The sequence below is a fragment of the Solea senegalensis genome, linkage group LG3 (assembly GCF_019176455.1).
Source record: "Solea senegalensis isolate Sse05_10M linkage group LG3, IFAPA_SoseM_1, whole genome shotgun sequence".
In the NCBI taxonomy this organism is placed as follows: domain Eukaryota; kingdom Metazoa; phylum Chordata; class Actinopteri; order Pleuronectiformes; family Soleidae; genus Solea; species Solea senegalensis.
In genome coordinates, this window is record NC_058023.1 from 6,159,974 (window position 1) to 6,303,623 (window position 143,650).

Genomic DNA, 143,650 nt, shown 5'->3' on the forward strand with positions numbered 1-143,650 from the left:
TTTGGCTACATTCTGAAAATATGTGTTGGTGTCACATGATTAAAGTTGTCGATCACGTGTTGCAATGAATGTAGTTGGGTCTAAGTGGGCAGCCATGGCTGTGTTTGTTTGCGGGAGAAAAAGTGTGAGCATCATGTCTTCAAAAAACACTTCGCTTTTAGTGTGAATGCAACGTAACAAAAGAATTAAAGCGGGTTGTCACAAAATGAATGCTGAGGATTAGCGTAAGAGTAAGTCGGTCCTTCTTGGGGACAACTTAGCTCAGGGGACCCTGTTGATACGCCCTCTCTCCCGGATTCTATTCAAAAACACAAATCGGGGAGCGTAATTTTAACAGAACAAAATGAAGAAGCCATCATTTTCTCAGAGTGTGTGTCTTAAGTGTATGGTTTGTGAATATGTGGCACGGAGCAAAGTCTTGGATGTGGTGAGAACGGGCAGTTAAACGCAAACACTGATCACAGTATCACTGTGCGTGTGCTGCTGGAACCTCTACTCCTCAAGAAGTGCCACAGCAGCAGCAACAGCACCCCCTAGAGGACAAGTTTCTCTCCATGTGACAGTTAGTTCTAGTCAGAAATGATTTCTGTTCACATGTCCATCACTGTACCTACACCCTGTTAACATGCCACAGTGTGTTTCCTGATCTGGGCCCACACTTATCCTTTTTTTTGATTTTGTTTTAATTAAGTAAGGTATGAAAGGTTATTTATCAGATCTGTGCTCTTCTGAAGACACATGCCAGTGGAGATGTATCCATAGTAACTGCATAAAATACTATAAACTTAAATGTTTGTTGTAAATGTCATGAGTTGTACATTTGGAGGATTGTAACTCAGCAGATAATTAAAAGATGATAGCTGGTTGTGTCTCATGTCGTTTCCTTTTTTCAACTTAAAACATGGAAACATGTCTTAAAAGAATTTGTATTTCTGATTCTCAGAGTAAAAGTATCACAAGATTTAAATTTGGCCTGAAGACAAACCCCGTTTTGCCTTGTGACTGTGTTAAAAATGCCTGTTAAAAAAGAAATGCTATCAAAATTTGGCTCAAATGTTTATGTAGACATTACATTTTTATTTAGCCAAATTAGTCAGGTTTATATGAGCAGTGGCAGACACCAAAGATGTCCAACAGCAGTGACAGATGACGTGTAGGAGGTGCTATGCATAAACACATTTGTAGACTTGTGGTGCCAAAAATACTGAGAGAAAAATTCACTTTAAAAGACCTGAGAGACCAAACGTTTTTCCTTTGTCTTTTTTTTTTATTATTATTATTATTTTTATTCATTTAATTGATATTAACATCAGTCAAATTTGAGCAGGACATGAGACAAGCAAATGAGGAGGTAGTTACAATACAATGTTTGTGAGATGTACAGTAATCTGATGAGACCAAACATTTATAACCACACCATTATTATATTATTTTTTTGTCTCAAAATGTATGATTAAGAACAATGACTGCGTAAAGACATTCTCGATTGATGCACAGATACTGTGGTAGGTGTGTGTCTCACTTTTCCCATTCCAGGCTTGAACCTAGTAAAAAAAAGAAGCTGGAGCACAGAAGAAGGACAAAAATGTGAAAACCAGGCAAGTACTGTTTTGTTTTGTTTTTCGAGTTATTGCTCAACCAACTTCGAAGTTATTAATTTTAATTTCATAGATGATAGAATTATGAATGGCACTTGGCATGCTAACAACTAGCCGCCAGCTAAACCGGCAACCGCCTACCTAGCGTAACACAAGTGGACACACTTCAATAATTAAATTCTCTGCTAGTGTTTGTCAATTTGGGAACTTGTTAAAATTAGTCCAAATTAAAGACATATTTGAGCTAAAACGGCCACAACTGTAGCTGGGGTGTGAGAGTGTGGAAAAAGCTAGCAATGGCACTACATGCTAACAACTAGCCGCTAGCTAAATCGGAAACGGCCTAATGCTAATGAGCTGAAAGGGGACTTTTGGACAGGTGGACACACTTTTTTAAATAATTAAATCCCCCCTGCTAGTGCTTGTAAACTGGGACAAAGACATTAGTCGTATTAAAAGACTTATAGTTTAATTCAGTAATTCACTTCCAGTTTTTTAGGTCCAATAAAACCATTTATTGTATATGTATAATACAAATTTTAAGTAATACAGTAAGATAAAATGAGTGCAAGAAATAAATCTCAATTCCATTTTGTTTTATCCTCAACAAATACATTTTTCAGCAGGCATTTGACACGGCACCACTTTCCCCTTTGGCCTCTCCACTTTCCTAATACAATTAGGTAAGTAAAAGTAAAGTAAAAATCAAAATTGTTGGCTTTGTATGTGCTGTGCTAAGTTTTTAGTAAATAGTGTACACTGTGACCGATTGTTATGCTGCTGGTTGGAAAACATGTTTCTGTTTAACTGTATATATCTCCTTTATGTAAATGATAGGCATTGCAATGAAAACGGCATTATTTGCGATTAAATAATTATAACTTGAACCATGAAAGTGGCCAGAATCTGACTAAGCATAAGTGATTTGTTGTCTTCCATTATACTGTATGTCAGTCGTCTCTGCATATCACACCACATTATTTGCACATTTGTGTGCTGACAGTTAAAGGTCAAACTCCGCCTATGAAAGTGGGATAAGGACTTTAGTCATAATCAAATTAAAACTGTAGCTGGGGTGTTTAAGTGGGGAAAAAATAGCAACAGCAGGTCGTCTTTTATTTTATTTTTTGTACTGATGTTTACCTGGACGTGAAAACATTGTTATCATGAGATTAAAAAAAGTCTTTCAGAGGCAAAAATGACTGATTTAGCTTTAATGTTTAATCTCATCAGTGTACTGTGACCATTTAGACTATCCTGGTGAAGTGAAACAGATTGTGATTAAGTGTGAGGCCTGTACAGCAGGACTGTAGAAGAATCAGAGAAAGGGACATTATAAAACCAGACAAAATAAAATGTACAGTAGCCATAAGTATAAAAAAAACACACTTGATCCCTTTTTAACACTCACATTTCATTTTTTTTCAGATTGCAATCCCATCTGAAAACCACAATATCGAATGGAAGTGACCGAAAAAACATACTTTGATGATACAACACTGCAAATAATACAAAATAACACAGATAAAAACCAGAGATGCATGCTTTTGAGTGAGTATTTCCTTCAGAAAAAAATACTGATTAAAAATTTGATGAAATACTATTTAAAAAAAATCTGGGCTTGATTCAAAGATTTTTCCGTTTGTTTTGCACCAAAATACACACAGTGAAGGTCAATCATTAGAGCAGAGGTTCTCAAACTTTTTATACCACCTGAGAAAATATTCAGCTCACAAAGTAACACCGTTATCGGCAACGTTTAAATACAGTGGTGTAAAAAGGCCAAGCAAAGTCAGCCACAGACTTTTTCACAGGAGGCAGATTTATTCCCAATAAGATAATTTGCTCTCTCATCATCATCCTCTAACTCCTCACATATACTTCACACATTGGTATAGTGACATTAGATTAAGATGGAGCGAGAGATAAGGTGACTCTAATTATTATAATCTTTTTGTTTTTTGTTTTATTTTCTATGCACTCCAGTCAAAATCCCTCAGCTCCAGTGTGATCACATACCCTGGTATATACAGAAGAATAGTATTTTTGACTTTCCACCAGAGGAAGAACCACAGTTTGAGAACCATGGTATTAGACAAAAAAAAAACATGTTTTGTAAAATGACCTTTAAAAAATGTAATAACCACAGTATGAAGACAGGGGGCGTAATCACTATTTTTGTTTTAAATTTGAACACTTATTTTTTTAAGATAAATAAACGATTATTTTTTCAATCCTGTCATAAATAATAATAATGACAGGTAATTATAACCCAACAGTGACCTTTTCATATTTATTTAGTAATTAAGACTATGAATCGGAGTTTGTCAATAAAAGTGTAAGAATACGGGTGCCGTATAAAATTTACAAAACAACACTTTAATTCCATGTAAAAACATTTCACCACAAAAACTTTTTTGTGTCAATTCATTTAAAATTTTCGCGAGTTGTGAGTATAACACATAGCTGTATGTACGTGAAGATTATTCTTTACTCTCCTGTAAAACCTGCAGTTTTGTTGCAATTTAAGGAGTTAGCTGTTAGCAGTCTGCTTTTCCTAATTAAGTGTGCGATCTTTATTTTGTACAGACTCTATGAACTGTATGAACTCTACTAAAATGTAGTCCATTTTGCTTGCTCGTGAGGTTTAGGCTCTTTGTCGGCAAAGAATATGCCCCGTCCCCTAACCAAACAAAGACTGACTTTTATTTAGTTTTGCCACCTTTGCAAATCCTTCTTTTTATTGAATTATTATTTCAATGACTAAACTTTCCCTACTTCTATAATTTGATAATATTCTATTTTTTTTCACCATTAGTCAGGAAATTCAGTCAGCATTTCCAAATATCTGCCATATTTTCTTTTAGGTGATTGAAACTATTGTACATCAAGACGTTTGGCTTGTTCACGACATTCTTGCTGCCACTTACATTTTTTCTGCTGCTTTTTTAAAAAGGTTTTCTGTCATTCTCTCTTTTATATTGACTTTATATTTAGTTTATTGTTACTTCTTATTAGTAGTCGTTGGTTCCCTCTGTACAAAGTCACATTATCTTTGTTTTGTTGTTATATCGTGTTTTTTTTAATTTAAAAACACCCTTCTGTAAATGTAGGCAGCTCATTTTCTAACTCATCTATAATAATGTTTTCTTTGACTCCGTGTTCAAGGGAAAGTCGTGTAATTTATTTTATTTTTTTTCAAACTTTTGTAACGCAGAATCTGCCACAGGGGAGATTTTTTTTTAGATCCTGTTTACCTAACTTCTGTACTTAAACACTATTTCACAGTCTGAAATGGTGGATTCAGCAAACTCCAACAGTGAAAAATACAGATCTAATATAAAAAAAGACGTATCAAAACCTCCTACTCTCTACACAAACAGTGGCTATCAAAACTGGAACGGCGTGACGGTCTGCGTGTAGTGCGTGTTTTTTTTTTAATTTTACAGTAGTCGCTCACATATACAGTGTTATTTATATACAGAGCAGTTTCTCACACATTAGTGCCTCAAAGAAGGTGCTGGTTCGGTAAAACAAAACCATGATGGTGCAGGTGATGAATGACGCCGTCTGACGTTCTCCTCACCGCGCTGTGTTCAAAGACTGGCATAAAATAAGGGAATATCCAATGAATTACACACAATTTTATTGTCAATATGATGTCATTAAATACAAATAAAGCTACTGTCAGTGATGCCATCTTTCATCAAAAACTTCTCGCTCCCTCATTTTTGGTCTGAATCCGATCCAAGCTAGATAACGCTAATGTTCGTTGCGTGGAATTTGGGTAACACACCAAACACAACCTGCATCTATCGTGTGTAACGTACAGCGTGATCATTTTTTAACATTTTGGAGGAGTGGCTATTTCTATTTAGGGATGGGAATCAGTATCGGTCAGTATCGGTATTGGTCTGATACTGAACAAAATCATTGTATCGGACAGAAAACTAAAGTAAAATCCTATTAGGACTGTAACTAACGATCATTTTCATAACCGATTAATCTGTTGATAATTTTCTCGAGTAATCGTTTGGTTCATAAAATGTCAGAAAGGGATGTCACTGGAGTGATGTTTACTATTCAGTGATTTCTTTGTTATGTAAAGCAAAGAAACCAGAAAATATTCACATTGAAGAAGCTGAGATATCAGAAAACTTTTTTAATTCCTTAAAAACACTCAAAACGATTATCCAAATAGTTTACGATTCATTTAGTAATTGATTATTAATTTTTTCAGCCCTAAATTTGATACAGTCCAAAAATCCTATGTCGCAGGCGTCACTATGTATGGACTGTGAAAATGTGAATAAAAATCAGCAAAAGCATTTAAGCCATCATCATGTGAGTCATGTTTGGGCTGTTTGAGTTATGCCTTCTAAAAATGTACTAATATTTGTGAGTTTGTGATATCGCTATTGGACACATCCCTATTTGTTTTTGCCATGAACCATGGCTGAAGCTTCTTGTATCTCTGCAGTGATAACAAATTTGTCCTCCAAAATCTCAACACACAATTGTTACTACAGCTTTTTAAACGTAGAGCCATTTAACACACGTTTTAACTTAATAAATTAGTAAAGTAAATTACTGACAGTAGCTTTAATTTAATATATATGTATATATACAGTATATATATATATATATACAGTATATATATATATATATATATATATATATATATATATATACATACATATGTATATGTATAAAATATGGAGTTACCTTTTTGTGCTGAAACTCTGCTTAGGTAAAGAAACTGGGGAAAGACAAAAGAGGTGAATCAATTTTAAAGAAATCAAAAAAAGAGTCATACTAAGGTTCCACCACTTCTTTGGTTCAATAATTTCAATTAAAGACAGGGTTAGACATGGAAGACACTAATGAGACACTACAGAGAGAAGGTTCAGGATCACAAGACGAGGCAGAGAAAAGACAGAGACGCCGGTCAAACTGTCTTTGGTTTAACGCGGTCACTAACTATGTGAATGGACAGTGGGAGAAAAGGCCAACAAAGACGGGAAAGAAAAGGACTGTTGTCTAATAAGTCACATGACTCCAAGACTCCTCATTAATGCAAACCACAACAGCAGTGTGAAGAAGCTCAGTGTGAAGCTACAGGAAACCACTGACATGCACATTCACTCAAGAGGATTCAAATGCTTCATAGAGCTAATTTAGCTTTAATAGCTTTTCTGGAATAATCTGGATTCATCATCCTTTAATCTGTTGATTCATTTCTTGATTAATCAATTATTTTGGTCCATAAAATATCAGAAAATGTTATTGTTAAATTAAAAATTATTAGATTTCATTTCCAGCCATTTTGATACTCAAATAATCGGTTTAAATATTGTTGTTTTTTACAATATTCTCACCTTGATAATTGTAAATATTTTCCTGTTTCTTTTCTGCTCTGTGTCAACTGAATATGTTACATGTAAAACATTTGAAAAGTTGATATTTTCCACCATTTTCCCGGTTCTTTAGCAGCACTTGAATGTGCATAAACTTCTTCAGTTTCTGAATGGTTTGTTCTTAATATTACAGTTTTATTGTCAGTGCCACAGCTTTGCTTTCCCCCGGTGCCTGACTCTACTCATTTTGTCTTATTTTTCTTGGATAAATCTGACTGACTCTTGTCCTGTGAACTGACCCTCTTCCTATTTCTGAGTTAAGCTCTTGCTCTCTTCATCCTTAATTCATCCATTTTTTGTGTTAAGTTATAGGTAAAGGAATGAAACTTCCACACTGCTTCAGAAAAATACATTTAAAGTTTCTTTATCCAAAATTATATAAATTGAAAAGCTATTTTTACAGGTTTACAGCTGACATTTGTGAAATAAAAATTGTAATTTCATTAGTCATTTCAAAATGTAAAAAAGTACCAATTTAAGAATTTTGTAAATGTAGCATTTCCTGGTATTATTTATTAAGCTATTAGTTTTGAAAGTGGAAAAAGTTAGGCTTGAAAGAGCATTATATTAATAAGTTATAAATAATTTTTTCTTTTCTTCTTTTAGCTCCACCCATTGGTGAGGTCACCACAAAAGATGCAGCAAAAGAAGTAAGCAATTTTAAATGTTATCATTGGACCTATTCATTTATTAGTTTATAAAAACATAGCACCATTTTGCCTTCATATAAATCTGTAAGTGTATATTATATTACATTAAATGCATCTCTGTGTTTCCAGGTTTGGACCTTACCACAGGACAGCTAACACAACATATAAACACACACACACAAAAAAGAAGAATCATCGCCCAGTCACAGCTAAACAAATCAGCGAATGAATCCGTCACACCCACCGGCTACAAACACACACAGCACGTGTGTGTATGTGTGTGTGTGCATGTGTTTCATGAGTAGTAAGCCGATGCTTTCTTGCTGGAATGAGGTGGGAGTCGACGCACGGAAAGAAGAGGGGGGACCCTGATGCAGCATGGAGGAGGAAGAATGAAGCGGTGAGGTGAGTTTTGGCAGTCGTGATGATAAAATGTCACCAAATGTCCTCCCTGTCCTGGCGTCAACATCTTATGATTTTAATTTATTTGAATGAAGAAACACATATTTTGTCCTTATCTGTACTACATGACAATAAGAATACCCTTCGAAATTATCTGCAAATGGTTTATAATGTGTCCTTTGCACAGCAGCCATTTTGGCAGGAAAAACACAGGTGTTTATGTAAGCCAGGAGAGTGTGACAGTGAACCAAGCATGTTTTATGAAACGGAGGAAAACAAAATGGAACTCAGCCATGATTAATTTGATTATTTACACCTACGATTTTCCTAATGTGACATGTCAAAATGGCTGCTGAGCAAAGGGCCCATTAGTTTATTTTCATATTGATGCAGTCTCACTATTTGGCAAGATCCTGTTACTGCTTACTAGTCTATATAATGTCCAATAGTGCTCCTACTATAAACTCATTAGTTCAGCACGTCACCATATTTAATAATATCCACCTTTTGGTGGAATTTGCCAGAAAAAAACTATTAATTCGAGTCTCGGTGTCAGAAATGCATAGTTTTACAGTTTCTGAAATGAAAAAGTATAGTTAATGTGTACATAGGCTTAATAAATGCAGCATGTACATATACAGTAACGGCTGATCGGAATGTAATGAAGCTTTGATGTCTAAATCAGAATAAAATAGATTTAGCTTCAAATGCATTGTTTTTACAATGATTACATTTGACTTGTGAAATTCACATACATTTTTGATATACTACTCTTATGGTTTGCACTTTTACTTTGTTTTTAGGTTTATTTTTGAAAGACAAAACAAAGTCTTGTGTTGTGAAATGCCAACAGGAAAAACAAATGGGTGTCAAATTAAGGGACATGTGCTCAAATAGAGGATAAAGATGTGGACACATGACGAAAAGTGGAAGTGCAGATTGTTTACTCACCAGCTTGCTCGCACAGCCTCAATGTCGCTCACCAAGTTCTGGGCCAAACAAATCCCAAAAATCTGTAGATAAGAGACGAAAAAAACATGAAATGGCAACTTTTATAAATCCGGATAACTGTCGTTGCCAGGTTTTTTTTGCAGCGCCACAACAGCTAAAACACATGAATGGAAAGTGACCTGCAGTAGAGCGACTCCGATGAAGATCCCGGCCACTAAGGTGAGGTTGTCCTGCAGCCACTTCTCAAATTGTGGCACGCAGCCTTTCACGTTGATGTAGTCCTTCTGCTCTGAGTCCTGTGTGAACGTAAGCACACTTATTTTCACACTCATCTACACTTGAATTAAAAGACACCAGCTTCAGGGGAGGCAAAGTAAGATATCTTCCAATCCGTCTTGACTGTTATCCATTGTAGGAGAAACATCAACACGATAAATCTTTTGGATTTAGTTTTTATGAGATAATAATCAATTGTTTAAAATCTGTTACACATCACAATTTTTAAGTCCATAAGTGGTACATTAAAAGATTAGCGCCATTCATCCAATTTTGACGTAAAACCATTACTGACTCTGTATCACTACAATCAAAAAAGAGGGAAAAGACATTTTACATATTTAAATAGAAATATTAAATATATATATAATGAAGGTTAAATTGTAGATATGTTACTTACTGGCTTAGCTCGCATGTCGTATCCACACTGAGTGTTTATTACATCCTCCTGGATAATCAATAAAAAAAAAGCAAACTTTATCACAACTAACTTCTTTACAAACAGAATGTAAAGTTAGCAGCTGTTAAAATGTGTGCAACTTTTTTATACAACTAAACAAAGAAGGCTAAGACCTTGCGACACAAGTTAAATCTCTATGAATATCTGATTAGTTTAAAAAGAGGAGAACAAATGTAACAGCAACACAGACAGTAGATTCTGGTGTTTTCTCACGATCAAAAAAACAGGACCCTATGTGAAGCAGCAAATACTCTACATCAGTCTTTCTAATCCTGTAATTCTGATTATAAACAGAGGTGCAGTGTGGAGGAGTTGTTTGTACCGCTGGGTCTTTTGTACAACAGGAGAAAGGAACGCCACACTTTTCTCGACTTGGATTCCCGTCAGTGCAGTTGAAATAGATATTCAGGTTCCAGTCATCGGCTCCGAACGCACCACAGCACTCCCACTAAAGTTGGTCAGAAAAATAGAAAATATCTAACAGTTAATGCTCCTGTGGTCGGAATTAAAAATGTTTCTATTTGCTGACCATTAGCAGAAATAACGACAAGTTAATATATTAATATTTCTATGGTAATTTCGACTTACTAAGGCTCAGCAGAATTTAATTTATCCACGACTTCAAAGACTAGTAGAAGAAGAGATTAGATGATAGTTGTAATTTATACACTTCCACGCAAAATGAAATAAAATTATAGAAGTGTACTTAAATAACAACTTTAACTTCTTGATAAAGATAAGGACTTATTGGAAATTATTCTAGCAACACAGAAGCTAGCTAGCTTCAAAGTTTTATTTCCACAGCAGGTTCACATTTAGCTTTTCTTCATTATGAATTAACTTCTCACATTTTCACTCTATAACATCTTGTCAATATTTCATGTTAACTACTTGTCTACTGGGTTTTATTTCCTGGCTGCACGTCAGTGTTTCACTGCCAAGATGGTAGAGCTTCTCATTAGCAAATTGTCTCCAAATAAATACAGTGAGGATGCATTTAAATACATTTATAGGCAAGACATTTAATAGCATTACTCTGAGAAAGCAGTTCTAATTACTGCAGACATATAAAACAATACAAACATATAAGCGTATATATATATATATACGCTTCTTAGTTAAAGGTGAACTTTTGAAACTCATACAACTTTTAGTAGCATTTTACAATACACTTCAGTGGAACGCTAACATCTGTTGAAGTGGCAACCGCTCATGACATCACCTAAAAAATTATGAACTCCCTTTAGAAGCATCTAGAATTGCGATTTGACCGACACCATGTTGAGCATTTGCGACCAGAACTTCAGCAGCCTCACCTGCAAATAGGCTCCTATTGGACAATACCAGCTGTCAATCACACTGGTGTCCACTCATATGGATTTAAATGTTTATTTTCCTGGACGTGGGTCTTGAAAGTTTTGCAGAATTTTTAACAGCCTCAAATGTGACGTCTGCTTTAAACTTAACATACTTTCCAAGACTGAGAAGGAGAAATTATGCCTGCTTACATATTCCTGAGTGAAATCGATGAGGTTCTGCAGATCGATGTCGTCTCGGTACGCGCGAATGTTGTTGTTGATGAACAGGTTGAGCTGGTCTTTAATCCAGTCCTTGAAGACGAACGCCAGGATTCCCGTCGTCAGCTCCAAGAAAAAAATGATTCCCAGGAACACGGAGAACTACGGCAAGAAGAGGGGGAATTAAAAATAGAAGATGATGAAGTCACGGTGACGTCAGTCATGGAATGAATCTGGGATCTTTCATCTTAAACATTTTCTCATCATGGAACATACAAACTTGAGCAGGAAGGTGTTTTCCCTCAGCGCTCCGATGCATCCGGCAAAACCCAGAATGAACATGACGCCTCCCACCACCATGAAGAGCCAGACGGGGTCCAGACCACCCAGGTCTGTGATGGACGAGATGTTGGACAGAACTCCCTGCAGCATAGAGACGGAGCAACACAGCAACAACCCAGTCAGTGTGAGGCAGGCAGCTGCGTCTCTTTCACGACACCACACACGTTTGCCAACAGGGTCACAGTGACTTTAAACAGCATGGAGCTCAGAGGGGAAACAAGGCCGCAGCAAAAAATAACCGGGGAAAACTTCTGGGAGTTTATTTATGAACCACTTCAGTGTGGTGTTGTCATGAAGAATCATTCTTGTAGATTATAATGTACATAACATAATGGACGTGAAGTTGGAACCTAATTTTTTTTTTTATCTTTAAAAAGATAACATTTTGCTATTATGGCTTAATCTGAATTTTTAAGTTGAGTGTTTCAGTGATGGAGGACTCTGCTGCTCACTCCTCCCTTTTTCAAGCATGTCGGAAGAACTATTTTCATTATCTTATTTTTATATATATTCATTAATTATCATTATATAAAGATACTTATATGAATTTAATTCAAATTCTGTAGCTAAACCATGGTTCTTCCACTGCCCTGAAAATGTTTAAAGCTAATCTGAAAGACAAAACTAATATACATGTCATTTTAATATAACTTAGAATAAACCTTAAAATCAGACTTTATCTAGTAAGACCTTTTAAGATTGGTATATATTGGAGTCCGAGATCTTGGGATCACTTTAACACTTCCCCCAGCCTAGCCCCATGTATTAAAATTGATCTAAAACCACCACAAATTCAGAAATGTATTAATCTTGATGCTAACTTTGTACAATATGTCCACTGTTTCTGTGCTGTGACGTGCTGGTTGAAAGCTGCTGTCGGTCTATATGCTCTCACGTGCTTTCCTACATTTACGCTGCACGTGGTGGAAGTGCATCCAGCAACTTCGCCAAATATTTAACTGACATGAATGCCTTCATGAGAGCAGTTGCACTAAAATTATATTATTTAATGTTAGTATGCTTAAATAAGAATGGAATTTGTGTCACTTTGCCCTTTGGAAACATCAGTTTTACTCAAAAGTGCTGTTTAATTTTTGATAAACTACACATATGAAGAAATAATGGTTACAACACTGTATTTAACAACTCTGTACTCACCTTCTCACTCCATGCCCACAGTCCAATTCCAACTAGGGCCATGCCCAATAGCTGTGAGAGACAAAGACAATCACAGCCAAGTCAGTTTAGTATGAATGTGTTGGTACTCGCGAGGTGACGGTGACCCTCGGTGATGTAGCTGCCTGCTGTGCTTCCTGTCTGTCCTTGGCTTTTGTTATTTCACACAGGCGTTTATTTATGTCTCAATACTGTCAGCGTTCTCGTTAATCACTTTTAATGAAGCTGAAGAAGCTTGTGTCCAGGAGACTAAAGACTGAACCACAGTAGCTTTTAAAAACAGGCTCTCGTTACTGCTTATGTGACGCATGCGAGTCAGAGTGAGCCCACTTTTGCTCACTTCGCTAAATTAAGATTAGAATAATAATGGCAGAAATGGCTAAATAGTGATTTCATGTGTGGGCGAAAAAAATAACAATCTAATTTATAATTCTCACAGTAGGATTACAAGAATAAATTGGTTAGTAATCAACTGTTAATTTATAAAATGGTTGAGTGTTTAAGTGATTTCTGTTTTTATGCCTTTTTTTTTGGACATTTTACCCATCTATTAATCAAGAAAAATCTGCATATTAATGAACCAAGGCTTGGCCCAGGTTAAGGTTATAGGACAAATGTTACTTATGGTACAGAATTCAATGCAGTGTCCTAACAAGAATAGCTCTAAAAACCTTCATATGTGTTCTTATATGAATGTATTTCTTTGTGAGGACTATTAACAAAATTAAATAAACAACAGGAAGTGAGGGTTATTTGGGAAAGTGAGTACTTTTTGTCTGGCTCTCACAAATTTTAAGGGCTTTTTGGGGGCTAAGACCTGGTTTTTGGGTCAGGGTTAGAATTAGGTTTAGGTTAAGAGTTAGGGTAAGACATTTAAAAAAGAAAAAAGAATAATCGTGGGTGTGTGAACTTACATGTTTATCTTCGAGAGGAGCAAAACAAACTATAAACAACAGGAAATGAGGATGTTTTGGGAATGTGGGGACATTTTGTCTGGTTCTCACAACTTTTAAGGGCGTTTTTGGGGCTTAAGACATGGGTTTTTTTTCAGGTAGGGTGACCACTTGTTGTACTTTGTGGGGGACTGGAGCATTCGCATCCCCTGTCCCAGGGGCAACTATATAGAATCTATTACGCTGGGTAAACAACAGAGAAGGCAGGCTGAGTCAGTAGCAAATGAGGCATATTTTTGAAAAAGGAAAAAAACAAATAAACAAAGATAAGAAAATGCAGCTACAACAAAAAAGAGGGGGAAACTACTTGCAACTGGGTCAAGGCAGCTGAAGGAGTTTCTCCTTGGGTCATGTGGTTGCACAAAAACTGCAGTCATAATTACAAATACTTATGTAGTCGTTTGTCTCTTTTATATTATACTTGTATTATTTGCAGTGTTGGGATCCGGTCACCCTATTTTGGTTGTCAGGGTTAGAATTTAGGTTTAAGTTGAGGGTTAAGGCGTTTAGTTGTCATGGTTAAGGTTAAGATAAGGGACTCTAGTGGATGCATTATGTCTAGCTGTCCTCGCCAAGACTACTTACGGCAGGTGTGTGTGTGTGTGTGTGTGTGTGTCTGTGTGTGAGTACATGCTCGGCTGCCCAATGTAGTGATACAGTGGTTTTATTGTTCAAATGTGTGAACACAACATATGGATGCATGTTTGTGGTTTAAAACCCTGTTAGCTACGTGTCCCCAACGCTCTCCCAGAACTACTTTTCTCAGCTCCGAACTGGGGCGAGATCTCTGAACCGGAGCCTCGCTAAATGATTGAAAAACATTACATCCACACTACTCCTGCTGCCGGTGTCATACAGCTATCCCTTTAACAATGACTTAATGCTTCTTCTTTGAGCCTAACATATGCAAATAGTAATGTTGCGGACATTTACTCCCCAAACCTGGCTGTCCACGACAACAGCAGTATTTCTTTTCAAACCTAACATTTAGTTTCGGTTAACTGTCAATTCTAGCAACAGAATCTATTTGAATAAGTTGATTTTTTTTCAAAATAAAAGCTTTTGAACTCAATATGAAATACAAATTAAAAAAAAAAATTGTGGCGATAAGCAAATAATTTAAGATCACATTTGTTAAATCATCTGGCTAGGCCAGACACTGATGCTGGGCGAGCCAGTTTTGGCCCGCACGCCACCAATTGCTGACCACTGCTATAGGGAATGCATTATGTCTATGAGTGTCCACACAAAGAACATGAGACCAGCATGTGTGTGTGCGTGAGAAAGCCGATTACAGCTCAGTGTTGTCAGCTGAGCTTCAGCTGCTTTTATCCAACTGAACCACTGCAAACAAACTCAGTCAGTAAAAATAATAATATCAGGTGGATGATGATGATGATGATGACCCGGGCCGTCCTCCATGATGATAGCAGTGGAGAGAGACAATATAAAGGGGGGGATCTTTCTTACCCAGAACAGGATGTTGAATCCAAAGATGAAGTATTTGATGCAGCAGCTGACTTCGTTTCCCTTGTAGAGATTCCCGGACATGTTTGATCATCATCAGCAGTGTCTCTTGTCTGTCCCTGTGTGTCTATGTCTCCGTCTCTGTGTGGAGGGAGGAGAGAGAGATAGAGAGAGGCCTGCTGCTGCTGTAGCCGCTGCTGCCTTACAGGCTTTGTGTGCGGGCTAGAACAGGTTCAGCGCCCCGGGGAAGCATCGTGCCGCGTCTGCGTCAAGAAACCGCTCCCGCTGCCGCTTCACCGCCGCGTCAGCTCCATGCTGCTGCCGCCGGAGCTCCGGCCGCGCTCCGGCACAATAATAAGGAACTGATTATTACAATGACACGGGAGGATTAACCTGTTTAACAGCTGCGAACATAAACGATAATCTACCGTTCGCTTTCTGCGCACACAAGAGAGGCTGCACCGTTAAGTGCCACTGCTCTTCACTGATTGGCTGCAGCGAGACTTGAATGACGGAGACGGCGACCAATCAGAGCAGAGGAAGTATGGAGCGTTTCCTGTGACTACATAGACCAGGGGTCTCCTAATCATAAATGATCTGAGGTTCTCACTGAGGGTCTACTTTGGTCAGTAGGGGACAGTCATGTGAAAAAAAGAGAGAAAAAGACAAATAAATAATAATATTTATGATGATATTGCACTTAAGGTTTGAGACCTCTGACATGCTGAATACTAATAATTATTTCAACGATAAGTAATAACAATATAAAATTTGTACTTTCATTTAAGTTTTACTACTATAACAAATATCCCTCTATTACTACTACCACTATACGATAATTATGACAATAATAAAAAACAATAATAACTGACTATTATATTCATTATCTAATAAATTACAATTGAGTATTATTCTGTACAATGATACACTATGCTATCCTACAGTAATCACAATTACTATTGGCTACGACTATTATACTATGCTATGATATTATGCTTATACTATTATAATAATAATCATATAAATTACTATACTAACCTGCTAAATACTAATTTACTATAGTATTATACTATTCTTATCATAAAGTTTCTTTTGAGTTCTATTACTGCTTCTACTAACGGAGATAGTAGTAGTAGTAGTTATGTTAATAACAGCTGAAAAATTATTATTTAACTTCTATGACAAGTAGCATATTACTGATACTTCTGCTATTGCTACTACTAATATAAATAGTTATAATAATGTGTGTCTATTATTGTTTCAGTTGAATGTGGTGTTGTAGTTACTAATTATGTCCACTGGGGGGCTGTAGAGCTCAGTCACAATGGATGTTATCTGAGTAAAGCACCAGCACGTCCAGTGAAAACTTTCAAAATAAGAGATAATAATTAATAACTGACATTATACAAAGACAGATTTTCATCACAAGTTCCTCAAGACTATAAGTAAAAGCAAACGGTTTTGTGTTATACAACAAAACATACAAATCTTTAATCATGTGCTGAAACTTTGTTATTTAGCTCACAGTGTACAGGGACCAGATTTGTTGGATTGTTAGATGTTGACAGTGTGTCCTTGGTAAAGCACCAGTAAAGGTTCACTCATGGCTCCTCTGTTCAGACAGTACAGACTCTGTGTCAGTGCTTCATGCAGAACCAGACTCCCCCTCTCGTCCGTGTAACGCAGCTGAAAACCCACCACATCCAGCGGCTTTGCGGCCACAACGGCCGACACGTCAAACACATCAAATCCAGATGAGGGTCTCCTGTCCAGGCTCAGCGGCCTCTCCTCCCCGGCCGGGCCCTCCTGCAGAGCTCCCACTGAGGCAGTGACACTGTGCAGTGTGACCGTCACACTGAGTGGATATGGGTGGAGGGTTTTTCTGAACAGCACCAGCTCTGTGCCCAACATGGACGGACTCGCTGTGCTGATGTTAAACCAGATCCATCCTGGAGGAGCTTCATCTGGACCTGAGAAGTAGAGAAACTTCTTCTCATGTGTCTTACAGTGCACTGTTTCCCATTTTTATATATAGGGACCATATAGGATTTTTGGGTTGTATCGTCAATCGATGATGATACTGAGTACTGTACGTTTTTACAAATCAGTAAAATATCCAGCAAATGTATTAGGTGACCCAGAATAAATCTCTTATGACCCATGTGTGGGCCTCTACCCAGTCTTTGAGAATGACTGTTGCAGTGCACCTGCCTTTTTGCACCTTGCAGACAAACAAATTCCCTCTTTAAGTAGCGTAGTAGTCAGAAAATAATGTAATAATACAAAGTAAAGTTGTTCTCATCAGTACTTCAAGTCAATCCTTACCATCAACACTCCGGAAACTCTGCACCAGTGTCCCATCTGTCCTCCCAAAGTCCTCAGTCTCCAGTGAGTCCAGATGCTGAAAGACCCTCGTCATATAGGGATGTGGTTTCACCTGATGCCTCACAGACACTTTATTGATGTGTAGCATTTCCAAAATAGCTTTGTTACGTTCCGGGTCGTCGTCCTTGTCTCTGCGACTATCCGTCAGGGACAAGCTTGTGACGAGACCCAGCAGGAGGAAGATCAGACCCACCCCTCGAAACATTGACTAGATTTATTGAAACGATTCTGTCTCTGCGTTTCTCTTCCCGTCAGAGTGGAAGTTTCTTCTCTCTCTGGTGCAGTCGTGCAACAGTCGGGACACTACAGTATAATAGGTTTGCTGGAACCACAGGAGCCGTCAGAACTAAGTGAAGCAGGTCCACTCTGAAGCCGAGGAATGTTTCCTTTTCACAAACACTCTGCTGTGGAGTGTAACGAGCCACAGACGAACACAGTGTGGATGCACCGACTGAAAACACTCCACTCTGACTTCAGTAAAATGGTAGATAATCACAGTCTACATTAAAATAACACTGATTCTTCATCATTGCTCGTGAAATAAAAGGCTTAAATATTCCTATTACTCATTACTTTCTAACATAACTCTGTACTAAGTTACGTTGGTAAAATATGGGCAGGGGTATTGTTGTATTGGGCCTCATGAAGGGATTTCTGACCTTGATGTCATTGGGGCGTCTTGATAAAGCACTAAAAACAACAACAGCTGAAACAAAGTGATCTATGTCAGATATAAAAAGACCTAACAGACCTAAAAACAAGCAATAAAACATACAACAACACAAAAAAATATTGTAGAAAGTATAAAAACAACACAAATAAACAACTCATACAATAAAAAACAATTTAAAAAAAAGGTAAAATCAATGTCTCATTACAGTATGAGACATTGGTTTTACCCTTTTTTAATTGTTTTTTTTTTTTGTTTTTTTAAAGAAAGATTGAAAAATTGGTGGAGGGTGGCCCTTTAGTGGTATATCTGTCACATTTCTACTATTATTTCTTTCATTTCTTATCCAAACAATGTCCAAGTTGGCACTACACACACTGGTGCCATTAGGATGTCACCTGCCAAGTTTGACCTGTTCGACAGTGGTGTGATTGACAGAGAAACAGGCAGACAAGACACTTTCTTGGAGACTAGTTTTCTTTAAGATCACCATTGTTGTCAAGGTCAAATGTCAGAAATTGTGATGTGGTGCAAGCCTGGTAGTTCAACGTAATCCGTTGGCCCGCTCATCATTTATTCACTCTTAAAAGGTCTTTCCCTTCATTCCTGGAGTGTGTGTCCTCAAAAATCTCCTTTACAAGGGAGTAAGACCTGGCACAGACTCTGTATTTAAAATACAAATACAGTACTTGTGTTGTTCACACTCCCAGATACACAGTGTCCATGTGTCCTTCCCCACATTGCTGTTTAACACCCGTAAGCCTTTTTATCTTCACCCGCTTCTTTTCAATAATGACAAACCACTGAGGCACTTTAGACAAGACTTTGATCTCGCAGCCCAGTGTTTGTCTTTGGGGTTTTTTTTTCCACTCCGATGACTGATCCCACAGCGGCGATGAGACGAGGGAAGGCGTCCGGAGTCGCCGTGTTCTTTCCCTGCACTCAGCCTCCCCTGCTCTGTCCCTCCCTCTTCTCTCTATCTACTCATCTCACTCTTTAGAGGTGGAGTTTGTCACTGAGGAGTGCTGCTGTGAGTCTGTCAGTGTGAGCCAGTTGCTGTGGAAGGTGCAGGAGGAGAAGAAGACGAGCCAGATGTCAGCGGATCAGGTAAGAACATGTCTGGGGTTCACAGCTGCGTTTGTTAAATGTTCTTTATTCTAAATATGAGGAGTCCACATTAACTTACGTCAATACTTTGAATGAAATCTGGAGCCCATGTGTTATTATAACATATCAGTGTTGGTTTATTTACATCAAATGTTGTTTGAAATCCACAAAAATTGCAGTTCTGTCTGCAACACACATGCACAATACTGCACTCCCCCCATTTATCCCAAAATCCTCACAGTTCTTTTTGCTGCACAAGCTGGACTGTGTAACTGGACAGCAGCCAACATGCCTTTCTATTCCCCAATGCCTTGTTTTTCTTTGAAAATTGCTGGCTGCTATAAGGACCCTGTCATTATTAAGATTAGAAGAAGAGGAGGAGGAAGAAGAAGAAGAAGAAGAAGCTGCTGCTGCGAGTGGATGTGAGAGGCATTCCCAGCTGTGGAACGAAGCCACTTGTTACATGACACACACATTCCCTCACAGCTGTGCGCTTTGTGGCCGTCACCGTCGTAAGTGGCGGTTTTGTCGAGGGCAGGATGTAAATCAGCTGCGTTACGGAAGGATCGCCTTTATTAGCATTGTTGATATTATTACGATTCTGTGCTTTTTTAAGGAGAAGAGTGGGGGGAAGCATGTGCAGCTGATGTACTTCCGATGTTTTAATCCATGAAATAATAATAATGCAGGCTACAAACTGAAAACAGCAGTCTGAGGAAATTCAAGCCTAGTGTTTAAAGCAGATGCTGAATTTTCAATGTACATATTGTTAAAAAATAAATTCCACTTTAGCTCATTTAAAAAAAGAAAAGAATAGTCAAAGCCAGCAAAATTATAGTGTTTATACCTGGTTTATATTTACACTTTTTGCTTTTCTGTGACTGTAATTTTGTAGCTTCATGACTCGTATGACTCGAGTGTTCAATGAAAGGGGAATAGATGGCGACCAAAGCCATTGTTGAGAAAATTAGTTTTTTTGTGAAGCAATTTACAGGAAAGGGTAAAGGTTCAAATGTATGTACGTCTGATTTTATTAAACTATGGGCAGAATTGACAAAAACAGCAAAAGAAACTTCACCTAGTTGGTCATAAAGAGATTTTCTGGGAGCAGCAACTAGTGTGTGCTAACTATTTTGAATTTTGCGATAGAATTGTTGTTATTAAGGCAAAAACTGGGCCCAAGGGCAAAGTGAGCAGCTCGTCTTAAAAAAAAAAAAAAAGTTACTTTTAAAGGGAAAAAAAGACAGAACCTTGAAGTTAAAGCTTCAGCAGTAAAATGCACATTATAGGTTGGACTTAAAACAGTTATTACATTGTCATAATTGACACCTGCCTGCGCTTTAGTGAATTCTTAATAAGCTGTTTGTCGAACGACTTCATGTAAACATCCTGGCTCTCAGCCAGGTCACTCACCACATAATATCACACTTTATTCAGCTGCTATTGACCATTATATTATATTATATTATAGAATAGGTTATTGCAACACAATCCTTATGTGTGTTTAGTACACCACAAGAATAGTTACACTTTTTTGGTATTTCCAACAGATTATTGCTCTTTTCCGAGACAAGCATTTAATTTTTACTGGCTTTTTGAGTACAAATCTAGCATTTTCCTTTGTTTTTCTTTCATATGTCAGCATTCTGTTCGACCATTCTCTCAGTTTTGTCACAAATACAGTACATACATAGCACAAAATTAAGTTAAAAGCTTGTGCATTATAATGTTGCACTATACTAAGAAGACATATAGTTAAAAAGATATGAAAAAGACAGGAGTGAGTGCGCAGAGCAGCATCAATAAATCAATCAGTGGCCATAAATGGAACAGTCAAGCTTTATTTTTTGGCAGTAAATCTACAACAATAATGTAGAATGGCTGAAATTAAGTTAATCTGCTTTTGGATCAAACAATGACAAAAACCGACTTTAAATGGACGGATGATCTAAATGTCTTGTGATGAAATTCTGATTAACGTGTGCAGAAATGTGTGTAGTGACCCTTTAAGAGGGTGAGAGTGGTCCCGTACCATCCAGTGTTTATGTGTTTTGTGTGTGGGTCTGGATTAGGGAGTTGATCTTGAGCGAGCAGCAGGTTTCGGGGAATGTAAAATGTAGTCTGTCATTAGACGCGCTGACTGTGACACTGAGCAGATGCTGAGCGGCATGTCAGCAGAGGCTCTCCGGTCTCTTCAGACTCCTGAGGAGAATTCTTGCTTGTTTGCTCATCATCACTTCCTGTGTGGATGTGTCTTGTGTGGCGTTGTATTGTTCAGCGACGGTAACATGAGGCTTTAACCAAACAGGAAAAGGGATCAAGTGCAAACACGGCCAGGACCCTCAGAGTGCTGCAGGCAGCTTAATATTAGGACCTTTCCCAGCAGTCCCCACATCAGTCAGAGAAGCATCCAAATCTACAGCAGGACAGATTATGGCTACATGGGGTTATTTAGTGGGTCAGTGGTTGGACTGGCTCTTATCTGCTCGTGTGTGATCTACTCTCAGCTCTGGTATGCGGCTGGACTTTGTTTTCCTCTACTAATAATATATAAAAAAAGGGGTTCCTCATATTGACGAGAGAGCGCAGCAGTATTGGCCCAGCTTCTCATCAACCTCACAACCAACAGAAGCAACAGATATACGCCTTTTAAAAGCCTCTTTTACAGTGAATTTAGTGAGTATAGCTGGGGTTTTAAAGTTAAGATGAAACTGTTTTTTGACTGTGTTGGGGGTATTAGTAAAACTCAGCCACTCACCAGATAAACTAACTAGCAAAGTAATACCAAATTTAAATGGTCAAAAACCCTGTGTTTGATTGGCAGTCACTTCCAGTTTAAATGAGAAGTGCTCATAACCTTAGTGGACACAAATTTCTTTCTAATTTGCTCGATTTTTTTGGCAGGAATGCAAATTCCACTGTCATCTTCGTTCATCTGGACAACCATTGGCGAATGGAATGTCTTAACTGCCCCTTAGAGTCCACCTGCTAATTGTAGTGTAAAAAAGGCTTTAGAAATGAACTGGTGGAGCACTTTACTTTGGAAGATATTGGAAAATGGAGTTGGAGGAGACCAAAACGGACTGACATTGAGGGTTATTTCTCCTGCTTTCAAATCCAAAACAAACATTACATTATTTGTTTCTTCATTCCACAACTTTGTAGTTGTACTGATGCATTTGCACTATTTTTATTGGTGAAAAGCCTCCTGGAATTGGTTTGAACCATCAGAAAATAATTGTAAATTAAAAATATAAAATATAAATATCCTAAAATATAAAGTGTACAAAAAAGTTCTAAAAGCCTGCAGCCATCTTTACCCCTAGATCTATTTTAGGTACAGACTGATCTACAAAATCTGGGCCAAACAAAGTAGGTGTGAAACCACCTGTTGACAACACAGTAGACATTAATTTTAATGTTGCTTTGTTGTCTCACGGATGTGGTTGTGGAAATATGCAACTAACATGTCAGCCTTGTTCGTGATGAGGAGATAATTTGTCAGCATTGTGACACAATGTTGGCAATTTAAAAAGGTCAGTTTATTAACGGCTGTGTTCAAGAAATAAGTCAAATTAAAAAAAAAACTAATGTAAAAGATAAAAGATTATAAGATAATAAGATAAAATGCAGCACAGAAGATTTTAAGGGGAAGCTTCAGCCATCAGCCAACGTCAAACAGATTCTTTTGACTCACAAAAGCAACACATTAGCACTGCTGGTGGAGGTGGAGGTGAAGGAGAGGGGGCTGTGACCATTTGGAATCCTGTTTTTGGACTCAACTCCTTGAACATGATCTTTCCAGCTCCCCAAACACAAGCATTGTTCACAGAGAGACAAGCTTTGACATGTTCCCCAAAGCAGAGGGTTGATTATAAGGCTCTTTCCTGTGTGAGGTCTGGGGAAGGTGTCCCACAACAAGTGTTGAAGGAATGTGGCAGTGTGACACCTGAAGCCTGGTTTTCAAACACAACATGATGCCACCACACATCCTCTTGTGGAGGATGACGTTCTATTATTCCCCGCAGAGGAAGGAGTTCCTTGTTAGCGAACGGCGAAGCAGAAAAGTGGATAACAATCAACAGGAGGATTTTGGCCTCTTGTTATTTTAAGAAAATGTTATTTTTAAGATAATTCCCTACTGCGTTTAGTCATCACGATAAGACAAGTCTAATATGATGGATGGGCTCATGGTTAGGGGGACTGAAAAAAAAAGTAAATCATGTCATTACTAAAGAAACCGTGTTTAGCCTCAGGCGGAGACCAACATTTGTTCACAATGAACATATTTCCTGACAGGCTGAGCAGAAAGTCAAAGTGTTTATGAGTGAGGGAACATTTCCTGGAGCTGGTTGAAGAACTCAAATCATTTCTTTATTATTGCTGCAGACATGTAATTACTAAAAGCAATAAACAACACCTTTACTTTCCGTCATTATCGTAAACCTCCAGCATTGGCATCTTCCTACATATGTGCTTATATTTGTGTTTTTACATAATAGCTTTGTCTAAGAAGATTGTTTCCTGTGGTACCAACCCGTTTAATGATCACGGTGTTAAAGATACAGAGTGTAAAATTCAGTGGTGAAGTGGCATGTTGCAGCTTAATAACACCCTTTCCTTGTTGAGCCCTATTCAGAGCGGCATTAGTTTCACATGGAGAGGCGGAGTAATGTCATTTTATAATAATTTTATAATAATCATCCGTAATATTAATGGCCAATTTACATGGGAGAAATCGCAGTAAAACTACCGGAATTGGGAGATGTAAATTGGGGTGAATCGGGTACAGATCCCAAAACCTTGGCTGCCACACACTAGTTAATGCAGATGCTATGAACTAGCCTTGCATTAGCATGTAGCTTATAAGAATGGATGTAGGATGAAACTGCTAGCTGCTCTATCTAATCTGCAAATATACACCCAAAATCAAAAATAGTTTATATAGTTTATATTAATCTTCTTCTTCTGTGCTGCATCCCCCAGCATTTTTTTACACTTAGTTTATGTAGTTTTATTTTTCCACTTTGGTTTGCGTATTGAAGCTGCATAATCTCCAGAAAAGTACTTGATTGTGGAGTTTAATCCCTAGCTCATTGAATACAAATTTCCTTCGGATTGCGGTTCTTTGTCTGTAGCCCCTCCCACAAGATTAACGGGAACAGACACACCTTACAGTTTCTATATCCCCCAAAGTCTCCTCTCATATTGACTCCCATTTCTATTGTGTTTAATGTCTTTCAGGACTCTTTTTCCTGTTTCATAGGTCACTTTGCAGCACAGGAGGTTGTTACTAAAGCTGAAATGTTGCCCTCTCTAATGGCAGGAGCAACCTATTACCATTACCTTTGATTGTTAATGGCTGTATTGGAGGAGAAGTCTTTTTCCTTCTAAGATCACTTGATTTACATTAAACTAAACGGTTATTATGGAATTATTATTTATAAATGTCTCCTGCTTTCATTTAGCACACGGCACACATGTTAATTATTGAGCTTTAGAGGTGTAATGTACGGCGTATCTTTGAACTTCCCTCCCCTCTGCTTCCACATGTGTTAACTACATCTAGCTAACTACATCCATGTGTACTTAACACACAGAGGAGACTGTTTTCAATCTTCTCTAAAGCTTCTGCCCTTTGCCAGTGACCTGCTCTGAATGTATTCAAAGAGGCTGTTGCATGGCAGACACTCACAAGGAAGCTAAAATAATGATGAACATTATTGTGATTCTGCTTAAAAAAAAAAAAAATTGTGAGATTTTCAACGGTAAATGTTGACGTAATCAATAATGAACGTAAAGGCCTGGTGTCTGTCTTTTTCTATATGATCTATATATTTTCAGTATGTTTTGGAACGGATCTACAGACACATGTTTTTTACTGATTGAATAAAAAAGTCTCTCAACATTCTTACATTCTCACTAAAGTTCTGCAGATTTATTTTTAGAACACCATCTTTTTTTGAATACCATGGACTGAAACTGTTTCATTTCTTTTCAGCTTCTGGCTCTTTATGTGAAAAACTCATCATCATGCAACCAGAGGACAATGTAGCTTCTCAAGAAGAAAGACTCGCAGTCCACTGACGTCTCCCGCCAAAAATAATCCTGCGTCACAACCTTTGAAGACCCTACAGGACGTCAGCTTGTGACTGACAGTGATGGTGTCACGGAGTCAGACGCTGGCCTGGACGTTGCTTCCAGTGCTTCTGCTGGGATTGACCTGCTCTTCGCACGGCTCCCTGGTGAAAGTCAACAAGGGCTTGAAGGTCAAAAGAGGTCAGTCAGCCTACCTTGATGAGGGCGACCTGCAGTTCCATATCCCTCGTCAGAAGGATGCGTGCAAGGTGGAGGTGGTGTTAAATGAGCCCATAACTCAGCGAGTGGGAAGGCTCGTGCCTCAGGTAATGGAAAAAAATGCTCCTCCAGTGAAAAACCCCTGTATGTTCAAGGCAATTTAACGTCTGTAGTAAAAGCTAAGTTGAATAGCTTGAAGGCATGTGTTACAGCTAAGATGTAGGTGACCATGATGTACATTATTAGTGTTGTGGTAATGATGACAAGGTTAATACTTAAGTCGTTTTGGTTCTATAAGCTAATGCAGTTCTGAGAAATTGCGAAAAATGTAATTGGTTTTATTTTGTTGTGGAGGAGGTAGAGTGGGTTTTTCCTCTATCCAAAGGATTATTGGTTTGATCCCTGGCTCCTTTAATCTGCATGTTGAAATGTCCTTTGGCAAATTGACATGTGTTTTGACAGTTTAATCCCAAATTGACGTTTTCTGTTTTACCTGCATGTGTTGCTAAAAAAAAATTATTTTCATAAGTAAAGGGCCCAGTATATTACCTTGTGGCACCCCGCATCCCATGATTCTTAAATCGGAAAGATTCCCTTTCTTCAGTTCAGTGTGGAATTGCCTAAAACCTTTTTACAGCTAATACACAATTTATTTTGATGCTCAACAGATCACAACCGCATCATATCTAAGAAATTGTGCCTTTAATAGGATTCAGTAACTAATTTGCTATGTCAGATAATATAATGGTGTCTGGTGATTTGCCTGAATTCTGCATTTTATTTTTTGTACAACATTTTATCATTTCTTTGTGTGACCTCTATAGTTCTTGACTTTCTTTAGACTAAGGTACTTTATCTATGCCGATGTCTGAAGCATAACAGTGTTCACTAAAAGAAAAAGGACACATATTTTGGGGAAGAGAATGTGAAGGAACATCTTTATACTTGTTCCTTTGTTTTCCAGTCAGACAAGCCGTCTCCTCCCTAATGACTCTGTGCTGACAGAAACACTCGTCTGTTCAATCTCCCAAATGAGTTCTTTTTGTGCTTAAAAGTGGAAAACAAAAGTTTGAGATTAAAACTAGATACATTCACTTCACAATGAGTGAGCGAAGGCAACATTTAGGCCTCTTACTTACTTGGGTTTGTTGACTGCATGTGAGTTGTTGACAATACAGCAATTTGTTCAGGATTTTAACAGAAGTCTGTGTTTAATTATCTTCCAGGTCCAGTCACTAAGCTTTTGTCTGCAGAATCTGCTTATGATAAACAGCTTATTATATGTAGACAATTAGGATTTAAAGTTAATCATTAAGGTATTATCAGGGAAAATGGTCAGTATTCGCATTCAGGGATCAAGTCTATATGATATTTATCGATATGATATTTTCTCCCTGTCTTTGCTCAGGTGTTTGACTGCCATTATCTGACTGATGAAGTGAAGTATGTCCATAATGGCTGCCCATTGTTGAAAGAGGACACTGTCAAGCTCCGACTCTACAGGTACAATTTGTTGAAGTTTTTGCAGTAGGTTTTTACAGGAGATGCCCCCTTGTGTCATGTTCACTTCATAACACTCACATCAGAATGCTGTGCTTTAACCATAATCTAACAAGAAACTCAGAAGTAGTGCAGTCTGACCAAAATCTTTGTAAAGTAAACATACACATACTGTCTTTTCATATTGTCCACTGTCTTCATAGTGTCTTCTCTTCCTCTTCTTGGAGCAGCGTGATGATCTTATGTGTCTTCTTTTCCACCAGGTTCACAGAGACAGAGACATACATGGAGGTGTTTTCTCTCCATGTGGAAATTATAGAGCCTGAATGCAGCATCATAAGGCTTGGGCCTAAATCCTTGGAGGTTCCTGAATTCTATAGCCTCTCCGACGTAGTTGACGGCAACGTGGTGTCCTTCCGCTATGAGAGGAGGTCTAGCCTGGAGTGCAGCGTCCATCTGATCAACCACAACTCACACCTGCCCGCCCATGGCCAGCTGGTCACTGGAGAACCAGAGAAAGCTACCAAGAGAGGGGATGAGCCAGAGAGCTTCATCCACCTACGTCAGCAACTAGGTAACTAATTAAATAAATCCAAACCCATAGATTATCTACCAGATTTATGATTTCTGCATTCTGCTTGCAATAATTTAGCATTTTGAGGTGAGTTTAAAAGGTGTCTTATGCAGATGACATTTTAACTTGATAGAATCTCAATTTCTTGTCTGCCATTATGTTAAGAGTAAATGCATTGGTAAGTATAGACATGAACATTGTAAAAAAAAATAGCTGTTAAAATTAAGTGTTAAAGATTAAAGTGTTGGAGGGACTACGATTGTCTTTAGGTGACATTAAAATGTGAATGACTTCCAGAAGAGCTAGTTTTTATCATCTAGATGAGGATTTACTCCTGATGTCGATATGAATATTAACTCTAAAGTGACACAAAAAAAACAATGGTTACTATAGTTTCAGGTCATTACACCACTGCTAAAGCCCCGTAATTCCCCCACACTGGACTTTTACGTTCTTGAAAACTAAGAATGGAAATAAGTTACATCAAAATTGTGTTTCCTTTTTGTGATTTTGTCATCATTTAGATAATAAAGCCAGGGCCATGTGTAAATCTGAAGACTGCCTGAAGGGCCTAAAGCGTGTGAAGGTCAACAAAATCCCCTGTGATGACTTCTTGTCGATGGGACTGAGGTACCAGCACATCGAGCCTCCTTCTCCAGACATAGACTATATCCCAATAAGACTGGACCTCAAGGACACCAGGAGTGGCAGCATCTATCAGGTAACTTGGCCTATACAGGAAGGTTTAATAGCAGTCTGTTGTGTTATTTTTTAAATTAAGTTTTATTATTTTGTGTTCTCCTTCCTCTGTAAAAACTTCCTACCTTTTCATTTCACTTTGGTCCAGTCTGAACAGGCATGGATTCCAGTGCGGATTATTGGTGCAATGCCCAACCAGCCACCCAAACCTTCCTTCATGTCCATGTTCATCCTGGAAGTGGACCAGTTCATCCTCACTCCACTCTCCACTGCTACACTGGATGCCGAGGATGAGGAAACACCCAAACAGCTCTTGGTTTTCAACATCACCAGACCCCCTGTGGACGGTTTCATCGCTCATCTGTCCGATCACACTCGCCCAATCTCCTCCTTCACTTGGCTGGACCTCAATGACATGCTCATCGGGTATCAACCTCCAAACTCCTCACACACTCAGCGTAGGAATTACGAGGTAGCACTTTGGTTTCTTATCGTTTGTGTGGTGTATACCGATCGTTCTTTTTTTGTTTGTAATTAGTCGGATAAAAAATATGTTTTCTTCCCTGCAGGTGGAGTTTGAGGTGCATGATTTTTTCTTTGAAAAAAGCCAACCAGTTACTGTTCACGTGTCTGTAAGGAATGCAGACACAAATGCACCAAGAGTTTCCTGGAACATGGGTATGTTAGCAGTTTTAAATTAAATTAATTTATAATAATTTATAAATTAAATTATGAACTCATAATTATGACAAAAGGTTGCTGGTCGGAACCCAACTGAAAAGGTTTTTTTCAACTACTTTTAGTGACTTGTTTTGATGTTAATCTAGTTAACTATTTGGAATTTTACTCCCCCTTGGTACCAAGAATTCACCTTAATTTTATCTTTCAGAATCACTTTTGCCATTTACAGTACGGTACAGCTAAAAGTATTTTTTACTTCTATTGCAGGTCTGAGCCTACTGGAGGGCCAGTCCCGTCCAATAACGTGGGACCAGGTCCAGATTGTGGACAACGACAACCTGAATGTCGTCCGTATCATCACAGTGGATGGTCTGCAGCATGGACGTCTCACTGTCAGAGGTACTCGTACAACTATCATTCCTCTGTGGGGACTTAAAAACACTAATAAAATATATCAAACAAGTTGGTCTTTGAGGTTGATAACAAAGTTGGCTTTTTGACTTGATGTAAACTCCAGGCGGAAAGGGCTTCATGTTCACCGTCAGCGACATCAAAGCAGGTGTCGTTCGCTATCACCACGACGACAGCGACTCGACCAAAGACTTCATTATTTTCCGTATCACCGACGGTCGCCATCAGACCAGGCACAAGTTCCCCATCAAGATCCTGCCTAAGGATGACAGTCCCCCTTTCCTCATCACCAACATGCTGCTGGAGGTGTCTGAGGGCCAGACGGCTCTGCTGAGGGGCTCCACCCTGCAGGCTTCAGATATGGACTCCAGTGACGACTACGTCCTCTTCAACATCACCCGACCCCCTCAGGCTGGAGAGCTCATGAAAGTTCCGGGACCAGGACTCGTAGGTCAGGAGAAGGGACAAAGAAATATGTGTTTATTTTAATCACACGTTTTTGTTTCTTAACAGTTTGTTGGTGATGTGTTTGTCTTAATCCAGGTTACCCCGTTAACCACTTTCTTCAAAAGGACCTGTTTCATTCCTTGGTTTACTACCGACACCTTGGAAACAAAGTGTTTGATGATTCCTTTGAGGTGGTGCTGTCTGATTTCCACGACCCTCCCAACCTGTCAGAACCTCAAGTGGGTAAAAGTAACACATTAAAAAACTGCCTGTAGATGTGAAAGTGAGCATGAATGATTCTCTATAAGAAGATGTGACGTCTGAGTTAGGACAAGAAAGGACACAGTGACCTAGTTTGTGGGGGTTTATTTAAAACTAATGTAACCGGGAATGAAGGAATTTAATAGTAACATACAAGATTTTCTGGGTAATGAGCCAACCCTGGTCTTCAGGTGGTGTTGGTGCACATAGAACCTGTTCCAGACCAACCACCTAAAGAGGTTCCGGGTTCCAGCCGCTGTCTCGTAATCAAAGAAACAGAAGTGGTCCACATCACACGACAGGAGCTGCACTTCCTAGACCAGGAGTGCCCAGACAGTGAGCTGATGTACACAGTGACCACCACGCCTTTCTACATCGGTCCTCACAGGTCAGTGTGTTCTTCTCGCCTATTCAAAGTATTCTGTGCAACAACCTGGGGAAGAGATTTCTGTCTGAACTGTGTTCTCCTTGTATGCACAGCACTCCTGATGCAGGGAGGCTGTTCTTGGTTGACAGCATACCAAAGTTCACCAAAGACCCCAATGCACCAGTGCTCAGGCTCTTCACACAGGTAATGCTTTGACATTTTAAAAATGAACATTGCCTTGTTCATGGATTGAGTTAAGGATACTAACTAAAGATCATATCACCTCACTGAAAGCCAGTGTAGTTAAAATAATTCCTGCAGGTTCCCAGAATATCAGCTAAAATGGGACGCAAGAAAAACAGACTTTAGCCAAATAACAAGGACTTGATCAGGTGAGCCTGATCAAGTCCATACCTGCTTCAGACTACGATATCTTTAGAATATACAGTACTGTGCAAAAGTCCCAGGGCACCTGTCTGTGATCACTGACATTTGGATTGGAATGATGTTACTGAAAGTTGGTCTTACTGCAAATATGTTTCCCATACTTTCTGGATGTGTTCCAATAAAGTGAATTAGAAATAATTATACTGTATATAACATTGCTTAAACAAATCTAATGTTGGCCTAAGACCTTTGCACTTGCTACATGTGCTGTTGTATCTTGCTACTACCCATCCTCAAATACATTTCAACACTCTCTCCCTCACCAAAGTCCATAGTGAAAATTAGTGTCTTTAACTCATGGAGACATAAGAGCATCTATTGCACCCATGTTTGGTAAGTTTTTGTCATTTTGGTAAATGCAAACAAACACTTTAAGGCCCTGGTATACTTCCGACGAAATGCACACTGCCTGCCTTTCAGCTGTCAGTCCCTTGAACCAGACGTGTTTGAAGGAGCTGTTGCATCACTCTCTGGTAGGAATGCGTCCTATTCCCTGCATCCAGACTTGTACCGCCACCCGATGGTGAAGTGAGATACTACAGGGCCCTGACGCCAGGGTCAGCGATTTGCGAAGCGGACTTCAGCATCCACGGCATCTGCGCGGAAGTATACCTGGGCCTTAAGTGTTTCAAAAACTACTTCTGTTACTCAAAAAAGTAACAGAAAAATAAAATGCATCTGAGCTCACTGATGAGGACAGACAAGACTCAACAACTTCCATGTATCTGCTTGGTGTAAAACCAGCTTTTCGAAATGGACTTTGGTGCAAGAGAGGTAATGGTGAAAATACTGTTTTTTGATGAGATAAAGCAGAAAACATTCTTCAAGTTATCATAGACTCTACAGTAAAACCTGAGATGCATGTTATCCAAAACTGCTTTTTTGTTTCTTGTTTCCAGCATGCAGTGAACTTCATGAAAGTAGCCTACATGCCTCCTGTCACAGACATCGGCCCTTACCCCCAGTACATCCAGTTTATTCTGTCTGTCACCAACCGTCTGGGCAAAACAGTCACTGGGATCTGCTTTAACATCACTGTAACACCAGAGGACAACCAGCCACCACAGGTAGAGCAAATGCAACATTTTCTCATTAATAGAAGATGAGCATGAGAATATATATAAAAAAAACATGGATATATTCTTCTCCAGGTCTTCACCAATGCTCTGAGCGTAGATGAAGGAGGTGAATCCAGGCTCGGCCCAGAACACTTACTGCTGTCAGACGTAGACTCCATGGAGGAAGCCCTGCAGGTGGCACTGCAGAGGGAGCCCCAGCATGGAGTCCTGCAGCTCGGAGGGCTCCCACTAAAACCAGGCCAGGCTTTCACCGTGCAAGACCTGAAAAGTTTTAAAGTTAGGTCAGACATGCTGGATTATTCATTTCTTCACGTCATATAGGATTAATGGCACTAGAAAACATGTATGATCCCAAAAATGATGAAACTCAAGTGTTTCCTGTTTATTAAAAACTATTCCCCCAGGTTTTATGTGGCATGCTTGTTTACTGAGTTCCATAAACTGAACCGGTCAATAACACCTGTGCTTTTCCTGCTATAGCATGTAAAAATGGCTGCCGAGCAAAGAGCCCTCTAAGTGCTGCCAATTTGATGACTCAGCAAATTGAATCTGTCATCTCCCTTTTGGCACAGCTATCATCATGACAACTCAGAAACTGTGGAGGACAACATCGAACTCACAGCGACAGACGGCACCAACTCAGTCGGTTTCGTCCTGCAGGTGAAGGTAATCACTCTCTTTTGCTCGGTTCCTTCAGCAGCCTTACTTGCACCACTCTATTTGACCTTTAACCCCTGCACAGTTTCAACAAAGTGACTCGCGTGTGCTCTCCAGGTGAAGCCCGTCAACGACGAGGTCCCTGTGGTGGTTGCTGGTTTGAAACCAGTCCTCAGCTGTGCTGAGGGAGAGGCGGCAGTGATCACGGCCGAGTACATCTTTGCCTTGGACGCAGACAGCGACAACAGCAGCTTGGTGTTTCTGATCGCTCGGCAGCCATATCATGGCGTTGTGCTGCGGGGTGGGGTGGTGGTGGATCGCTTCATTCAGGCTGACGTCACCGCAGGCATTGTCAGCTACAAACACACAGGTAGACAGCGGAGGTTGCACTCAGTGTTTTTTCCCCCACAAACAACCACTTGCATAGATTTGCCAAAAAAGGTTATTGGCAATGTAGATATCACACTGTATGTCAGGAACACTTAAGGGTAAATGTCCCAAGTTTGAAATATGCTAGCATTGCATAACTTTTGTTTGTTTGTAATCTTAACACTCAAGAGTTCCTTTCAAAAAAACTTAGTAATTAGTTCCTTGCAGCAGAAAATGTCACCTTCCCAAAAACTGCTGTAAAAATACTAAATATTAATATTTTTCCCACTTTAAATTAGTCAGTCTTTAAAAACTACTTCAGCCTGAAATATACATATCAAATATTAATAATGTTTTTGAGATTTTAACCATTAAAAGGCAGTATGTTTACACCACTCGAAAAAAAGGGGTATTTGATTTGGGAAGGTGACATTTTCTGCCACCAGGAACAAATTAGTAAGTTTGTGCGTAGCTTAGTTACTTTAGGCTAGTTTCAGGAACTGAGATGACAGTACAAAATCTTTCTGAAAATTTGAGCTATATTCATTCAACACAGCCAAAATGGCTAAACAATAAAAAACAGAATGGCACAAAATGTCCCTAGGAACTCTTTAAAGTTCTTTGTGTGATTATCGTTTCAGGATTGGAGGTTGGACTCACTCCTCGCGACGACACCATCACCTTTGTCATTTCTGACGGAGAGACGGAGAACTCCGCTCTATGCTGCGGCGGAAGAAATCCCACCAGGAGCGGCAGCACAGTGCGGCTGCGAGACAGTCTGCCGGCGTACGACCTCCACATCACGGTGTTTCCAGTCGACAACCAGGCACCTTCACTGAAAACAGGTGGGTCGTTCTATTCTCTGTCATATAACTTGAGTCATAAGATGAGTCATAAAATCCAAAGAGATAAAAATGTAACATACAGTATACACAGTGAGGATCCTCAACACTCTCCTCAACTGCATCTTCAGGGTAAATGCTCACGTTCTAGTTAACGTACATATACATTTGCATACATTTGTTTATGAAATTACTCGTGGTTTTCTACATTTGGCATCTTTTATAGGAGATGGTGGAGACCAAAACAAAGCTAAAAGAAGCCAGTATTACTAGAGTGGACAAAACGGAACAAAACTGTGAATATTTAACATTTAATAATATCTGTTTTTGCATTAATAGTGCATCAAATATATATGTTGTGTTTGTTTTAAGAAGCCCAAAGAAGAACAATAAACCAATTAATAATGGTGTAATGTCTTTAGTGGCTATATTTGGCTCATTGTTTTGGTCTATTCATATAGAAATGTTTCAGAAATGATCTTCTAAAACACCAAAGCAAGTACAAATAAAGTCTATTTTTTCAATTAATTGAGTTTTGAGGTTGATATTGGTATGATGTATTAAAGCCTTACTATGTGTTTGCAGGAGACATCTTTACAGTGGATGAAGGTGGAACTGTACCGATAACCTCGTCTCATTTGAAGGCCTCTGATGTGGACACTGTCCTGAGCGAACTGGTGGTCAGTCTGATTTCTCCACCTCAGTTTGGCTACATTGAAAATGTCCTGCCAAGTCCCGGCTTTGAGAAAAGCAACATGGGCGTAAGCATAGGTAACCCACATCCAAATATGCTGTTTGTTTTCATCACATCACAAACAACAAGATCTAATTGTGTTTTTCTGTCTGTGTGTAGCCTCTTTTTCATACAAAGACATCATGGACGGTCACGTGAACTACGTACAGTCCAGACACCAGAGGATGGAGCCCACCGCTGACCACTTCATGCTCTGTGTGTCAGACGGCAAACACAGCTCTGCACACGTTCCCTTCTACATCATCATTGACCCAACAAACGACGAGATCCCAGAGTTTATGACTCGCAATATCACTGTAAGTTTTCCTCAGTCGGTCTCACTTGTGAGGACGACATTAACCAGGAGATTTCTGATGCTCATTCATGTCCTTCTGTGATGAGGTACGAGAAGGAGAAACGAAGCAGCTGGACTCGTCCGTGCTGAACGCAGTAGATCTGGATGTTCCCAGGAACTTCCTGCGCTTCAGCATCATTAAGCCTCCTCAACATGGCACTATCATTAACGACGGGAGTGAAAGGCCGGTCAACAAGAGGCGAGAGGCCGGTCCTCAGTCACCTGTTGTTGACTTTACGATGACTGATCTGACTAATGGTACTTTTTACTCACTTATATCCCTCAGATATATCAAAGAAACACTGTACATTTCATTTTGACCTGGTATTTTACCATTTTATGGCCATGGTGATGAAAATTGCTCCCCAACAAGACCACTGACTCTCTCGGAATGTCCTTGTGATTGGTCAAGGACTGAGACGTTATTAAACAATTATTGGCCAATATGTTCTGCTGTACCTCAGGAATCAGTCACTAAAATAGTTTCCTGTTAAAAACATGCCTTAACTTAGTTAATGTGGTAAAGTGCTGGCATTTAAGATCTCAGCTGGTAAGACATTCCATAAGAGGTTCGGAGCCTTGATAGCAAAAGCCTGGTCATCTTTGGTTAGCAGCCCTGACTTGGGAACGAAAATGTAATTAGCAACCGAAAACCATGAACTATAGTCAAAACCTTAGAGAACGGCCAATAACTTGGACCTGTATGTCATTGTGCACTGTACTGAACCTTTGGACGATGTGACCACCCCCAAAGAATTCGAAGAAATCTGTTCTTGCTGTCTTCCAGGTATGGATCTGATGTACATGCACGATGACTCTGAGAATATGGAGGACACTTTCACCATTCAGTTAACCGACGGTCGCCACCAGCTCCACAGGCAAGTGACGGTTAAAGTGCTGCCAGTCAATGACGAGGAGCCTCGTACCATTAGGTGAGACAAACACCTTCGCTAAAATGAATGCTCTAAATGGGACCAATCACATGGTTGATTGTGGAAAACAAACACGTGTTCTTCAGGAACAACGGGCTGGAGGTGGAACCAGGGGAGATGAGGCTCATCTCCAGTGTCGCACTGTTTGCACAGGATGGCGATACGCCGTCTTCGGAGGTCAAGTACATGTTTGAGAGTGTTCCTACACAAGGACTGCTTCAGCTTAAGGTTGGTGCAGTGACATTAATCTTTTTTTAGAGAAAGTATCCGATCTGGTCACTTTAGCTGTCTTGATATAGTGATAAGAAAGGGAATCATCCATTATTGACTAATAGGTGAGGTGTCGTTCAAGTGAATAGCCATCAAAGAAAACCCATGTCAATTGGCCAGTGTTTTAATGATTCAGCTCAGTCAGTCTGTGTATCTGTATTTAATGGAGGAATCGGATTTGACATAGAAAATTACTGAATTATGGAATTTTTAGCCAGTGGTGTTCCTGGAAAGAGGAGTTTTCCTGTTGTAAGAAGTCCAGTCTAAATTCCCAATGGAGTGTTCTAACTGTGCCTTGTCCTGTCTTAGGAAGGTCAAGAGTGGGTTACGCTGACAGCTGGGAGGAACTGCACCCAGGAAATGGTGGACATGAACCTTCTGCGCTATGTGCACACAGGCCTGCACGCCACTCAAACACAGGACTTCTTTGTCTTCCACTTGATGGACGGAAAGAATCAATCACCGCCTCAGCACTTTCACATCTCTGTCAAAGAGCTTGAGAAAGGTATGAGAAGTCTTTTCTTCACCAGGCATAGATTTGGATCAGATTTTCTACTCATGACTGCTCGACCACATGTCCAGTGTATTCATGACACGGTCCACAATTTGATTTAATCTTTGCATATTTCAACGACTTCCAGGAAATATTGCCATCTTTGTGAAGCCAGCGAATGTCAGTCGGGGTGACCGCGTGGTTCTCACCACAGACGTGCTATTAGCGACTGACGGCACGGAAAAGCCTGAGGAGCTTTTGTACGTCATCACCAACCCTCCTGTTCATGGACACGTGGAATACATCAAGCACCCCGGACTGGCCATCTCCACCTTTAGCCAGATGGACATAGCAGCAAACCTCGTAGCTTATGTGCACGACAACCGAGCCAGCGCGCCCAAAGAAACCTTTCAGTGAGTCAAGAACTTCAAAACTCCCCCTATATTTGCTTTTTTATCAAAGATACCAGCACACAAAAAAGGGAACTTCAATCCAGATTCAGTCATTTGGACAGATTCCTCAATTCACAGCCTATTTTATGTTTCTGCAGGTTTGTTGTGAGTAATGGGCAGACCAGCCGAAACGGAAGCTTTGAGGTTACAGTGGAAATGGTGGACCGTGTCCTCCCGTCTCTGTCATCCAACAAAGGCGTCACAGTCCCTCAGGATTCCTCCATCATCCTGGGCCCTGACAGCCTGGCCCTGTCCGACCCCGACACTCCACCCGGCGCCCTGACCTTTACCATTCTCCAGCCGCCACAATATGGACGGCTGATTTTACGGGACGCCGTGCTGACCACTAGATCAAATTTCACCTACAGGGACATACAGGAAATGAAGGTATCCTATAAACATGGCGGAGGGCCGTCACAGATTGACCGGTTTGCCTTCACTGCCTCTGACAGCACCAGTCGAGGCTTCCTCCTGGATGGACGATTACATGTGGAACCCGTATTCTTCACCATTCAGGTTGGTGATTTCCAGAGGTGTTTAGTCTAGATTATTTTAGTCCACAGCAACAACAATGATTGGAAAACCCTCATTACCAGCACAGTGTCACAAGTTACTTTTGGGTTCAGGGTCTCGTGGGTGCCCATAGTCCCTTAAAAAGGCCCTACAACATAAATTCATGTTTTATAACTTGGTACTTCCAAGTTTTTTGTGATCTCTTTTATTTACAAACTGATTTCAGATCAAGCCTTTGGATAAGTCGCCTCCTGAGGTTGTGAAACTCCTCCCTCTTTGGAAAGTCGAGGTTTTAGACAACGGTCGACATGGGATCTTTCTATCATCTTTGCAACTGAAGGCCCAAGACAGCGACAGCAGAGAGGAAGAGCTCACGTTCTGCATCGTTCGCCCACCCTACTTTGGTTTCCTAGAAAATATTACCACAGGTAATGTTTTATTTCTATACATCTATACTCTCTCTCTCACTCAATGAACAAAGAAGTTAAGATCCTGCTCTGGTTGCTGTTGGCAGGCGGTTTTGTGCCACAGTGCTTCTCTCAGATGGAGCTGAACAGGAGAACCATCGTGTATGTCGTCAGTGGAGAGACGGAGTCGCTCTCTGACAGCCTGGAGTTCACTGTGTCTGATCCTTTAGGAAACACTGGGTCTCCTCGTGTGTAAGGAGGCAAACAAAAAAATACTAAAAATGTGACATATTATGTTAAAAGTTGTGTAATCACTGTTCTTGAACTTGTCTTTGCAGCCTCGAATTCAGTTGGTCAAGTGTGGAGCTGTCTCAGGCTCAGTTGTCTGCGTGTGAGGAGCAGGGAAGCGTCTCACTGGACATCGTACGGAAAGGAAACTTGGCAGAGTCTTCATACGTCACTGTCCAGGTCTGCTGCCCTTTGGTATTTGAACTGACTGGAAAAGCAATGTGGAATAATAAGGCCTCTGAATGTCCCAATTAACAGCACTAAACTGTACAAAATTCTCTCTTAGAGCTTGATATTTGTGTTTTTATGTAGGTTAAGCCAGTGACTGCAGTTGGGAGTAAAGATTTCCTTGTGAGCCCTTCTTCCCTTATACAGTTTGATCCAGGTATGTGTCGAAGACCGTTCAGCTTTGTGCAATTATAAAAATTCTTTTCATTGTCTATTTCTATTTCTATTTGTATCTGGCACTTTATTTTTGGGGTGCCTTTCCATGGGCTTGTCCTTTTTTGTACCATTCCTGCGAACACAGTGTCTCATGAACACCTATTTTGGCAAAAATGTTCACTAAGACTCACAGGTTAACTGTTTAGATTCAGGTGGGCTAACATTACAGATAATATTGGCTTCCCAAATCATGTTTTTAGCCTTTTAAAACATGTTATTCCTCAAGTGGGCCGGACCAGTCAAATAATATCATAATAACATTTTTCCTTTGTTTTACATTTAATGAAGTCTCTTTATACAAAACAAATTAAGAACAACCTCAAATTTCATTTAAGCATCATATTGTTGAAATTTAATCACAGGTATCAAGAACTGAATATTTCACAAATTCATCCTGCGGTCCAGTTCTATTCTACTTCCTTTACCAACTCTTGTTAAAAATGGACATTTCACTCTGTGTAGGAGTGTCAAAGAGGACCTGGCAGATAGGGATCATTCAGGATCATCTTGAAGAGGCTGAGGAAATGTTCGAAGTGCTCCTCGTCTCCCCTGAAGCCACACTGATCGGCAGCATCAGCAGGGCCCAAGTGACCATCATGGATTCTGGAGGTATGTAACTATTCTCTGATTACGTATTTCTAATAGCCGCACTGGTAGCTCCTTGAACTCAAGGCTGAATATTTACTGCAGGGGCTCTAATTTGCCAAAAATGCTAAAGTGGCGTTCATCACCACAGGACAATGCAGGTTGGACCGGGATCGCGAGGCTCCTGTACTTGGAGGAAAGGAGGTCAAGTCAGACGCGTACCCCCAACATGGATCCATTCAACTGGAGAAACTACCTTTGGGGAGTGAATCGGTCGTTTGGGCCCGTGGAGACAGCATCCCCAGGCCTGCAAGTCTCCCAAAAAAGAAAATCAGAGTGACTGGCAATCCAAAGACCGTAAGTACGATTTTGGTAAGGTTTTTTTCTCCTAACCTACAAATATGTATAAGCTGTAACTCTGTTTCAGATTGCACCGTCCTCGGTTTTTCACAATGGGACAGACATCATTTTCACAGTAAGGAGCAACAACAATCCGACTTAACCTTTCCAAATTAGACAACTCCTCATTATCTTCTTTCTCCTTTCTTTATTCCAGTATCATGGCATCATGCAAATGCAAGTCGAAGACGAAAGTTCCCCGTCCAGGAAGGGCAGAAAAGCGAATATTCGTGTGGTCAGCAGAGGACCACAGCTGCAGGCATCTTCTGCACTGACTGATTCCAAACAGGAACCCAAAAGAAGAGTTTCGACTACCCAGAAAACTGGACCGGCTAAAGGGCTTGTGAGTGCAAATGTTACTGCTTCTCAAAACATCTGTTCTCTCTTTTAGATGCTGCAGAAAGTCTAGCAGTGGTGGTTGCTCAGTAGCTGTGTTGGTGTCTCCATTTTTGCTTGGTCATTGATTAATCCACACTCACGACACTCTCGTGGTCCACAGGCCACAGCTGAGCACTCCATTCCCAAGCCATGTGTGCCAGAATTGATGGGACTCCTGCATTTCAACCAGACGGCTAATCGGCTCTTTCACTGCAACGGTGTGTCCTGGAAACCCTGGTCGCCAACTGATCAGGTATTGAAGCTTAGGACAACATTGGGAAACTGTCTTTAATAAAAGAAAAGAAAGTCTGTTTAATATGTCCACATCCACGTTGAACTTGGTTTAACTCTGTGAATAATGTTGGGATGGTATATGTTAACATTTTAAGTCTGAAAAGTAGTGTATCTAGTATGGAACGTTGCAGAACGCCGAAGACTTTCATAGATTGCTCTTTTGTTGTAATGTTTTTAATTGATAATACTAAAAAAATTATGTCTTAACGTTGTCTTTTTAAAATGAATTTCTATCACTTTCAAATGTTTGTGCACAGATGGTGAAATCTCAGAAGTGCCCTCGGGGGTGGACCTTTCACAGTGGTCACTGTTACATCCTCAGCACTGAGCACAAAGCCACCTGGAGCACAGCGAACAGAGCCTGCAGGGAGAGGTACTGTTCATCATAATGAAGAATATTGTTAAAGGAGTTTGTCAAAGGATGAGCACACACAGACACAACAGACACAATTTGTTTATTTCCAGATATAAAGGAACTTTAGCAAGCGTTCTCTCGAAAGTGGACATGGACTGGCTGTGGGACTTAACTGGGAGAAAACCATTCTGGATAGGTTGGATCATTTAAGATTGTGTAATTTATTTATTATTTATTCATTTTATTTATTGACCTGTACACTGATTATTATTTTCCCCTTTTGTAAAAGGTCTGAATGACAGGGAAGGCCGAGGGCACTGGGAGTGGGCGGGTGGCGAGCCGGTCAGCTACACCAACTGGAGAAAAGCGCCCACTCGCTCCAAAATGAAGGGAGGCAAAAAGTGCGTCCTGGTGTGGAGAAGAGCCAAGTGGCAGATACGGGATTGTAAAACCAGCAGGGGGCATCGCTTTGTGTGTTCAGTCAAGACTTGAGCACGTTGTCGTTTATCGTGTCACGAGAAGTTGAAGGAGGAAGGAGTTACTCTCAGGACGACTGACAAGAGATCAGTGGGAACTCTTGTGGAACTGTTTCAAGTATAATGAACTTGTGTGTAAAATATAACTTTCCTCACTATGTGACATTGTTTACACAACATCTATTCCAATTAGCCACTCAAAGTAGGGTTATAAGCTATATGTAAAACTCAGAGGAGATTCTTTTTTAAAAAATGTATTTACCTGTTTTTACTTATTTATGACAGAACCAAGCCTGGATTAACAAAAGACACTTCCACCAAATGGTGCATCGTAATTCAGATCGCCACAATGTGGTTTGGAACTAATCTGGCTCGCGTTTACGCCCCAGGGCGCATGGTTCGGATGGCAAAATCTGTGTCGCTGTGTCGATAGCTGATAGCAGCACAACACGGTATAGCTTGCCAAATAATTCCATGAAGAAAAATGCAACATGGTCACAAAAGCATTTTGTGTTCTTTCTTCTTCTTTCTTCTTGTCCCTGTTTATCAAAAGAAGAGGAACTCTTATCGTGCTTTCAGGCTTTCAGACAGACACAGTTCTGGATCTGGTTACGTTCTGGAGCCTCAGAACCATGGTGCATTCTGGTGAACCAACCCGCGTTCACACTCGTTTAAGAGGAACCAAAGTATGAGGACGTTACTCCGCGTTACTAAGGTGGAAATTTAGAAGACACAACACCAGCACAATTTCCAAACTTCCTCTACTTTCCACTCTTTCACAACCCAGAATATGACACGCCCACTGATGATGTCACAGTTCGCATGAAAGAACCAACTATTCTTTGTTCTGAACCTTTTTTTTTTTCCGTTTCAACACATCAACCAGTTCAAAATTAGGTTTGGGAAGCGGAACATGACATGAAAGGGCTATTAGAGAAGGAAAGACATGTAAAGACACTGTTGATTGAAGTTCTGTTTGCACATAAGTGATTTATTCTCTGTCGACAAATCAAACGTTAAGGTGCCAAGATCTGAGAGCGTACAGATCAGATATGTTGGTACCAAACTGCAACGCTTGGTGAAAATGGGGACTCATTTGTCCATACCTCTTTTTAAAATATCAATTTTTGTCTCCTGAGGACCTTCATTGAAGGACACCAGTTGTAGTAGTGTTATTGGGCCTAATTTGGGGATTTCCAACCACTTTATCGTTGCAGACTCACAAGCTAGTCGTTAAATGCGAGAGCGTAGTCAGAAGAATGATGTCATTGTGCACTTATGTTATCAGCTGTTCTTGGTGAGGGGCCCCCTTTCAGCTCAGGCCCCCCGGGGCAATTCCTTGCTTTGCCTACTTCTACATTAACGTCTTCAGGAAACATGACAAAACTGACACTTATGGGGTCATTTTGGTGCAAAAGGGAACTTTAACAGTCATGGACAGAACATCATAGGTTCAATTATTTTAACAATTTTGTCTTTTCCATTAGAAATATTCATTGATTCCATTCATAAACATGTTTATTCGGCCGTGTAAAGAGTACAACAGCATTATAATAAAGTCCAAGATAAAATATGTGTAAATTAAGCAGAATTAATGTTTGCAGAATAATGTCATCGTTTTTTTTGGTCATTTATAATAAATTATTTAAGAAATATTGTTGTATTTTCCAAGGAGTATGAATGTAGTGTTCAAACAGCTTGATTCCAGACACCAGGAACCAGGTTATTCAACATCAATTATTTCACCATCTCTGTGCTTATTTTTTAGGTAAATCTACATTTCTTTATTATTTTTTTAGGCTACACTTCTTCTTCTTCTTGTCGTTTTTTATTCAATGCTATCACTGTTTTTCAGATCTGGGGCAGTGGGTTTTACAAACCACAAGTTTAAGCTGCAATGTGATTATCCCCCATCATGTGATCTACAGCACTGGCATGAAAGAAGGCGTTTTTTGTTTTTTTTCATGAGAGCAGCTCTCAGAGGTTTGAATCAACTGGACAGACATACCATTCTCCTCTTCGGCAATCGGTGAGTCCAGATTTAAACCTCTGCAGATAAACACATACATGTATCTGATGCGTCTGTGTAGAGAAGTAGCGGGACCAGGATAATCTAAGGGATTACAAAGTGTTTCGATCCAGTGGCAGCATTGAGATCAGTCAGTCAGTCAGGAAGATAGTCTTGTCCCATTTACATTTTGACTCAGCAGCCATATGGACTTAGATTTGATTGAAAACAGCAGGGCTATATAAATCATGTTAATCTCAATGTGTTTAACATATTAAAAAAAAAAAGAAAGAGGCCAACATTACATGCAGTAGCAGATCTGGACTTTGTAATGTGATGACTGTATCTGACAAGTGACTTTTATTGCAACAGTTGGCTTGTTCATGATGAATTCTGATTTCTACAGTCACTAAAATCAATTTCTGATTGTGTCCAAATCAAATAGATTATCTCTGTGTTTGTCAGTGAAAATTAGACGTGTTGGCTGTTCCCCTCATGTTCAGGTTTTTATGTTGTCCAGTCTGCTGTGGAGCCTTTGGTTTGGTACTTTTAAATAGAATATAAATTCCACTGTGACTATGTGTAATACATGTTTTGGATTTTTACAGGAAAGAAAATTGCAAAACCCCATGTGCTAGACTTTAGACATGAATTCTCCAGATTTCTGTGGCCTGGTATGGACCAGCCATAGTCTTGGTATCAGTCTCCAGTGATCCACTGGACTATGGGTGCGTTACAGTTGTAATCGGAATTATGGAATTCCTGTTCAGAATTTTCTACAAAAATGTCCCCTCAAGTTAGATTTCCAACTTCAGGTGCATTCAGATAATCGATGATCATTTGTTAGTAGTTAGAGAGGTAGACGGGTGGTTGTTTGGTAGGTTGTTAGGAGGGTATGTAGGCAGGTGCTTGGTTGGTTGGTAGGTAGGCAGGCGGTTGATTGGTTGGTAGGAGGGTATATAGGCAGGTGGTTGGTTGGTTGTAGGGTACGTAGAAAAAAGGAATAAGCTTATATAGTCAGTTATTGTGAAAGTCTACAGCTTCTATAGCATTGATGGGTTTAAGTTAGGGTGGAGATCAGGTATATAATTCATTTTATTGGAATTATTTAATTTTCCTAACATGATAATGTTTCAGTATAGTATTAATGACATAATTTTATAAAATTTTATAACTAAAGTACTTAAGATGTACGTAAGATATGCCTTTTAAGTCTATATAAATGTAGAATTGATGAGCTAAGACTTATCTTAAGACTTATCACTTATCTCTTCTGTGGCCCTTTTATCATTTATCTATTTGTTTTTGTTGTTTACTCCAGGTTTGATCATGGCAAAATCAACTGACTTGTGAACCGAATCTTCAAAGGTGCGAAGGGAAGTGAAGAAAATGGATGGTCACAGTAAACCCAACCATGCCTCGAAATTCCAGTGGCTTTCGTTTGCCTACCAGGGTCTGACAGAGCTCCCTTATGACAACATACTGAAACAGGCGGACAGTCTGGAGGTGCTGGACCTGAGTTACAATCTGCTGGACGAGTATCCTTCATCGTCTGTGAAGATTAGATTATAGCCATAGACTGCATATAAAAAATAGATGTACTATAGTCATCTGGAATTTAAAGCCAATGTTGATGCTTAAATGACAATTTTCTGAGGAGATAACAGTTACAATCACTAGTCTCAGGTCTTCAATATAGCAGGGCGTCCATTTTGTGACATGTGGTCCCATTTGGCGCCAAATATGCCAATAGATGTACGATGAGATCTCACTCAAGCTCCACCCACTCTCTCCAAAATATGGATTTTCCTGTTTTAAAAAACAAAATGATGCACATCATGATCTTCAGCTGTGTTTTAGTGCTGTTTTGTGTGGTAGTTTTAACATGCAAGAAACAGCTGCTGCTGTTGTTGTTGTTGCCGTGGTGACGGCAGCAGGAAATTAGGTTAATGAGAACCATGAGAGTGAACCAAAACAAGTTAGGGGTCATTGTGAAACACGCCGCGGCACTTCTGAAAGCAGAGAGGAAGTGCACAGTTGGATGACCACCCGGGCCTTTTATTATTATTTATTATACAGTGTCATTTGAGCCGGTGTTGATGTGAAAACATTCATTACTGAGGCCGGCGCCACTTACTAAATTAAGTTAGAAACGATCCACAGCAGTGTACTGTGGATCAGGATTTTTCATCTTGTGAGTTTAATATCCTACAGGTACAGTTTATTCATTTCTGGTTTAAGTAAACATAAAAAGTATAAAAGCATAAAACATGCAATAATAATAATACATTGAAATATCACATTTCATATTACATCCAAAGATTAGACCTGTAGAGGAAGTTTGTGAGCTGCTTCCCCTCCTGCATCAAAGTCCATTGAGAAAATATGCGTTTTTAGGACACAGCGTTAATTGAGCTTTTGGTTTACTGCTGCTTCATTTTGTAAGTTTGTGTCACTTTGTTATATCCAAACAACAAATTTCAAACAAAATAACAAATTTGAAGTCACTTAATAACGCAGCGATGGGTCAAAACCTCCTGTTTGCCAGGATGTAAAATTATTCTATGGGCTTTGGTGCAGAAGAGTGATCAGTTATAAAAATAAAGCCTTTGGTAAAGCGGTTATAAACTGTTTTTCCACGTGTTCCCACTGGCAGCCGGGTTTTTTTTTTTCACCCACCAGCTGTTGTTGAGCTTGTTCTCCTTCATTCAGTATTTATTGGAACCCGGCTCTGCTGGGTCAGCTGGAGAAGCTCAGCACGCTGATCCTGGACTGTAACAACTACACGTCGCACGTCAAGTTCCCCTACATGGCCAGCGTGACCACGCTGTGCATCAACAAGAACAAGATCAACAACCTGCCTGTGTTTGTGGAGGAAATCAGGCGCAAGTTCCCAAACATCAGGTGAGGCCCAGGTTCTGTGTCGTATTTGTGCTGGTGTTTTGTTTTAAAACCTTCTATGTTTCTTTCCACAAAACTAGGATTCTCAGCATGATGAACAACGAGGCAGCACCGAGTTATTTTAATGGAGGAAGTCTGACCCAGTACAAAGATTATAGGTGAATAATTTCTTATAATCCAGTTTATTATCAGGGTCATGCCCTTTTTTGTTCTATATTAGCAACATTTACCCTTAAAATGTTTATTTAACTTAAATGAACATGAGTGGTCAATTAAAACAGTGAGAAGTTATTGGAGTTGTGTTTTCTAAGCAGAGATGAGTCACACTTTATTTATATCGCATTATTCAGACAAATAAAATACCTGTCAAAATGCTTTACAGGTTATTGACAAAATAAACATTTTAACATTCAGGGTTTTTTAAAAATGTTTAGATTTTGTACTAGTACAATTTACTTAAGTAGTATTTTTTTATAATTTAACTTAAGTTACAATTACATTCGTTATAACGTTATAATAATTATGTCGGCGTCTCCCTTCATCATGTGTGTTTCAGACAGTACGTGGTCAGTCAGATCCCAGGTCTGGAGATCCTGGACGACACCGAGGTCCTGGAGAAGGAAAGAGCTCAGGCTCGTAAAACCTACAGACTGCAGCGTCAGAGCAGGAACAGCAGCAGGAAGAGGAGGGAGAAGGACGAGTCCTCCAGGAGACGCACACACATGCAGAAAAAGTCTCATACTGTCATAAGACAATAGCTCATACACACTATAGTTTTATTTTAGTATTTTTTTAATCCTTTCATTTTAGAATCACAGAGTCAGTGTGAGTTGTGCAGGTTTATAGCAAGACATTTAACAAAGTCTGACTTTACAGGTATTAACAACATCAATTTGTGACTTTTTAACGTGTTTAATTACATTTTGTTACCTGTTTTGCAGAATACATGTCTAAAAATCCTGTTCTTTACTCTAAAAAGCTGTTTTTGTTAGTATTCAAATCCAAACACCAGCACCACATTAAAAATGAAAATAATCTATATTCATGTTCTTATTTCATGTGGATATATATATTTCTTATATCCACATGAAAAGTGTTTGGTCATCACATTAAAAACTGCTTAAGATACACAACTGTTACATTGCAGGATTACTACATTGTATTACCACTAGAGGGCAGCAATGTTCAGTAGAAATCTCTCATTGCATCCAACTTCCTACAGTCTATGGGATTTCCTTTTTCCTGGGTTTAAATGAGCGTCTATAAGAGTTTGAGCTTGTGTAAAACTAAGAGAAATCATGGGATGAGATTATACAATTGGAGAAACATTGAGTAAAAAAAGTCACATGACCCCCTCTATTTTCTTCCCTTCAGATATTATTTACATATAGGTTACTGAATTAATTTGTCTCCAAACCACTCATTGTAGTCTTTATTTAATAAAAGTGAACATTAAATAAATGTGTTAATAAAAACGTGAAAACCTTTAATTGTTTTTGTTTTGTTTTTGTTTGTTAATAGTTAATCTGATTTATGTGAAGAATGGCACACATTTTTGCAAGACATACACCAAAAAACAAGAAAATACTTAATAAATTAGGGGGAAAAACTAAAGAGTAGCCAAGAAAAATCACTCAAACTTAATCTGTTTATACTATAAACTCGTTATTTCCTATGCTTTTTTTTACTTTGTAGTTTCTTGCCAATTACATAATATCTTGCCTGTTTTATTTCCTGTCTCACTTTGTAGTTTCTTACCAATGTTTAATTTCCTGTTTTACTTTGTAGTTTCTTACCAATGTCATCTCTTGTCTGTTCTATTTCCTGTTTTACTTTGTAGTTTCTTACCAATGTTTTATTTCCTGTTTTACTTTCATACAAATCACATCTCTTCCTGTTTTATTATCTGGTTTCCTGTTTCTCTGATCATCTGCTCCGCCCTTAACGTGTTACACCTGTGTTTAATTATCCTTCCTCTGTGTGTTCAATGTAACCTCACGTTTTTACGTGTTTTTTGTCTTGTTCAGTGATTCTGCGCCGACTTTTGGACTTTGCCTGCGCTCTCTGACTGTAAGCCCATGTGCTCATATTTACGCATACACACGTCACTGTGCACAGTTTAATTTATATGTATTAACAACAATAATTTGTGACTTTTTAACCTTTTTAATTACATTCTGACCTATAAATTCAAAGTGGCTTTTACCTGTTTTTCATTATACACGTGCGTTAAATCACGTGTAAATGTAATCCAAGATTTAGAAACGTTTTAATTCTGTTTAATTGTCATTTAATGAGTTCAAATGGATTAGAAATACAGAGGACAAGTCTCTAAAAATATAAATATTCTTGAAGGTGTTCATTGTTTTTTTTTTTTGTTTTGTTTTTTGTCAACACTAAAGAGGCAGTGGCCTAACAGAAGCTCTTGCTTTTACATAATTGGTGTTTTTGGTGAATAGAGAACTCCTCTTGGACTCATGTTTCTCAGTCATTCTCTGATGTTCTTTGTGTTTTCTGTCCTCAAGGAAATCATGATCTGGTTTTTTTCGGGCGAGGGTCGCTTCACCTGACCTTTTTTAACACGATGAAGGAAGTGCGTCACTGCTGCCTGCAGAGGTGCAAGGACACACCACCACACAATAAGACATGTGAGTTCTGTGTGTGTGTGTGTGTGTGTGTGTCTGCTTCTAATTCTCTCTCTAACTCAAGTTGAGTTTCTCTTAGATTCACCCTCTTTTGTCTCGAATGTCGAGGCTTTGTCAGCAGAGAACAAAACCTTCCCCCAGAGACTCTGAAAGACTCCTGAGCCTGTTAACCGTTTACTTACACTAAAACACAACTTCAAACTTCTCTACTGTAGCTTCACACTAATAAATACATTTGTTTTTTTAACAAATAAATCAAGTTTTCTGTTCTGTTTTTTTGCTCCAGATAACCAAAAAAATCATTAAAACTGAAGACATTTGAGAAAGTCCTAATTTCTAGGTTTGATCGCTATTTTCTGACATTTTACAGCCCAAATAAGCGCTCAAATCGAGAAAATAATTGACAGATTGTATATTAGTAAAATGTTCACCTTGCTGTAAGTGACTTAAAATACTTGCCTGTGAAAACACAGGCAATTAAAATAAATAAAAAATAATTTACTGATAAAAATCATCAGTAAATTAAAATCACAATATTGCGAGTTGCGTATAATGAATGTATACAAAACACAATTTTAATGATCATTACAATATTATTTTTAAATAATATTGTAATGATCAATAAAATTATTTAATTATTTAAAAAACGACTACCAAACACAAATATTGATTTTTATTCTGTATACTTACAGCCGGACCTCCGTTTATTCTCTGAACAGAGAAGCTGCTTCACCGCTGAGCTTCAGAAATGGTAAGAAAGTCACTCTTTTAGAAAGATAGAAGGGAAAAAGTCCACATCAAATTTATTTAAACAGCATTTTTGAGAATTCTGTTGATGTCAAAGCAGATTTATGTCTTTATTTCAATCCACTGCTGCCAAAAATCCCCACAATTGGGTGTCAGTTCACCAAAATGCGCAGTAGGTGGTGCAATTTTTAAAGTCCTGGTAGAAGGTTACACGTGAAATGACACATTTGAGTCTTTATTTTCACTTATTTTACTTCCTTTTGGTTTTTGTAGCGATGTTTTTATTCTTGTAAAATAATAATCTTTTTGATTCAGGAGAAATTCCTACAAAATAAAACTGCTATTATTATACAGTTGTTATATGTATAAAATAAACATTTAAAGGAAAGAGTAGGAAGGAAATGTAAAAATAATTTTGTTTTTATTTTTTCCTCGTGTCCCTGCTGACAGCCATGTTTCTTTACAAGCTGAACTGTCCCTTTTAAGTCATTATTCACACTTCAACTTGAGGCTAAATTTAAGCCTTTACTTTATAGAGAAGTAGTTTTAGGAAGTCAGGTTCTGTTTTTTGTTTTTTTGATAATCGTGTGCTTGTCAGAGGTAACGTTGAATTTGTGTTATCAGTATTTTCAGGAAGTTGAACATAAAAAAGTGTTTGACTTTGGGGGAAGTTCATATATCGCTGTGGTTACACTGAAACTGTCTCTCTTGAGAAATGTTTGCTATTTTCAAACTGTTTCCCTCCTGCACGCACGCGCACACACACAGTACCTTCATACCAGCGGCTACTTTATCAACTCTTCTCCCTCTACTCTGTTTATTTTCTTATCTTCTCTCTGCTTGTGCTCGACTCCCCGTGTCTGGACTCGATGTTCTTTCGTCTTTAAACGTCCGTCTGTCCTCTGCTCTCAGCGCTTTTACTGTGAAAAACAAGTTTCCAGAAGATTCTGCACATGAACATTTGTGGTTAAACCGACTTTTAGCTCTGTGGCAGCTGATTGCACACGATCAAAATATTCACTAAAATGTGGGCCTGAAACTTTGGCACTGAATGGATGAGGGGGACAGGTGAATGAATGATGAGGACAGGTGAATGAATGAATGATTATGAGGACACGTGAATTAATGAATGAGTGACGGGTGAATGAATGATGAGGACAGATGAATGAATGATGTGGACGGGTGAATCAATGAGTGAATGAATGAGGACAGGTGAGTGAATGATGAGGACAGATGAATGAATGATGTGGACGGGTGAATCAATGAGTGAATGAATGAGGACAGGTGAGTGAATGATTACGAGGACATATGTATGAATAATTATGACACGTGAATGAATGAGTGACGGGTAAATGAATGATGAGGACAAGTGATACTGTAAATGACAGGTATATGAATGAATGGATGAGGACAGGTGAATGAATGATTATGAGGACACATGAATGAATGAAGAGGATGAGTGACAGGTATATGAATGGATGAGGACAGGTGAATGAATGATTCAGACAAATACTTTTACTTTTAAATCAAAATAGTGGTACATTTATACTTCATTCATGTGTTTACCAGGGCCTATCAAGTTCCCCCATAGATAGCGCTAATGGCTTTTACCCAACTGGGTAAAATCTTCTAAACGTTTTGTTAGAAGGAAGAAAAGGCAAAAAAAAAAGATGTCCCTTCTGGGCCTCCATATAATTACAATTCAGAGGTGGTTTTGAAGTCGCATTTACGTCCACATTCCTAAACATGTAAGAACTCACTCCAATGTCTTTGTCTGAGCCGCAGCAGTTTAGTTGTTTTTTATTTTAAAACCTCCATTTTATACGTTGATTTATTTGCAGCTGCTGCCAAAAAGTGATCCAGTTTAGTTGGACTTTTTTTAATGGATAAAACCTATTTTCTGTCACAGCAGCGCAAGTAGAGCTTTGACTAACTTGAGATGTTCTTCTCTCTCACCGTTTCACACACACACAGACCAGTTACACATGTTTTTGTTTATTACAAACATTGATGATGTCAGTATGTGTGTGTGATAAAAGGGGGCGGTGACCATATGTCGACATCATTAAATAACCATGTTAATGTAAACTGTTTAACAAAGAAACTTGCATATAATACTTTTAGTAAGAAAACAAAAGACATGAAGAGCACTCACCCTTTTTATTGCTGCAGGGGATACATTTTTAAATATTTAAACACGGTGTTTTTCCTCTGTAGAACAAGACCAGTCAAGAGTCTGACTCTGCATATTTGTTTAGGTTCTGACATGTTTGTTTTCTTTCTTTCTTTACTTCTTTTGTATCTCATGTACAAGTGAATTTAATTAGTAAAATTTGAGTTAGATGGTCATTAATCGTGATTTTAGAATAAAAATCCAAATGATAGACAAATAAAATATTACTTCACGACATAAAGTAATTCTTCTGCTTCTCCTCCTCTCCTCAGTTTGGAGGTCAAATGTACAGCCTGGAAAATCAAGTCGTGCGTGCCTGCGTGTGTGTGTGTGTGTCCGTCCCTCTCTGGTTAATTTTAATTTATATGTATATACTGTATTTTCAATAATCTATTCTATACTTGGCGCTGAAGAGGAGACTAAAACCCCCTAAGGACCCAGCATGGTGCCAGATGCACAACAAAGACCCAGAGGAGTTTTAATGGGCCCCTGGAGGGAAACTCGTGTGACTTACAGTGATCGTTCAAGTGTTTCTGTATAGCATGAGACGGGTACTCTCCACCTTAAATCTGGGACACCTTAAGAACGGGTTAGCCACCTTTTTAGACGACCTTTTAGTAAGCTGCTCGCTCTCCCACACCAAACTCCATAGAGGAAATCAGCGTTTTTAGCTCACAGTGAGTTGTTTGACTTTGTTCCATTTGTTCCATTCAGTTAAATCCAAACAGAGAATTTTAAATGAAGTCACAAAATGACACATTTGAAGTTACTGATGGAGGCAGCAAGTGGATCGACAACTCCTGTGTGCCGTGTTGTAAAATCCATGATTTTGGGCGAGCGTGTGGTTTAACTGTGTGATGATGTAATGCACATGTTTGTTTCAGACTGTAAACTTAAGCAGAGGTAGATTTTCTGAGGTAACTGACATTTTAAAAAGAAAAACATTATTATTATTGCTTCCATAAGCATGTTTATACAGTGCAGTATTCACCAGGAATCAGAGTCTCTCTGTGGGTCTGTAATGTACATCTACTTTCTGTCCATTATGTCATTATAAGGAGCTGTCAGCATGTCTCCACATCCTTTAAAGTCATCACTGACTGTCGGTCATTAATTAAAAAGCCATGTTTTAGTTCTCGGGCAGTACGCCATGCTCTGAGGTGTGGTCTTTTAGCTTCTCCGTCCTCAGGGAGGTTTAGGAAAATGTAGGCTGCCCCGCCCTGGGCACCACCACCACGTCTTCCTCCACCTCATCCTGCCAGAACTGCTGGTTCAAAGACTTCCTGACATCTGGCTGCAATGAGTGAATGTATGTTTGCAGAACGCCTAGATATAAAAGATTCTGGATTGTTTTTGGTATTGGATGACCGTTGACATCCACATGTTGTGCTCCTCACGATTTCACCTCGGGTGGAATGTTCTGTCGTTGACCTTTGACCTCTAACAGAACAGGGGGGGTCTACCTCCTGAGTGCTGACAGTGATGTGAGGTGGTTGAGCAGCGTGAGATGTTGCATGTGCGAGCGCTGACTCTGTTCAGCGTCTCTCCTCCTCAGCTCGTCGATCTCCCGCTGCAGCTTCTCCTCAAACTCTTGGACTTGCCTTGCTTTAGTTTTCTGCTCAGGTCCGATGATCTGCTGCTCCACATCAGAGCCTCTGTTTTCTAGGAGATGGTCCAGCTCAGTGTTCTCTACTGAGCAACTGGCGGCCTCCACCTCCCGTTGAATCTCCTTCACGTCTTCTTCTCCGCCCTGGAGTCTCTGCTGGCTTTCTCTCAGTCTGTGCTGCTGTTCTGCCGGAGAGCAGAGATAACAGAACATCTCCGTCACCTCGCCGTGACGAGAGCAAACGTTCCTCTGTGGAGTTTCAGAGGAGTCGGCCAGCTTGTGTTTCTTACATGGAGGTGATTCATCATCATGAAGCTCCTCCTCTGAAGGTGACGACATCAGGACTGACCTCGGTGTGAAGATATATCTGCACACAGTGCAGCTATAGATCGTCTGATTTATTGTGCACCAAGGGCTTATTATACACTTCATACAGTAACGGTGTCCACAGGAAATAGTCACAGGATCCTTTGGTAGATCCAGACACATCAGACAGTGGATTTCCTGCTTCATTCTTCTTCTTCTTCTTCTTCTGCGGTGGTTTACTAGAGTTGGTATCTGCCATGCTGCCGGACACTGCCTTGTGAAACATGAAGTTGAAAGGCTGTCTGTTTCCTTACAGGAGATGAAAGGATACTGGTGCAGGGTGAGGATTCTTCTCAGTATTTGGAGTTTACTTTGAGGAGCATGGGCCGACCGTTGCTGTTCTCTGTAGAATTGACCACATGTGAGTGGAGCGTGTTTGATTGTCTCTGGTTGTCCACCCTCACACAGACTGCCTTTTGAAATTCGTAATCACAGCAGGAGCACAGATTCGGACGAGAAGCATTTATCTGTTGTTGATATTTTTGCACACACCAGTCACACCACAGAGTTTGACCTCTGCCCATTTGTGCCTGAGGAGCACAAACCTTCCGGTTACAAGCCCAATTCCTTTCCACCTTCTGAAACTTCCTGGTGCCACTTATTTACATCTTCCGTCATAGCCAACACCTGTTTGCGTCCGTCTCACTTTACAAGAGCAGTGTTGCTGTTGCCTGGTTTGAATCTAACATTTGTTTTTATTTAAAAGTTACTGTATTTTTAACTAAACAATATTTGTTTGTATTTATTAGTTAGGGCTTGGTGTATTTATTGTGTCTTCGTTTTCATTATGTTCTTTTGTTTGTAGCAGCTAGTAAAAAATGACCTCTAAAAGAGGGTTACGTCACAGCCTCTTGTTGTGCGGCCTTTTATTTTTGAAAGCCCAAACCGGAAGCGCGGTGCAGCCTCTGCTGTAACTTGACGCTCGTACCTGTCAGCGAGTCTCCGGCTCCGCGTCAGTGCTGCTGTGACACGCCGGCTCTCAGGACGCTGCTCTCACTCAGTCACTGCTGCTTCTTGAAATGTTGGTTGTTTTCTTGTGTGTGTGTGCGCGTGTGGAAAAATCCCGTTTATGTAACGCTGTTTTAAATCCTAATCTCGCGCTGTTAACGGTGGGCAAAGAGCGGCTCAGTGTGGATGGATTCGTCCCCGCATTGCAACGGAATTAGAGTTGGATGAAGTGACACGGATTGAAGCAGCAGCAGCAGCACCAGGAGGGACAGGGGAAAGCCCTGCTGCGGCTTGTTATAGCTCTCATGGCCGGCATGACCTACATACCACGGAGCTTATGTCCACGACACCACTGTGCTGTTTCACCCTTGTAACGCAGCGGTAGTTGACCTTCACGTCTCTGTGCTGCTGCAGAAGAGACACGTGAATGTGTGTACATGAGTCTGAAGATCCTGGAATCACTCATTCATTCAGACCTATGCAAATTAAAGGAGCCGCATCTGACCTTCTGTGAAGGTCTTGGGGTCAAAGAGGAAATCAAAAGGGAAATAATTGCAGCAGGTGGCCTGAGGCTTCTGGATACTTTCCCAATATTAACTGCAACTCTGCTCTGAAGCCTTCATGTGGATGTGGTCAGATCAAAGGTCTAGATCACATCAGGGCGGAAAGATCTTTGAGATAAGCTTTGATCCAATCATGCAGAACATGTGATTTGTTAGCAGCTGTAAAGTCAACGGTCAAGCAATAAAAGAAATGAGCATCGTTGCAGGAGAAATCTGATCCTGAGAGACTTTTTTTCTGCTTGCCATCATGATCCTGAACTGTCGTCAGCCGCTTCCTCTTCTGAGGCACACAGATGTTCCACCTCGGGTCATAGAGAACTTCATTCTGACCGGCTACCGCTTCCCAAACTACAGCCTGAGGGACTGCTTACTGTCAGCGTTCAGGCCCACCAACGAAACGGGTAACTTCTGGACCCACTTCCTGCCAGTTTTTATTTTTTCCTTCTATTTTGTGGAGGTGTTTGGTTGGGATGGCGCACCGCAGGGCGACTCCCCGTTCTTCTATCCATTGTGGAACTACTATATCGGGGTTTTCTGTCTACTAGTCGCGAGCAGCATGGCTCACCTGCTCAACTCCATGTCTCTGGTGGTAAGAGAAGTCTGCTTCTTTGTGGATTACGGCACCATCAGTGCTTATACGGTCGGCTCGTCATTGGCGTACTTCTACTACATCCACCCTCGGGCAGGGATCGTTGAGACAGGAGGACATAATGACTCCCGTGTGGACCTTAAGCATGAACCCGCAGGGGCTACTACTTCCTCCTATGCAATCCCAGAGTTCAGTGTGTTCTTTGAGAACTGCTACATCCCGTGCGCATGTGTCGTTGCGATCATTTGTGTTTTATCCTGCTGCAATACTCGCCAGAGGTGGAGGAAGCACCGCTACGCCATCCGTACCCTTGTTTTCCTCCTCCCTTTCCTCATGTCCTCCACACCGATCTTCTACCGCCTCCTCACCAGATCACCTTACTCCGCCGCCTCCTCCTCCTTCGCTGCGTCCACCTCCATGCCCGTCTACTTCTACCGCCACTGCTTCTGGCTGGTGGTGTCGGCCGTTTTCAACATCAGCAAGTTCCCAGAGCGGCTGGCGCCGGGTCGCTTTGACATCTGGGGACACAGTCACCAGTGGTTCCACTGCTGCACGTTCCTGTCCATCCTTGACGAGCTACACATGATCAAGACGGAGGTGAGGGCCATCCTGCTCAGCCAGACTCTGCTGCTGCCGCCCGCCACCCTCCCCTGCCTACCTGGACCTACCGTAGCTTCCACCTACGGGGTGATGCTCGTCCTGCAGACCACCATCATCTCCATCATAACGTGGTTCTCCTGGTGTGCCAACTCCATCTATGGAGCCCAGAGGGACCAGCTCAATAAGGAACGCCCCAAGAAACATCTGAAATGTCACTGATCACGCACGGCATTGTTTTTCTCACTCGAGACACGCACAAGTACAATCAATCGTTGTATAATCAAACTCATTTCAGAATCATTTGTCAACCTTTTTGTGAGGAGAATGACAGGATTATATTGTAAGCTCACCATAGAGGGTGGCTGTTTGCTGGAGTACATATTGAAAGCTCTTTTTCCCCTGAGCTGTTCCAGCATGTTGCGACAGGAAGCAGGAGCACTGAGGATAATGACTACCTCTCGAGGACAGACGAAAAGTTGTTACCCACAAGAACAAGTGATGCAAACGTCGGCGAGACAATTTACAGAAGCCGTCTGCCGACATGTCCTGTTGTTCTTCCCCTGATCTTAAATGTTTCCTATTGACTTAAAGGGATAGTTCAGGTTTGTGGAAGTGTGGTTGTATGAGTGCAGTGACGCATAGTCACCAGTGGCTGCGATGATTGGACGTGCACTTCAGTTTGTGACATCTCCTGTGCTGCTTCATCTTGCTGTTTGGCAACCTACTCCTGCTGAAACTGGACCTGTTTTAAACCCCTCACACCAAAGTCTATAGAGGAAATTGGCACACAAGTTGTTGTTCACCCCACACGTTGGTGTTGGTGCTCCACACTTAGAAAAAGAAAAGTATCCCTTTAATGCTTGCCACACCATTGTTACCCATACCCTGCCTTTGCCTCCGACATCCACAAACACGCACTCATTTCCTCCCTCTGTCCGAGTGACGCATGCAGCAGGAAGTGCAGACGTCACAGTAATGGCCTGGAGCTCAGTCTTAGTAAAGCACTTTTCTGGGGAGGGTGGGTTGGATGGGGTTGGGGGGTAGATAAATTAGCCCTCGTTGTTAAAAAGCCATGCTCGGTTTCTTCTTCAGCGTTACATGATGATGTCCTACTGCTGCTGGAGTCCATATCTTATTATATTCACAGCAAATTCAGATTAAATGTGATGGAAATTGTCAGCAGACTTCTCTGTTGCCCACTGTATATTTTTAACAGCTCAAGTAAAAAAAAAAAGAAGAGAAGATTCAAGCAGCAGTTTCGAATGAAGGCCTTTGTTTGCACATTGACGTGTCATGTGATGTACAGCTGCCTCCGAGTTAAAGCCATACTTTAGACGAGTGATCGTTGAAATAAATGGCAATATTGTAGTCGTACTGTCGCCAGGAACTTCCTGGATAGATTTGCACTCTGTAGATAAAATAGTTCACCCAGCAGTTTGTGCCTTTTGTGTATTAGGTTATTTTCTGCAATGTCTTTAGAAAGGGCCTCCAATTCTCCCACAACCATCACAGATTCTCTTATTCTGACTTTATTTTTTTTTTTAGAATAGAAACATGGTTTCCCAAGATTATTACTAATTCTCTGTGGCCTTAGAAAATCTAAACCAAAATTAAAACTTATTTTTCTTCTCAAAGGTGCAACAAGAGAAGGCACAGGAGGAAGTTTGCTGGGGCTTTGAGCTGAGAAAGAAGACGTAGTGGTATAAATTTAACAGGTTACCAACACTGGTCATCCAGTGGTAATAGAATAGTAATAGACAAGAGGCACAAACTGAGGCTTTAGTTCATCGTGTGAAGTAGACGCTACCTTTGCCAGAGATGAATAATAGTGTTTTTAAATGCATGAAGCAAGGTTTTACTGTGCTCCACGATCATAATATCCTGCTTGCACGGATGTTAGCTACCACCTTCTGTTGAAAAACCCTCGTCCTTATCCGTATTTTTTTTCGGTTTTCTGGTTTTCTTTTCTGCTTTTGAGAATTCTCCCGTCTGTCTTAAACTCTTAAGGCCTCATTTCACTGTGTTGTGTCTGGGCCACGCTGGATACACCATCACAAAGCAATACATTTTTTTACATTAAAACAGGAACGCTGTTGTTAGAAACGCTGACTCGGCGTTCTCAGCTAAAATGTGAACTACTTGCTTTTTGGAACTGTGAACTGGGTTTAAAATGTGAAACATGAACTTTACACTAGTTCATTTTCATGTGTGCAAACTGACCTTTGAACTACTTTAAGTGTTGGCAAAACCGCGGCTGCCAGTGCTTGTGAAGTTCGGACACAGAACATGCATGTTAATAGTCTGATCTTAGTCAGACTAAGAGAATAATTCGGTTTTCTTAATGTCATGTAAACACGTTAGTCCGACTAAAATCGATCTAGTCTTAGTCGGACTAACATACCTGGATAATGCTATTCATAGTCCGATTACTCATGTATGTATACGTCAGACGTGGTGTTTGCATGCACCGAAATGTCCTCCCGAGTCTTTGACGGGGAAGTAGAAGGAGACGAGGTCTTAGTTGGTCTACAACTGTAGCTCGATTAAACTGCATGCTAATGTACCGAGTGAACGTCAAAACTTATGGCCGCCGGCCACCATACAAACACAGCCTTTACTGCTAATAGCACTTTAGTCATATTAGTTTCACATTTAATCAGTCGTACGTAAGAGTACTGTTGAGGTTTTCGCCATAGACGCTGTTGTGTGCGTTGTTATAGACCGGTCTTGCTAACAGGGGCTAGCCTGAGATGTGTCGGGCTAGTGTCCACTGCTCAACTGGAACACGGTGAACTTTGGGACGTTTGGTCGCGTTTCACGCTGCTTCCATATCCAGTGTGACCGGGGCGTTGAACTTTGGCCTGTGGTTTTTGGACTGAACTCTTTCTTGACTGTACTAATCGTCTACGTCCATGTTTGTGTGTTGGGAGGGAGAGTGGGGGATTAGTGACTGTGTCATGTTAGCCTGGAACGCTAAGAGTCAGTTTGCTCCCATTTGAAAAGTAAACAAGGATGTAGTCAAACCTAGGATTATTTGAATAAGGGTAACTACTATTTTTTTCCATATTTTCCATGACTGTATCATTGTTTGTTAGAGGTTTTTTTTGTGTGTTTAACGTTAAATCAACGTGATCCGACAGCCTACATGCTAACGTGAAAATGATTTGAACGACATGTGTCTTAAAGACAGAATTTTTATTGTTTTCAGTTAATGTGTGACCCTGAAAATGGGCCATGACTGCTGTGTTTTCGTGTTATCTCTTACTGTGTCGTTGTTTAGTCTTCCTTTTTAAGAGCAGTGATTCCCAAAGTATGGGTTGGGACCCACCGATGGGTCGCGGGTGACTTTTTTTAGGGTCCCCAAACAAATTTGAAGTGAATTTTCTTAACCTTTATATCTAAGACGTATGTGCAGATGTTTTAATCAACATACAAAACATCTCTTGAATGATTTGTTTAACAAAAGTATTAGCTATAACAGAAATGGCTGTAATTAGTCAAATGTGTTTTTGTCATGATTTATAATTGTAAATTTGGGTCACAATAGTTTGCATCATTAGAAAGTATAGGTGCCCATATGCAAATCTGTGAAGGTTCTCAATCATCCAGGTTATAATCGTCTTTGTCCTATTTAACCACTGGGAAACACTGCTTTAGATGAAGTTCCAGCTGAGTTTGTAAGCGTTTGTCACACGTGTCACTGTTTTAACTCGTGTTTGTCAGTGTCCCAGTTCAGAAATGTCATTACCACAGTATTAGTTCTGCTCGTATCTGCACATTTGTGTTTTTGAAGCATTAATTTGCACAAAAGACAGAAAGGTTGGAGGTGAACGCCGAGTCGTGATGTAATTGAGTACGTGAGGACCATATTGAGTGGCTGCTATAATCACGCTGTTATATAGTGCACTTTAAACAGAGGTCAGAATCTGTAGTACTGTATTGTTTTCGGCACATTTCAGGTGTAGGTAGTGCTTTCTACTGAGAGATCCGGCCAGATAACCATGCGCTCGGTGTGAAAAGCGATGTTTCTACCTCAGCAGAACATTTGTGTCACTGAGATGAGCCGTTGTTGAAACTGATTTTATCCTCTTTAGACTGTGGCTGCCAGACTTAAGCCTGTTTTAAAAGTCCAGTGTGTAAGAATTTAGTGACATCTAATGGGGGGAACTCCTCCGTTGGAGAACTATGTTCCTCTGTAATTGTCTCCGGCTGCTGTAGAAACATCTGCCCAAAGTACACATAAACATCCATTCGAAGTCTTTGAAAACCAACTTTTTACACACTGGACCTCAAAACTCAGCAGTGTTCATTATGTGAATGTCAGATTACTGTGTCTTTTCTTGAGGGAAGTACTCGGGGGCGACTGAAACGCGACACTAATCTATTATTTACACATGCATTTAAATTATGAATGACTTGAGGTGGAGGTTATCGTACTCTGTTAATGCTGGAAAAGTTAAAAAAAAACAACCTCCATTATGTTAATAAATTACACTTATAATAGAGTTTTATTCAATAAATAAATTATGTTGAACTGTATATCACTGTAGCTGTGTATTGATTTTTACTCTAAGAATGTTTAACATGGGTTGAATTTTCTGTTTTGGTCCAGCAGTGATTTCAGGATCTCTAGATTAGCCATTGCTAAACTTATGTTTTTATGAGATACTGACCTGTATACTGAGTGTGACCCTTGCACCTAGAACCAGCTTGAGACAAGGCTGCCAGCAGGGACACAAGGAAAAACCTGATTTAAATCTGTGTGATTTAAAAACATCTAAACACTGTTTTTGCCATTTACCAAATCCCATAGAGAAAAATTTGCATTTTTAGGTCATTCAGACACAGGAGCTGCTGTTCTCCTGCTGCCTCATATGGTAAGTTTGTGTTACTTTGGTTCAACTGACGTAAAGATTTCAAACACTGAAGTCACGAGACAACACATTAGAACTCGAAGGAACTGAAAGTGACGGGGGCAGCAGACCCGATTGGCACCGACTGTGTGCTGTGATGCAAAATTGCTGATTTTCTTAATGGACTTTGGTGCAGGGAGTGGCCTGATTTATTAAATGACACAAACTTCCAGTTTCCAGCCAGAAGACGAATCAGTGAACATATGCTTAAGATATTTTTTAATTTTTAGTTTATTTTATTATGATATAATCAATAGTTGCCCTATAAGCAAATCTGGTGACACTTCCAAAGATGATATAAAATCGTCAGATTTATTTATTGCTGTTTGAAGCAACAAAATCTTATCTGTAGTTTTGATGATCTCATTGCTTTCTAGTGTGTGTGTGTGTGGACATTTGCACACTTAAGAGGTTTGAATAATTCAAATGTTTCCAAATGAGTTTCAGTCCAGGTGCTGATTTGCAAATTCAGAACTTCCTCGGCTTTTACACACAGTATATCTGCTGTGAGTTTGCCTATGGCTCCAGTCCTACAGTATTTGCCCAGAGTCGTGCACATGTGCAGCACATGTGGTTGTTTTTTTCTGTCCCATGTCCACTCCTCCTCCTCCTCCTCCTCTTCTTCCTCCCCCCACAGCAGCATTTTCCACTGCTCTGTCTTTGTTTACTCTGACGTCCTGAGTCACAGACAAACGACACGTGAAACATGAACTACACAGGAGATCCTCATCAGGGGACAGACCGTTGCTAAATCAGTGTGGTCTCAGATGGACCCCTGTTATATCAACTTTCACACTGGACAGCCTAGTTGGTACTGAGTGAATTAATGGGAAACTACATTTAATCTCGTAAAAACGGTTTAAATACGTGAGATGGAAGACTCCTATAAATTCAGGTTTAGTTTAGTGTAAAAATATTGATTTTGATACATGGATATTTATACAATATTAATATAATAATCAAATTGAATTAATATATACATATTTAAAGGAATGTGATTTATCAAAGTGTGCTTTTAAATGTCAGCAAAAACATTTTTTTTTTTAAAGTTATTCTAATTTTCCAGCATGAATGTCCAATTCTTCCACTTTTATTTTGAAATCCCTTTAAACACAGGGAATTCCTGCCTCACATCACAATACATTTATCATTTTGTAGAAATTTAGTGTATAGATCAGTTTGTATGTAGAATTTATCAAAACACAGGCTCAGATTAGAGGAGGAAGAGCATCATCCTTGTCCCTGTAAAAATCACTAGTGTTGCTCATGTTATCAGCAGTTCACACATTTTTGATTCTTACTCACAGCTCCCTCTAGTGGCTTAAACCAGCATTTTCATTAGGCAGAAAGACACAAATCGGCTAAACAAAGCTAAAAAGCTCGAGTTATTTTTGTAGTTAAAAGGCCTTTGATAGATTATTTTGAGGCTGACGTTCTCTGATGTATTTTAAAATAGAAATACAGCTTCCCAACAGTCAGCGTTTGATGTTTAGGGGCCAAACAATACATTAAAGGTCTGTCGGCCTCTTCTGTCAATAAACTTTGTCGACAGAAGACAATAAAATGTAACAAATGAGAGGAAATGTTGCAAAAACGGGTCACATTTTATTGTGTTGAGTATCCTGTTTAATTCATTCACATTGTATAGAACATGTTGGACACAGCAGTGTTTGTCAGTGTGTCATGAGGTAATTAAGGCAGTTCACACACTGACAAATACAGGTTTACACTGGAATGTTACATTTACTACGTCAACCAGCCAAGATTTATTGAAGTGGAATAAAGAAGAAACTACACTGCTGCTAGATTTTCAGTCTTGTGACAAATGAAACACAAAGAAAGTCTAGTTAAGGAGTATTTTTTCTTTTAATCTGATATAAATATTATCCTTCTCTGCATATCTTGATTACAATATTCACACGTCATGTCATACTCGGTATTTTCACTCCACGACTCGTAGCAGCATTCGTTCTCAGGTTGTTGGATTAACAGTTCTGTTGATGAATCAGTAAGTTAGGGGCTGTGGACGGTTTGTCTTCTGTTAACATGTTAATAAACACGCGTCTCTGTGCTTCTTCTGCGTGTTAGTTTGCAGACATCTTGCGGATCATGTAGTTGAGGATTCCTCCGTGGTGGAAATACGTCAGCTCCACGTCCGTGTCGAACCTCATGCGCACTTGGAATGTTTTGCCTGTGTCGAGCTGTGAGGGCGGACAAACGTCAGGCGTCACGCCTTTTGGACAGACGAGGTAAAAGTGTCCATGAAACTGTCCCGGACTCACCTTAACGTCGACGAGCATCCTGGGCGTGAGCTGCTGAGGGATGACGACGGTGTAGCGCTCTCTGCCGGTCAGACCCAGACTGTCGGCCGTGTCTCCGGGCAGATACTCCAGAGGAATCACTCCCATCCCGACCAGGTTACTGCGGTGGATCCGCTCGTAGCTCTCTGCCAGCACGGCCTTGATGCCCTGAGACAACAAACAACTTCAGTCTACACCAGAGGTATTTTTTTCATTGACCTATTCCTCATTCCATGTCAAAGCAAACACTTTTAATTTCAAATTCTATCATAAACATAGTTTTAAGACTTTTTTTCCCACTTATCAGACCAGGTCATTTGAGTTTGAGACCTCTGGTTTACACTCTACCAGAGCTTTGTTCTGTTTTTGATTGTAAAATAACTAAATGAAAATATAAAGTTGTGTGTTACTCACCAGTAGGAAAGGTCCTTTTGCTGCCCAGTCTCTGGAGCTGCCCGAGCCGTACTCCTTCCCTGCCAGAACCAGCAGAGGAACAGCGGACTGCTGGTACCGCTCTGCGGCATCGAACACGTCCAACTGGACAACGCGGGTAAAAAAAACACGACACTGACTTTAATCTCATACACAAAAAGAGTGAGGAACACGAACAGAACATGATCTAAAAAAAGTGAAGTATTCTGACCGTGTCTCCTGTCGGCAGGTGAATGGTTTGTGGCGCCTGCTTGTTGAGGAACTTGTTAAAAAGGCGGATGTTTGCGAACGTCCCTCGAGACATGATGGCGTCGTTGCCTCGGCGTGAGCCGTACGAGTTGTAGTCTCGAGGAGTCAGACTGGACAGGACAGTTTTAATTAAAAGTTAAAATACATTATTTACTTTCAGCTAACTCTTTCAGTATTTGAGTGGCGTTGACTGAGTTCAGCTTGAGTTCAATAATGAACTCAAGCTGCCACAAACACAGCAAATGTTGAGCTGAATTAACTTTTACTTTTCTTAATTTCTACAGTAAAAGCTTGAAGTATAAGATCAAATATTATTGATATTATCAAACTGAATTAAAGTCTGATGATGGGAAAGTCAGGGAGGAAAATCCAGTAATGTTTTTTTGTTTTTGTTTATTTTAGAAGGATTTATTCCCAGTGAGCTCACTCACCCCCTGCTGGTCAGGTATCGCGCTGCAGCGCTGTTCCTGGCTATGTTCCCCGCGGGCGAAATGTGGTCGGTGGTGACGGAGTCTCCGAAGTTGAGCAGCACGTAGGCGTCGTTTATGGACTCTGGAGGCTGCAGCTCCATCGTCTGAACCAGGTGAGACATCGTTTCATGACTTAAATGCCATTTGATTAAATACAGCAGAAATGTTGATGTACACTGATCACAGAGGTTTTCATAACTACACAATTATTTCATTTGAGTACTCTAGTTTCCTAATTGTGGGAAAATGGTGCAGATTTGTAGTTTTTACCAAACCGCTGAAGAACGGAGGAGACTTGATATAAGTGGACTGAGGGTCCCAGGTGTAGAGTTTGTCGGAGGGAGCGTTCAGAGAGTTCCAGCGTTCATTCACTTTCTGCAATGACACAATAATCCAATAAGGGCCCGTTAGTCATGCCTATATCAAATGTCACGTGTGTGGGTTTTTTTTCCAGTAAGATTTAAAGTAACGCGACCTCAATCTTCTCGTAGACTTCTTTGAACATCGTTGGAATGACGAACGTCCTCTCCACAGCCTGGATCTCCTCTCGCGTGGGCCAGATGTCTCTCAGGAAGATCTCTTTGCCTTCAGAGGTGGTGCCTGTGGAAACGAGATGTGACGTAAGGAGAATACAATCTATCTTATTTTTAATTAAAGCTATAAATCATGAAATGCAGTGTCTGAATAAAAATAAAGAGCTAGGAATGACAATGATCAGTCCCGTTTGTACATTGTTTTACAAGAATTTGGGTGTTAACGCCTAAAAATGGCTACCGACTGAGCTGAGGCACATTTAGTGGTTTAGTGACATGAAAGTAGTAGCAACTCGATCGCTAAACTCACCGATGGGCTCACTCTCGAAGTCTATCCTCACAGTCCCCGCGATGGCGTAAGCAATGACGAGTGGAGGAGAAGCCAGGTAGTTGGCTCTGGTGTTGGGATGGACTCGCCCTTCAAAGTTTCTGTTTCCCGACAGGATTCCTGCAGCAACCAGATCTCCCTGAAACGCACACACACGAAGATTAATGTTATTAAGAGTCAACAGCGGAAAGAGCTACAGCAGCGACGGATACAATAAGGATGTAAAAACTTAGGTACCTGTGTGATGGCGTCCACCACAGAGTCCGGCAGCGGCCCACTGTTGCCGATACACGTCATACAACCATAGCCGACGACCTCAAAGCTGCCAAGAGAAAACAAAAGTACATATTAGCTTTGTGGTAGCGTGCTAATTTATTCATGTTTTCATTTAAGTTTGCTGCAGTGCATAAATGTTACGCTGCAGCTTTTACACTTCATTTAATAAAACCATGTTTGTACAGACGCACCGTTTCTAAATCGTTAGAGACCAATTTGTTAAAGTAAATACGAAAGGCAGTAGAGTCATTTTGGGATTCCAGCGTTTCTGCTTCAATAATCAAACAGTACTGGATCGTCCTGTTATATTACAATCCTTTAATCTTATTGAAGTAACGTAATTTATTAAAATCAAACGTTTAGTCTACTGTAATTAGCTTTTATTAACTATTATTGACAGTCTTGTCGCTTAAAGCACTTACAAACCAAAATGCATTGTATTTTACACTGCGTCACAATTTCAAAATAAGAGACCTGTGTTAGAAAACTCTACCAATTCATTATTGGCACTAAAAGATCAGGCGCTGGGTCAGCTCTCATTTTGGACTTTTAAGTACTTTTTCTATTGGAATACAGAATCAAATAGAAAATAATTGTTTTACGCACCTTAAATCATCCAAGATTAACTATTAAAAATGAAGTAAAAATAAGTGCTGTGAGCAGCTTACCCCAGCTGAGACAGGTAGTCCATAACACCGCTCTCCTTCAGGTAGTAGGTGACCACTCCACTGCCCGGTGACAGGCTGGTCTTAATGTACGGGTTCACACTCAAACCACACTCTATTGCCTTTTTAGCAAGAAGCCCTAAAAGAAAGAAAAGAGAAAACCCATTAATCCTCATCAACTCTGTAAAACGTGGAAAGAGACGAGTTCCAAAACAAATCCCCTGAGAGACGAGGACTCACCGGCTCCCAGCATGACAGAGGGGTTACTGGTGTTGGTGCAGCTGGTGATGGCAGCGATGACCACGGAGCCGTGGCTCAGAGTGTACTCGTTTCCATTGAACTGGAAGGGGACGGCAGCGCTGTGGCGCTCGGCCGGCATCTGGAAACCCTTAAAGCCTTGCTGAATGTGTCACAAAGAAGTAGTTGAGGTTTAATTTATCCCAGTTATTTTTGCTAAGTAAGAGCAATTCTCCTGTCTACACTCGTCAAGTGAAAAGTATTAATAACAAATTAAAGGGCTGGGTTTCATTTGACATCTGTGAATACTTAAGGAATATAAACTTAGGTTAAAGAGGGACTTTGCACAAGCATTTTTTTGTCCTTTACAGAAGGAATAAATGTGGAAATGTCCAAAATTCTTGTGGTGAAGCACTTCTGTGGTTTCATCACTTGATAAAGAGCATTTACATCTTTCAACAATAGCCCAAAAGGGACAATCAAAAGAGACTTGGAAATGAAGTACGGATGCTCAGGGATTTATCAATTGGCGGCAATCTACAACTTCACCACTAGATGGTGCCAATGAATTCTTAACACTGATCATATGAAACAAAAGAACAGTTAATTTCTTCACTTAAACTTTAGTAAAAGCTTTTTTTTTTTGGACCACACTAAAAATGAAAGTCAGAGTTTTCAAATTGATCAACTCTAGAGAGTAGGAAAGAGGTGAAATTGGTCCATTTTGTGTGGATGTACGCACTGGTTTCTACCTTTGCTCCCAAACAGGTCTCAAAGTCTGTCTTCATGTCAGAAACTGGGATTCTGTCCTGCGGCCTTTTGGGACCACTGCAGCAGGGAACCACAGTACTGAGATCCAACTCCACCACCTGAGCGAGAGACCGACGGACCATCATTTACGTTGTAAGTTGTCTACTGCTTTATTACACTTGTATGTTTGTGTAACATCCACATACAATCAGTTTCTCTGTCAGCGAGCTTCACAGAAAGACACTTTAGAACCGTGCCCATTAAATCAATGAATAATCAAACATAAAAGTCAGTTCAGTGGCTCAACTGACTCAACATGAGACTGACCTGAGTAAAATCTGGATCCTGAGAGACATCGTTGTAGTCTCTGAACATGGCCACTGCCTTCAGGTACTTTGTAATGTAGTCCAGCTTTTCTGCGTCTCGCCCTGAATCAAACCAACAAAGTCACAAAATTAGGAGAAACTCAGATGTGGGGGTGAATGAGCCTCGCAGCAGGGGACACTCGCCTGTCTGTACGAGGTACTGAATGCTGATGTCGTCCACAGGGAAGAACGCCGCTGTGGCTCCGTACTCTGGACACATGTTGGCGATGGTGGCTCGGTCGGCGATGGACAGCTGAGCCACACCGGGGCCGAAGAACTCCACAAACTTCCCCACGACGCCGACCTGGCGGAGATGCTGAGAGCACAGACGGAGAGGAAGATGATCACGTATGACACACGCACGTCGACTCTGTGAGGTACGAGCTGCACGAAAAGCGACTGTTTTTACCTTGGTAACAGTGAGGACAATGTCAGTGGATGTAATGAATTTATCTGGGGTCCCATGCAGCTTGTATCCCACCACCTCGGGCAGGACCATGCTTATTGGCTGACCCAGCATCACCGCCTCTGCCTCTATTCCACCCACACCTGAAGGTTTAAGGTTAAATTGTCACATTAAAATAAAATGTTAAAAAATCAAACTGCTACAACATCGTTTTTGTCGTCCATTTAACTTGAAATGATGGGTCATTTTTGAGTATCAGTTTTTCCATCACACTTAAGGGGAGGGAAATGTTAATTTAATTTTTCATTCTGTAATCTCCTTTTCTTTATAGAATATTTCAAACCAAAAAAAACCCCTGTAAGCAGCTCAATCAGACCTATATGGACTGGTCATGTGTACATAACCACAGACTACGCTATTGTGCAAAAGCATTAATGAAATGTATGGAAAATAAATAATAATCCACCCATACTGATATTTTATTGCCCTTTAATCAGCAGATTATGTGAGCTCGCCTGTCTGTGTGTGTAGTTGGGGTGCAAAAACTAACCAGTTTTGGGAAGTAAACTGCAAAATTTCGGTACGTTAAAATTGTGTATACATTCTCCATAAAGATTCTGCATGGATTATGTGTTTAATTGTCTATACAAGGATCCTTTTTTTTCTTCTTCTCCACTGGCTGGCTATCCAATTACCTGTCACTATACGAATGACGCGCCACGCAACATTAGGAGCGAGGGAAACGAAACAGAAGCCAGACAATAGTGCCGATGTCAGCATTCAGCAGAGAATGAAAAGCAAAGTTCAAGGCTGCACGGTCATCTCGTTAAATCCGCTGTGTAGAATCATTTTGGAATTTGCGTCGACTGTAAACCAGAGAGCGTCGAAAAGCATCGTTTAAAGTAACACCACATCCAACACGAAAGCCCATTGACACCAGCATCAGCCAGGACTGTCTGCTTGCTTCCTTAAACCAACAAAACTACAGCTACACTTTTCACAAGGTGCATTCAGAGTTGCAAAGTCATTTACAGTTCAAGTAAAGGCACTAAAGGCAGAATGTGCTTTGTATTGTGAAAAATTTAGCTATACTGGAATTACTTACAAACAAAGTGGCCTTTTTAAGAATGTACAAATGATGCCACTACTGGCTCAATTTATTTTGCACTTTATGTTGTAAAAACTGGAAGTATGGCTGAGTATAGCGCTTCTAAAGTTGACCTTTTTTGACATTGAATTGCGAGAGCAACAATGGCATGCATTAGTTTCTCTCCATCCTAACACACTCTCAATCACTCTCCTTTGCTTTTAGATGCGTTTTTTCCCCCTCGGTTTCTCCTTATGCCACAGTAATTCCATATCTGGCTCTTAATCCATTGTTCATCAGCTGTTTTCACTAGAGCTAGCTTTGTCTGTATTTAAGTATGATGCTGGGCAGCAGGTTTATCAGAGCTGCCTGCTGCTGAGAACAACAACAACAACAACGAGCTGAAAGAGGCTGAACAGAGCTGCACTCAGATCTAATATCTCTTTGCCTTTAAAGCCCACAGCTGTATCCTCCAAGAGCAGCTTGTCACATATTGTCAGAAAGGATTAAATGCAAACATCTCCCAGATGTTGTCTTACCCCAGCCGAGGACACCCAGGCCGTCAATCATGGTCGTGTGGGAGTCTGTGCCCACCAGGCTGTCGGGGTAGAAGAACCCTTCATGGTTGAACACCACTCGGGCCAGGTACTCCAGGTTGACTTGGTGAACGATTCCTGAGCCAGGAGGAATGATTCGCATGTTCCTAAAGGCTTTAGAGCCCCACTGAAAAGAGAAGGGAACAGATTTAAGCCATAAAGGAAAATCAGATACGAAGATGTTGCACTGGGTTTGTTAATTGTTCATACCTTCAAGAACTGGAATCTCTCCCTGTTGCGGTCAAACTCCAAATCTTGGTTTTTCTGGAGGCTATCAGACCTGAAGGAAATAAAGAGGGGCTATGTGTGTATGAAGTGGTGGTGGTGCCATGGTAGAAAGAGTGTGATGAACCTGGCCTTACTTTCTGTTAAAGTCCACTTGGATAGAGTGATCGATGACGAGGTCAGCAGGGCAGACTGGATTGATCTTCTCTGGGTCGCCGCCCAGTTTCATCACTGCGTCACGCATAGCGGCAAAATCCACCACAGCAGGGACGCCACTGCAGCAAGAGAAAACTCATCATTCAGACTTAATTAACTTAAATTAAAAAGTATAACGTAGATTACAAGCAAGAGATGTTAAACTAGAACCAAGGATCGGGAGTTTGCTTAAAAACATTTTTATAAAAAAAAGATTATTTTCATTTTCTTTTATTTTTTTAAAGAGAGTAGAAATGTTGTTTTGAAAACTTAAATTAGGTTGTTATTATACTAGTTGCTTATTGGCTCTTGGCTGCAAAATTTCACTGGATACAAACAATTTACATATTCCATAGATTTGCTGTTTAGTTTTGACAACTAACACAATCCATTCATCTGCCTTTGGCTTTCAGCTCCAATCCCATGGGTCTGTTTTAATGGCAGACATTTTGGCAGGTCGCATAAGGAAAAGCACAGGTGTAAATAATCAGATAATGATAGCAGTGTTCCATTTAGCTTCCTTGGTCTCGGGGGGGCATGCTGACTCACTGTCAGTGTCCCATCACAAGAAATCCCTGTAGTTTTCAACAGATGTTACACAAGGTTTTATCCATGTCATTTATTTGCATGTTCATAGTAATTTTAGAACTTGAATTAATTTTTAAAGCCAAGGTTAAAGTTCATTCTTGCTTTTGTTTCTTATTAAACAGAAGCAAATATGCAAGGTTGGGACTGTTGAGAAAATATTGATCAAATATTGTTACTGTATGTCAAACATCCTAGAAGAGAACATCCTGAGGCAGTAAAGTTTACTTTTTCCTCCTTCAGGTTTGACGGTATCCAGATATTTCTTCTCTATTTTAAGTAAAATTACTGAGCACCAGCTCATCACTGCGATATTCTGACTCCAGCCATTTCTTCCCATGATTAAATTTCTTATCTTATATTTATTCACTTAATCATGTTACTCTTAATCTGAATATGTGGGTGTGTTGTCAAAACACAGAGTTATTGCTGACGTGTATCCCATAAGGTGGGAATAGTTTTAGATATTTGTTGATCTGAATTGAAGCAGCAAAGGCTGAGATATCACCACTATTAACTGTTTGCACGAATCGATCTGCAGAAAAACAGAAAATCACTAGTTGGAGGAAGGTTTTAGACATACGTGAAGTCCTGCAGGATGACACGGGCCGGTCTAAATGGCACCTCCACACTTTGAGTCTGGGTCTCCTTCCAGCTGAGGATGCGTTCCACATCTGAGCTCTTAACCAGAAACTCATCACAGTTGCGAACTGCAGACTCCAGGAGGACACGGATGGAGAACGGTAGACGCTCTGAGGAACAGACAGAAAAATGTGAACCACTCCGGGAAACTCAGAAAATAAATAAAGACAGAAGTGTAAGTTTATTGTTACCATATCTGCTGTCTCCAAGTTTGGAAAGATTATAAAACTGCTGCTTTGGGTCCTCGGGGTTCAGGGGCTCAACAATATGTTGAAAGGGATTGCTTACAGTGGTAGACATTCTCCTCTCTGTCTCAGTGGAGCTAAAAAACAGAAATATGAGCAATTAAATCCTAATTTTAACACCATACAATCACTATACCATATGACGACAACAAATAAATTCAAATTATGATGTAGAGTCCTATTAAAGCTGCAGGAGTGCTAGCAAAATTGTTGATTGTTGACTTTTATCCACAGTTTGTGGGAAGACTAACATTTTAGGATCACCACTCTCTATCCTGAGCTCCAGAAACTTTAAAGGAGAACATATTTTCCAACTTCCACTTTTTAATTTGCCATGCAGTGCAGGCAGTTGTTTGCAGCCCTGCAGTAACACATAAGTAAAGTAAAAGAGCAACATTTGCGACAGCAATATATAGTCTGAAGCAATTAAATCAAAAAATTATATTGAGATTATTTGACAGATATTACAATTTCCATATGATTCATATTTTATAAGGATTCTGTCAAAGTGTATCTTATCATCTGATAAGCAGGATTATGGGGCGATTGAATTCCTGCAGCACTGCATAATTTCATCATAACACCGTTTTGACACACATCAGAATCAGAATCAGAAGAGCTTTATTGCCAAGTACGATTTGCACATACAAGGAATTTGTTCTGGTGTCATTGGCGCATAACAAGCATACAAAATTTTCAAAAGTGAACAGTAAACGTATATATACACAGTATATAAATGTTTTTAAAGGTGAAAAAGAGCACTATCATTATCAAATAACTGCGGTGACAATGAATTTTGCAGCCCTCTGTAAAAGTCACCATCTCAGATCACTTTATTTACATTATGCATTATGCTGAAAGAAGTGTACTTTTTTAAAAAAAACCTTCCTATTCCATGTAGAAATGGATTAGCCTGGAACAGAGGAGCCTGAGTGCTGAGTGGTGGAACTGAGGGACAGTGAACCTTTGGCCCATTCTTTTAAAAACTTACATAACTACATCTCTAACAATATGACGAAACTTAACAGGGAAACGTGCAGCCACATGTTGAAGCTGACCCTCGTGGGGAAAAAGAAGGGAACACAGGCTTTTCGGGTGAATTCCTTAAGGGAGCGGTTATCTGCATGAAAGACAGTGGACACTTGACTTAAGCCTACACATCCAGAATGTCCACATACTTCCTGAAATACACACTAATGTTGCTCTGAATCACAGTGCAAAGTCTAATAATGATACCGCCATTACTATGTGGTGTAACATGACCACAGAGCAACCACATTCAGCGCTTCGCCCTACAATAAAAGTATTTTTAAATGTACTGACAATGACTGTGAGATCAACACGCGTTGCTTTTGTGTCTGTGTGACTGGACATCTACTCAGAATTTCAATCTTTTTAAATCTTTGATTCCTGATGAATGAAAAAGTGGTATTTCTAATCATTCTGTTGTGACTGGTACATAAGGTTACTTAATTTAAACCACAAGAACTGTGCAGATTTACTTTTTACACCATATGCAATGCAGTGCTTAACAAATTAGACCACCCATCATAAAAACAAGAAAACATATTTTTGAAATCATTCAAAAACTAGTTTGAAACTAAAAATGCTATCGTTATTCATTAGTCACATAAACAGAATTCACCCTTTTATACCCACATTTGATCCGGCTCACTGGGCTTCTCTGAGAAGTCAGAAATGAATCAAGAAAAACATTCAACCACTACAGAAACTACAGGAATCCAAGTAACTAACTATAATTTGACATCTTAATCAAGAACTAATGTGCTTTACAATATTTGTTTCTGTTATTTGTAAAACAATACATTTGAAAATTCATGGATGACAATAATTATATTTAGCATTATATTATATTTTTGATATTTAAAGAGCTTCTACACACTGGTGAATTTAACCATTACAAAACCATGAAAAATATATATATTTTAATAATTCTCAATACTGTTAATTAAGGGCAGCTGTGGCATGAACCTTACTTTTATACTTCTTGTCCTTGCATGCTTGCTTATGTATTAAGCTTATCATTACCCATGCTACATACTGAAATATGTTTTACTAGACTCGTGAGTCCTCGATGCTTCCTTCATGCGTCCTTACATGCTTCCTTGTCACAGTTCCTCCCCCCTTGACCCCGTTTGACGCAAGTTAGCATTAGCTGCTTGGCAAAACTTTAAGCATTTAAAGAACGCACTCGCTCTGTATGATAGCACGGGCAATGGAAATGGCAACAAATGCTGTTTAAAACATTTTTCGAACTGCTTCATAACGGCATGAGTCGAGTTTAAAGGCTTAAATGTATTTGAAGGAGCGGTAAAGTTAGCTAGCATACTGACAGCGAAAGGAGGGGGGCCCCGGGCTCCGCTACGTCAGTACGTGACGTTACAGGAAGACCAGCTCTCAAATTACAATTTAATGTCATATTTTGCTTCGTTTGTTGACTTACGTGAGTGTGAGCAGGACCAGAGACACTGCACTGCAGGACCACACCGCGTATTAACTGCCTACTACACTGCTGCTGCTACTACGCCTTAATTAGTTCCCTCCCGAGGAACAAAGATGATCCGTTCATTCTCGTCCTCCGATTGGCTGAAGCGGCTGTTCCGCCTTCACCATTGACCAATCATCGCGCCGTATTCATAGAGCTCACCCAATCAGGAAGAGTGTAGGCGGGTCTTCTTCCACTATTTTTTGTGCGTAAACTTTGATTTAAATATGCTATCAAACATGATAAAATAATATACAAATAGACATCGGACAAGCATTGTTCGAATAATAAACGAGGTTCAATGAAATACACATGTAAAACAACAACAAAAATAGATAGAAATGAAAAAAATAAACACGATTGTAGTCAACAAATTCTAGAGTTAAGTGATCGTTTTCACAGTTTTCTTTTCTTTCAGTGATGAAACATTCAATTTAAACTTTCCTCGTGGAATGAATGAAAATTCTGCTAAAATTATGGGAATCTGTTAGTATGAGAGTTTATGAGAGTATCAGGTTTATTGCCAGGTAAAGTTTACTCAATACTTTTGTTCCTGTCAATGGTGCACAGAGAGACAAATAAATAGTACAGGGAAAATAAAATAGAAAAGAGTTAGAGAATATAATTAAAAACAAAAGTAGTGCAATATGAAAACTACAATCTGTCAGACAGAGAGTAACAATGTGGAGCAGTGCCAATTTAAGTAAATACATGAATTACTTTGTCAAGAGTTCCATTTTTCAAAATTACACAAAAAAAAAAACAAGTCTTTAGGGGTTTTCTTTTAAAACAGGGAATAACCAGTAATTCAAATCTTCACCAAAAAGCCATGTCAAAATTATAGTAATATAATAAATTATCTGCTGTTTCAATTTGTTAAACTACAATTGTAATAATGTCACCTGAGGTGATGAAATTATTAAAATGGACACATTTTAAAATCAGTGGTTTCTGATCTGTTGTATTATTGAAAGTCCCGTTGCTGTTTCATACTTGTATCACTTGGTGGTGCTGTTGCATAGGGGTCGCAGCTTTTGTCAGCCCCACAATCAATTTCTGCTGTTGTTGAATGTGATGACAATCACGTATCACCAGTGTTTACATGAATCATATGTTGTATTTGAACTTTATAAATATTAAAAACAGCAAAAATGTTATATTGTACTTTCACAATAGTTGCATTATATCTTTGTATTATTTTATTGGAAACTACTGTAAATTGACATTAATGTAATAAAGATGTATTTTACAATATAAATTCCGAGATTCCTGGAATAGCCATAATGAAACAAAAATAAAACAGTAATGTGTGATTGGTCAAAGCCTCCTGTGACACTTTAGTTTTAGTAGTGAGGCTGTTAAATGTCCAGAGGACACACAAAAGTGTTTTTCTCTTTAAGATTACTTGATTGTCATTTTGTTTAACAGTTATTAATGGCATTATCATATTTATAATGCTAAAATACCTTACCCTTAAATAATGTTTCTAATAGAACAACCGCATCAGAACTGATTATTTTATCATCAAAAATCTAGTGTGTGTGTGTTTACCTGGTATTCCTTATGTTGTGGGGACCTAAATCTGTTTACACAGTCACACATAGTATGGGGACTTATAATTTCCCCCATAACGTAAACGACTGCATTTTAAGGTGAAGACGTGTTTTAAAGTTAGGCTGAGGTCAAGGTTAGGGTCAGGTTTAAGATTAGGGTCTCAATGTAAGTCAATGCAATGTCCTCTGAAGTCATGGATACCAGTGTGTGTGCATGTGCGTGTGGCAATGTCAGCCATTCCAGACAGGAGGGTGAGAGTGACTGACCGCTCAGTCTGTTCTAATAACAGCAAAACATTGTTTCCATTCAGACAGGCAGCCTCCACTGTAAAGACACAGCACACACACACGCACACATACACACACACACACACACACACACACACGTACCATGACTTCAGAGGAGGCTGGGCCCTAACACCAGGATGTCATTGGTTAATATTGAATATTAAAGGAGGGGTTTACGTTATTTCCAGATTAACTGAAGTGACATGTTCACACTCCTGTTAATCCCACTTCAAATACATATAAAATGCATGAGCTTTTCTTTTTTTCCTACTGCTTGAATTTAACAAAACCCTCAAAAGTCATCCGTGTGTCCTCCACAGGTATCATTCACCATGATCCTCACGCAGCTGTTAATATTCGTTGACAAGTGAACTATAAGTCATTGCTGCCCAATTTTGCTAAAACCACCACCTGCGTCCTCTCAGCGTCACGTGCACACACTAATAGAGCTGCATAATATATAGAGACACACAAATCCTGCCATACACCCCAACATGTCTCACGCTGCTGTCCAGCAGACGTATTGATCTCATCCGTCTTTCGCTGGATAACGAGGTTTGCAACTTTTCTTCTTTTTTTCTTCTCCCAGTGCCTCCATCACACATCCATCTTTCCTTCACTTATCACAGACAGCTGTCTCCTGTTTTCTGTAGCTCATTAGGTCTGTGATTGAATCACCAAACCCACCAAACCACCAATAAGTGTGTGTGTGTGCGTGCGTACAGGGGTGAAAGATACGGTGGCCCTGGAGTGCCAATCACAACAACATTTAGGAAAACACAACAACATTAAGAAGAAAACACTAAAACATTAAGAAAATGCTAAGGCATTAAGAAAACACTACAACATTAAGAAGAAAACGCTAAAACATTAAGAAAACACTAAAATGTTAAGAAAACGCTAAAACATTAAGAAAACGCTACTACATTAAGAAAACGCTACAACATTAAGAAAACGCTAAAACATTAAGAAAACTCTACTACATTAAGAAAACGCTACGAAATTAAGAAAACGCAAAAAAATTAAGAAAACACTACAACACTGAGAAAACACAACATTACAAAAACGCTAAAACATGTGTGCTAATGTGTTTTCTCAATGTTGTTGCATTTTTCAAATGTCTTAGTGCTTTGTTAATGTTGTAGTGTTTGGCACTCCAAGGCCACCGTAGAAAGGTGATCTGAAAGGCTGTAAGGTCAAATTCACTTGTGAGGACTAAAATATTCAGAGAAAACATAAAGGTCATCTCATCTTTACAAGGTTCAAAAGGTGAAGTTGTTTACATAGACCTACTGTACATTAACATAACATCTTGCATTTACAAAGAAATAAATTGTATGGGGAAGCACATTTTTGGACAGAAAAGTAAAATAAACTGTTTACTGTTGTAAATTCTTGTTTAGTCCCAACAATACATCTTTGTATACAGAGCAGCAGGTTAGGTTTATAGTTATCGTGATAATTTACCTTGATATGAAGTGAACCAGCTTTACAACGTAGAAAACAGGGAATAAAGTTTTATATCTTTAAGATCATAGATTAAATCTTGATAAGAGGAAGTTATGTTCAACAGAATGGGACTCAGCTTCAAATGAATGCAGCTTCTATTCCATATCCCTGAGTCATGCCTGATCAAAAAAAGCCTGTTGTGCCAAAACCACCAAATAAAATGTAAATGTTATTGTTTTGAATATTGTAAATGTAAATTGTAAGTTCATTCATGTGTTGTACCTGCAAGGTTTCTCCTAAATGAACTATTGAGTCCTGACACTGAGTCTCGTGTCACTGAACATCACTAATGGCTGTGAGTCTATTTAGCTTTTTGACACAGATTTGAAAAAAAACAAACACATTTCACAGAACTCGGGTAACAAGCTTCACTGGATGCGCGTCCTATTTCTCATGGTCAAGGCCAAACACGTGATCATACTAACACAGCAGATGTTAACTCTAGGTCTGGACCACGGGGGCAAGAAAGAAGCGGCTCATAAAATGGGGGGAGGAGGCAGAACGAGCCCCTCATTGAATATGGAGTAAGTGAGAGCAAGAGTCTGAAAGAGTCTGAAAGAGTCATTTTGCAAAGTTAAGGCCATTTCTTTGCTCACTATGCCCTCTGTTTCCTTCCAGTCAAACACCTTGCATGATAATAAAGCTCATAATCGAGATGCTCTCATTGTGAAGCTCTTCATACACAAACTGTGACTCTCTTTCTTCTGACCTTTTAAGGCTACGACAAAAACAAAAACGCCCTCTCCCCTTTTTCCCTGCTCTTGTCTCTGCTCTGGAGGTCACCAAGAGGGCCAGACAATGTCACCGCCCTTAACCAGTTTAACCAATCGGCTACAACCAGCTGAGCTACACATACACCCCCACATACACCCCCCCCCATGCTCCCCAGCATCCACTGTGACAAATCACCACCAACCCCCATAAGACGAGCTATAGTCTAACACCCTCCCCCATGACGCAGATGCATAACAGGCAGGTGCATGTGGTCGGAACTGGCGAAACACCTTGACGTTATTGTTGCTCCAACGTTGCCCGAGCGTCTACCGCCGTGAAAAGAGTTGTCACGTCGTCTCAGTGTGAAGAAGCAGGAGGGCGGCTGATTGTCACAGTCGCCGTGACGTGCAGCGTCCAGACACATTTTGTGGTGAGTGAGATGTGACATGGCGAGGACAGTCAGCGTTTGGAGAAGTGAGGACACTTTGATGCCATCTGACACAGAGTCAACTAGTGCAGGACTATTCGACTACAGACTCAGCTGGGCCTTCATTTTCAAGCTGAATTTGCACAAAAACAATAAAATAACTGACGGCATCTGAGGGACGAGCTGTCATGTTTTTCACTTTGGAATACAAATATTTTTGCTTATTCTGTCCTTTGTACACCTCAAAGTGCATAAAATCAAAAAGGTGCACAATATTAGCAACAACATTAGTTTTTCATTAGGTGTTTCTGGTGGGACCACTTCTTTGGCCACTAAGAAGTTGCTTTTGGCCCACGGACCGCCATTTGAACAAGCTGGAACTCATGTATCAACACTCATTTTCCCCCACACACACACACACATCTGCAGTGCATTAACACAGTCCAGTTTTTCACCTTGTGTTATTATCTAATCATCGGCATATTGTGTTGGCAACACGGCTACATTCCGCTCATGCCAATAAAGTGTTGCTCTGAGCTGTAAAACAATGGATGTGACTACTGCACTCTGTGCTTTTTTCATAGTTTTCTAGTTTTCTAGTTCAGTGATTCCCAAATTGTGGATCTGGAAACGGATGACCTGACCTGAGACGAATGAACCCAATTTCTCCAATTTGTAATACTTAATGATGTGGCTGTGCCATGTTTTGGGTTGCATGCATGACTGAGGTTTCTAAGTTTGCTCACTGCACCAAACCCCATAGAGAAAATCTGTGTTTTCAGCTCACAGGGACACAGGAGCTGCTGGTCCAGAACCACCTCCTCTGGTTAGATTGTGTCACTCAGTTTAATCTGAATAAAGGATTTCAAACATTGAGGTTTTAATGTTTTTTTGTTGCCCATAATAAACATAATTCAATCACAACAACATTGGTAAATAAAATACCTACTCACGCAGAGATGCCCTTCAAAATAAAACTCCCCCTTTTTTGCACTGAGATGAAGGTGGAGAAGCAGAGCGTGACTGTGCGCGAGGGTGTGTGCGCGCGAAAGAGTGAGTGAGTGAGAGAGAGGGGAGAGAGAGCGCGTGCGAAACGTCATCTGCTTGGACTGGACGATCGGACTACAAACATACTAGCACCGTCCGGAGCAGGGAGGCACAGTGGCTCCTCTGTGTAGCCGGACAGAGAGTCACTGTGCTCGGACAGGAAACCATAACCGTCACCGGTCCTCTCTGGAGCAGCAGCGGCGGCAGTGGCGGCAGCGGCGGCGGGGTTGAATGTTGGAGGACACCGCGCAAAGTGACACCAGGGACAGTTGTTTGTGACTGAGTGACGGGAACATGGCTTCTTCTCCGGTTCCCCCAGCATCAATCGAGGGAGGGACACCTTCACCCACGGGCAACGAGGAGCTCTCTACAACCAGACAGGTACACGTCTGTCCCCCCTTTTCCCCACGCGGGGTGTCGTTTGAAAATATATACATTTAGAAGTTATTCGGGCACATGCAGAGGGGCGTGTATGCATGAGTATGATGTAATTTGTTGTCTGACTCAGCAGACACTTTTCTTTAATTCGGCATTCATTCCACACACCGGGCAAACAGGTACACGTCTGTGACCCCTTGTAATCCAGGCACGCCGAATCCCCTTTTGAAAACATGTCAATTTAACAGTCACACGGGGCATATGCAGAGGCACCTGCGTGCACTAGCATGATGTTGCACATGATTTGACTCGGCACATGCTGCCCTTTAAATCGGCATCTATTTAACACTGAAACCAGCACGTAGTTGTAAATAAATTCAGAATCCTGAATTTCATTTTACACACAAAATTGTGATTGAAAAGGAATAAGCAGCATGACCTAATATAAAAGTTCACACTTTATCAAAACAAGCGCCACAAGGTTAATTTAGTTTGCACAGTGACATCTGAAAATGAATGAGTCATGCCCTGTCTCATTAAAGGATCCCTGAATGATGATTTGAGTGGAGTTTGGTGTGACGTAGGAGTGCTGGGTCACAGTTTGTCCCATGAAGAATCAGCAGGTTCTGTTCTGACTGGTGGAGGAAGGCGTTTCCCCCTGAGTGTGTCACAAATCACTGCACCAAGAAGTTGCCTTTGCTGCTTAATCCATTACAGTTCATCATGGGCCAGCAATGATGTAAACACACTCATTTTATGTGTGACCCACCCAGATCTAGCAAATGCTTTATTATGTTTTGTGCACACGTTGGTCGGAGAACCACCATGTGTTTCAGTGAAGATAGTACATGTACATATAGGAATTATGACATGGCAGCCATGTTGACAGATTGTAAAGGCACAGGTGTCAATTAGATCAGATTAATAATGGCCCAGTTCCATTTAGCTTCCTCTGTTTCAGGGAGTATGCAGCCTTCAGTGTCCACAGGGCCGTCCCTAATGTAAATCACAAACACCTGTGCTATTCCTGTTGGAACATGTCTGCGGCGTAGAAGAAGGCCTCTTGTTTACATCATGTTTCCATAGGGAAGTTGTTTACAGCTTTTACAACAGGTGTACGGTGGTGTTGGTGTCAGCAGTGTGCGGCGCCACTGATGTTCTAATGTGTGCACGTGGTCGACACGAGTGACAGGAATTCACGAGTAGATGCCAGCGTTGCTGAGTGCTTGTTTTCTACACTTTGCACAAGCCAGACATGAAGATATGAGTTGACTCGTTGAAGCTGCAGTTTGATTTTTGGCACTTTTCAGTATCTAAAGAGTCACGCGCGTCACAATTATACAAATCAAAATAATTGCAATTCATGATACTATCACACAATTTTGCTAATTCTTTTTAAATGCACTTAAAATTGTTATAGAATCTATATTTTGGTTGGAAAAGTCAGAGATAGGATATGTGTTTTTGTCAAACTTAAAAGTGAACATAAGAAATCTTTAATAAGATCTGCATAAATTAACTTAAAATTGCTATGAAATCTATATTTTGGTTGGAAAAGTCACAGAGGTGTTGGTGATAAATGGATTAATACATTTAAAGCTTTTATCTTACAAACTCAGAACAGACAAAGCTCCGCACCTCCCCATGTGACGTCTGGCTTCCCTGTCTCAAGACTACCATCACAGCATTTGCTTTTGCACGGCAACAAAAAAAATCGAATACGCTATTACAGTTGTGTTTTCATTATTTTTATGATACCCTTGATTTAATGGACCGTATTGGTCTTGCATGATGGACTAAATGAGAAGTGGAGAGTTATGGACCCCTAGGTGGCAGTAAAAGGTGCAGATCTCCTCTCCTGTTTAAACAGTTATGGTTAAATGCTTGTTTTGGCTCACAGTTATCTCGTGTTTGCTTCTGCGATGATAGTGACGTTCATTTCCGTCCTCCGTTTCACCTCAGAGTCGAGCTAATTTCTGTGACTTCATTTTCGGCTCGCCGGATGTTCAGGCGTGAAAGCGGAACATCTCAAACCGGAGGTCGTGATGGAGGTGGAGGAGGAGCCAATGCGTAGTTTTCTACCAGGTCTGCTCCTGTAGGAGAGGCCATCTGCCACTTGTCTTCCCTGCTTCAACCAAGGTCACATAGTGAAGGACGACATGGGAGTCAGCGTGTGGCAAAGCTGGCAGCGAGACAGTGAGACAGAGAGACATGGCTGTGAGACAGAGGGGAAGGGGAAAAAGGCTTTTGTAGCCATCAGTTAAAGGACGTTCATGTGATCGTCACGGGTCGATGGCGACGGGGATTTGAATTTGAGATCTTTGTGGGTTTAACTCATTGAAACGTGAAAGAAACATTATTTATTCACTATTTTTTATTCTTAGCAGTATTAAGGACAATCCTAACGGACAATATACACTTTCTACGGTTTTAAAGCTGCAGTGTGCAACTTTTATTGGTGAAAAGATGTAAGAGAATTTAGAAGGAGCATTTGTGTGTATACAGTGGCGTTATCTGGTGAAGAGTTTTCTCTCGAACAGTGGAATTCACTTCTGAAACTTCTGTTTTTGGGTGGTTACTCGTTTGTAGCTGTCACACTTTATTAGCGACACTGGATCTAAACACGAGAAACTGATCTAAATCGGCACTGTGTGAACTGTTTAAGATAAGACACAATATAAAGGTAATAAATAATAAACATGCATTTGTATGTACAATATAGAAAAGGGCTTGATATTGAACATGGGATCGTTGTACATGTGTGTCTGAATGGAGCAGGAGATTGTTTAGACTCAAGTTCTCCGCCACAGTTTTAAGTTGCTTCTCATTCGACACAGTGAAGGAAAATCATCTCCAACTCGGGCCTGAATTCTAAATGCTGGTCTTATGTGGAATCACTCAGTAATCAGTCCATGTCCTGGCCGTGTGCCGCGCTGTGCTGTGGAATAATTGGGCTTTATTGGCAGCAGAGGAGCATGTATCACTCCGCACAGCTGTCTGCAGGCAGATGTACTCCCAGCTCGGTTTGCAGTGTCATGCTGGTGTTGAGTCCGTACGAGGCTGTCGCCGGTGCGTACGCCGAGACCACACTCGCGCAGCTGACTCATTATGTCTCTGTAATGTAGACATCCTCTCCTCCTCCTCCTCCTCCTACTCCTCTTCCTCGCCTCAAACATTCTGCCGTTTCTCTGCTTTGATCTCTCACTCGCTCTGTTCCTCTCATTAGTCAGCATTATGCCTCTGTCTCTTTCACTGATCTCCATCTCTTTATCCTCACAAATCCCATTACATGATTGGGCTGCGGACACATCAGCTGTTGACAACGCAACCACCGCTCGCATAACAACTGGAACATGTCACTGATGTGTTATATGTAAGGTAACTTAAAGGTTAAATCTTTATCTTTTTAGTGGCAAAGGCCATAACTTCCGATTGTGTTTGTTATTCTGTTTAAATTAATATTTTCTCATATTCTTATATTCAAGCTGAAACACAACAGTTTTTCCACAATTTTGGGACCAGTGAAGCACATGCGTCTATCTATCTATCTACTTATCTACATTATTACAATGACATACTTGTGACTACACATAGTAGAGCTGCAAGTAATGGTCAGAAATCACATTGCAATTGTTTTGCCAGATGTTGCGATGCGTTTGGTACAAATGATCATTTTTGAAAATGTAAGAAATGTAATTTGATCATTTTTTGGTGTTTTCCAACAAACATAATGCATGTTTGTCATCTGAAGATTGTTGCGACACTGACACAGAATTTCACCATCATGCTGATTTGGATTATTTTAGCCCGCTGTTAGGAAGCTTTTTTTATGACTGGAAACTGATTTTTTTTCCCCCCCACAACCACAGTCTATTGAGAAAATCAGCTATTTTAAATCAGAGTACACAGTAGTTGTTTATCCATCACTGAGTCCAAACGTGTTATCTTGTGATTTAGGCGTTTGAAATTCTTCATTCAGATTTACCTGAGTGACATAAAGTCGCCACACGTAGCAGCAATAGAGCAGCAGCTCCTGTGTCCATCCAAGCTAAAAATGCAAATTTTTTCTATGGTGCAGGATAGTGAGCAGTTTTCAGACTTGTTTCCAGTCTAACATGAGATAAAACAGCAAATATAATCCTCAGATCGGCTGAGGAATCCTATGTTTCTTGCAATCTGCGATCCCGCCTTTAGATGTTGCTATTTTTACACAAGATCCTCTTTAATAAGTTTGTCCCTAAAGTTTAAACGTAAACTGTAAACTTATTCTGAAGTAGTAATATGCAACTTTGTCCTTGGGGTGATGTATCACTCTGACAGCTCAGCAGATTATAATCCCTCCAGTAGATCTAGTGCATTTTAACCTTAACCATAGTCCGTGATGGTCTTGTATCTGAGGTTGTGGACCCGTTTTTGTCCCCCTGTTCTCCACTGATGTGAAAGTGGAGGCGCTGACAGCATATTTGCACTGCTGTGGGCTCAGAGAGACTCGAGGCTGGCATGTGTCACATTGGTGGGATGCCTGCTGCTGGGGTCGTCCATAAAGCCACTGTTTATATGTGTGTGTTTGAGTGTCTGCTGAGTTCGAGAGGACGGGCAGGGACACGTGAGGTGTAAAGCGGTGGACCACTTTGATAGGATCAAGCACAAACTGGAGGCTCTTCTTGTTTTGGGAGCGTGAATGGCAGTGTGTGTGTGTGTGTGTGTGTGTGTGTGTGTCGGGGACAGTCGGCGGTCTTCACAGGACAAAGCCACCTTTTGTGTTCTGTGTCGAAGGAGGTGGACATTGGATGCTGTCCATCCGCAAAACCCCCAGTTGGACATTTGGAACCTTGTGAAAAGGATCCGTCAGAGCCTTGATCACTCGTCTCTAACAGAAAAAAGGAAACCAACATAAATCTCGACAAAGCGGATGTGATTGCCGCGTGAAACCCGTGACTAATGTCAAACTGTAACCACAATCAGAAGACTTCTTTTCTAAACACAATAAATCACCACTTAATTTCAAGGAATCATAAATATAAAGTTTTTATGCGTCAATGGCAGCCAAATGTCCCTTTTTTTTTCAGGACAACTTGAAACCATCATAAGTGAATGCTTTCTCTTCAACTTGCACAATAAATTCTTCAGTCAATTTTTATAAGGATGGATTGATTAGATTTGTTTTAAAGGTCACTGTGAGCACACAGACATGTTTTAGTCATTATTCCGAGATGACAAATTGCTTGATATTTTATGTAATCAAATAAAAATGAAGTATCTTTTTTTTGTTTTTGTTTTAATCTCTTCGATCACATAGTGTATTGTTCTGTGGTGATTTATTCTCCAGTACATGCTGCGACCACTTACTCAAACCCTTTTATGACCAAGGCACATTTTTATTATTATTATTGTTATCCAGATAACTGTAACTGTAAAAAAAACAACTTGTCGCAAATCATCTAATACTAGTGTAGCAGACAGATGTTTACTGTAGCCAAAAACCATGTAACACAGAACAGGCCCAGAAGCTCCACTCAGGCTCTGATGCAATCACTTTGGCCTGTAAATAAGTTTATGACATGTTATAATAGGGCTTTGATGGATTTGATGTGGAGGATATAATAACTATTATAAAGATAAATGAGTTGACTGAAACCATTAGCAAATGTTAGTAATCACTGTCCTACACTCATTTCAGTTGCACCTTCTCCAACTCTACTCGTCATGATTTTATTAGCTTTTCCATATATTTCTGATCTGGCAGTGACTTAGCAACTTTTAAAAGAGGGGTATTTTTTTTATCTGTTTACAGTCTGCAATAGTGGATTCTGATTTCGATAAGTAAATCAACTATCCAGCATATTCAGTGTACTCTCTAACCTGATAAACAGGCTCTATTTTTAGACCGGTATCTAAACTAAGGCGGTCTTATCATGTGGCCTACAGCAGTCTGAGAGGTCAGTGGAAGTGACCGGTCCTCTCTACTTCCTTCATCAGAAATCACAAGTCCAGGAAACCGCAGATACAGACGTGATGTGCAGCATCAGCGGTATCTAAATCTCGGATGTACATATTTAGATTTATGTATATTGTTTTAACATTAGTTGTTAGAGGAACAATTATATGTAGTTCAGACAGTATTTTCTACCTCTGATGGATGCATGGAAACTGAAAGTCACAGTTAACCAAATCTAATTGATGACATGTAAGACTTATATTTCACATTTTATCTGCTAAAATCAATGGTTTATGTTATCTAACTGCATATTAGTCATGCTAACACAAACGGCAAGAACAGCTATAACAACAATAACGGACAGTTCAGTAAATAACGATAGAGCTAGCAGGAACATTTAGTTGTTGAATTAAAGAGACCCCAGAATGGATCCTTGGGGAACGCCACATCAAATTTTTGTTCACTTAGGTCTCTAATAAGCAATTGATATAAGGCAATCTTAAGTTAAATATCATTAAATACCAAACTCAAATACTTGTGGTAATTGTTCCTAGTGCTGTACTAAACATTTTAGGAGGGGGCTCAAAACTACCTTCACCTAAAGTGAGCAAATAACATGAGAACCTAGCAGATGTGGTACATTTATAGTCCAAGCGTCTGAATATATCTGTAATAATGGCCTATTGGGTGACTATTTTTAAACTCTTCCTTTTCGGCATCTTATAAAGGTTGTAATTATCCAGTTTCTCACACGTTTTGTTGAGATGTAGTGCACGTGTTGTCTGAGGGAGGTGGAATTTCATACACCATCATCATGACGGTGTTGAAGCATCTCAAGGTATTTGCGGAAAAAGGTACCACCCAGAGTTCATCTAGGGTGGCAGCTTCATTGACGTCACTTCTCCCAGATATTCTTCTAGCATTGGAAACAGCAAAATGCTGTTGCCTGGGACACACAAGAAACAGGTGGCTAATGAGCAAAATATGTAGAGCTGGTGACAGAGTGTAGTTAGAACATGCTGGAGGCTTTTCATTTGGCCTCATGGTGGCTGTGGATCTGGAGGGAAGGTCGCATGGATGCCACTTAGGCACAAGTCAGGGACTGAACATCTTCGTCTGGGTCACCTGAGCGAGGAACCAGCCAGTGATTCCAGGTCCATCACTGAAGATTTGTCAAAGAAGCTCAAGAACTTCAGGATATTTCTGTAAATTCCCATTCATTCAAAAGTCATTGAATCAGCAGCAATTTTGAGTTTTGGATTAGAGGTGAAACATCTTCAAGAAGACTCCGTCCAGTTGCTATGGATTTAATGACGTCTGGAGACGCTAGCACTGCAGTTATTTTATATAACATGATGATTCATTAATGTGGTAGTGATTTCACCATCGCTCACACTGGACATGACATTGAAGTGTATCATTTTTATGCCTCCTACATCATATCTACTCACCGTCCCATCTCATTCATGCTTCCCTCTGCCTTCGAGCTGTCAGTGGAGGGGGCTGGATTGACGTTCCATTGGCCTTGAAGTGAAGGTTGTAATGGCCCAGGACTCAGTGGGTTGGAACACGTGTCGTCCAACACGCAGTAGATCAATAGCACTGATGTGGGACTTGTCTTCAGGATGCTGCATAAGCACAGTGACGAGTCAAGTCGGTCGGTTTCCTCAGGTTCTTTCTAATGTCACGAGCTGATTCTTTTCAGACATGCCTGCTGGCTGTGCTTGGTAGTTGTGTGTGGACGTATGCCAGTGAGTGCAGGAAATATCACTTGGCTTGAAAGGCTGGAAATATTTGCGCGGTGAACGCTTAAAATAATTTCTGTGAGGATTTCATGCATTTCACGAGTAGAAGTATTTGAGAAATAGGAGCAGCTGACTCAACAACCAAGTCCTGTGGCTCATTCTCAAAATGCAAGGGACTGTATGCAAATTATTACGGGGGGGTGTGGGGTGTGGTGAGAAAGCGACTGATATTTTTGGGGACTTTGATTTCCTCTCAACCAGATTGTTGTCTTTCAGGCTTTTAGATAGTTTGTGAGTATGACTCTGTATTTCACAGTTTTAATGCATTTCCATCATGACGTCAGCTGAGGGGGTGAAACGTGAGCTGTTACCCAGGAGAGAGTGACTGGATCTGGGTGAGGCTGCACCAGCATTCCCCTTGGATGGACAGAAATTTTTTTTCCTCCATTACACCACATTATGTGACTGTATGTGTCAAACTTTGTGAGCACTCATGGTTAAATGAAACAAAACAGCCTGGAAGGGTGGAGGGCACTATTCTGTCCACTGAGGCTTCATTTGATAAAACGTCTCAGTCTTGGCTCGTCCAGCTCCTGAAACCACTGGCGCAGGAATTATTTTAGCATTTTAGCAGCACCAAACCAGACTGGGATTGAGCCGCAGGCATCTGGTTGTATGATATTCTTCTCCAATCATTAACAATTGGGCGGAAGCCAAATGCTTCAGATGTTAAGTAGATGAGTCAGATTGTCTTTTGGGAAAATCTATCAGGCCTGTACTGACTGTTTTCTTCATTCACTGTTTTTAATGTGTCCACCCTGAACTTCATATCAGTGTAATGACTTCACTGTATGGGTGTGTTTGTGCTGTGTAGCTGATTTGAAGCGGCCTCATGTCCTCAGGTCGTGTCAGTGGTGGAGATGGATTGTTGATTGGCGCTGTGGTTTTGCAGCATTAAGCCTCGTTCCTCTGTGGTTACATGCTGACGGAGCGCTGACTCTACTGTACTCCTGTACTTCAGAACATGTTGCCTGCGTCTGACGTGACCTGACGGAGCAGATGTCTGGGGGAAAATGTATGTAGTGATGTGGTGTTTGCAAGTTGTGCCAAACCAACATGTACTCAATACGGCCTGAGCAATGTTCTGCTGATTTGCTCTGTTACGCTGGCCTGTCTTTTACTCCAGTCTCATTTATTCTCGCCTCTCTTAACACCTTCTCAGTTGTGTAGTTGTTGTTGTGTGTGTGTGTGTGTGTGTGTGTACTTGTTGCTGCTTGTTACGTCTTGTCTAATTAATTCAGGCGTCCGTCTTGTCTCTGGTCCTGCATGATCCTGCAGAGTCTAGGGCCCTGTGGTGCACTCTGGTCAAACTGATGTAAACTGGTATATGCTGCATATAGAAATAGACTATCGGCTTCCAGTTTCCTTGTTAAGCCAACTTGGAAATAAGGCTATATTGAATAGTCATGAATAGAATGATTTTGTTACTTTTCTTAATGGAAACGCAAAGAAATATGTACTTTTATCATAAACACACCATATGATAACATGAACCTAATTCCCATTTGATATCATCAGTTTTTTCCTGAGAAGTTAATGGCCCTAATCTGTCTGAGAAGGTTCTCATTCATTCAGGTCATAGTGATCCTTAATAGTTAACTGTTGGCTGCTGGACTTACTGCTTGAGTTAAGATAACCAAACTCAAAAATGGTCTTTATAATTTTGGAATCTTGTCTGTTCATTTCATTTTGACACGACTGGACTTCCGCAAAGTGACAGACGTACCATGTGGGTGATCTGGCCACTCGACAATACTATAGCAGGGGGCTCTAATCCGTTTATCTCGCTCATGTAACAGAGAGCGTAGTGTGTGATTCCCACGTGTGTGTGTGTCATGTACCATGCTCCCCTACCTGTGTGACTCCTGTCTGACATTTCTGTCTCGTGTTTTTGCCCTTATTTCTTGTCAAAGCATTGACTGTGTGACATGAGTAACTTTTATGCAGACTATTTTCTTTTTTGCACATCCGTCATAATGACTGACCTTGAATTTGTGTTATTTGTCTTGTAATAAGTGATCGTTCCAGCGCTGATCCTGGGATTTGGTCTTGAGCTTGGATCATTGCCTGGAGAGACAGATTGCTGGATGACATGTCCAAATTTTGGTCACCGCTTCTGTCCACTCCTGATTCTGGCATTTTGTGGTTGAGCATAAAAACTCGTTATGATATTAAATTAAATAGCTTTGTAAAATGTTCACTTCTAAGAAAGCTAGAAACCAAAGTTTCACTTTAGCGTCTGACATTTCTCTGATCTTCCATACTGTTTGAAGAGTGTCCTTTTCCTGAGACCTTTGCTGACCCTGAGATGAAACAGGACTCCGTGCCTGCAGATGATGACACCGTAGATGCACAGGCTCATTATAAAGACTTGTTTATGTTGTGAAACACTGAGATTAAGATTTAACCTTGACTTGGGAGTTGCCTCTCTTGATTTTGGACTGAAGTCAGGACATCGTAGCCAAGACCTGGAGCAGTGAGTTTGTCCCAGTTGAGCATAAAAGTGGTTCTGTAAATAGTTATGATGTTTACAGCACAACGTTGGAGGGAGTTTGTTGTCATCATCTATCTGCTCATGTTTCTCTTGAGGCTCTTTGGTATAAAACAGATGACTAGAATGAAGATTATCGTTGCCAAAGCTATTAATACAAGGTCCAGGTTGCACTTAATAATTTGTGTCCCCTGGGAACTTCTAATGTATGCCGTGTGTAAAACTTAAAAAACCCTCAATTCCTTCCCCAATGAAATAAATGTACACATTTTTGTGTTTCACAAACCAGGTCGAGCAGTTTGGTGTTAAAGCTGTAGTGTAGCGTAGTGTAATGTATGTTACATTCAAACCACTGTCTCTTGCATCGAAATATTCCTTTCCTGCTCACAGGAAGTGAATTGTTTTATGTCAACATTATGATAGTGAAGTGAGAAACGTGGTCGTTTAGTAATTCGAGTCCTCACTCCCTCAGTCAGTGCTGATAGTATTTCTTGACAGACCCTGTTTTTTAAATGAAGCAAACAAATACTGTTACATAATTTCTGCTCACAAAGACCAAACAGAGGCAGAAATAATAACATGAATCACAACGGAAAAAAAAATTAAAAAAAAAATCACTAAATGTTACGCACTGCAGCTTTAATTCCAGGCCCTGTCACAAACCTAATCAAAAACGTCCTCTGGTTACATCATCATCTTCGTTCTTCTATGAAGGCTATTTATATCAACAGCACTCTCTTGACATAGTTAACTGTAAGACTTGCCTTTAATCATTCATCATTTCTTCTTCTTTGGTCTTTTAGTCTCACGAGCCAGTGTTGACCTCAGCTCTGTCATATATCAGCACCTGCACCTCTGTCTCACGGCAACATTAATGCTCCATTTTAGTATGGCCCTCACGTCTGAGGTCCCGGCAAAAAATGAATCTAAATCTGACTTAACCACCGCTGGACCGGGAGAAATTAAATATGTGCTCAGGCAGATTGATAATATCAATAATAGAGATGTTTCCCATGCTCCAAGATTATACATACACAGTAGTCTAACTCAAACTATTTATTTTAGAATGTGTTTGCATGAAGCATTACTTCATGCAAACACACAGATTATGAAAACCTTGTCATACATCAAGAGTTTAAATAACTTATATGTTGGCAACATGAATCTGTGTAGGATTTTGTGAAAATAGTCCAATAGTTTGGGGAAAAACATTATTATTAAAAATTAAAATTATATCATGTTAATCCATCATGATGTTGAAAATAATCATATTTAGGATAATATTGCACACCATTTCAATGTAAAAGTGTTCATTTTGATATATATATTTATAGTACAAAAACATATTTATGATGCAAAATGAATCTGTCAATAACAGAAACCTACAGAAATAAAAATAGAATCAAAACAACATGTTGACAGTTCTAATTAAAACAGTATACAAGCTTATATATAATTAAATGGGGAATTTAATAATGCGATAAATATAACCCAATGTATTATTATTATTATTATTACTTTTTATAAAAATGCTCTTTACTGTTGGTCAGTTTGGACCAGTTTTGATTATAATTTTAAAATAAATGTAGGGCCGCAGGCCTTGACTTTGAGACCCCCTGCCTTAGGTGTTTTGGTCTCATCATTGAGATTTCATTTGTCAGCAGCACAACTATGAATGTGTGTATAAAATTAGAGAAACTTTGATGTGAGCCTCCTACAAAGCATATTCCTGCACTATCCTGCTGTAAATATCACCTCGTACCGTCTTCCTTTAGGGCTTTAAATTAATGCAGCAACTATCCGAGGCAGCAGAGCCTAAACGGGCAGGAATGTGTTACTGGGACACATTGCGTTCAACACCAAAGGGGAATCATGTGGATCTAGACAGGATTGATTCCATTACATGGTATTTGCATGCCACACCACTGATCTTGGCCTGATTGGAAAATGTGTGTCTGAGTTTATTTATATCATGCTAAGCCTGCGTTCACAATCCTGAATGTGGCTGCTCCAGAAAACATTTCTGACATTTCTGCCGGGGATGAAAACAGTGAGAAATTATGCGGTGACTATGTTTTAAATGTGGATATTGTGACAAATCTGTTGATTAGCTTCGCTTCTGTCTCTATGGATGTGATAAGTTTGGTCCAGTCTGTTTGCACTCTGTGAGAGTGTATTGATTTGTATTCGGTGTATGTGTGTGTACGACAGAGCACGTTATCTGTATTCTTGTTGGTGTTCCAATTGCAGCCGTGTCTCTGTCCGACCTTTGGTGACCTTACTGAGTATCGGCTAAAAGAGGCTCCCAGCTCTGTTTGGGTGTGATGCTGTGCATGGGGAGATGGAGCTTTAGGTACTTCAGTCTGTTCTCATGCAGCTCTAACACACACTCAGAGCTGTGCTGCAGGCTGAGTTTCCTGTGTTTTCTTTTGGAGAAAATTAGCTTTGGATTCCTTTTAACCCTGACAATGAACAAAAAGCAAAACAAGTGAAATCAACTGAAAGTATTATATAACCAAGTTATTTTTGTGCCCAAATCTGGAACAAATAGATGAGCAAAAACAGCCGTGAGTCATTTTTGTAAAAGAGATATGTTGCAATTTTAAAAGGCATTGCACTTAGAAAAGAACTGTTAACATGAGTCAGTTTTTAAAGCAACGTCAGTCAGCTTGCAAATTAGCTAGTTGCTTACTATACAGTACTTGCTTTTAATAAGATTTTAACATTAAACTGCTGCCCGCTGAGGCTGGAAACTAGGACGATAATAGACAGTGACATTATTTGAAAACAAATAAATTATTGTCCAAGTTATTTTTGTGCCCATATGGAACAAATGGTGGATGAGCAAAAACAGCCATGAGTCATTTTTGTAAAAGAGATATGTCGCAATTGCTCTTAAAAAAAGAAACGCTAACATGAGTCAGTTTTTCAAGCAACGTTATCTAGTTAGCCTGCAAAGTTAGCTAGTTGCTTATTATAGTTGTTTTCAATATGATTTTAACTTTAAACCTCTGTCTGTTGTGGCTGGAAACTAGGATGATAATATTACATTACATTACATGTCATTTAGCAGACGCTTTTATCCAAAGCGACTTACAATGGAACCAAGTACAATTAGCCAGGGGTGGAATCGAACTTGCGACCATGATGTCTTTGGTACACAAGGTAGGGTCTTAACCACTGAGCCACTCCACCCCCTATAATAGACAGTGACATCTTTTGAAAACAAATTAATTAATGTCCAAGTTGTTTTTGTGCCCAAATCTGAAAATAAATGTAAATTAGTAAGCTAGCAATGTTAGATAGCTAACTAGCTTAGTGTCCTAGCTGTTTCCTGCTGGGTTGATGTGTTATCAGGTTTTAAAGTATTTTTTTTAACATAAATAGCAAACTAATAAGGTAATTATCAACTTTTTTGATGATATATTTATCAATTTATTATTATTATTTTTTTAATGAACCAAGTTTGTCTAACAATGTGAGTACATTCAGGTTTGCTCCTCAATGATCTTTGGTTTGGGGACATTTTCTGACATGTTTTTGGATCAAACACAAATCAATTATGAAGAAAATAATCAACAGATTAAATGATTATGAAAAATGATTGAGGATGTAAATGGTATAGACCAATATTCATCTGTAAAATTATGGTATTGAGTCAGCAGTGCTTATCTGGATTAAACCGAAAAATGATTCAAACCAAATAAATAGTTAAGACAAAAAGCTTTAACACTTCCGTGCTGTTTTTATTTTTTGGGGTCTATTTATGAACAGCACGTACAGCTGATTCCACTCATTCTTTGAGCTTTGCTGCTGTGGTAGTTTTCTCATAGAGGAAGATACTGTGTGACTTTTCCATGGCCATGATTATGGAAATAATGATGATGATGATGGCGGCGGAGTCGCTGGTTAAATGTTGCCACTGTGGTACATTTTGAAGGAAGTCATTAAAGCGCCAGACTTGGCAGACTGGGAGAACAGTCAAGGAAACCACATCACAAATCATCTAGTAATGTTTCTATAAAGATCCCCTAGAAATGAGTTTTATCTCCTTGACATGGGTTATTGATTATAATTGTATTTAAATGGAATAATATAGCATAATGTAGCTTACACACAGTAAAGACCTTGAACTATAGAGGAGGTTTAAATCTAATCATCACACATTTCTTCAGTTGTTTAGTCAGCATTTAGTCGTCAGTGACATTTTAAGACATATTTGGATTTCTTTATCTGCCAAACAGGGGCAAGCACTGCAGTTGTCAAAGCCACAGGACCTGAAAAGCTTCTGTCCTAGATGCTTGGATTTCAAAGTGTCCTTGCTGTGTTATGTCTTCTCTCATATGTGAGGCAGTGACACTGGAAACTGTCTGGGTACTGTCCTTGTCCTGTTGTTTTCTTGTAGCTGTCCTAGATTTTAGTGGTCAAAGGTCAAGGTTGCTGTTTTCTGTGAATGTGATTTCAAATTTGGCACAAATGTCCGCATGGAGTTTAGGGCTGGGCAGAATGGCCAAAAAAAGCGTGGCCAGTGGGTTTAAAACGTATTTATGGACGGAAAACGACAAAAAACACGTACAGAAATATGTTATGTACAAGTGGACATTTACCAATATCAAGACCATGGTGGCCTCATAAACATTCTTCCTCTTCTGGAATATTAATTAGCTTTTAAGTCAACAAAAGCATATTTTATGAGTCCAGGAAGGAAATGTTTAGAATTAAGCTGTTGGCTTTTACTACGCATTTGCTTAGATCTCACCACAGTTCGACAAAACCTTGGATCAAAAGGCTGGCAATTAAAAAGAAGTCTGATCCTCCTATTGTGTTCCCCCCCCCTTTCAGCACAAGAAATAAATGATCTGCCAAGTGGAGTCTATTTAGCATCAAAGCTGCAACTTTAACTTAGTTTTTTTTTTTATTTGACATTTCGAGGAAGGATGTGAGGGACAACTCACAGCCATTTAACGTGAGCGAAAACTTTTTAAAGGAGCTTTTCTCCCCCCTCACTTTCACTAAATAACGTTTTGTTTCCACACACACAGTCTGTGTGCGTAGTGTGTGAACTCTCTGCAGCAGGAGCCCATCTATCACGTCAGGGAAGCAAAAGCCCAAAGAGACAGAGGAGAGAAAGAAAGCACACGACCTTTGACCTGTGTATTGATGCCACTGTAGTGATGGTGTGAGCGGAGGAGGGTTTTTAGGCATCTGCGTGAGCTTTGTATTAAGACAACATACATCCTCTGCTCATTTAGTCGCCATAGTAACGTACAGTATATTTACTTTAATGTCATTTATAGGCATCAATAAAACTGTATTTATTGCACACACATGCATTTAATCACCCTGTTTTGCTTAATTCATCCACTTGCTATGGCAACAGAGGTTTATTTTTATTTATTTACATGTATATTTTTAAAACTTCTTTTTTAATTAGGGCACAAGTTTCATTTGTTCAGAAACTATCTGATGCTCATGATTATGTATGTGCCATTCGGAGTTGAGTTTGTGACCAATGACAAACGTGCGTTTCCCTTCCGGAGCGCAAGAGGCGGGGCTTAACGCCAGAGAAGTGACGTCTAGCAGCTTTTGTATACATCCACCATAGTGGCCACTGAAGAGCAGCTGATACAAGTAGATACAGTGTTCCCAAACCTTGGATGACAGGTACATCAAACAGTAGGTGGCCTCGTCACAAACAAGGGAGACATTTACTTAAATATCACCTTAACTTATTGGGGCACATGTTATTTTAGGGCTATTTTCTACAAACTTCCAAGGATTTCACGGACCTGTGGGAACCCTGTAGATAGCCATCGCTCATAGAAAACTACAAGAAGCATCCTTTGCTCTACACGCGTCATCAGGATCATTCTTCCCATTGGTTGTAGGTTTATCCTCTGGGTCTGTTGGCCACACTTCTTGGAAGTGGGAGGTGACTCCACCCTCTCTCATTTTTCCAATCTCAAATGAGATGTCAAGTGAAGCTGGTTCACGGGGCATAGCCGCAAATTTGAGTGTGAAAGAGGTTTTTCCGGCCGAAACACACACACACACACACACTATCAAGCTGTAGACACTTTAATGCAGCTGTTAACCAGGAGGCAAACACACACAGCACAGAGAAGCTTCACTGGTCAAAGCTGCTGAAACAGAAAATCACTCCGTGATGATTCAGTTCACACGTCTTAGCTTCAGGCTCTTTGACTGTGTTCCTACGTTTTGTGGAGTCACCGCGAACGCATCTGCATCAAAATTTCACTTCCCACTTGATTAACGGCGTGATGTCAAGTGGAATCATGAAAGATCTTCATCTTTCCTCGCCGAGATGTAGACGCTGTTGATTTGTAATGAAAATCAGTCGTGTAGTGACTGGGGGCTTCCTGTCTTTTGAAAAATAAAAAATCCCATAAAATCAATGAGTTGTGATTATACATGTGCATTAGCGCACACACACACACACACAGCTGAGTGAATGAGTCAGCATGTTTTCCTCCTCTTGTGTAAAGCTGTTAAGCAGATGTATGCATTTTTGATGAAGTTGCCCTCAGAGAGCCATCACGCTGTTACACCGTTTGTTTTTTTTTAACTTGATGTGATGCTGATTTGACAACAGCAGGGGGCGCTGCTCACACATTACACTCTTTGGTTCCTCAACTCAGCCATTCAGGTTATTTTCGTACTGATATAACTGTGTGTTTAACAGGAATACATGGTGGATTTCTCAATAGCTTCATTCATGCTTTCAGTCTGGTGCTTCTCGTAAATCATTCACCTCCGTTTTAGACCCAATTGTGACAGGATGAAGTTGTATAATAGCTACAATGTTCAATACAATAACACATTGCAGTCAATAAAGTTAAACTCACATGGTAGTAGTATAATGCCAAGTAGCCCTGATTTGAATTAGGAAAAACTGGATTTGGACACAACCAAAGTGCTTCACATGATTCCATGTAGTGGCAATTTATTTAAAACCTGAGCTTTTTTTTCTGCCAAGCTTCTTGTGGCATCAACAGGGGCTTTTCAAAGCCCCAAGAGACTGTTGTACGCATTTTACGGGCTTTTCATTCTTCGTTTTGTTTGATAATTTTGGCTGTGTTCCATGCATAGGACATCATGTTGTATTTCCAGTCCAGCTCCTACAGTAAGGCTAAAATACACCGTGTGCAAACAAGTCTTACACTCATACCGTTAAGCGCAAAAAATGTCCCATTAAAACCCATTCGAACTGCAATTTTTCTCATTTCCATTAAAGCATAATGCATTCATTCTATTATTATACGGGTGTCCCTGGCAGTGATAATTGTTGGTACTCGCCACAAGATGTAGTCATTTTGGTTATATTTGGCATATGGAGGAAAAAAAAATGCTATTTCCACTTGAGGGCACTGTCACAAGTGTTGCTGCTAATCATTGACTCAACCCATGCTGTAATAATGTAGTATATTGAAAATAATTCATATTTTCTGTTTTTGTCATCTAAAAACATGGTGGCAACATGACAAAATCTAGCATTTGAAGGGTTAAAAGCTCTACAAATGTATTAGTATTTGATGAGGTCAATGAGAATCAGTTCAATGAAAATAGAATATATAATAATATATATTATTTTTTTATAGCTTACTTTTAAAAAGCACATTTTTGGTGCTTTGTGGCACGAGTGTGACTAATAGACCCGGCCCTAACATCTTGTTTTATACACTGAAGCTTTAATTTTATATTTTATTGTCTCCTTTTGCTAATCCTTATATAATAACAGCTTTTGTATTTCATGTCCTTTAAGCTTATTAATACTGGGTCTGTTGAATAATTTTTTTTTGGTTTTCATTTCAAGACAGACTGTGATCTGCGTTATTTTTCTCACAGTTAGTATATGTCTGTCACTGTGTGTGTGTGTGTGTGTGTGTGTGTGTGTGTGTGTGTGTGAGCGTGCATGTGAGCGTGCATGTGAGCGTGTGTGTGTGTTTGTGTGAGCTGCGGCCAGGAATAGACAGAATAGGTGTGGAGAAGGCCAGGAGAGGAGAGGACATAACAAAGTGAAACTGTTACTGTATGAAAGCTCCGCCTCCTTCCTCAGCTTTATACTCATCATTTATTATTCACATTTCACGTAGAATAAATCTTTAATGCCCCTTTAAATTCTTATTAGTGTCAAAGTGAGTGTGGCCATGTGATGTTGTATGCATCCACAAGAGGGCGCCACTCACCAACTGAATAACGACATAAAGTTGAAGAGCAGAACTTTGTCAGGCTTCCGGTGACTGGTGTTCTGTTTTTTTTGTTTAAATATTCACATACTTTAAATTAAATGTACATGATATTTCTTTTTTTGTCAGTGGAGCAGCACAATAAGTTAGAAAACACTCTGTGGTTATAGTTTGTGTACACCTTCAGCTACAAAGTGATGAAAAAAAAACACTGCAAAGGTGAAGCTACGGAAAGAGCGACAACTCTCACCAGAGCCGTTTTTAGATATGAACTCCGTAGACCTGGGTCTGGATATTGTCTGCCGTTCACACATATAGCATATTTGAAGAATCTGTCTGGAGTCCATCTACTTTGAATTTAGTCTGGGCAAGTTCCTGTAATTTTCCAGAAGGGACGCTCTGGAATTTTTCCCTCGGATCCCTAGTCAAATTTCCTGAAAATGTCGGCACTATAACCAGCCCACGTTAGCAGGAAAATCACAGAGAGTGAGGGTTTGAGTGGGTGAACACTGGACATTTTCAATTTCCTACTGAATTTTGTCAAAATGTAACACTAAAACCTAGAGCAGAGGTCTCAAGCTCGTGGCCCGCGGCCTACATGCTGCCCTCCAATCGATGTCATGCGAGCCGCCACTTAATTTCACGTTATACTGAGTTATTTCTGTATGTTTTTTTTTAAATGAATAGATTCATTTTACATTATAGTTACCTTTTTATTGTGAACTGTGTACCATTCCATATCAACACAAACGCTTTTATTTTGAAACTCTGTGAAATAGCGTCACAAATATTGTTTATTGCAAAAAAATTGTTGTTATTATTATTATTTGACTGACCCTTTTGATTGGTAGAAGAATAACCTGATGTCATACAGTAAAGTGTTAGTACAGTAAATTTACACATAAAGATCTTTTCTTCTATTCTTTTTTCTTATTCTTCCCTCTTTGGCTCTTCAGCTCTGTAGAAGTGGGCCAACATTGGCCGTCCCTGAAGTTGTTTACATGGGTGAAAGTGGGCGGGGCGTTTGCTAATGATGGGACAAGATAAACGAGCACAGTATACGGAGCGTAGCGAACGATGAGTCGTACAATGTAACCTAGATTAGTCTGATGGTGTCGTTCTTGTGTAGTCTTGTAAAGAGTGAACCATGAATGTAATATTTGGTACATTTAACCACATTTTCTTGGAGCCAAGTTCATATTCATACATAATGCACGGCGACACAGCTGCTCATTCATATTTAGCCCGTACATTTTTTTAAAGCCAGCGAAGCCGCGAACCGTGACGGTCTCAGCTGACAGCACGTCTCCACATCAGTCCCTTCTCGGGGGCCCCCTCGTCTCCGTCGGTATTTTCCTCTCCACTGTTTCCCAATTTGCCCCCGTTGTCTTGACAACAGACAGACACCCAGGTGAGGGGTTTCCTTGGAGACAGGAGAGAGGAGGGTTCCCTCATTTACCCGGCTCTTCACGGCAGCAGCAACACCTGCGATTGTTTCTATTTAGCATTTAGATAAACTGATTTCTTTCCATTCAAACCCGAGAGCTTTGAGCAGATGTGACTTTTAATTTTGACGAGTGTAGCAACACATGGATGTTCAGTTAATTGGCAAAGGTATAAAAATTAGATATTGTGGAAATTCCATGTCACAATTATCCTGCGATATTACTGCGATAATAGTAAAATTCTGATTTAAACCTCAAAGTAGCTCTAAGACAAACTAAAATGACTTAATTTATAAAGACACAGTGTTTTGGCATCACAAATTACTATTTCATAATATCATGAGTGAAATAAATGCATTTCTTGAAGAGTAAACACAGCTATTGCAACCTAATAAAAGGCTCAATTAATAAAATGAATGCCTGCCTAAATCTGTGATATCTTAAGTATATGTTTTTTCCTTTTCTCACTCTTAGACAGACATTTCTAACGGGACACTTGGGTGAAAACCTACATTTTTAGCTCATGGAAACACAGGAGCTGCTGTGAAATCACTGCTTCAGTTTGTGACGTTGTGTCATTTAGATAAATCTGAACAAACTATTTCCCCAAATAACACACAACTTATAAATGGAGGCAGCGGTGGATCAACAACTTAGTGCTGTTGCTCTAAAATAGTTGATTTTCTCTATGAGATTTGGTGCTCACTTTATTGTCCCAAACATAAAGTTGACCTATTCTTTTAAGCTACGATATAAAATATAAACATCCATAAGGATTATTCAATGTTTTTACCGTAAAACTATGATCATTTTTGACCCAAACTCTGACGCAAGGACAGCTTTCATGTTACCTCACTGTTCCATGAAAGAGAATTCCCACACTTTGTTCTTACTCTAATCAAACAGCCCATGTGAAAGAGCTTTACCACTACGTCTGATGCTAAGCCAAAAAAAAACCCATGAGCTGCTCTACTCGCAAAGTACATTTCACCCCTGATAGGTAATTATGAGACATGAGGGACTTGTACCTGCAACCTTTCCTCTCCTCCCTCCTTCCTCTACCATTGTCTGTTGGTTTCTCCTGTTTTTCCCGTCTTCTTCTTTCTCTTCCCTTCACTCTCTCCAGACAGCATCAGGCACGTTTGATCTCCAGCAGAGAAACCAGCAGCTGAGATTGTGTCATCAGAAGCATCTCTGCGGTTGCCATGGCTGTTCACTTAGATACAATTACTATAGCAACACTGTTTCCGGGAGACACGGGGAAAGGAAGGAAGTGGCTCAGCAGGAGTCCAGCCGGAGATACGCACACATTTCTGTGCGTCACTCGAAGTATACATGTTGAATTGATTATAAAATGGCAATATTATTCAAATAATGTAGCTTCATGTAGAGTTTTTAATCCACATGCAGCAACATTCAACATTCTGTGAGACAAAATGACTGATTTTCTCTGTGGACTATGGTGTGGGGGAGTGAGCAGCTTCTCTAAGTGACAAAAACTTCAGTTTCCTGCCAAAAAGTACTGTCTGACAGTGAGATAAAGTGATAAACATATTCTTAAGATAACATACCTTTAAGCTGTTATGTTTAAGTGGCAAAAATCTGTCATATTTTAACATAAAGCTGCTACTGCCACCTTGTGGTAATTAGGTAGCAGTATGGAAAAGTATGGAAATCATTTTGTAAATAATTATAACAATAATTAAACAAAAATTATAAATTAATAACAATGTTCCAGTTAGAACAAGAAGTAATATTTTAAGTATGTCCAGGAGAGATTAAGGAAATAAAAATAATCAATAAATATGAAATCAATAAAATAGCAGGAGGTCAAGGCATTACATTATCATTTGTTTGACACCACTACAGGTTTTACATATTTGACCTGTTTTGGTCAGTAACTTCATAAATACTGTTTTTTTGAGGCGGAGAGAGAAAGTAATCTCCTTCATAACATATATAATTTACTATCCATTCTTGTATTGTGGGAGGTTCAGGGATTAACCAGAAAATCGAGATGATATTATTTATTTTAAACCACCTTGGTGTATACTGTCTTAGTATCACTTTGTAAATCACTAAACTTAAACTTAAATTCACACTTTAATATTTGATTGACTGGATTATTCATCGGCTCTGTCACTGTCTCCTTCATTTTGAAGGAGACAGATCCTGCTGCCTGCCCAGTTAGCAGCACCAGAGGTCGGATCAAATTTACCATCGTCACGCCATGGATCAGTCGGTGAGCCTAATCAATTCTTCGCCGCTGCTTTTTTTAGCCACTGTCCTGTCCACAGGTCATCAACAGCTGTCTGTGACCTCGTTAGACCTTTGCTGAGTATAAACGAATGAGCTGTAAGCAAAGTCTGTAACAGTCTGTAAGCAAAAAATAGGTAAACAAGACTTAAACTATGATCAATGTCATCAGAAATATGTGAGTTTACATTTTATTAAGATGTACTTGTCCTTTTGAAGAAACATAAAGTCAGCAAAACTTAAAACTGCACGTCATACAGTTGAGTTACCAGTTCAAGTTTTACTTGAACAATTGTAAAAAAAAAAAAACTTGGCACATAATGTCATAGTTTCTTGTTCTTGAACTAAGCTTTTTTCTTTTACCAGCAAGATAATGTTTGTGGTCAGGAGGTAAGCTAGTTTTGCTTTAGCAGCTAAAAAGCTACTGAGCAGAAGTTGGAGACAAAAACCAAGCTAACAACATTAAAGTGGACTCACTTTAATCAATTCTGAGTCAGAGTCTAGCACCACTGTATTTAACTTTTAATTAGCATGTGGCTACACAGTGGAACACGTTAGCAAACTGCGCTACCATTTCTTGAATTATAGCATTAATATTGATAGCGGTAGCATATGTCCAGATGCTAATCGTTACGGACAAAAGAGGAACTGGTACCAATTTAATACCAGTTCTTAGTTCTTAAAACTGCTGTATCAACAAACCAGAACTATAAGGGGTGAATAGTGTTTGTTTCCCCTTTATATACATTTTAATTTGATATGGGTTGTCACTGTCCAATCATTTGCTCTGGCTGTTTGTGTACGTCTGCCATTCATTTCATGCTGAAGAGTCCTTGTGGAGGATTTAAAAGAGGAGTGAAGTGGATTTGACTGTTGTTGTCACACAGAAGCAGGCGCTCACATCGGGTGTTGTCAAATAGCTGCATTCAGCCTTGAGAGGAGGAGTGTGTCGGTCTGAATGGGCTCTACAACCTGTGGAGGATTAGACTGTCTCATATTCCATGATTATGAGGGCTATACGTGCGTGTTTATGTATATATGTATATATATATATATATATGTATACATAGTCAAGATAGAAGTCTTCTTGAAAAGCACCACATCATTGTACTGCAAACTTGATAGACAGTGCTCTGTCCATTTCATCTCCCCCTCATTTACCCTTCCCCAAGTCTTATAAAATATTCAGAGAGCCCGGTTCCCCCTCCCTCTCTGCCAGGCAGTCAGCCAGCTGACAGGGCATCATCTAAGGGTACAAAGGGCAGGGATACAAAGAGCAGGTTGGGCTTTAAAATGCAGAACAGGGAGGCTTTCATGATGTTTTCCTGCTCATAATAAAAACCCACTTATTGTGCAGTTCGCAAAGGGCCAAATGTGTCCGTGTCCAACAAGCGAGCAGGGGAGAGTCCCCCATTCCTGGCTTTGATCGTTCAGGATTAGAAAATTGAGCCTTGGACTGTTGCTCAAGCACTTCGGTCTGTGACGTCACAAAGCCTCCAATGAAATACAACCATTAACCAATCCAATTACCTTTAAAACCCTGTTTGAGATCAGAAGATACAGCTTATAAGTGCATGAGACCGTTTAAAGTAATTGTCAGGTTCTCCAGAAGGGGGTGCTGTGAGCACAGCTTGCCCTGCGTCTGTGCCCTAAACCAACATAGATGTTATTTTGTTTACTGTGACAATGGGAGACACAAACAACTTCCTGAGTGTCCAATTTGGACAGTAGGGGGCCATTGAAGGGGACAAAAAAGAACCAACTATCTGGGACAAAGCAAGGGGAGGGAGACATGAGCTTAAAATGATATCACAATATTGCATTTGTGACTGTATTTAAAAGATTTTCAAAATAAAAGTGTTCCTTTTGAAATGAAATGATGGCGTTCACAATAAATCAAATCAAATATTTATGTCGCAAATGAATCCGTACATAAAAACATAAACAAATTACTCATGACTGGGCCGCATTAAAGTGATTGGCTGTATGGGCTGCATATGGCCCAAAAGGCCAGGAGTTGGAGACCTCTGATCTTAAGTGTGGCATATGGAAGTATTTCTGGTTGCACACCATAGGTGGTGAAGTGAATCGCATGTTAGACTAGCTGTTAGCAGCGGCGTTGGCGAAATGATGACTCACTCTATTTAAAAAACAACCTCATTTTGTACAGTTCCACACTGTGAAAACGTCAATTATCAACAGTTAAGTTTAGTAAGTCTAACCCTAACTCATTTTATAGGTGTTTCTTTGTTGACTCATCCCTCCACTCCTACCTAAATTCTCCATCAACACTACTGCGACTCAGCCTTTTTATAGGTGTCTCTTGATGATTTCACACCAAATGCTAGGTGTTTTCACATTTATGGATAGTCATGATTTTTCCTGATGGCTAATCCTTGAGATCTTTGAGAAGACTGTAATGGCACTTTTTCATGATACAGTCCTAGCAGTGTAGAGCTGTGCTGAGTCATGCTTGAACTGAATGATAGAAAAGCTCCATCGCTGAAAGAGAGGAACAGGTTCTCTGTGAAAAAAAAACAGACTATAAAATAACTGTTTTCCTACTTCACTAATTATATTTAGAGGAACTCTGCAACTTTTCTTCAGTTCCTTCTTTTGGTTTCTTCAAATATTTTCAGTTTTATTTTGACTTTGAACTTCCTTGTATGCGTGTCTCGTCGCTCTGCTCCCGACTCTTCTCAGCCTGTCGTCTTTGGATTTGTCTCCTGCTCTTGTTGCGATGTGACAGACGCGTCCACAATAACATCTCACAAAGACACTTGTACGCTGCTAAATCACTTTGATTGCAACGGGAATCCTTTATGTGTGTGTGTGTGTGTGTGTAAGATGGGGGGTCATTTAGTGCCACTGTGGAATGTTAGTAGTCTTTTTTTTTTTTTTTTGTCTTGGTTGTGTGTGTAAAATGCCATCTCCTTCCAGTCCATCGCTCCCAGGCATCCTAATGGAAGTAGTGTCAGGTCAGGTCAGTGTGTGTGTGTGTGTGAGAAAGACTTTGTGAAAAGACTTTTTCTTCGCTGGGTCATAAATTGAAGAATCTTGGTTTCTTCTTTGTGATTTAATTTAATAGTAGTCGAACAGAGAATTCCCTTGTTTTGGTTTTAGTACACACACACACACACTAGACCCATTAAGTTGCTTGGTTAAGCTGGAACACAGCACTACTACAGCCAGACCATTAAGGGATACTTAAGTAAAAGTACACGTATGTGACCAGAAAATGACTTTGGTAGCAGTTGAAGTCACTTTTTATAATATTACTTAAGTAAAAGTTCTTAAAGTATATGATATTTACTGTACTTAAGTACTGAAAACTGATTTTGTGATGTAAATGTACTTAAGTTTTAGTAGAAGTAAAAGTTAAAAAAAAAAGTGAGGAGTAAGGATTGGGGCATGGTGGCTCAGTGGTAGAGTGAGTTGTCTTTCAACTGGAAGGTTGAAGGAAGGATTCCTCGCTCTGCAGGTCTATTATGTGTCCTTGAGCAAGACACTTAACCCTATGTTGCAGCGTGTGAATGGGTGAAAACTGTAGTGTAGAGCAGCTCATCAAGACTAGAAAAGCTCTATATGAATACAGACCATAATACCAACTCTTCTTCTTCTGATTTTATTTAGTAAAGATACAAAGATAGTTAGAGGAAATGTAGTGGAGTAAAAGTCAAAGTTGCTAGAAATATAAATAACAAAGTAAAGCAAAGAATCAGATATTTATTTGAATATTCAGTCATTAGCCTATAAAAGGCCGTTGACAGTGTTCCATACTGTAAATGTACTGATTCACATTATATAGTTCATTTTTGTAGTAACTTTATGGCAGTTTGGCAGTTTGTTGTGGTTGAAACGAGTGATGTTTGTGTTGTTTTACGTGTCTTGTAGTTGGCAAACATCGGCCAGAGGGGAGTCTAATTGCTGACATTGTCTCATTAGTAAAATAATCGCTGTGCGTGCACAAACAAATTGCCGTTGTTAAAATTTGAATGAGCGTTCCTCTGCAATAAAAACCTTCTTTACAATCGCACAAGTTTCTGGTTGAAAAGAAGTGTAATTTTTGCTTTTATTCAGTAGAAGGACAAACCAACTGTCTGCACCTTCGAGGACTGTCCTTTCAATCTGTCCTCTGTCGTGGTCTGAATGATGTCTTCATCCACTGGTCTGCTCGAGCGCTCGTTCTCCATCCTGCAGCTGTTGCAGTCTTCTCCCGTCTGATGGAGCGCTCGCGTTTGATAAAGACGGGCATTGTGTACGTGACAGAATGTGTGTGTGTGTTGCATCATAAGCACAGGCTGGGTTCTGTTGCTCTGCTGGAAAGTGTTGGAGATGCAGATGAGACGTTACTGGTTTCGGTCTGGTTTCTCGAGCGGTCGTATTAGTCCACTTCCTGTGCCTTAAAGAAGTCTGGAGCAGATCTCGCTGATCTTCGTGTGTCCTTCATACTCTGGTCACATGATGGCAGAGGTACACGTCTGTGCTTATGTCATATTTCATATATGCCATGATTTGATTTAACCCTTAGGTGCGCTCTTTGTATAATGTAATAATAATTATGTAATAATGCACAACTCCTTATACGGACATCCGGGTGTGTGTGTTTATAGGTCGCACCTTCAGGCTTTACAAAATGTGTTTTTGAGTCAAAGTTATGATTTCTTCCTTTTTTTATTTATTTTATTTATTTAAACAGGTGTAGGGATAATTGTGTAAGACTCACAAAATCGACTGTTTTTCTTTTGTTTCTGTTCATTAAAATGAGACGAGCGAACTTTCAGGATGTCAGAAAATGTTGAAAAATGTCGATCAGTGTTTGTCAAACCTTGAAAAGATGATGTTGTCAAAATTATTCAGTTTTAATGATTTCTTTCTCATGTGGAGCAAAGAGACCAGAAGCGGAAACAATCCGAGATCTTCTTTTTAATGATGAAAAAAACTTCAGACCGATGCATCGAGGATCAAAATAGTTGACGGTTAATTTAGTGATCGATTAATAGTCGATTAATCGAGGAATTGCTTCAGCCCTAACTGTCGCAGGTAATTTTTTTTAGCACTTTTTCCTCAGGTGTGTTTATATAGTTGGTGAAAGTAAAAAAACAACAACCCAACCCTTAAAAAGGGTTAATCTTAATATTCGAATGTGGAGAGTCAGACACAGACCTGAGGAAGATGTAAATCAGAAATCTGCTGCACAAACATGCAACAGATGCTGTGGGACTAATTAGGATCTTGGGCCTGATGATGAAGATGGTGTTTGGAGCTTGTTAGGCCAACTCCGGTCCAGTCTGGACCAGTCTGGTCAGACATGACACACATGGCACTCTGCCAGCGCACAGGTTCTCCCTCTGGCATTTGCAGGATGGACGCCAGTAACAGGTTGAATGAATATCAGAGGTTCAAAAAAAGCAGGTTCTTTTCTAAGGAACTCATCTTTTAGTTGTGTAAAACAACAGAAAATGAAGCATCACCAGGCTGCATCCTGGGATTTTTAATTTTTCCTACATTTTCTCTCAACAAACGAGCCAAAATTGGTGTTGAACAAAGAAGTGGTTCATCTTTCCAGAAGAATATATGTGCTTTTTGTGTGTATGAGCTGTATATTTAACTTATGATTTAAATGTCTAAGATTAATCATCTTAGGACCATGAATATACACAAAAACAATCGAAGGACAATCTGGTGTCAGTTTAAATGTCCTAAAAGCTTAAAAACGAAGAAAGAAACCCAAATGTGATGGTGCTTATTCTCCAGGGAGCATGAATGGACCATGTAATTGTAAAGGCAATTATTAAAACAGATAAAAATTCTGAAATTTCAACCAGAATCAAATCAAATACATCTTTGTTTGCACGGCAACAAATCACAACACACATCAACTCATCAATATTATTATATTACATGATAAGTGAAGAGAAAACATAAAAGTCACAATTCCACCATCAGAAATTACAATTTTAAGTTAATAAACATACTTATTCCTCTGTTTTTCTTTGTGTAAACTCAGGCGACGTGAGTGCCACAGAGAAAGCAGGGTCTGGAAAAAAAAGGGGGGTAGACAAAAACATATTACGATCTTATTTTGTCTGTATGAGGCGCTGACGGAGAATATGAAAAAAGTGAAGATTCCATTTTTCACGGGGTGATGAGATGTTGCTCCGGCCTGCTGTGACTGCAAACCCATCGCCAGAGGCCGTCATTAAGATACAGGCAATCAATGTGTTTTCAAAGGAACTCATATTGTGTGTATGTGAGGGAGGGAGGGAGGGAGGGAGGGGCGTGTGTGTGTGTGGTTACACATGGATTTGAGGTCTGGCTGCCTTCAGACAACAAAAGACTCACATGGTGATGTGGATCTGCTGTGTGTGTCTGGCTGTGTAAATCCTCACTGACTGGAGGTTTATTGACTCGGATGTATAGGAGTGGACACACACACACACACACACACAGAGGCTTGTGTTTCACAGTCGGGTGAGGAAACATGTAACATGATGACGTCGTGTCACTGTACATGTCTACAGCCATTTAATCCAGTCATATTACTGACCAATGATGAGGAGAGATTTAAATGCCAAGCCTAAGGCACAGCACGGCTCTACACGGTTTGGTATGGTTTTCCATTACTATAGCACCTCCTCAACGTGGGCGGAGTCAAAGCAGTTTTTTTTTTTTAGGTGTACTGAATCATTACAATCAGTTCATATAGAAGATTTGTTCACAGAATCGTTCAGTACTGAACTGAAATACAGCGGCAGGGGTTGTGATGCGGCTCGCGCTCGCGATCGTGACACTGCAGTCGCTAAATACACCAGGTTTTTAGAAATGTCCTTGGTTAATGTTGGTTGATTAAGGCAGGTTTTCAGGATTTTTTAAGTTTTTTTAACCTGATTCCTGTGTCGGACGTCATGCTCAGGACTCATCCAGTAAGGACCAATCAGAGTCTGTCCCCGTCACATTTCATGCCGTGTTCGCACCACAGGCGTTTTGGCCACTAATTTGACCAATCACAGCACAGTTTCACTTCGGAAAAGCCCCCCAAAAAAGGGCAAAAATATCATGTTAGAGTCTCCTGAAATTAGACACAATAAATAATGCTAAAATTAAAACTAAACTAAAAATTTTAAATGTATTTTTAGGCTCAAAACGAACGAAAAAACCTGCCATGGTATTACTTTATGACTTTCATTCATATTTTTCTTTTTTTGTAGTAGTATTTTACTCCCACAAGTCATAAAAGTATTGGCTTTTAATTGTGTGTGATTTCTGCTCTGGCTTCCACTTATTATTTAAAGAAAACACACACACACACACACGTGGCTGCTAAGTGTGTGTGTGTGCGTGTGTGGGGCAACTATTTTGGTTCGCCGGCGAGGTTTCCAGATAAACACTGGTGGCAGCTGCTGCCATAGCAACACCATTGTGCTCCCCCCCCCTTCCCCCAGTCCCTTCTTCCCTCCCTCTTCTCTGTTTTGCCTCCTCGACCACTCCCCCCCACCACCACCTCCGCCCCGGCTCGCTCGCTCGCTGCTCCACACTCAGTCAGAGAGTGAGGACCGGAGAGGAGAGAGAGAGGTCGCTTTGCTTCGCTGCACTGAGGAGGGTGTGAAAGAACCGGGCGAGTGGATCAAGAGAAGGAGTAAAACAAGAAGAGGCAAGAAAAGAAAAAGAGGAATAAGGAGTGAAAAGTGGTTGTTTTTTTTGGGGGGGGGTTTTGTGGCGGGGGAGAGAGAATGAGTGAGGACAGCCACTCCCACTACAGGCTGGACCCCAGCGACCGCCTCAATGGACTGGGGCAGAGGAGAAGGAGACCCAAGAAGGTAAATGAATAGATGGAGATCCACATGGTGTGGAGGAGAAGAGGAGTGAGGGAGGAGGAGAGAACTGGAGTGTGTTTGTGTGGTTTCTCTCTTTTTCTTTTGTTGTTGTTGTTGTTGTTGTTGTTTTAAATCATCGTGTTTTTTGTTGTGCTGGGTGCTGTTGAGGTGTTCAGGTTCTGTCACTGCTGACTCCACCTTCATCTCCATCTTCAGCCCCTGGAGGAACGCTGTTCTCCAGTGGGAGCTCTCCATCTCTGCTGATTAGCGCCTCTTTTCTCCCCCCTCGATGGATTCCTCCTCTCCACCTCTGCCTCATATTCCGCCTGTATCTTCCCTCTCTTGTCATCTCTTTTCTTTTCTTTTCTTTTCTTTTCTTTTCTTCTCGTTCTCAGTGTGTCCTCCTCGCTGTTGTTGTTGTTGTGACCACATCTTTGGTGAGTAGTAGGAGGAGGCTCCTCTCACATGCTGACAGGGTGGGTCCACTCTCTCTCCGCTCCGCTCCGCTCTTTGTTGTGGACGTTGTCAAACACAGAGATCAGCAGTTATTTCTGTTTTATCTTGTAACACATCAGCCTCACATTACTGTCTTCATTAAAAAAGAGCTATTGAATTAAATAATTACTCATATTATCATTATTAATGTCACAATTTAATTTATTTTCAAGCAGTATATTGGTTTATGAAACATATTAATCACAATAAAACCTGATTCTACATCATATAAATTAAAGAATCATGTGTTTTTGACACTAATTGTGGGAAAAAAATCATATAAGCATTCAATTGTCTCAACTGTTGCTAATGATTTATTGATGTTGACATTTATTGCCAACGATTCAACCAGCATTGTTAGACTTTAATGCAGTAAAATATAGTACAGTTTATTTGTAATTAATTGTTAGATTAAAAAGAAAATTTTCAGTATATATCATAGTCAACAGATACCAGATTTTCTTTTTATCACTCTATGATGTAATGTAATTTTTACAGCCTATATAACTGAAACAATTTTTATTTCCACTATTTTTTGATCTTAACGGATGTATGTGTATTACAAAAGAAGGAGTTAATACGAAGTGTATTGAAGGATTTATTGTTTCTTAATAACGCCAGCCTGTTTTAGATCATGAGATCATTGTCTGCACTGAGATATAACAAAAAGAACAAAATACTTCACCGTCTTCTTTTTCTTTTTTTGCTTTTCCTGCAAGAAAACCATTCATTCCACCACCCTGAATGACAGCACAGGTTGTTAGTCAGTATGCTTTTGAAAAACGATGAATAGAAGTGTTTTTTTTTTCTGATGTGGAAGCTGTGGTGAAGTTCAGGGAAAGATCAGCTCTGACTGTTTCACCTCTTCACCTGCTGGGCCGTCTGTGGATTTGGCTGTTTCACTGACACGGCTCATCACACATTAACCCGTGGATGTTGACCATCATCGTAACCTTTGTCCTAAAGCTCGTAAGTGTCGTTGCCAAGTTTCCTAAACAACGCAGTTGTCATTCTCGCGCCCAGCGCTCACGTTGTGTAGGTTACAAAAGTAAAGCAAGGCAAGTTTTACAATAAAAAAAGAAAGAAAAACACAGCAGCATTAAAGATATAAAAGGCACGCTAATGAAACCCAATGAAAACACTTAAATACAGAGGTAAAAGAAAGGAAATTCACTTAAAGTTGCGGTTAAGGCTGAGGTGCGGCAGTGAGGAGAGGTTTTCAGGCTAGATTTAAAAGAATGAATTGATTTCGCAGACCTGCACTCTTCTGGGAGTTTGTGTCCCAGATATTTGGGACATTAAACCTGAAGGCGGCTTCCCCATGTTTAGACTAAGCAAACCTGACCCGGATTACCTTAGTGGTCTGGATGGTTCATCGTGAGCCACCAGGTCAGAAATGCTTTTTTTGGGCCTAAACCATTCAGCGCCTTAAAAACTGACAAATCAATTCTTTGACAGGAAGTCAGTGTAAGATTTGGGTGTGTTGGTCTTAAAGCAACACACCTATGTAAGGGTCTATAAGAAGAACTATAAAATTCTACTTTATAGCAATCCTGTTTTGTGTTGCGGGTGCACATTGTTGGCGGATTTCTATCTGGAGGCAGCAAAAACCTGGTTGAAAGTCAATGGTGCACTAATTTCATGCTGATTTAAATGGAGCATTAGATGCGCCGTCTCCTCCTCCTCCTCTTCTGCCTCATGAGTTAGATTCAGGTTGCATGTTGGTGCAAATCCTTATCCTGTGCAGTTTAATGGAGATGTTGATGGAACAGCAGCTGGAGAGTAGACCCTTTGCCTCCACCGGCCAAGAATCGTCAATTCAGCAGAGAATTCTTTGCTTCTCCATTTTGCCACCAGATGCAGGCACACCTGACTTTTCAGAGGAATGGCAATTGGAACAATTGATTGTCTTAGTTTGCGTTACACCTAAAACACACCTATGTAAAACTCAGGCAACCCCCTTACACATTAGCTCCTTGATTACGCGCTATATATCCAGCATAAGTGGCGTTGGACACGTCCTAATTCACTCGTGCCTATCTTGAAAATGGGCTGCCCAAATTGTTCCAAATTACATGGAACAAGAAGCCTCATAGTGCCAAAACTTTTGGCAACAGTTATGACTCAGTTTAATATGTCAAACGTTTTATTTTCTTTCACAATTTTTATTTGAAAGTCTTCTTGAAACCCCAATCCCTAGTTTAAGAACCAACCATGTAATGCATAAGTGAGTAAGATAATGAAACACTCTCCGCTCGGTGTCCTTCAGGTCTTTTCTGTTCCGGTGGTTGAATAGATCTGTATCAATCGTTGACCGACGTCTGTGAACGTACCATGACTTTATTTATCATAGTCGACCAAGGGCGTTTTGGAAGAGTAGTTCATTATAACAGACACATGCAGTATATCTGGACATCTTTAAGTGTCCTCGGTCCATGTTCATGTGTCTGTCCAGCTGTATTGTTTTTCTCCTCTGTCATATGTGACTGTGCAGTCGTTTCCCCTCAGGCTACAAAGGCACAATTCAACCTTATTGGGTTTTACTCTGCTTTATGGTTTCAAATGGCAAAGGAGACAAGGGCTCTTTTAAAGAAATGAATAATAGAAATTTCGAGATGTGCACAAACCCACTGTTTCTCGACTGGGCAGTTTGGACTCAGTCTTTAGTTTTCATTATTGGAACGATTTCCACATGGATTAGAGAATGTGTGAGGAATTTAAAAAAATGGCATTTATATTTATTTCTCCACCATCACATACAAAAAAACACTTGGACGCTAAAACCCATTTCATACCTCGCTCACACCACTTAGCCCCTACTCCTCCAGTTTGGGCGTTCACATGTAGGTGTAGTGCGTCAGGACTTTTGTTGAGACAGAAGAGTAGGGTGAAGTGGAACGTGAATTTGCCGTGGCACGACGCGGGATCGCTGCATTTGCACGCACACAAAAATGATAAAGTTCTCCTCCATTTTGAACGGAGTCTGGCCGCCGGCAAATATGTGACGTCATCGGGAGAATCTCAACGTTGATTGGCATTAGCGGCATCGCACATTCATGCCTACTCGCGTCTGTGCGCTGACTTTGTGTGTAAAAAAACAAAACAAAACAAAAAACACATAAAATGTACCACAGAGCTAGCTAGCCTGCTAGCTAGGGACCCATTTCAAACACAGGGTAATGGTGGAGTGCCTCCTTTTGTAGATTTTAACCACACATGGTAACTCGGGTCATAGTTGCAGGGGAAGGGGTAAAACTGAGAATTGGGATTGTACTAGAGAGCGCTAACGTCAAAGCACTCTCCAATCTTCCAAGGTTGCCAAATAAATTGGCCCATAATCTACAACCACAGAAAATGTAATCAAAATCTAATACTTTTTGTGTTTTGTCACTCCAAAAAATCAGGCTTGGCCAAAAACGTAAAATAACAAAACGGTTAATTAGCCCACTCAAACCTCCAACCCCGCAAAATTAAGACAAAATTACAGAAAACAAAACATCATTAGCATGTAGCCACACCTCCATTCACAGAGCAGAGAGGCTCACAGCCTGAGGGCGTGTCTGCCTCTAATGGGCATGGAGGGTGCCTCGAGAAACCCTGAGGGGAAGCTCCTTGATGTTACATATGCTAATGTGTTGTTGGCCACCAGTATGATATTATGAAAATGAAATTTAAGATACACAATAAAATTTGTTCCTTCTGTCAGCATTTTCCTTCCCTTTACTGATATTGTAAACAACGGAGAAAGTAAATGGATGACAGTGGCCTGCGGTTTTTGAGAACCTACAGTGGAGAAGTGAAGAAGATTGAAAATGCTTCTGGTTCTATTATGGTTGGGATGTGGTTGTGTATAACTTAAAGTATTAACAAATGTCCACTACAGTCAAACCACTGCTGATTAAGCCTCTCAGCTCCACACGACTTTCTCCGTGTTTCTCTGTGTTTTTAGATTTTCATCATCACCCGGCAACATTCCCACACTGCACAAATGATTTCATTTGTTTTACTCAAAATTCACTTACTTGTATATCAAACACATGAGAAATATAAAATCTGATACAATCAGGCCCAGTTACTCATACATAAATTCTTACAGGAATGTATGTAACAAGGAAACGCGATAATTATGACTACCAGCTACCAGAGAAGCTGAGCTTCTGTGGAAGTGACATTTTTGCCATAGAGTACAGTTGAAGCTGAAGCTTCAAATGGTTTTAATGCGGAAGCTGGTACGAGAATACGGAAATCACGTAAGGCGGCCCGTCGAGAAACAGCTGATTCTCAACAAACTAGTGACACGTTCTAATCGTTTGGTATTGAATTGTAAATACAACACAGTACATATTTGACGACATTTAGGAGGAAGCTGAGCCTCACTTGCTGTCTCAGAACAATCACAAATAAAGGTTATATTGTTAACATCAGCAACAGCAGTTATGCACTGGAGAGACATCTGGAAAAGTGTGACACAATCACCTCTATTTATTGTGTGATTGGCCCTTGGCTGAGTTGCCTTTCACACTGTTCAGCTGCGAATGAAGTGCTGCTAACACTCGCTTTGAGTTTCACACGGTTGTCGCTCTGATAAAATAAATCCCTGCTCCGACTTTTACCCAGTTGCTGTCACTCAGTCGGGCAGGAGTGATATTTTCTGAAAAGCAAACTCCTGCAGAGGAGAAAACCAGCTTCCTGTTTACACTGATATGTTCATGCCTGCCCACTTTATGTGGATGGGTTCGCGTGATGCATGTATTCAGATCAGATTACTCCTGAAAGGTTGCACATCAGCGTAGTAGTATGGATGGGGATGTATTAGCGCGACACGTGTTGTTGTGTACGTGCAATTTTCACCCCGCTCTTCAGTGCGGTGAAGGAGCTCTGGAGATAAAACGAGGAGGGCGTGTGTTGATGTTAGAGTTGCTGAATCTACACCGGTAAATTGGCCGGTGGAAGCAGAGGCAGCAGGGGGCCATTCAGAATCAATGAATGAATTATTGATCTGCTCCTTCCCCCCATGCTTAGATCGACACACTGGTGCGCACACACACACACACTAATGCACTAACGCGCCCCTCTTGTGACTTATTAAAGCCGATCTTTGCTGTGTGCGACACAATTGACTCGTAGAGAGGTGTTGTGTTCATATCTGCTGCTCAATTTCCTTCATATTTGGACACAAAGGCTCACTTGAGTTGACGCTCGCAGCCTCAGATTAATACAGTGTGTTCTTGGCTGTGTCAGAAAAAGCCTTAAGCACTTTAATCTGCAACTGCTTCAATTGAAACTGCCCCCAAAAGCGGATTGAAACACCGCCCCGCTCTGAGTCTGCACATATACGTTATAGTAGCTTCTTTCAAGGTGAGGAAGAGTGCAGTCATGATGAAGGTGCAGTTTCATTTTCTGGCGACCGCAGGAAGGTCTCAGGTTCATGGGGGGTGGTCCCTAAGGCTTTGTTCCTATTGGCCATTGTTTTATGTCATGCTTAGTTTTCAGTGCTGATGTTTGATTATTCACATTTTTAGTGGAAAACTAAAGCTGCTTAGTTATTTTTTGAGGCTTCTTTGCAGTGTAGGCAGTAGTTGTAGTAGTAGTAGTAGTAGTAGTAGTAGTTGAAGAGATGCAAAAGTGTTGTTTTTTTCTTTCAGATTACTTGATTGCCAAATTGCTGAACATTAATGATGGAATTATTGGTCAGTAACGCCAGAACAATCATGCCCACTGTTTTACACATGTAAAACAATTAAGTAATAACACATTTAAGGAATATTGGCTCAAATCCATATTCCAAGAAAAGAAAACATATTTTTCTAAATGTTATCCAAATACAAGGGCATTGACTAGAAACTGCAAAATTGTGTGAAATTGGTGGCAAAATGTTGAACAAAAATAAAGCTGTCACTGTGCCGAGAACCATAATCTTATTTTTCAGTGTTGTTAAATTGCTCCATTCCTTCTGTTAAGTTTTTTTCTTGGAATCCTTGAGCGTCGACCCCGCACTATAAATGGCTGCTGACTCATGTCTGATCATTCAGTAGGCAGAGCTAATTTCCCACTGTGGACCGTCCACCCACTGGAGTGGGCATGTTTTCAAAACCCTCCACTCACTTTCATAACGAGCTGTACAACAATAAGAAATAATATCATTAATATTACGCACAACAACAACAACAAAAAAGCACATTTTAAAAAATCTGCCCTCGTTTCCCTTTTCTTCTCAACAATGAATTACTCTAAATAGCATAACTTCTGTGGGATTAATCAAATATCCTAATGAGAAATACATATTTGAATTTTCAAAATAAAACTTTTAAAATCTGTTAGCAGCAGCAATACCAGCCTGGACTTGACATGTAAGATGTTAACGAGTCAGTCAGGAGAGACATTGACTCAGGGAAAGTCACTTGTAATTGGAGGACTGCTATCGACCAGAGCCGCGTGGCACAATTACTGGGTTACGTCTGTGACATCTGCTCTGATTCGTCTGGAAATAACTCAAAGGATAGAGAAGAGGAACACAGTGTGACTCGAATATTATTTTAATGTTCATGGATACATGATAGATACTGTAGATGGCTATATAGAAAGATAGGTAGATTGGAAAATGGGTGGATCGATAAGTAGATAGATCAATAGATAGAAGGTAACTATGTAGGTAGCTAAGTAGCAGGTTAGCAAACGATAGATAGATAACTAGCTACGTAGATATCTAATTAGCAAGGTAGCAAATGATAGATAGATAGATAGATAGATAGCCATGTTGGTAGCTAATTAGCAAGGTAGCAAACAATAGATAGATAGATAACTAGCTACATAGGTATCTAATTAGCAAGGTAGCAAATTAAAGATAGATCGGTATGTAGCTAAGTAGCTAGCAGGAGATGGCTAGATAGGTGGAGAGTGACCTGAAAATAAAATACCCCGGAGAACCAAAGATAGTGTAAAAATAAACATTTCAGGTTGTTGTTTAATAACTACAGAAAGAGTTTTAAGGTAATTTAGGATTTATAGAGAGGATCCAATCAATAGGCATGTGTGTTTATTTGAGTTTATGGATGGGGTGAAGCATTGATGCAAAATTACCCTAAAGTTTTCAACCACTGTAAACCATTTTCAGTTTCACCTTTCTCTCTTTCTGTGTGTGTGTGTGTGTGTGTGAGAGTGTTTGTCATATGTGCTTTCCACACGTTCACCTGTGTATCTCCATTATATCTGCAGGCAATCATATGTCCATTATGAAAGATTATAAATAAACACTAATTTCTGTTTTTGTTCCTCGCTTTCCGCGTTTACAAGTGTGTTAATGTGAGAGATTGTGTGTATGTGTGTGTGTGTGTGTGTGTGTGTTCGAGCCTCCCATGCTGCCTCGTGTCTTTTTTTTCTTCTTTGGACAGCAAACAACAACAACACAGATGGTCTCTGATGAGAAAGAAGCCCGGGCGTTGCCATGGCGATAATGAGCCTTGTAGCCTAAAAAGAAAACCTCTAGCTGGAAACATGTGAGGTGACATTACAGTTTCTGGCAACGTGTTCTCACATCTCCACCTCTGGTTTGTGTCAAAAAAAAAGAAGAAAGAATGATTGTGTTTGACACTCTCAATTTCCGCTCTTCCCTCCCATGTTGTCAGCTACTAATGTGGATAATTACGTGCATTTTATTAGGTTATTAGTCAGTCCATCACAGGCTTTTAGTCAATTTTAAAAAGCTGTTGGGGCTTTTATTCTCTCATTATCCCCATGGACACTTGTCTTTTGGTTTTTTTATTTGTTTGTTTTGAAATTCATAAATGTTTTCCAGTACTACACTGGACACTACACAGCTCAAGTGGGAGTTCTCAGTCTGACACTTTGCAGGCGTCGCCCGTCTTACTCATGGATGGACACGGATTATTTATTGATGAGAAGATCTATCCATTAGTAATGCCTGGGGATTTCGATCAATGGAACCTCTCTGGTTCGGACGATGCAGGGGGGGATTTGGGGCAAGTCAGAGGGTTTTGGTCTGACCCAGGGTTTTACCGTTCCAAACTGGTACTGAACTGTTCTATGATGGAAACATGCCATAAGTTTGCAATGTGAGAAGTAGCTAGATCAGTTGTTGATCCCAAAAATCCCTCTTTATTGCTGACCAGGTGGTGTTTTATGGACAATATTATACTTTAATGTCTTACTGACAGGGATTACCACTGTATTTCAAGCTTTCTTTCTTTCTTTCTTTCTTTCTTTCGTCTTTAGCTCATCAGAGCTCTGTGTTTGCCCTGAAAGTAGAGATATCTGTCAAACACATCACCACACCTCACCCTCGTCTCTTCAGCTTTCCCTGTCAGTTTCTATTCCCTTTTCGCCTGTTTCCATGGCACCTGTGGCCTAAATTTTGTCTCCAAACCCAGACACGCTTTTTCCTCGAAAAAATAAAAATAAATAAATATACATTATTGCCTCTATACCACAGTTGTCGTTGTCTCTTAAGTATTCATTGTTGCCAGTTTGAATCAATACCACGACGTCTTCTCACATGAAGGAAAGATTTAGTTTGGAGTCAATCGTTACCTCATTTGATAGTGTTCATTTTTCTTTGTTTTACACGACGTCCTCAGATTATCCCGAGCTTTATAAAGCTTTCAAAAAACGAAACAACATTTGTGTCGAGCTTTTGAAACTTTTCTTTCACTCCACCCATAAAGAAGCCCATTGTAGCACAAAAGGAGGGAATGTAGGTTTTAACACTGGCTGATATCTGATATTTAATGATATACAGTATATATGCTGTGGAGGTGGGAGAGTCACATTCAGCAAAGGCAGCAATCAGTTACAGAAAACAAACGTCCACCGGAACGTGATATTGCTCCCCTGTGCTTTGTTCTCCACCACTGCCCTTAGAACGCCAGTGAAACCTAAACTGTTGATGCAGGAGACAATGAATTAGCTGCGATCGCTGTGCGTTCAAGCACATGAGTGGACTCTGGAACGCAACGCGCCGGCTTGTTTTCTATTGCCTCTCTTGGATCAAAGAATCAGCATCAGGCCAGAGTTTTCACTCCTGCAGGTGCTGCATCTTACAGGGACAGGGTGTAATTCCAGCTGGATGGGAAAGTGCACAAGTTATTTTTTAGTCGGAAAACCCAGACCAGGAAAAAAAAAGTGCAATTACTACAGATGCAGTGCGCCTATATAACTTTATTCATAAAAAATACAATATAAATGGGTTTTTTTGACCTTCATTTCGCTGATTTTCTCTATGAACTTTGATTTTTATAGACGTTTTCACCAAAGCCCATAGAGGAAGTCAGTGTTTTTAGCTACCAGTCATTGCTGGTCTACATGTAGCTGCCTCTTTTGGTAAGTTTGTGTTACTTGGGTTAAACCAAATAATGGTTCTCCAACACTGAATTCCTAAAATAACACAATTAAACTTACTGGTAGAAGCAGTAGTGGATGAACAACTCCTGTGTGATTCAATGTAAAAATGCAGATTTTCTTAACGGACTTTGGTGTAGGTGGTTTACAATCACAAACTTCCATTTCCTGTTGGAAAAGGCTGTTTTTATGATGAAATAAAGTGACATGTTCTTAAGGTATCATTTAGCCATTCATAAATACCATAATTGGACATCATAATTGGACAACATCATAATTGGACAACAGCTAAATCAAGACAAGCTTTAGCTGTTAAACCTTAGTTTTTCCTTATAAATTGAAGAATATGTCAGGTTTTTTCCTTCCAAATGTTCTAACCTTGCTGTAAGATGATGCTGTATTTTTATCATCTTGGGAAATTCAGCTTCCTCCTGCTCACGTAAACTGCGTAGGCGTCTAATTGCTCCTCTTTCGATTTTATGACTGTAGATATTGTACATGCAGCACGTTGTTATGTATGTTAATGCAGAGAGGAAGACGATTTCGCTCCCAGGCTTCCATCCGGAGCTCGAGTACGAGACGTAACAGGGGGGCTATTGACCCGAGGCAAACCTCTGGTATCGGCTGGTGCTTTCCTGTTATGTCAGCCATCACTCGGCCTCGGTAGAGAAGCTGCAAGAAAGAACATTCACAAATCAATCTTGTGTAACCAGGTTTTTTTTTTTTCCTCTTCTATCTATAGCGTCACATATTTTAACACCGGTGTGTTATAACACCTCAGAAACGGCCTTGACTCAGCTTGATTCAACAGTGACCTTTGTCTGCACACAGGTGTCCACGTGGGTTGGGTTTTTAATTCATCTTCCCACATATCACTCTGATATGCACTTCATATAGTCCGAACACGGCTGATTTTATAAGATTAACAGCATGAACTCATTTCCATATCTGATAAAACTCCAAAGCCTTGGATCTGTAGCTGCTGCGGACTTCTCCGTCTGTCCAGATGATAAGAATCGGAACAAAATACCTTCAAGATTAAAGGAATTCAAAACAGGCAACATAAAGAGATGAGAATAAAGTCGCACAATTCTCACAAGTCTAAATCGTCCACTAATCTCCACGATGGAAAGAATTACTGGGCGAGCTCCAACGTTGCAGTTGTTGAGCCGCCCACAGGTGTTTGTCTGATAATGTGTCCAAACTGTCAAACCCTGGTCAGATGTGGATCATGAAGAGTCGGACTAAACAAATTCTTGTTTTGTTGTTCGTTTTTTTGGTGTCAAAAAGAGCATTAGTACAAAAATAGTATCGGAGGGCGATAATTTGTCTGGAAGTGGTTTTTCTGGTTTTAATTAGCAATGAAAGCACGGTGCCAAGTCGCCACAAGCACAGAAAATAAAGCGGTGAAATGACACTGTAACGTTTGGAGTATTTTTGCTGTGTATCAGCCCTGTGGTGGTTTTCTTGGCGTATGGTAGAACAAAGCATTTAAAAGACTTAGATGATAGGCAAAGCAACTTAAGTGGGATTTTCTCTTTATAGCATGTTATCTTTGGGTATGATTAGTGGACTTTACTGGGATTATTTTGCGGTGGTTTTTGTTTGATGTATAGCTGCCGGGACAATACAAAAGAAGGGGGTGGGGTTATCGATGGATGAGGGTGAAAGATTGGGGGGAGGGGTTTTGAGTTTAGCCAAGTGTGATGGAGAACAAGGAGGAAAGAGGAGGAGGAGGTGGACAGACTTGATGTTGCTCTATGGCTCAATAAAGAGTCTGTGCCCTTTGTTTTGAGGATAAGTTTGGTTTTATAAGTTCTGCCAAGATGGTAGAAGAAAAACTGTGAAGTTGGAGGGGACCCCTTACGAAGGTTCTTCTTCTGAAAGACCTAAAACTTGTATTACTTGATTCCTTTCGACTCGAGGAGTTTTCTTGAAAGACTGAGTCTTGAATGTTTGGACTAACAACCTGTGATTGGACTTGAGAATCTGTCTGGTCTTGGGCTCGTCTCCACTGACTAGAGGACTGAGACATATTTTGGGTGGCACAAACTTGACCGCTGGGTTTAGCCAATAACTGATATTCAGTGTTACAGTAAAGCAACAGTGACCTTTTTAACCAAGATTATAAGACTTGGCCTCGTCTTGAATGTCCTGTGACTCGATTTGCCTTCAAGCACTTGAAACCCACTCTAAAACCTCGACATTTGTCTCCATTCATGTGGAACTTTTCGGTAGCAGATTTTAAAACTTGATTATGACTCACATCAAACACAACTTAAGACCTAACTTCCCCCCCAGACCTTTAAAAACCACCTCTTCATTATGAGGCTGCCAACAAGACTAACATCATTTCAGCTGCAAAAATGAACAGAAGGCACAAAAAAAGAGTATATTTTTGACTTCCTCTCTTTGCCTTGTTCAACTAAAGATGGATTACTGACGAGGTCAACGAGGTCAATGCCCTCCGACAATGGGAGGCCTCATCGGGTCAAGGTTCCCGCTGATCCTCCACTTCCAAAATGTTTTGTTAATGCATGTTCGACCACAAGTCTGGTTATGTATGTCTGTAATATTCTATATCTGGGTTAGAGGCTCATATCGTCTACATTTCAGACCTGGTTTTGTGTAATTAGCCGCAGAAAAGACGTCTTTTTAAAAGCAGTAATTTGACCCACAGAGCTCGTCTTTATTCACAGTTCAGTCATTCTGCTTTATGACATTTCCTTCGCCGTCTTTTAAAGATCGCGCCGCTTTCGAAACGACCGAGACCGTCTCGGTTTACCTTGACGCTGTCGATGATCCTGATGATAGAGACTGACACTGTGGCTGTTCAGCGGTTTCTTTACAGTCTCATATCACAACCCTTGACACACAATCCTCAGCGCTGTGGCGAGAAAGAACCCTTCAGTCATTTTTGCACAAAGCTTTCACTGCTTTATTAATCCAGCGAGGTCAAATGGTTTGACATTAATAAAGGCTGTCACATTCAATGCAGCCAATCAGAATAATTTCTCTTGAATGCCTCAGTGTGTACATATGGCGCGCCGCTAACCCACCATCTGTTCTCTCAAGACTCCAATCTTCTGGAGTGAGAATATAAGGGATGTTCCCTTTGCTATATTTTCTGAAGGAAGATCCCCACTTCCTATTGAAAAGCTGTAGTACTGAACGTTTGGGCGATTAAATTACTGTAAAACCTGAAGATATCGTTTCTGTTTATAGAAAATCAAATGCGTCATAAGCTTAAATGTTCGTACACTCGCTGAAAACAATTTGCGTATCACACATGCTACCAGAGTACTCCACTAGGGGGCACACCACAGAAACATAAAACATTTTAGAATTAGCATAACAAAAAAACCCATACAGACAAAAACACAGAGCTGACGGTTTGACGGTTTCTTCGTCTTTGAGGAACAAGCCGTCCCATCTTAATTGTAGGTTACTGGTACTGCCTCTACACTGCCCCCTAGTGTCCGTGCGAGTATGGCGCTTTCAGATATGTTGTGGTAATATCCGACGAAAGGACACGGGATACAACTTTTGCACCACCTCTGGTTTTTAGCCGAGTTTAATTAGTCAGTTAAATTGAGTCATCGACAACACAACTGTGTTGATTTTTAAGCAGAGTTCATTTATATATCGTTGTAGACTGGCTGTAGATTAGGAATACAGGTGTGTGTCTCTCACATATCCTGGCTTATATCATGAAATTACTGGATCGTTGTTATTTTGAGAAGCACCGATGGGCGGACTGTATCTAGATTCCCAGGATAGAGGCTCGAGGCTTGAAGTGGATTCACGGGAATACAAGAGAGCAAAGAGGCTGTTAGCCTTTGGTGCAAAAACGCTACACAGTCTCACCAGTGTTTAACCTCATCCTCACCTCACACTTCAGGCGTAGAGACCACACACACACACACACACACACACCCCTCGTTCAATCTGCATCAAAAGACTTTTCATTTTTGTGGCTCTGACCCTGCAGCAGCTCACCACCCTCTGAGTTCCTGATTGAAGAGTGACCTTTCAGTGGAGGCTGACCGGCCTGCCAAGGATTTAGTGAGATTTCCTGTGCTGTGTTATTAGTTTTTTTAGTTTAGTTCTTGTTTGTTCCTTGTTGACTTTAGTGCTTTAATTTCACTATCACAAGGAGAATCATGAAATTTCAAGTTTGAGTCTGAGGCTTTTTAGTTCAAACACGTTGTCTTGTTGCCCTGAGGCGTGAAGCTCAGATTGAGAACTGTAGTCTCTGTGTGCGCTTTATCTTCTGAAGGTCCTGATAAAAATGGATTGAGCGTCTCCCTCCCCTGTCTTGACTTTTTTGCGATCCATAGATCATCGTTCCTCTTTCTTTTGCCTTGTCAAATGTCTTTGAGAGATTTGCTACCTGGAATAAAGACTAAGTCTGAAGTTGGGGAGAGTCTGAAACTTACTTACATTAACCTCTATAAACCGATTTGACATGTGAATATGTAGAATCCAAAGGTGAGAGGGTAAGATATTGGGCACGTGAATCGTGTTGTTTCCATATCTCGTTAGATGAGTAAAGTCATTAGCTAAACCTTTTTTTTTTATGTGTCTGCTTTTATATGGAGGCAGATGTCAATAGAGAATAGACATAAACTCAATAGTTACTGTATGTGAAAGTCCAATCTTCGGTGTTATGTTGTTCAACCTAGAGCCAAAGAGTGTTTGGTCTGTTATTAGCTTAAAATCAACAATATTCACAACGATATTTCACAGAATAATGACAACAGTGCAAAATGCAAATATCAATAAAATACAAGGAACAACCTAAAAACCTACCAAAATATTGATAAGAAGACCAGATTACAAAGTCTATGGAAGTGAATAAGCCTGTTTGAAGAGGTTTGAGAGTTTTGAAGATGGAGAGAGAGAGAATCAGAGTTTCTGATGTCATGTGGTAGGATGTTCCAAAGGCTCTCGACCCCGTGACGGTCAAACAGGCAGGTGGGAGGCAAAGTCGGATGAAATCATACAATCAGGCGACTGTACTCTTCAATATCTGCTTTGAATGCTTTCAAATGAAGGAGAAACTCCCCGAGTTTTCGTGACTAACAGGGCCCACTCGTGGTCACATTTGTATTAACTCACTTTCTGTGGCCTCCTCTTCTCTTCAATCTTTGGGGGAAAACTGGCCCCGCCTCCCTCATACGTCTCCATCTTTCCTCCAACTGCCTCATCTTCCTCTTTCGGTTATTTTTTTTCTTTACACTTTCCCTTTTCTCCTCCTCCTTGTCTGCACCTCCCTCCCTCACAGTCCATCTGCGTGTTTGGAGGCATGAAGCCATGAAGCCCTAATGACGGGCAAACCCACAGTCATTGGGTTAATCCAGTTACCTCGGCCGTGCAGCGGGGCCCATTCGCGCCGCCTCGCCACCTACATCACCCTTTGTTTTCTGCTAATCCCATTGGCAGAGCCTTCGCCACACACCCTCGGCGCTGTTCCTCGCCCCGTCACCTCCACACTCACACACACGGAGGGGGAGAAAAGACTTCACACAAAATCTTTAAAAGGAACACCCCCACCCCACCCCAAAGTTTCCCCTTCCGTGTGGATTAACGATGCTTGAGTGACATCTCTGGCTGTGTGACATGATAAAGCAGCAGCACCGTGACAGGGGTGAGTTACATTCAAAAAAAAACAAGCTCCTGTTTGAGGTGCTTATCATTTCGCAACACACCCCGTTGTCAGCGGCAGATTAAGTCTCGTCAGTCGTCACGCCGGTGTTGAAACAAGGCGTCTTATTGTCAGGCTGTGAATCGGACAGAAATAAGTTGTTTTCCTTCCGACAGATAATTTTAGCTCATTGATTACAAAGCATTTGGCTCCAATACGTGTTGTTCTCATAGACGGTTTATAATAAGTGGTGATTAGCCTGTTGAAGCTAAAAAGGAAGTAAGTAAGTCTTCTTCAATGGAACATGATGTCTATTTTGTCAATGATCTTCCCATTTTGAGAAAACAACACAATAAAAGAGGGTTCTTATGAGTGGAAACCAGTGGGATTGACAGTTGGTATCGTCCAGTAGGTGCCTGGTTGCAGTGAAACATCTATGAACTTCTTGATTTTCAGGTTCCTCTACATGGAACTGGCCATATCATGAATCTAGAGGCTTCAGAACTGGATATTTGGGTTATTTTAGACGATGTCACGACTGGTTGCCAGTTAATCTAAATGCCATAAATGCCATTGTGACTTTTGTTTGCTGTGTAAAAGCTAAAATATCATGTTGTGACAATGTGGTGTGTAAAAAAACAAAACAAAACACGATTTATGCCGATTCATAACCTAATTTCCTCAAGTTAAAACTAGATTTGAAACGATTAATCGATTATTAATCGCTTGCTAAATGAATCGACAACTATTTTGATAGTCGATTCATTGGTTTGAATATTAAATGTGAATATTTTCTTCATTTCTTTGCCCTGGATAACATGAAAAGTGAATCTTTTTGGTTTGTGGACAAAACAAGACATTTGAGAACATCATCATTTCCAGGTTTGACGAACACCGGTCAACATTTTTTAAGGTGTTCTGATATTTTATGGACCAAGAAAATAATCGCCAGATTAATCGATTATGAAAATAATCGTTAGTTGCAGCTCTAGTTAAAATACTGACATATAAAATAGCACCACATGATTCTGGCGAGTGGGTTGTTGTCTATGAGTCTCCAGTCACGTTGCCAGGCCTTTTGTCCACATTCCAGAGTATCGGCGTGTCACTGCAGGGTTACAGTCAGAGGAAGTGTTTGGCCTCGGATGAATCGAGGCCCAGTTTCTCATGACAAGGCCCGTCATACATGTGAGAGCAGCAGCACTGGAGACATGACCAGCTCGCTGGTCAGCGGGCGGGAAGAGAAGGCCGCTCTATTCATCGGCACAGAAAGATTGCCTTGTTTTACGCAAGACCCTTCGCTGCACCTCGCCTTCTGAGAAGTGACGGCGAGGACGGAGGGGGACAAGGCGACGCTGTCCTCCGTATCGTGGAGAGATTTGTTGATGTTTTTTCGGACGAGCATTGATTCAAATACAAAAGGAGCTTCAGAGAGGTTGGGGAGCTCTGGTGTGTGTGGTCTGTTCCACTTCAGCTCGAGGTTGCAGACGGTCTAATTGGTCAGACTGAGACGGGTCAATTAGAGGCAGAGCTTATTTTCCACATTAACCACCTGATTTATATTCCAGCTTTGCCTCTTCGATGCCTTTTCATTAGTGTATATTACACTTGAGGGGCTTGTAACTTTCAATCCAATTGTCTTTTCGGAAGGAACCCAATTAACTCGACATTTGTGGAGTTTCCCTAGAAACGGCCACTGCACTATATGGAGTTACAACCTTAGCGTTAAGTTAATTCAAGCCAATGTTCTTTACTATCTTATACTCATAGACTACATTTGCCAGACACCACACCCCCCTGGTGGATGGAAGACCTTCTCGCTGTTAGGGGGGGTTGTCGGACATTGCAGGAAGTCGAAGGGACATATTTTCATGTTGTCCATCTGTCACACTCTTGTGAATATGATACCTCGAGATTGTCTTTGGCAAAATCCTTTTTAATATCGGTGCAATCTCCATTTGTCAGGCGTCACATGATCAACTTTGTAGAAATCGTGTCAAATGCGCCTGATGTGCGATGTATTCCAGAAGAAACTGAAGTTAATCAAACTGTTAATAGAGGCAGAAATAAGTGTCTTGAATCTTTGGTTGACCACTTATTCATTCATTCATCTACCAGTAAAAGTAAAAGGCGGTGTAAACCCTTGCACACCCTTGACAGGTTGCCAGTCCTTCTTGCTAAGAGGCAACAGTGCTAGCCACTACGCCTCCATGTGACCCCGGTTTACCACATATCCCAACTTTCTCGACTGATGATTAGTTTTTGCAACGACGTGCAAGTTTAAATATTTTATACATATCGCATCACATCCATCGTGACAATTCGTCATAACGTTGACTTTTGTGTGTAATTTGGTCAAATATGACGTTCTATGAAGGTAATCTCAAAAGAATGCCTTGAGGGAGTTTCTTCAAATTTGGTACATACGATCATTTGGACTCAAAGATGAACTAAATTGATTTTGGTGGTTGATGGTCAAAGGTCAAAGTTACAGTGATATATTAAAAAAAAAAAAAAACAGCCTTAGGAAATGTCACTGTATCTGGTACGAGCCTTCAACTTGACTCCAGGATGGTGGGATTAGAAATGTCTGGTCAGATTTCAACGGTTGCTGTGAAAGTTGGCATAACTTGTCACTCGGAGCCATGGATTACATTATTTAGACGTCGGGTGGCAAAAGATTATGGTCAAAGTGGCAAAGGGTGAGTCAAAAATCATGAATAATGCGCTTTTTTTTGACATTGAAGTCAAATTGTTCAATATAAAACATGGAACACTTGCATACACATGCAACTCATTCAATAATTTTGTCAGATGATATTGATAATTATCTTGACATTTGTCATTTTGTGGTTTAAAACACGTAAAACACATAAAACTGCTGTCATATTGATATTGAGCAAGATTATAGTGCAGTGTGTGTGGTTATTATTGAATACTGAGTTATTACCCAGCCCTACATTAAAGTCTCATGCTTGTATTACGGTATGATTGACGCCGTCATGTGGTTTTTAAATCTTAACACAGTAAATATTGACTTTTTGGGAAATGAAATCGCAAATCACATCGCGGTATCTGTCTGTTCAAACTGTAAACCCAAACTGGTGCCACACACACATACATACAAACACGGCGCTGTCATGTTCATTTCTCGTGCATGTTTTTCCGCGTGCGCCTCCAGTGGCTCGCGTATCAAACACGGCACGCGCCTTTAAACCGGTCGGCGTGAGATACGTTCAGCCTCCGCGGCTGTGATAACTCACAGAGGCGGTCGACAGGCCGCAGCCAGTGGGAGCTGCATGCAAATGTAATCTCCCGGGTTATTTGTTGATCCTCACCCCGAATCTCCATCGCGTGACCTCTGACCTCAAATGCAAGGAATTTACCTTGGTCTGACACGGGCACAAGATTTGCAAATCTGAACCGCCCGTGTCTGCAGGACGTCTCCCACCCCCAACCCCAACCCCCTGCATCCTGGTGAATAATCACCTCCACATCTTTAGCCCCTTCCCCACCTCCTTCTTTTGGCCTCCATACATTATTCAACACCCAACGGAGCATCCGTGTGTGTGTGTGTGTGTGTGTAAATGTACCTGCGCTCCACCTCCTTATCTTTTGTCTTGTCTGTGTGTTATTTTGTGTGTTGCTGACTCTACAGACTGTCTTTATAATACACATCTGTGTGTGTGTGTGAGTATATTGCTTTGTCCACAAAGCAAAATGATTCATTTTTAATGATTTCTAATGAAAAAAAATCACATTTTAGAAGCTAAAAAACACTTCTTAAATCAGAAAAAAAAAACAATTCTCAAAAGAGTTCACCTTTAACAACGTCATCTTAGTTATGAACCTGATTTCTACTGTATCTCATTACTTCTCTGACCAGATCTGACCATGACAATGACCACCTGACCACCTGGTACATACAGTACAGTGTTTATAATGTTGCTGCCGCCTGCTGACTGATCTTCTTTACTACATTAAATCCTGTGGAGGATACTCCATGTGTCAATCCAGTCTAATTACTCACATATTCTTATAACCAGTCTTGTATAAAGCACCTAAAAGGGACACTTGAGTAAAAGTACAAGTATGTTACCAGAAAATTAATTTTTTTAAATAATATTACTTAAGTAGAAGTCTTAAAGTATACGACATTTTCTCTACTTTAGTTTCAAAAGTCCTTGTCTGACATAAAATGTACTTAAGTTTAAGAAGTAAAAAAGAGTAGTGAGGATTGAGCCCTGGTGGATCAGTGGTAGGACGCGTTGTTTGGCAACTGGAAGGTAGAAAAGCTCTATATAAACACAGACCATAATACTAACTCTTCTTCTTTTCTGATTTTATTTGGTAAAAAAAAACAAAGTTCTTAAACGTGAATTTTGTACTTAAGTACAGTTACATTACAACACTGGTGTTCAATATAAACAGCCATAACTCCTAAGACACAAACTAGGCGTCTTAGAAGGTTCCATCCCTAGATATCAAGTCACCAGGTATCTTGACTTTAATACTCTATCTCAAATGTATCAGACCTGGCACGTCTGCAGTGTCTCGGTTCTCCTCGGATCGGAGCTCTCTTCAATCAAATCTTTCAATTTAACCACCTAACCTTATCCATCGTAGGTTCATCTCTGTAACGTTGTCCACTAGCTCCGCGCTAGAACTGCTCACAAGTGATAATGAAGGGTTTCATTAGGCCCCAGACAGTGCAGCGACGTGACTCCAGATGTGACGATAAGCAGATGATGTAACAAACCTTACCAAACCCTATAAATCCTCTGAGGCCGGACGAGCGGTTTTTGATTAACAGGTTGTTCTGGACGTTAATCCGTCCCTGAGAGACGGACGTGGAGTGTCACCTCTCCACTTTGTCCTCTGGAGGAGCTACAGTGACACGTTGTTAGGTTTACGCTTAAATACGAGCATTAAGGTCCTCCGTGAAGTGACTGAAGTCTTATTTTGATACCTACATACAAAAATCTAAGTGACTAAATTAGAAAGTGAAGTCAGGGTGTGTGTGTGTGTATTCTGGACTGTCCAACCTCCATTGTCTCTACAGTATATATCAAGATTCTGATTCTATGTCAGTAGAAAAGTCTCCTCTATTTAAGTCCACATAATCCCCTTTAAGAATGCACACACCCCTCTGATTCTGTGTGTGTGTGTGTGTGTGTCAGTGTGTTAATACCTCCGAGCATGTTACCACTAATCCACTCGCCGTCGGCAAAACTGTCCGTCCATCGCTTGCTCCTCTTCCCTCCCTCTCCCAGTGTCTCTGACACACAACACACACACACACACAGAGACACACACACGTCCATCTTGGCTTGAACCCACACATTCGCACAAACGTTGGATACGTTTCCCGCCGCTGAGGTGTCGAGGTCTCCACAGGAGAACCCATGAGTGCAGGCATGGTGGTTGGAGCGACAGGCCAGGTGAGCTGTGGCTGACAGGTGACCAAGCTCTGTTGTTGTTATAAAATCATGTCAGTATCGCTGCATCGGAACTTTATTCAGTGTTTTCATCACGTAGAACTCTGACTTTTGCTGTGTTCTTCTACTGGCTGTTCGGAGACAACGCGGTTTATGGTCACGTTGTGTCATTTATTACGTTTTTAAGGACTTTTATTGTGAATTTTAATGCATGTTATAGACTTGCAACAGAACTTTTGGCTCTGACTTTGTCGTATGTCTGTCTACTGTCTACAATTACTATGCAAACAGACAATAAAGTCTAATCTTATCTAATCTTATGGCAGAAATGAAGGTGTCTCTGTGTCTTTATGACACAAATATGCAGGAAACTAACATATCATAGTAAGTATTTATAGTTATTTTAGGACCTTTCATGAGTATATGTTCACATTTTGCCAAAGGCTGCCAGTGCTATGAAGTTGCATTATGGGAAATGTAGGCTACACTAGTTTGGAATCAGCCTCTCTTTTTAACCATGTGTGTGTTTCAGGGTTAAGACCTGGTTTAAGAGTTAACCTTGGGTTTAGGTTAAGAGCTAAGGGAAGGGTTAAGCACTTAGTTGTGATGGTTATGGTTAGTGTTAAAGGGCTAGGGAGTGCATTAATGTCAATAATGTGTCCTCACTTAGCTATAAAAACAAGTTTGTGTGTATACCTGGTATTCCGTATGTTGTGGGGACACAAATATGTCCTTTTGGGGACAAAAATCAGGTCCCCATAACATAAATGACTACATTTTAAGGTGAAGACATGTTTGAAAGTTAGGCTGAGGACAGGGTCGGGGTTAGACCAGTAGTAATTATGGTTATTGTTAGGGTAAGTCTCCAGGAAATGAATGTAAGTAAAAACAATGTCCTCTGAGGTCATGGAAATCAGTGTGTGTGTGTGTGTGTGTGTGTGGAGGGATGTTCTCTATTTGACTTACATTATTCATACCCTAACATCTAATCTGTGTGTGCGTGTGTGTGTGTGTGTGTGTGTGTAAAAAAAAATGAATAATGCGTGAAGTGGTGAGGACGGCAGCGATACATGATGTCATCAAGGCCTCGGGAGAATTCTGGGATGGCTCATTTGGCGGGCGAGGCCAAGTGTGTACCTCGTACCATGTCTGTCTGCACTCTCTCTCTCTCTCCCTCCCTCCCTCCCTCCCTCCTCCCTCGTGTGTGTCCACTGTCAGCAGAGATGAGGACACTTGATCGTTCCCTTCATGACGCCTGACATTCAGATAATGGCAGTTAGGATGTGCATGTGCCTTCTCTATCACCCTCACACACACACACACACACACACACACACAGAGAGTGGGAGCTCATTAGGTGAGCAAAGGTTGTGCTAATGAAACCTAAGGGACTGGATTTTTCCGCACACACACACACACACACACACACAGGTTTGTGCAGCGTCTCTTCTCGGGACACTGCATTGATTTCCATTGATTTGTATGAACTAAACAACGCCTTAACCCGGACCTTAACCATAACCCCGGTTCAAATGTTAGCCTTTAGTTCCTTAGGTTTTGCCTCTGTAGGACCAGGTTTTGGTCTCTAAGAGGACTACTGATCAGTGTTTATGACAGAAAAGGTCCTAGTACACACGCACACACACACTTGCTTTTTCCTCTACCTTCCCTTGTGTCGCTGCCTGGCTCTCTTGTCTACGCCCTACAACCTTGTTGCTAGGCAATAAACGATGGGGAGACGGTTTAAAGCCTGGTTGAAGCAGTTGTTACTGTACACACACACACACACACACACACACACACACACACGTGAAGCATTAGTTTCAAAGTAAAAACTCACGTCCCTCATCACATCCAGCAAAGTCAACCTCAACATAATAATACATGACAGTTTATGTTTATAATATACATTCTATCTTAATTTTTTTGTAGCCTTTTTGTTAATATTTTACTATATTGTACTCCCACATATGTGGAAATGAATGTATATTATTTATTACCTTTATCTTTACCGTATTTGCTGCTGTGACAATGTCAATTGTAAAAGTTTTGTCAAATCACGAGGGCTGATTTAAAAAATTTTAAAAGTTTCAATGGTTTTGTTATGGATATTAAAAGTACTATGGCAATAGGTCATTGTACACGATAAGAAGAATGAACCGAAAGTAATTCTTCACGCTGGACCTTTAATTTGAAAGTCACGTCGTCAACAACGTGCATTCTTATTCGTTAACTGTAACAAGACAAGAGGGAATCATGTTTTCATCTAATCACATGCCGTAAATGATATTAGAGCTGGAACCTGACGCCTGGTCACGCCAAGCTCTATCAGTCCCTCGGGTGTCGTCGGGACAACAGAGACAAGCTTGTACTGGGAAAGCTGCTAAATTGCTCTATTGTTGTGCGCTAACTAATATCATCAGACTCACACACTGTAGCGGCACCGGCACAGATTACAGCTCAATCTGAGCAGCAGCAGCAGCAGTTTTAGCGGCAGCAATAAATTAAAGACCCTTCCCCCAGGGCCTTTGAAGAAGACAGCCACAGATGCATATAGAGTATGAACACATGAACCCCACACACACACACACACACTGCTTCTGGATTCCCTGGTGTGAGCGTGTCAGAGGTGAATAATGGTGTTTAAATGGTTTGAAGGGAACAGCACGTCAAAGATAAGACCGTCACATATGTTTGTCGCCATGTCTTAATAAAATGCATTCGTTGATGGAAGACTGAAGCTCAGCTGTGAAGTGATGAACGCGATGTTAATGGCGCGTGCTAGTGATGCTAAGGGCGTGTCCCCCTCCCCTGTTAGCAGCGGCGTCTCTTTGTCTCCGCTGTCCTCGAGGGACAAAACCCCCCCCAAAGTGACAGTCAGGTCCTGGAGAGTGGGCACCTGTGGGATGTTTGTTGGTGCCGCTCAGTCTGGTACGAGACAAGTAAACACCTGAACTTGTAAACACGCTTCATTATGTTTACAATTCTGATGATCTCAGATCTCAAAAATCATCTTTAAATCGTGTTTTTTTTATCTTATTCTGGAGCCTTAACACACAAATAAAGTCACTTTGTTGTCATGGCGATGGCCCACTCATCACATGACTTAAAACTGTAGTACGTAACGTTGAACTATTGTCGTTTTTTTTTGTCCTACAATGCTGATTTAATTATTACAATAATACTCGTGTTGCTGACCACTGGTGCTTGAGCAAAAATATCGAAATGCCATTTTTAGATGTTAATTATTGTGGTTTCAATTAAATATATAGGTTTTTAATTGAAACCTTTTAATTGCCCATTTCGAGCCAGTAGTTTTGTGAAAGAAGCACAAGTTCAACATTACAGCTGATATTAACCCTTAGAACAGCTGCTTTTTTTCCATTACTATGTTAAAGTGTATATAAGGAGGCAACACATGACCTATAGGCAATCATATGATGAACTATATAAACACACCTGAGCAAAAATACTCATCATCAATCAATAATCATATTGAATTTGGGAAATAAGGTTCAAAGTTTGCTTGGCTTGTTTTTTCATGAACAAAAATAATATAAAAAGGCTCTATTTTATGACTTCTGCACAATTATCACTATTGTTTTGTAAAGCCTGAAGCTGTGACCTATAAACACACACCCCCAGGATGTCCATATAAGGAGTTGTGTATTTACCAAGGGGGCACCTGCGGCACAGATCAGTGTCACGTAAGCACGAAGGGTTAACTCGGTTCTCTCTTTGTTTTTTCTTCCTCTAGGTAAGTTCAAGTGGATGTTGACTGACTGAGACTGTGACGACCTTGTTGTCCTGCAGCTGTACTCAAACTGTACATCCAGCATCACTGCTGTAGAGACTGAAAGACCTGGATAAGCATAAGCATCATCTTCAGCTGAGTAGTGAAACCTGTGTGTGTGTGTGTGGGTGGTCTGCTGCACAGTACCAGATGGACCCTGGGGCTAATAATCCACCACTGTTGTCATCTTCTTTGTCACTCTTATTTGAGTCTGACCCACAATCTATCGCAATTTGTCCAAAACCACACACACACACACACAAAAAGCACAAATCACAAGGGTCAGAGGTCACGGCTCTGTTGTTGTGGCTCATATAACTCATGACGCCGTTAGCGTTTTGTGTGTGAGTTGTAATGCGGTTCTGCAGGAGAGGCAGAAGCAGCTGCACGTCCGTTAATCTCTGAGACCCTCAGCAGATTACTGATATAATACAGTCTCTATGTGTCAGTGAAGGTCTGCACGAGATTAGTAATCAGGCCGAATTACCACAGACTTATTCTAGGATTCCTTTGCACTTTGAAAGTGTATATGAATGTAAGGAACCAGTTTAGAAACGCGCACAGATCGTTTCTGTGTTTTAATGATTTCTTTGTATCTGGAGCAGAGAAACCAGGAAATATTCACATTTTAGAAGCTGAAACGATCAGAAATTTTGTTTCAATAATGAAAAACGCTTCAAACCGATGAATCCATTATCAAAATAGGTGACGATTCATTTAAAAGAAATTCCTCCTCATGTTTCTTCAATTTTTCCATTCCAAAATGACATAGTTTTATTAAATCAAATAATAGAAACTGTCATGTTTGTCCAGCATAGATAGAACAACAATGAGATAGGAAATGGTAGTAAGAATTAACAATGAAATAACATCATATCAAAATGAAATATACCTATAAAATATTAGTACCTAATGATAATTAATTTTATTTTCAGTGTCCAGTGTCTGAAAAACTTGAGTTCTTTATGTTCAGCATCTCACTTGCTACATTTCCTGAGTTGTAATGTTGATTTTGGCCATGGGGCGGCGCCATGGTATCAAAAAGCGACTAGGGTGAGGCCTTGGAATAACACAAACACTGCAGTTGGATGTTTTCCACGGAGTCCTGGGCGAGAGTCTGGATTAAACGTTTGTAGATTGTGAATGTGATTACATGATCACATGAATGTGTGGTGCAGGTGGAGTGTGAGAGTTCATGTGTTCATGGAGGGATGTGACTGGATGAACGGAGGCTTGAACTGAGACACTGGTGCTAACAATAGCACTGAATACATAAAAAAAATACACATGTAATTGTGTATTTATGTATAATCACATGTATATAGACGTACATATGCTGTTCTTTAGTGTGTCGATGTAACATGGGCTTCATTGTGATTTCAGCACCATGGACAGGGGTCTGTGTGAAACGGTGTACGTCAGCTCAGTCCCACTCATTCCCTCTGTCTCTGCCTGATTGTTATTATGGGATACATCCCAACGCCTGTGCTTGTGGTCCACTTGATTCCAGGTCATCATTGACATTACAACATTATAATTGTCAAATAATAACACACAAAGGTGTTTTTGAGGGTACAATAGTGTAACTCAGCTTGAAATGAACCTGACGTGTGTGTGTTTTTTTGGAGCGTGTGCTCCCAATCACATTGTCAGACTGTACCATTTCAGTCTTCCTAGTAGGGGAAGGATCTGGCCGAAGCAACAAAGTTGTTCACCCCCTTCTGACTGCCTTTTACAAAAGACTCCAAAGCGATGCTTCCGCGTGTCTGATATCCCCCTCCGTCTAACTCCTCCTTTACACAGATTTCTCTAATCCCCTCTTTCCCCCCCGCCTGCTGCCTGATGGAGACGTCACGTATCCTTACAGTTCTTCCCAGTCTCCCCTCGTATCTGCTGCTGCCTCTGCAGCCTGAGCTGTAAAGAGGAGGAGTGGAGCCTCTGGACTCTCTGCCCTCCCATTGGTCCTCCAGTTTTACCTCTCTGTGGCATGCACTGGCTCCTCCCCCCCTCTCGTTCTCCCCCTGTCTCAGATGCAGTTATCCAGGCAGCACAGACACTCACACTCTCTGCATGGGTGAGGAGAGCTGGTGAGTTGGAGGACTCGAGGGCATCAGAACCGCCTCTATCCTTGTACCACCTTCATCACTTTGGGACATTTTGTCCTTTTTGCTTGAAACCTGGGTGAGGCCGAGGCACGTCTCCTTGGAAGACTGGCTTCTTTGCCAACAGATCGAGCTCCCTGAGAGGATTTCTTGAAAGTGTCCTGAAGGCGTATAGAGTAGGCGAAAAGCGAAAGCAACCATGGCTCACGCGGCAGCTTCCATAAAGAAGGCCAGGTTGGAGGTGGAACCGGCTCAGGACCTGAAGGCTCTGGAGAAAGCCAAAGAGAGGAGGAGACGTTCCCGGGAGCGGGCTGAGCGCAAGCGCAAGGTACCAGGCAGACTCAGTGGAAGTCACGCACCTTTCATCCCACTTCCAGTCATCCCTCCATAACATCGCCATCATCACCTCAGTGTTTCATCACCTTTACTCACCGAAGAAGAAGACTTTATCTGCGTCCCGCTCACATCCTCCACCTTATCACTGAGTGATGCTCGGAGGAACCGTTAAAGCCCCGATTAGCATGAAGACCAAATATCCAAATCGTCAGATTTAAGCTCTCAAAAATCCCCATGAAGCACCAGCATCCTAGTGAAGTGTCTGATTGATTGAACTCTGCCCGATCCCCACTTCCATCCATCGATCCTTTCCTTCATTCCTCACACCTCAGTCTGCGAGAACACATACGTCCCTCGGTGCAAACCCGTCTTTATCGCTGTCATTCTTCACACTCTGTGTGTACAGTGAAAAAAAAACAAAACAAACACTCGTGTCGTCCCCTCTGCAGACGTACCGACGCAGATCACTCCCCGGTGTGTCTGCCAGGCTTTGCAGTGTGTTTGCACACACACACACACACACACACACACACACACACACACACGCCGTGTTTCTTCAGACTGTTTGCATTCTCAGCACATACAAAGGACTCAGGCTTTGTGGCTTCATCAGTAAACTGCACCGCTGTGATGTGATGTCTTCGTTATGAAGGACGCGGCTGAGCAGGGTGTTGGTGTGTTCAGGGTTGGACACGCGGAGAACCTTGATGGTCGTTGGTCTGTCGTCTGATTTTTACTTTGATACAAGCATAGGTTGAAAAACAGATTATTTGACATGATTAAGGTTGTTTGAGGAAGTTAAAGTACATCCCATGACTGTCAGGGTTCAACAATGGTGTGTGATTGTGAATTTTGAGAAACACAGGAAAAAACTATTCATGTCACGGCAGCCAACTCTGGAGAAGATGTGAGAGCTTCCTTACGTCACTGCTTCAGGACAGACTTCAAGATGAGGAAGTAAACAATCCCAGTTGTGCACATTTGCCGATTAGAGTATTGTTTTGTGTATCTAATAATGCGTAGCTTTTTAAACCTATGTTACATTCAAACCATAAGTTCACACACACTGCATTGCCGATTAAGCCATAATCATTTCCTCTGTGTTTCTTTATATTATGGTGTTTAAATCTTGTGTGGCGTTGCACAACTAAAGTGAGACGACTGTGAACAGTTGTTGGAGTATCGCTGAAAACACAAATCATGCCAATTATTGCAGGGGTTTGGCCAGATAAACACTCCTTGTCCCCGCCCACCCCTGCGCTGCTGCTGTATACACGCAAACGCTCCCTCGTTGTTTGACAGAGCCTGTTTTCAGACGGACACAGAGTATAAATAATGTTTAATCGTTGCTGTCCATGGAGAATGAAAACTTCAACTACAAAAAAATCCTCAAAAGTTACACACAGTATCTTTAATGTTCAGTATGTCATGTGCATCTTTTGAAACTGAACCGACACTGACTGTAACATAACGACTCCGTCACTCGGCATCAAAAATAGCATCCATCAAAGCTGAAGTTCAGTCCTGACCTTTTTTTGTCCCCTTTTACCACTCGCTGTCGTTAATATTCACCCAAATGCGAGACAGATTATCATCACATGGGATTATGTGACGTTCCCCCACACTCTCTGCCTCAACACACACACACACACACACACACACACTTAAAAGTGATTAATGGATTAAATTCAGGAAATTGTCTCCAAAGCATCCTGAGGGACAGACATCACATCACACTCATAGACAACACAACTAAATGCCTAATCCTAACTCTTACACCACCCCTAAAACCAGGTCTTTAAGAACCTGAGGACCAGCCAAAATGTCCTCACTCCCTTTTGATTTTTGAGCTTTTTGGTCCTTACAAAGATACACATACAAGAACACACACACACTGCAGTTAAATCACCAGTGGTCAACTCCTGCTAGAAAACAATCAAAGCTGTGTAAGTGGTGCTTGGCTGGTAGCAGAGGTCCCGGCCGGACTCAAAGCAATCCTCAAACACTCTGACGATATAAAGAAACAACAATGGAAATCCACCGCACTCTGATATGACTTTACTTAGATTTATTCATGAGTCAACAATGCTTTTTTTCACCTGAGGGTTAGACCTCGGGTCTGGCTATAACGCCAGACTGCATCTCAATCTCATTTCAGGTTGAGTATGAGTCTGGAAACCAAGAGACGTGTCCAAACAGGTGTTGTTGAAAAATGTATATATTTACATGTGAGAGAGACATAAACAACATTAATGCAATCATAGAGTCATCAAATCATCATCAATCAGAGACATTCAGTGCGTTTACTTAAGTCCTTAATGTCTTGTAAACACGTTAGTCCGACTAAAATCGAGCTAGTCTTAGTCGGACTAACATACCTGGATAATGCGATTCATAGTCCGATTACTCCAGCATGTATTTGCTTAGTACATGCACCAAAATGTCCTCTCCGGTCTTCGTCGGAAGGAGACACACATATAGAGAGATACAGCGCCACCTACGGAGGATAAATATTTACCCTCCTCCGCATGTATACTCGGACTCGGCGAGTTGTCCAATTGCCTGTCTTAGTCAGAATACGGCCTTAGCTCGATTGAACTGTGCGTGAATCACAAGTTAACCAGGAAATCCAAACCAAAGTTGTCTCCTGAAGCCCTCACCATGTTCATGCACATTTAAAATGTTACCAGTAAGGCACACACGGTAAATCACTGTAGGCTGAGGTTTCATCAAACATGAGCAGTTTAATAGTCACCCGCAGTGAGCTGAAATCACATTAACGTTGTGTGCATGAATCCATCTTTCTCTCCATTGTAAAATGGCGTCCGGAGGGAGAGAATTGTATTAACGCACACTGTCAGCATCACGTTTCCTCCGTATGTCTGATGTGAACGTGGTCAGTTGAAGGTTATGGTTGTTGTTGTTTGTAGGACAAAAATATGAGCATATACTGCATTTTATGCAGATCAACTGACCCCAGCATTAGTGTTACCGTCACCAGTTAAGAGAAGCTGGGAGGAAGTGAGTGAGTCAAAGCTCTATTCATGCTGCTGTTGCATGAAATAAGATTTTAAACATCAGAAAATGTGTTAATATATGAGGAAAAAAAGTGTAAAAATACTACAAAACTGCCACCTATCAGAGGACGATAGTGATGCTTTCAGGACACATTTGGGGCTTAAAAATTTTGGTTGAATTTGTATATATATATAATACTAATATATATATGTATATATGTATATATATGTATATATATATATATATACTTAAGCTTCATTTACGTATTCACTTATAGTTCTAAAACAAAATTAGGCATTGCTGTTTATTTTGATTTTACAAAGAGGCGAAATTGATTTTTCAATTTTCAAAAAAAATTCTATCACTTCTATTCAGCTTAATAATTTACACTTAAAGTTAGATGTAAACACTTTGGATCAAAGCACTTCTTTCTCTTTCGTCTTGTATTAAAATTCTGCTCAGCTTGTTGTTATCTAACAGATCAGAATTAGAATTCTGCTTCACGCATTCCAATAAGGAACCAGGCCTCTTCTTACAGGAGGTGGTTTACTCTCCGTGTGTCTCCGTGTGTCTCTGTGTGTCTCTGTGTGTCTCTATTTGCTTTGTCCTTGCTCAGACACTGCAGTGTACTCCTGCCAAGTGCACTCGTCTGTCCTCGCAGGTAAAAATTCACCCAGAAAAGCTGTAAGCAGTCGACTCTTCAGTCGTCTTTGATTCTCTGAGATTATTATCTCTTTTTCACAGACACAAGTTCTTGGTCACGCGTTCCCTCGTCCTCTCTGTGTCTCTCTCTCTCTGCTGTCTTCCTCTGCAGGACGCTGCTCAGCTGTGAAATGCTGCATTCACCTTTTATCCGTCCTCAAATGGACCACAGCTAATGTAATACCCCGCATTACTGCCGCGTTCTGCTTTATCTTAGATTTTATTGGGGTCTCCAAGGCAACAAAAGCTGTAAAGAAACCGAGTGAGAAACCCTACTCCTGGTGCTGTAACATGAAATAAGATCGTACAGGCTAGTGTTAATATTGTGGCTTTGAACATGAACTGAAACTGCAGCAGGTCGGACTATGTCGGCTGTGGACACGTGTCCTCGGACGTCTTCAGAGAGAGGTTTCTTTGATAGCAGGATTGGGATTCTGAGGATTGGAAGTACTGCCATCTGGACGTGACTGGATTACTCGGGACAGATGTTAATACCAGGTCTGAACAGAGTCATGGAGACCTGGACTCTTGACCGTTACACGAACAGGGACTCTAATGACGTATGCAAATACATAAAGAGTATTTAATTTGGAATTTGGAATTGGGAATTGTTCCCACCTTTGCAGCTTTAACAGCTTCCACTCGTCTGGGTCAGTGATGTTGGACGAGAAGGCCCAGCTCACAATCTGTGTTCCAGTTCATCCCAAAGGTGCTGGATGGGGTTGAGGTCTTCCTCAAACTGTTCAAAACAAAGCTGGAAGTAAAGCATTGTTCAAAATGTCCTAGTGTGATGAAGGTGAAGATTGTCCTTCATTGGAGATAAGAAGGGACATAGAGTTCAAAGCCAGATTGAAACGCCTGAATTCAACACTTTTCTCCATATTGAGCATATTTAAAACTCCTAGTTCACGCTCGGGTGAGATAATGAATCGTAAATTCTTCCGTCTGCAGCTCTGAATTCTGCTGCATCTCTTTTGTCCTCAAAGAGACAGTTTGCCTGCGGAGAAATCTGACTCTTCTCACCCAGAGGCAGTTGCCTTGACGACAGCACCAGCTGTTCAACTGTTAAACTTATCTCACAAAAACTTGTTTGGCTCTCACATTTCGTCACTTAATCGCTCGGATGGACTCGCCCACAGGAGTCGTTCTGCAGCTCCTGCCAGAGCCTCATTGTAATGATTCAAACAATTACGTAATTATCCTCCCGACCGCGCTCTCTCTCTACTTTATGTTTTTTGGTTTCTGTCTCTGTAACACAGCAGGAGATTGACGGTCAAATCATAATCTGCCACAGAGCCTTAGACGCAGCCATAATCCACTCGCCATCTTCCGTTGTGGTCGACACAGCCTTAAACGTTCATTTGTCACCACTTTCTGGGCAAGTGGAGCCCAAATGGAACATCATTAAATGAAATCTATGCAAATTAGAAGTAAAATTGGAGTATAAGCGTGATTTATGACGGCGCGTGTGCACCATTTTTTACTCCAGAGACATTTGAAATTGGGCGGTGAAGGCAGAATCACCGTTTGACACGGTTTTCCAGGTGCGACCTTGTCTTTGTCCACACCTTTTCTATGTTGGCAGGACATGAGCATTTCATTATTTTTTGGTTTTTCCCTCTCTGTGATTCATCGTCTCCTCCAGCCCCGCGTGCTGGAAGCTGTTCTCCTGTGTTGCGCGTCGGAGGAACTGGAGCTTCTAAAAGTAGAAGGCATTTAATAGCAGCAACTATCAAAACACTGTCAACGGCATCAAGGCAGCTAAGAAAAGCTCGTCCTACTTTACCGCTCATTCTGTGGGTTGGTGAGGACTAATTTTGCTATGATATATCTGCTTCGAAATGGGGAAGTTAACACCAGGAAGACCTTGTTCCTAAAGTCGAATACGCCCAAATATTGACGAATCTTGACCCTGACAGATTCACAGTTGACTGAAATTCTGCTGCGTCGTTAGATCCGCGAGTTTGATCGCACATATTCAAGGTTAGTGAGACTTTTGGTCTCCAGCATCCAGTATTTTGTGCAGATTTGTAGAATTACATAGCGGCCACGCCCCCTAAGGTGGCTACTAACACCTTTCTGACTGTTTCAGACACTCTGCTTTGACAGATAATGAGACTACAAAAGCAAATGAAGCAAAATATTTGAAAACCAAGTGAAAAAAGTTTGATCTTTTAAAAACTATGCACCAACACAATGACAAACCAGATGACAGGTATAAACTAGATATATAGACCAAAGATATTGTGTACAGATGAATCAATTAAAACATAAGAAGATCGAGGAAGTAGACCGAATCTATTAAACTAAAGTTCCCCCGAAACAAAACTCATTAAATCAATCGTCTGAGCGAGGAAAGTTTC

At 40.4% G+C, this 143,650-nt stretch overlaps 7 protein-coding genes and 2 long non-coding RNA genes across 19 annotated transcripts in view; 6 read left to right on the top strand and 3 right to left on the bottom strand.

Annotated features, from left to right (window-relative positions):
• Nucleotides 1-3,564: 3,564 nt before the first annotated feature.
• On the bottom strand, nt 3,565-15,640 carry tspan5a (tetraspanin 5a). 2 transcript variants are annotated; one of them, XR_006360169.1, is made up of 11 exons: nt 15,213-15,640; nt 12,772-12,822; nt 11,548-11,694; nt 11,263-11,433; nt 10,077-10,202; nt 9,695-9,742; nt 9,198-9,314; nt 9,019-9,080; nt 7,910-8,033; nt 6,324-6,357; nt 3,565-5,201 (listed from the first exon to the last, which is right to left on the bottom strand). XR_006360169.1 is itself a non-coding variant. In XM_044022480.1 (10 exons), exons 1-9 carry the CDS (start codon nt 15,291-15,293, stop codon nt 6,345-6,347), a joined length of 816 nt encoding a protein of 271 aa, XP_043878415.1. In that variant the 5' UTR covers nt 15,294-15,639; the 3' UTR covers nt 3,565-5,201; nt 6,324-6,344. The 2 variants fall into 2 exon arrangements, 1 of the variants encoding a protein (XP_043878415.1); XM_044022480.1 differs by lacking the exon at nt 7,910-8,033 and having other exon boundaries at nt 15,213-15,639.
• A 30-nt stretch (nt 15,641-15,670) lies between these two features.
• Nucleotides 15,671-43,029, top strand: frem1a (Fras1 related extracellular matrix 1a). 4 transcript variants are annotated; one of them, XM_044022476.1, is made up of 39 exons: nt 15,671-15,834; nt 19,265-19,371; nt 25,373-25,775; nt 27,077-27,171; nt 27,432-27,742; nt 28,267-28,463; nt 28,590-28,913; nt 29,011-29,119; nt 29,390-29,521; nt 29,640-29,984; nt 30,077-30,219; nt 30,433-30,629; nt 30,722-30,812; nt 31,955-32,122; nt 32,207-32,415; nt 32,707-32,800; nt 32,909-33,161; nt 33,802-34,005; nt 34,588-34,773; nt 34,856-35,052; nt 35,138-35,348; nt 35,878-36,022; nt 36,109-36,250; nt 36,602-36,797; nt 36,934-37,198; nt 37,336-37,753; nt 37,977-38,178; nt 38,265-38,409; nt 38,496-38,625; nt 38,758-38,830; nt 39,352-39,498; nt 39,626-39,831; nt 39,902-39,949; nt 40,031-40,216; nt 40,373-40,504; nt 40,803-40,918; nt 41,011-41,096; nt 41,190-41,390; nt 41,436-43,029. In XM_044022476.1, coding segments are annotated over exons 3-39 (6,549 nt in total). In that variant the 5' UTR covers nt 15,671-15,834; nt 19,265-19,371; nt 25,373-25,532; the 3' UTR covers nt 41,438-43,029. The 4 variants fall into 4 exon arrangements, with proteins under 4 accessions (XP_043878411.1, XP_043878410.1, XP_043878412.1 ...); XM_044022475.1 differs by having other exon boundaries at nt 41,190-43,029; XM_044022477.1 differs by lacking the exons at nt 39,902-39,949; nt 40,031-40,216; nt 40,373-40,504; ... (2 more) ...; nt 41,190-41,390; nt 41,436-43,029 and having other exon boundaries at nt 39,580-39,640.
• On the bottom strand, nt 16,658-17,799 carry LOC122766033. The gene is made up of 2 exons (XM_044020614.1): nt 17,535-17,799; nt 16,658-17,179 (listed from the first exon to the last, which is right to left on the bottom strand). Exons 1-2 carry the CDS (start codon nt 17,797-17,799, stop codon nt 16,764-16,766), a joined length of 681 nt encoding a protein of 226 aa, XP_043876549.1. The 3' UTR covers nt 16,658-16,763.
• A 74-nt stretch (nt 43,030-43,103) lies between the features above and the next one.
• On the top strand, nt 43,104-47,775 carry LOC122767118 (leucine-rich repeat-containing protein 72). 2 transcript variants are annotated; one of them, XM_044022481.1, is made up of 5 exons: nt 43,104-43,405; nt 44,706-44,922; nt 46,106-46,288; nt 46,366-46,443; nt 46,842-47,775. In XM_044022481.1, the coding sequence occupies exons 2-5, from the start codon at nt 44,774-44,776 to the stop codon at nt 47,041-47,043; spliced, it is 612 nt and encodes a 203-aa protein (XP_043878416.1). In that variant the 5' UTR covers nt 43,104-43,405; nt 44,706-44,773; the 3' UTR covers nt 47,044-47,775. The 2 variants fall into 2 exon arrangements, with proteins under 2 accessions (XP_043878416.1, XP_043878417.1); XM_044022482.1 differs by lacking the exon at nt 46,366-46,443.
• Nucleotides 47,776-48,161: 386 nt separating this feature from the next.
• Nucleotides 48,162-49,681, top strand: LOC122767119. Its single transcript, XR_006360170.1, has 3 exons — nt 48,162-48,355; nt 48,811-48,933; nt 49,623-49,681. It is a non-coding gene; the product is annotated as an uncharacterized LOC122767119 (long non-coding RNA).
• Nucleotides 49,682-54,708: 5,027 nt separating this feature from the next.
• Nucleotides 54,709-61,061, top strand: paqr9 (progestin and adipoQ receptor family member 9). The gene has a single exon (XM_044022505.1). It carries the CDS (start codon nt 55,581-55,583, stop codon nt 56,739-56,741), a length of 1,161 nt encoding a protein of 386 aa, XP_043878440.1. The 5' UTR covers nt 54,709-55,580; the 3' UTR covers nt 56,742-61,061.
• Nucleotides 61,062-63,018: 1,957 nt separating this feature from the next.
• aco1 (aconitase 1, soluble) lies at nt 63,019-74,591 on the bottom strand. Its single transcript, XM_044022116.1, has 21 exons — nt 74,486-74,591; nt 71,968-72,098; nt 71,718-71,886; nt 70,492-70,629; nt 70,340-70,409; nt 70,073-70,256; nt 68,450-68,589; nt 68,185-68,356; nt 68,003-68,103; nt 67,678-67,794; nt 66,929-67,088; nt 66,692-66,827; nt 65,985-66,069; nt 65,730-65,886; nt 65,362-65,486; nt 65,157-65,261; nt 64,848-64,990; nt 64,379-64,526; nt 64,150-64,272; nt 63,718-63,903; nt 63,019-63,636 (listed from the first exon to the last, which is right to left on the bottom strand). The coding sequence occupies exons 2-21, from the start codon at nt 72,074-72,076 to the stop codon at nt 63,520-63,522; spliced, it is 2,685 nt and encodes an 894-aa protein (XP_043878051.1). The 5' UTR covers nt 72,077-72,098; nt 74,486-74,591; the 3' UTR covers nt 63,019-63,519.
• Nucleotides 67,769-68,642, top strand: LOC122766895. Its single transcript, XR_006360125.1, has 2 exons — nt 67,769-67,828; nt 68,224-68,642. It is a non-coding gene; the product is annotated as an uncharacterized LOC122766895 (long non-coding RNA).
• Nucleotides 74,592-80,139: 5,548 nt separating the features above from the next.
• The window catches only part of ank2b (ankyrin 2b, neuronal), a 138,822-nt gene continuing 75,311 nt past the window's right edge, over nt 80,140-143,650 (top strand). For 3 of the 6 annotated variants that reach the window (XM_044021153.1, XM_044021154.1, XM_044021181.1), the window contains exon 1: nt 137,203-137,559. In XM_044021153.1, the coding sequence (XP_043877088.1) occupies nt 137,431-137,559 (129 nt within the window). In that variant the 5' untranslated portion in view covers nt 137,203-137,430. Of the gene's footprint in view, nt 80,447-110,103; nt 110,406-131,227; nt 131,340-137,202; nt 137,560-143,650 lie in introns of those variants that run through there. The other 3 variants (XM_044021160.1, XM_044021159.1, XM_044021164.1) reach the window with 3 other exon arrangements.

What these genes read in the sequence shown, in the direction of transcription:
- tspan5a (XM_044022480.1), bottom strand. Translation starts at nt 15,293, where the DNA reads ATGTCCGGGAATCTCTACAAGGGAAACGAAGTCAGCTGCTGCATCAAA. An exon ending in GTTGTACAAAAGACCCAGCG is followed by an intron (nt 9,743 to 10,076) that starts GTACAAACAACT and finishes TTGATTATCCAG; the next exon opens with GAGGATGTAATAAACACTCA. An exon ending in ACGACATGCGAGCTAAGCCA is followed by an intron (nt 9,315 to 9,694) that starts GTAAGTAACATA and finishes ACGTTCACACAG; the next exon opens with GACTCAGAGCAGAAGGACTA.
- LOC122766033 (XM_044020614.1), bottom strand. Translation starts at nt 17,799, where the DNA reads ATGTTTCGAGGGGTGGGTCTGATCTTCCTCCTGCTGGGTCTCGTCACA. An exon ending in GAGTTTCCGGAGTGTTGATG is followed by an intron (nt 17,180 to 17,534) that starts GTAAGGATTGAC and finishes TCTACTTCTCAG; the next exon opens with GTCCAGATGAAGCTCCTCCA.
- frem1a (XM_044022475.1), top strand. Translation starts at nt 25,533, where the DNA reads ATGGTGTCACGGAGTCAGACGCTGGCCTGGACGTTGCTTCCAGTGCTT. An exon ending in GAGGAGCCTCGTACCATTAG is followed by an intron (nt 36,023 to 36,108) that starts GTGAGACAAACA and finishes CGTGTTCTTCAG; the next exon opens with GAACAACGGGCTGGAGGTGG. An exon ending in CCTTATACAGTTTGATCCAG is followed by an intron (nt 38,831 to 39,351) that starts GTATGTGTCGAA and finishes CACTCTGTGTAG; the next exon opens with GAGTGTCAAAGAGGACCTGG.
- LOC122767118 (XM_044022481.1), top strand. Translation starts at nt 44,774, where the DNA reads ATGGATGGTCACAGTAAACCCAACCATGCCTCGAAATTCCAGTGGCTT. An exon ending in CGCAAGTTCCCAAACATCAG is followed by an intron (nt 46,289 to 46,365) that starts GTGAGGCCCAGG and finishes CCACAAAACTAG; the next exon opens with GATTCTCAGCATGATGAACA. An exon ending in ACCCAGTACAAAGATTATAG is followed by an intron (nt 46,444 to 46,841) that starts GTGAATAATTTC and finishes TGTGTGTTTCAG; the next exon opens with ACAGTACGTGGTCAGTCAGA.
- paqr9 (XM_044022505.1), top strand. Translation starts at nt 55,581, where the DNA reads ATGATCCTGAACTGTCGTCAGCCGCTTCCTCTTCTGAGGCACACAGAT.
- aco1 (XM_044022116.1), bottom strand. Translation starts at nt 72,076, where the DNA reads ATGTCTACCACTGTAAGCAATCCCTTTCAACATATTGTTGAGCCCCTG. An exon ending in TCAGTACCTCGTACAGACAG is followed by an intron (nt 68,104 to 68,184) that starts GCGAGTGTCCCC and finishes GGTTTGATTCAG; the next exon opens with GGCGAGACGCAGAAAAGCTG. An exon ending in ACCTGCCGACAGGAGACACG is followed by an intron (nt 64,273 to 64,378) that starts GTCAGAATACTT and finishes CGCGTTGTCCAG; the next exon opens with TTGGACGTGTTCGATGCCGC.